Raw genomic sequence first — 105,014 nt, forward strand, 5'->3', positions numbered from 1 at the left:
GGTGAGAAAGTAAGAGAAGTGCGGAGGGGGAGACCGCGGGACGAGAGGCTGCGGGGACGAGGCCCTCCCTAGGGGCCCCGGGGTCGCGGCCAGGGCGTCGGCGCCGCGCGGCGTCCTTGGCCCCGTCCCCCGGGCCGTCGTCCCCGCCTCGGCACGGGGCGTGTGCAGCGCGGGCAGCACGTGCTCCGCGGGGCCCGGGCGGCGGCCGGCCTCGGGGTCCTCGCGGGCGGGGCAGGCCGCCCGGCGCTGCTGGGCCGTCGGGGCGCTCCCCGGGGCTGCCCTCCGGCGCCGCGCGGCAGCCGCCCCGTGACCGCCCAGCGCGCCGTCCGCGCCGCCACGTCGCCGCCTCCCAGCCTCCGAACCCGGCCTCGCCGGCCCCTGCCCCGCGCTGGCGCCCGGCTCCGCGGGCCGCGCCCGACCCCGCCCGCGGCCTCCGATTGGCTGCTGCGGGTGCCGGTCGCGCTGCGCCGCTGCGGATTGGCCGGCCCGGGGGGGCGGGCCTCGGGGAGCGTAGGAAGGGCGGGGACCCGGATGTGTGTGGTGGCGGCGGCCGAGCAGCTAGTGCGCGGCGCTCAGAGGCCTATGGATGAGGAGGACGCGGCGGCCCCGGTAGGCGGGGATCGGGGGCGGGGTCCCGGAGGCCTCGGGTGTCCCCGGAGCCGGAGGCGGGGGCGCGGGGGGGTCCGGGGCGGGGCCTGCGCCGCGGTCTCGGGGCTTCCCGCCTCAGGACCCTCGCCGGCCGGGCGCCGGGCCCGGGACGCCGCGCGGACGCCCTGACGAGCCGGACGCCGGCCCCGGGTCTCGGTGTCCCCGGGGCCTGAGGCGGGAGGCGGGGCGCGGGGCGGCTCCGGGCGGCCGGACGCGGGTGTGGGGCGCCGCTGGCGGCCCCCGGAGCCCACCCCTCCGGGCCGCGTGGTGGCGGCGGCGGCCGCGGGGCGGCTGACGGGCGCTGTGGGGCGCGGCCCCGGCTGCCCGGGGCTTGGGCGACAGGAAGAGGACCGCCCGTTTTCCTCACTTTTGGCTTCCGGGAAAAATTCATTCATTCATTCATTCATTCACTCGTTCGTTCCTCCCATTTTCCTCACTTTCGGCTTCCAGGAAAAATTCATTCATTCATTCATTGACTCACTCATTCGTTCGTATCTCCCGTTTTCCTCACTTTCGGCTTCCAGGAAAAATTCATTCATTCATTCATTGACTCACTCATTCGTTCGTATCTCCCGTTTTCCTCACTTTCGGCTTCCAGGAAAAATTCATTCATTCATTCATTCATTCACTCACTCACTCACTCACTCGTTTGTTCCTCCCGTTTTCCTCACTTTCGGCTTCCAGGAAAAATTCATTCATTCATTCATTGACTCACTCATTCGTTCGTATCTCCCGTTTTCCTCACTTTCGGCTTCCAGGAAAAATTCATTCATTCATTCACTCACTCACTCACTCACTCGTTTGTTCCTCCCGTTTTCCTCACTTTCGGCTTCCAGGAAAATTTCATTCATTCATTCACTCACTCTCTCATTGACTCACTCATTCATTCGTACCTCCCGTTTTTGCTCACTTTTGGCTTCCAGGAAAAAAAAAAAAAATCATTCATTCAGGGATCCCTGGGTGGCGCAGCGGTTTGGCGCCTGCCTTTGGCCCAGGGCGCGATCCTGGAGACCCGGGATCGAATCCCACGTCGGGCTCCCGGTGCATGGAGCCTGCTTCTCCCTCTGCCTGTGTCTCTGCCTCTCTCTCTCTCTCTGTGTGTGTGACTATCATAAATAAATAAAAATTAAAAAAAATCATTTATTCATTCATTCATAAAATCCATCCATCCATCCATCCATGCATCCATCAGCTTCACAGGTGGCTTCAACTCCCCTGGTCCTCTTCCACCGCCCTCCTCTCCGCCTTCACTGCTTCCATCCCCGTGGATGCCGTGGCTTCATGGAGCTGCTGCAGCAACCGCCTGCCGAATTGGTTGCCCCTTGGGGTCTTGCTTCTCTTATGATCAGTTCGGAGCCAGCCACCTGAATGACCTGAACAACCCGATGAACCTTGAAATTCTTTTATTTATTTTTATTTATTTTTATTTTTTATTTTTTGAACCTTGAAATCCTATCATTTCCTTGCTTAAAGCCCTCCGGAGGTTGCCCAGCCCACTTGGGATAAGATCCAGATTCCTTAGCGTGGCCCATGGGGCCTCCTAGAGCCTCCTGCTGGCCCCTGCCTTCTTCCCGTCCTCTTCTTGGATATTCCCTACGGACTAGCCACCTTGGCCTGTCTGTTCCTCTGCCATGCCTGCCCCCTTCTGCCCCAGGACTCAACTGCCGGCCGTCCCCTCTGTCTGAAATACTGTTTCTTGGGCCTCTTCTCATCTCAACTCAGATGTCAGCTTAGAGAGGTTTCCTCTGTCCACTGTATCCAAAGTCGTTTTTAGAGTTTGACTCATTATTCTGTGTGACACCACGCGGCTGTGTCCTCCAGTGTCTGGCGCTGTTGGGTCCACGTCTTACCTGTCGTGTCTCCCTGACCAGACTGGAAGTGCTGAGCACGGGTTCCACTCATCTTTTTTTTTTTTTTTAAAGATTTTATTTATTTATTCATGAGAGACACAGAGAGAGAGGCAGAGACACAGGCAGAGGGAGAAGCAGGCTCCATGCAGGGAGCCTGATGTGGGACTCGATCCCGGGTCTCCAGGATCAGGCCCAGGGCCGAAGGCGGCGCTAAACTACTGGGCCACCCGGGCTGCCTGGATTCCACCCATCTTGTTCACAGCCATACCCCTTGCACCAGGAACAGAGCACGTAGTAGGAGCTCAGTAAACGTTTGCTGAGTGGAAGAATGAGGATGGGGATCATGGGCTGGCTTCGCATCCGTCCAGTGCCCTCTCCACATTCTGGGTCAAACAGGCTGAGATGCTTTGCTCGGGGCCCCACTTCCTTCTCAGTCCCCTTCTTTCCGTGACAGGTTTGTTCTCATGAACAAGATGGATGACCTCAACCTGCACTACCGGTTTCTGAACTGGCGCCGGAGGATCCGGGAGATTCGAGAGGTCCGAGCTTTCCGATACCAGGAGAGGTTCAAGCACATTCTTGTAGATGGAGACACTTTGAGGTGAGTTTAGGGGAGTGCTTCCACATTTTCCTTGCTTTGCCAGATCTTATTATTTTGAGGTTTTATTTATTTATTCACGAGAGACACAGAGAGAGGCAGAGACACAGGAGGGACAAGCAGGCTCCATGCAGGGAGCCTGACGGGGGACTCGGTCCCGGGACCCCAGGATCACGCCCTGGGCCGAAGGCAGATGCTAAACCGCTGAGCCACCGGGGATCCCCATTTTTGCCAGGTCTTAGAGATGAAAAGGGCTTTTTCTGAAGCAGAAGACTGTCTGCACTGTACCGGGAGGGCCTTTGACCCTGGAGGCCTTTCTGAGTGGAGCAGTGTGTGCGGCTACACCCCATGCCCCCTTCTGCCTGTTTCTCTGGGTCACTGTGTTCTGGTCTGTGTTGCAAGCACTCACGTCAGAGGTAGGAAGCCGCTGGCGTCTCGAGTTGCCCAAGTGCCTTGTGGGGAAGAGAGGACTCCAGGGGCGTGTGGGGTGTCTGTGTCTCCTCAGCCTGCGTGTCGGGTTGGGTCCAATGGAGAGTGGCCGTGGATTCAGAGGCAGTGGATTTCCTGTTTTGGGAAGGATGGTTCTGTAGTACATCCTGCCCACCACTCTCCAGCCCTGTGCTGTGTGTGTGTGTGTGTGTGTGTGTGTGTGTTTTCCCTTTTTTTTTTTTTTTTTTTTAAGATTTTATTTATTTATTCATGAGAGACACAGAGAGAGAGAGAGGCAGAGACACAGGCAGAGGGAGAAGCAGGCTCCATGCAGGGAGCCCGATGTGGGACTTGATCCTGGGTCTCCAGGATCACACCCTGGGCCTAAGGCAGCACTAAACTGCTGAGCCACCCGGGGATCTCCTGTTTTCTCTTTGTTTTCTGACTTGACCCCTTTCCTGACTCCTCCTGAGCCTGCTTCTCTCTCAAAGTTGTCCCTGAACCGGGGAAGAAGTAGTGCTTTTTAGCCCGGAGACAAGAAAGCTGAGGCGTGGGGACCAAATAACCATCTTCCAGTCTATGAAGGGCTTTGGTACAGAGGATAAAGACTCGCGGCTCTTCAGCTCCACTGAGGCCAGAGCCAGAGGGAAAGGGCCGAAGCTGCAGCATGAGGGATTGAGGTTAGACAGGGTTGTGAGACCCCCTATTAGGCAACTAAGCGAGGCTCTGCTTAGTTCTCTTCCCCCTGGAAATGAAAGAGCTGGGCTTGTGTTTGTCTGGTGTGGGTTGGACCCTGGCTGGAGGCAGCAGGAGGGGTAGGTGACCTCAAGTATCTTGTTCTGGTGTCTGTGCAGATGTCCTGAAGTGTGACCTGATGGATTCTCCTCTGTGTTGGCCCTTGTGGGGTTGGGAGGGTGGGGATCTGAGGCCCTCCCCCCAACTCCTGGGCTAGGCTGCTAATGGAACTCCGCCCTCATTCCTCCATCAGTTACCATGGAAACTCCGGGGAAGTTGGCTGCTACGTGGCTTCTCGACCTCTGACCAAGGACAGCAATTATTTTGAGGTGATCAAGGCAGTGGGTGGGCAGAGCAGGGGGTGAGCATGTTAAGCTCCAGGGAGCTCTTTTATTAGATTCTTGATCTGATCCTTTTAATTTTCCCTCTGGGCTGTCTTTTTAGCTGAGAAAAGGGCAGAGGATAGCAAGGCGTCTCAGATGAGAGATAGGTGCCCTAGTCCTGTCACCCTGGTCCTTCTGCTCTCCTGCCCCTCAGCTAGGTAGTAGCTTTGACCCGTATCTCAGGCTCTGACCCATGTCCTTTCCCACCTGCTAACCCAAGCCCAGCCTCTGCTCCATGTCCTATCTTTTCCCATGATTTGGAAATGATTTTCTGAGTAATCATGATAAAGTAGGGCCCTAGTCTTCCCAGTTCAGAGTGCCCTGTCTTTTCTCCAATCCGCATGTCTTTCGTCTCTTTGAGCCTCTTTGAGTCTTTGATGTCTGCTCCCCTTCCCCAGCACCCCCAGCAATTCATTGCATTTCTGGTACCTGCTAACTGTGCCCTGCTCTCCTTCCTCCAGGTGTCGATTGTGGACAGCGGGGTCCGGGGCACCATTGCTGTGGGGCTGGTCCCTCAGTACTACAGCCTGGATCACCAGCCTGGCTGGTTGCCTGACTCTGTAGCCTACCATGCTGATGATGGCAAGTGAGTTGCCTCTTGTGGAACCTGACCCCTTTCCTATGGATTCGGGAACTTTAGATACCAAGGACTGCCCTGGATTGCTTCTGCCATTCCGTCACCTATCTTGGCATGTTTTCGTGGACTTTTCTGATCAGGATGGGAAGGTGGCCTAATAGCTAGACTTGGAGGTTCTTGGACTTAGAGGGGCGGGTGGAGCTCATGTGTGGACACAAGTAGATGCCATCGCAGAGTGACTGGGAGCAGCAAGGTAGGCCCCAGGGGTTTGTGCCGTGGAGAAGTTGGGAGGCCAGGCTTAGGTCCTGTGTCTGTGCTGCTCTGTCCACAGGCTGTACAACGGCCGAGCCAAAGGCCGCCAGTTTGGGTCAAAGTGCAACTCTGGGGACCGGATTGGTTGTGGCATTGAGCCTGTGTCCTTTGATGTGCAGACTGCTCAGATCTTCTTCACCAAAAATGGGAAGCGGGTGAGTGGGAAATTCTGGGTGGGATTTGAGGGGCTTGAAGCCATCCGAAGAATTGTGGGTATGCAAATGATCTACTGGTTGGGGCTTGCCCAGGGACCCCGAGGCTGAATTCCCATCTCCTTCAGGCCATCTTGAGCTTCTCCTGAAGTCTGCATTTGGAGAAGACACCGCCCCTGCCCAGGGATGCTGGGACATTAGCCTAGAGGATAGATGCAGAGGGGTAGGTTTGTGCAGTGGAGGGTGAGCAGAGATTGTTGGGGAAAGGATCAGGTGATTTAGGGGAAGGTTTTGAGCAGAAAGAGAGGGAGAAGTTACAGCCTGGATGCATAAGCTAGAGGTCCTCTTTGGAGCTTTGACTGGAAGATGTGAGGATATGCCCCTCTGTGTGTTCTTTTGTTTCACTTGTTCTTTCCTTCCTGCTTCAGAGAGAGGCTAGTAGTGATGAAGAGATGGGTAAGAGCAAGTAGGAGAGAGAGAGAGCCCCCTAGCTCTTTACTTCTCCTACCCAGCTCCCTCTCCCACCCTGGGAGGATCGCTGTCCCAGGCCTTGGCCACGAGGTTGTCCCTCCATAGGATCCATGCCTCCTCACTAACCTGCTCCAGAACACACTCACATGTACCGAAACTATTTGGCAGTAAGTCAAGAGACTTGCATTTGCCATCTAGCTCTGTGGATACCTTGCTTGGCCAGGAGTCCTTAGCAACTTTTCCAACTTTTCTGTACTTTTGTTTTTCTGTCTGTCTTATTTGTTGCATCATCTCGAAAGTACCCTGGAGAGAATCAGGTGAGCTATGGAAAAGGGAGCCTGGCGGCAGCTCTCTCTTTCCCTTCCTCCCTCCACTCCAGGTGGGCTCCACCATCATGCCCATGTCCCCAGATGGACTGTTCCCAGCAGTGGGCATGCACTCTCTGGGTGAGGAGGTGCGGCTGCACCTCAATGCTGAGCTGGGCCGCGAGGATGACAGCGTCATGATGGTGGACAGTTACGAGGACGAGTGGGGCCGGCTGCATGATGTCAGAGTCTGCGGAACTGTAAGTGAGAAGCATGGGATGCGGTGGTCATTGCCAGGGAGGGCTGGGCCGCACCCCCCGGGCCATATACGCGTGTCTGAATTGCTTAGAATGGGGAGCAAGGTGGTGTTTCTTGCAGGGTCTTGGGAAATGGGTATCAGGGGCCTTGACATGATTCTTAGAATCCAGATCTGTGTTCTCCTTAGTGCTGGTTGTCTCCTTCCCTTCCCTGTCCCTGAGAGCTCAGGTGAGTTGCTTTGCTCTCAGAACAGCAGTAAGTTCTCTTTTGCCTTCTTTGCTTCCTTCTGCATCGGGTACCCTCTGCTGCCCTCTGCACACGTGCCTTTGGAGCTGTCCATTCACTGTGCTGTGGGGCATGTGTGGTCACAAGTCCTACTCCTACCCCAAACCCACTGTGTTTCTGTTCCAGCCACCAAGTGAGATCCGTTTGGAGTCAGTGTAAATGTCAGTGTCTTCTGTCTATCCCTACATTTTAATAGACGAGAATAAAGGCAGAGGAAGATTCCATGAGAATCCTTGACTCTCCAAAGCTTGCTTTTTTATACATCTTCCCATCCTACCTGCTTTGGTCTCTCCCTGGATTTGAAACTTTCTTGGGGGAGCAAATGGACCTCGGGAGAGGGAAATTCTTCACATCTACCCTCTATGCCTTGTCCTGGGTTGGGTGTGAGTGGATGCTGAGTCAGGGTGCTGGCCCTGACCTCTGGTGGGCTGCTCGGACCTCCCACTTGGAATTGTCCCTGTGCTGCCCTCCTGCTCCGGCTCAACCTTTTTCTCCACCCTCTGGCCTTCTCACCCCAACCCAGGCTGTTTTCAACTCAGTCTTTGATAGCAAAACAGAAACAGTGGGGGGTGGGAGTAGATTATGAGCCAGGCTCCCCCCATTCTGGAGTTTGAGGTGAGTCAGACTTAGGGAAGATGGACCATGTGCCCTCCTGCTGCTTCTGACACTCTGCACCCCCTCTGGCACTGGAGTCTGAGGACGGGATGGCTGTAAGCCGGGGGCTTCATATGCCCACTCCCTGACCCTCATCTCTCTCCTTTCTTTTCCCCCTTCTATCATCATTTGACAACATCTACAGAGTTGAATTTGGGACTGAGCCAGGGCGGTGTTCCAGCTCTCATCCCTGACCTCTCCTCAAGAGTGTTTTCCTGGCATCCTTTCCCTGCCTGGACCTGTCCCCACTCTGCCCCCAGCTCCTCCCAGGCAATCTTTTCTAATTGATGTAGGATCCTGTAGACGTTTAAAAATAGCTTTCCTTCCTCTCTGCCCTCCCCCAATGCCCTTAGGTCACACATTGGATAATTTTTTTCTTTCTTAGACGTAAGCTGTGACGTTTGGCTCTTCTCTCAGACCCTCACCCCAGCTTGGGACAGGTGGCAGGGTGGGCACACTGTTCCCTGAGCGCCTGGTCCTCTGGGGAAGAGACTGGGCGTGAGCCTCTTGAGGCTTGTATGCCTGTTGTCTCCTCTTGCCAACTACCCCATCTTCCAAATGAGAGTGACTTACCCAGTTTCCTCCATCCCCACTTGTCTCTTGCCCTGCGCCCTCTTGTCGCTTCTGACCATCCACTGTGTTTCTGATCCAGCCACCAGAGTTGTGTTTCCTGGAGGAGCCTGGGAGAGGTCATTTGGGCCATGCGTGTGCCTCCCATTTCTAAAGATGTCTAGCTCAGCTGTTTCTTCTCTTTGCTCTTCCTGTTTTCCTGTCCGCTCTGTGGGGAGCCTTTCCCTGGGGCCTCAGACCTCTGTTGTTGGTTGGAGCCTGTTTCTACCGTCTTGGGTGACGTTTCCAGTAGAATGTCCTTTAGAACATTAATGGTTTGGGAGAAACTCTGATGCCATCTAGTCCAGGGCTTCCCAGCATGGAGCTGGAGACCGTTACTTGACGTGCAAGATGTTTAGCATCCCTGGCGCCCAGACCCAGGATGACTTAGAGCAACCTCTCATAGTCATTGTGACAGCCCTTTTGTTCCCAGATCTCTTCTGGTGCAGCCGATGAAAAAACAGCCCCAAACAGAAGTGAAAAGACTTGTTCAAACGTCAAACAGTGAATTAGCAGCAAAACCAAGCCTGGATATTCATTCTTTGATCCTTTGCCCTTGCCCTGTCCACTCACTACCAGATACGTGCTGTGTCCTTCTCCCCAGCCCCCCTTCTGTAGCCTGTCATCTCTCCTCCTGGCCCTTCTTATAAGATGGATCTGGAGTTCCCAGGATTAAGTTCCTACTTTCCCTGTGAGTCTCCTGACCGGTTCCCTTAGCCACAGCCCTTCTAGGTGAGTTTATTGGGCTGCCATGGGACCCTTTGCCTCCTGGGCCTCTCTCTCAGTTTGGAATCTCAGTTATCTCTTCTCCCTTCCTTTCTCACTGGTTCTTCCCACAAAGAGCAAGTTCCTGACCCCCGTTTTTTTGGTTCTGACATTAAATTATGAACAATTTCTTATGTACCGAAAAGTTGAAGAAATGATACAGTGAGCATCCATCATCTACCCACTACCTAGCTTCAATTGTTGTTTTTATACAGACAGACCTGGCTCTTCTTGAATGGAAGTCTTGCCCCTATGTCCTATGGCCTCAGTTTCCCCTCCTAGAGTCCCCCCACCTTTGCAGAGCTATGAGGGTGTTGAAGAATTGCTGCTGTGTTTGCTTAGGGATGGGGGTGTTGCTCCTCACCTCATCCCTGCCCCCAGGCCTTGCAAAGTGAGGTCATGTGTGGAGGGTGGGGGGCAGGAGGTAAAGCTGGGGGATTAGGCTCATTCTGTCTTTGTTTCATGCACATAGCTCCTCTGACAACTCCTTAGTGACGGGGCAACAGCTTTGGTACACAAAGAGGGGTGATTGAGGCCCCACCCTCCAGGGGTCCTCCCGGATCCAAGCCAGGAGGAGACCGTGTTGGGGCCTGAGCTGGCTGGTGGGGAGCACGTTCTGGGTTCCTGCTTCAGCTGCTTCTAGGCCTCAGGGCACTGAGCCTTGCTCCTGTCAAGAGGGATTAGGGTCTTTGCTGGCAAGAGGAGGAGGGCGGGTACCAGCGGGAGAGAGGAGGCTGGGGTGGTGCTGTTGGTACCAGGTGGGGGTTGGAGTGCAGGAGGCTCTTTGCACTTGCCTCTGCAGCCTCAGCTCTGTGCCCTCCAGTCCACCTGTCTGGCCTCCCAAGGCTTTGTGGGTGTGGGGAGGGAGGCGCAGGAGTCAGGGGGGCTTGAGAGCCCCAAGGAAAGGGCGCCCCTCCCCCCACCAAACATGTAGGGGACCCATCCGCTGGGCATTGTTGGCTGGGCATTGTTTGCAGAGAAGCACTAAGAGGGGACTGCTGCTTGGAGGGGATAGAGTAATCTGGGGCGTGCTCCTCTCCTAGGGGGAAAGGTGACAGTTCTGGGAGCCTCAGAAGCCATTGTAGTTGGAGGTAAGGGCTGAGATGGAGGGCTGTTTCCTTCTGCAATTGGCACGTCTGGTCTTTTGTAGCTTTGGGGTGACTGTTAAGCATTTAAGCATTGGCGAGCTGGTGTGTTCCGGTCTAGACCCCACTTCCTGATTAGGGAAAGGCAGCCGTGTAATGACCCCCGGCACTTGCCGCACTTCATTTAGTCTGTTTGGAAATGCGGGTGGTAGTAACCCTCTTTTACTGGTGAAGAAACTGAGGCCTAAAGCAGCCAGTCACTTCCTCAAAGGGGCTCGTAAGTCACAGGAGTTACTGTGTGATTGTCTTTCCAACTGAGGCTTCTGAGGCGCAGATTGAGGGACCAGCGTGGAGATTGCGGCGGCCCCGATCGGGCTGATCGGGGCTGACCTCCGTCCACTCTCGGTTGCCAACAGCCCTGTCTGAGGAGGGAGGAGTGAACTGGAGCCAGGCTGTCGGGGAGCCCACAGTGCCCACCTGCCCCCGGAAGTGCTGAGAAAGCTCTGGATGACTCCTCTGAGGACTCGGGGGACATCACTGGGCAGGAGGGGAGAGCAGCTGAGGGAGGAGCAGAATTCCGGCAGCTTCTGCCCTGAGGGGTGGGTGTCCCTCTCGTGTGGAGGGCAGCATTTGCAGGGACCTGGCCTCCCAGCTGGCAGCTGTCTGTCCATCTGTCCATCCATCTGCCTGTCTGAGCACTGTGCCGGCTGGGGAGTGGGTTTCAGAGTCGCACCGTCGTCTGCTTCATCCTCCTGACCTTTTAGCTGGAGGAAGCGTCCCCACCCTGTCCACAGACAAGACTGCAGTAGCGGCCCTCCTCAGGGCTGAGGCCGAGGGGATGGTTGGGCGGGTTTTTCCCAAGGATCAGGAGCTGGAGCGGCTGGCTCTTGGCTCTGGGAGTGGAGAACACTGTGTTTCCTACACTGAGGCCAGTTGGATGGAGTGGGTCAAGGGCAGCTGTGGGGTCCCCCACCCAGTTCTGCAATGCTGGCCGGAGAGGGTGGGCTGGGGGCTGCTCTTGCTGGGTGGAGTGTAAGCCAGTGAATGTGCACCAGGCGCCACCCCTCCCGCTTGTGGGGAGACTCAGAGGAGGAACCCAGGCTGAGCTGAGAACACAGGGGGCCGTGAGGGGAATTCCAGCCACACGGGCCTTCATGAGCACCCTGAAAGTCAGAAGATGGCCTGCCAGGGACCCCGTTCTGCAGAAAGAAAGCAGTGTGAGCCAATGGAGGACACCTGGGCTGGGGCGTAAACATGCAAGGGCCAGCATAACCCGAAACACAGAGGGTCATGGCTGGAGGAAATTGAAAAAGAGCCTGAGTGTGGATGTAGGAGGTTGCCCACGCAGCTCTGGCTTTTCCCCTGGTTGTCGTCCGCCCCCCCCCCCCCCCCCCCCGCCCCGCCCCGCCCCGTTCCCACCTCCAGGTCTCTTTTGGAGAGGAGGGGAGGATGGACCTGGGGTGGTGGTGCTCTGGGGAGCCAAGGCTGAGCACGGACCCAGTCCTTCTGGTTCCTCTCTGAAGAAAGTGGTGAGGATGGAGGCCCTGCGTCTGCCGGAGACACACACAGGCTTCCACGCTGGTGCAGGCAAACGTAATTCCTTTCCTGTTCAGGCAGGAGTTCTTTGGTGGTGAGAGGCCAGGGTCCAGAGGCTTGCCAGGGATAAGTGGAGGAGGTCCCCAGGCAGTGTTTTCTTCTGGGCTGGAGGGGCTGGAGGAGCTGGAGGGTAGAGTAAAGTCTTGAGGGGCAGTTTGGCTAATTAAAAAGGGATTAAGGACTCCCAGGTGATGCTAGGGTGGGGCAAGAGGGGATGGGGTTGAGTCAGAACCCCACCGTTACCATGACAACTGATAAATAAATCCTCCCAGCCCAGCTTGGGGGTTGCCGCCCCATCATGCCCAGGCAGGACCATTGTGGAACCAAAGAGCCCCAAGAGTCCATCAGTCGCCTCCCCTCTGCCCCCGCCCCCCCACCCCTGTGGTATGAGAGAGCTGTGGGGGGCTGTGAACAGGAAGGCTTGCCTTCGTGTCTTGTCCCGCTGCCGTCCGTTAGGTAAAGGAGTAGAGCCATTAGGTAAAGGAGTAGAGCCGGTGGTTCTGGGTTCCCCGGCTCCCCTTGGCAGCCCCCCGGCCCAGCTCTGTCCAAAGCCAAGTAGAACAGCCCTGAGGCATTCTGGTAGTCCCATCCAGGCACGTTGGTTTCTGAGCTCTCCTCTGCTCCTCAGACATCTGGAGCTGCCACCTACCCTCTGTGCCCTCCTTGTCCCCATTAGGCCCCTCCAGGGGTCCTCTCTGCACCCAGGGCCCCCGGGGAGGCCTTGTCCAGCAGGTGCTCAGGGAGGGGGTGCCGGAGCCTAGAGGCCCCCAGCATGGCCACTGGTGCCTGGCCGCCTGGTTGCTGCGCTGCTGCCCACTTCTCTCCCGAGGCAAGGAGAGCGTCTTCGGCTCAGGTGGCAGGTGGCTGTGGGGCCCGGCCCTCCCGCCCCTGCTGCCACCTTTGCTACCCACACTGCGCCCCGTTCTCCCATGCCTGCCTAGGACATTGGGGCCCACGATGCACCTCTAGGATCCTTTCCCTTTTGGCGAGAGGTTTTGTTGGACCCAGGAAGCTGCTCTTGAGTGCCTTGGGACCAGGTTTCTGGGGCAGGTGTCATTCTGCCCTTGGCTCTCCCCCCGCAGCTGCTGGAGTACTTAGGCAAAGGCAAGAGCATCGTCGACGTGGGGCTGGCCCAGGCGCGGCACCCACTGAGCACCCGTAGCCACTACTTTGAGGTGGAGATCGTGGACCCTGGAGAGAAGTGCTACATCGCATTGGGGCTGGCCCGGAAGGTGGGCACTTGTAGAGCTGCTCTGCTCCGGGGCTGGCGGGATGGGGTCCCGAAGCTCTTGGGAAAGTTGGGGGGAGGTGGGCAGGCTGTGGAGGGAGGGTCTTAACCTGGGACAGAGCCCCTTCCCCCCATGACCTAGGACCCAATGGAAGGTCGGCCTGAAGGTGGGATGGGGTGGCCTGCAGCCCTGGCTGGGAAAGCCAAGTGCCCTCGTCCCCCTCCCTGCTTCCCTGGCTTCTCTAGTGCCCGAGAGGCGTGGGAGGCCACAGGGTTGTGAGCAGCCATCTGTCTGAAAAGATTGAAGGTTCACACGCCCTCTGTCCTGTCCTCTTTCCGCACATGGTACCTACCGTAGGTTTTCTTTTTCCTTCTTGGTGCAGGACTATCCCAAGAACAGACACCCTGGCTGGAGCAGAGGCTCTGTGGCTTATCATGCAGGTGAGTGGGGGCTGCCCTAGAGCTGCGGGGTATGTGGAGGCATAGAGACACGCCTGTTCCTGACACCCCCCAACCCCCCGCGGATGGTCTCCCCTCCAGCCTCTGGCAGGGGAGACTTTCCCCGGCTGCTGTCTCCTCTCCCTTTCCCAGGCTGGTAGTGCTTTCTCCTGATTTTCCTCGTAGCCTGAAAAGCCAGGGGAGCCGAACAGGGGCGGGGGATCTGGGCCCAAACTGGACATTCCAGGCCTCTGAGTTGGCTCCCTCTGCGCCTTCTTGTAGATCCTGCCTTTTTTTTTTTTTTTGGATCAGCTTGATTTCCTTTAGGGCTCTCTTTAGAAAGCAGTTGCCCTGAGCTCCTGGTGCCACCCCGTCCCTTCCTCAGCCCTCTCCCTCTCCCTCCAGCTCCCTGAGGGAGTCTGTCCCTCAGCCCCTTGAACAGAGTGTCTCTTTTTTAAATCTGGGGCCTCTTCCTATTTCTGTCTCCATTTTTGTTTCACCTTGACACCCCCCCACCCCCGGGGGTGGGGCAGAGAGGGAGGCAGGCCAGCATTCTGCTTGAAGCAGGGACCTCTCTGTGTGCAGGGGCAGAGCATCAGCCCCTCCTTTGGGTGCAAGTCTCCTCTTCTCCCCTCCCTTCAACAGATGATGGGAAGATCTTCCATGGCAGTGGCGTGGGGGACCCCTTCGGGCCACGCTGTTACAAAGGGGACATCATGGGTTGTGGCATCATGTTCCCCCGGGACTACATTCTGGACAGTGAGGGTGAGTGGGTTGAGGGTGGCCGGCCAGGCGTGTCGGGCCGACGGTGGGGGCAGCACCACAGGGGCTCACGTTTTCCCGGCCTCCTAGGTGACAGTGATGACAGCTGTGACACAGTGATCCTATCCCCCACTGCCCGTGCCGTCCGGAACGTCCGCAATGTCATGTACCTGCACCAGGAGGGAGAAGAGGAAGAGGAGGAAGAGGAAGAGGAAGAAGATGGGGAAGAGATTGAGCAAGAGCATGAGGGCAAGAAGGTGGTGGTGAGTGGGGCGGGTGTGGGATGGGGGTTGGACTAGGGTTCCTGGGTCTGGGGGGCCTGCCCCTTGGGGGATAGGACGGGAGCCAGAGCACGCCGATGAGGGGAGCCCTGGCAGGGGCTGCTGCTCTGAGGAGCTACGTGCCCCTGGGCCGCCGTGGGACCTGGTTTCCAGACGCCCCCTAGTGGCCACTTCCCGCTGAGGCTCCCCTCGGAGGGCCTGGGAGGGGGGGGTGCCCTGGGGTCCCGCCTGTGTGTCTGTGGCATCAGCAGAGGGGGCCAGAGCCAGCCTGCTCCACTCCTCGCCCTGCCTCCACCCCCAGGTTTTCTTCACTCGGAACGGCAAGATCATCGGGAAGAAGGATGCTGTTGTACCTTCTGGGGGCTTCTTCCCCACCATCGGGATGCTGAGCTGTGGGGAGAAAGTCAAAGTGGATCTCCATCCCCTAAGTGGCTAGGGGCTTCTCCCCTAGACCTGCCCTGCCTCCTTTCCCTCACCCTTTGCAGAACCAGGTGCCCAGTTCCTGCCTCCCCCCGGGTTTGCTTACCCAGCAGGCCCCAGGGAGTGCGTAGCCCCTCTGCCTCTCTCGGACAGGTCCCCGCCACGCCCCTCTGTGCCCACGTTCCTGACCTGTGCCATCCTGACCATCAGTCAGTCTTGGGCCTAAGTCCCTGGTTGGAAAGGAACAGGTCCAAAGGATGGTGTTGCTATACTGGTGGGTCCCCCTTGCTTTGGCTGGTGGACTCCCGCACCCGCTTTTCCCCACGGGCCGTGCAAGTGGAGAGGAGTGGGCCCCGTCTCAGCTGCTATTTGGGCATGAGGCTTTGCAGAGGGTGGAGTAGAGACTGCCCACTCCCCTATTTATCACAGTATTTCTCTTTGCATCTTCTCTTTTTTGTTCCTTGTCCTCATCGTGTGGACCAGTTGCTGCTGTCGTCCCCCCTGGCTGGGCTAGGGGGGCTCTCTCGGGCCTTCCCTCTCTTTCCACTGACTGCTGTCCCAGGAATGCTCCTCCGGGGTCTCCGCTCCTTCCCCTGACAGCCCGCTTGCTCCCTCGCCGCCTGCTCAGGTGCCGTAGAGTCCCACAGAGAATCTGGGTCTCCGGCTCCCCGCAGCCATACACACCTAGGTGGGTGTCCGTGGTGTGTTTAACGGAGTGAGAGGGGCTGCTTGGTGAGGGGGCTGGGCCTTGGCTCCCGTTCCCTCCTGGCCAGCCTTGGGCTACCCATGGCGCCCCATCTCTGGTTCCCTGGGCTGTAGGCAGAGTCCAGAGCAGTCTCTCCTGCCGTGGTGAGGCCGAGCCCCAGAGCCGTGGTCGTGAGCCCAGAGGGCAGTGTGGCCCCTCGCCCCCGTTCCCCACCCCACCCAGGCCCCAGCTTGCTGCCTGTGCCAGTTGCCTGTTTTGCCTCAGTGTTTGACTCTAGCACTTACATGTGTCCTCCCCAGCCAAGCCCTCCTGTCTCCTGCCGCCTGACCCCGACCCCCTTCCCATACAGTGACTTCTCCTGGGAGGAAAAGGGGGCGGGAGCTGTTAGCCTTGGTTTGCACAGAGTGGGTGGGCCTTGGGGAAAGGGGGTGAGCTGCTGTGTGGCTGGGGTCCCCCCTTCGGCCCTCCGCTACGATGTATGAAATGTATGTACAGCCCAGAGATGTTTATACAGCCAATAAAGACGGAGTTTCTGTATTTATCAGTACAGTCTGGACAGGGGCGTCCTTTCCAGTCTATAGGGCAGGGGCAGGGCTAGAGGTGGGCGCAGCTGAGGCAGCTTGCTCGCCGGAGACCTGGACCAGTGTGAGGCCAAGGACGGGGATCGTGTGTGTTCTGTGGACCTGGCTGTGGCCTGGGATGCCCCAGGAGACGTGAGGCTTTGACCTTCCCATGAGCAAGGCTTGACTCCGACTCCGAGGTAATGTTCTAGAAATTCTTTATTAGACAAAAATAGACTCTTTTTTTTTTTCTCCCCTATTCATGTGATCCCACTCTGATCCCTCTGCTCGGAGGGGAGGCAGAGGAGGGAGTGCCTTGCTCCCCGCCCGCCTCCCCGGCCTGCCAGGCTGGGACCTGCAGCTGGGTGGAGCTGGCAAGCCCTGTCTCCCCTCCAGGCCTGACGTTCTGCACGCGGGGCTGTCCAGATCCCCCCGGGGTCCAACTGCCGATGCCGCCTCACCCTTCACACGCCCGTCTCTGCCATCTGCGCACATGCGGGGTCCTCTCACAGGCCCATCCACTTGGCTTAGCAGGCTGGGGGCAGGGAGGAGAGCAGTGTCCCGGGCTCCCCGCTCCCGACGGAGGGGGCTGGCTCCTGGGGCTCCTGGGCCCGGGGAAGTGAGGACTGTGGGGTGCTGAGAGGTGCGCGGTGTTGGCGTGGGCTCCGAGCTTGTGGCCTCTGCCTTCACTTTCTCTGGCCCAGTAGGACTTTGGTGATAAAGGTGACAATGGCGCCCGCGGGCTGGTCTGGGTCAAGCTCTGCGAACAGGTGACACACGTTCTCCCATGGGCTTCCCGGCTTCTTGGCCACGAAACCAAAGATCCTAGGGGTGCAGAGGCAGAGTGGGGACGGGGCTCAACATCCCTTCCACAAGACACTGCTGAGCCACTTCTGGAGAGGGAGGCAGCGCCTGGGTCCCGTGGGGGGCAGGGGCTCGTGGGAGGCTCACTTGGAGGTGGTCCCGTCGGGGTTGGTCCATCTGCGGGAAGAGAAGGACGGTGAAGCCATGCACCCAGGGTGTGTGTCGCGGAGGAGGTCTGGGGGGGGGGCTGCCTGGCGGGAGCGTGGGCCGTGGGAGCCGGGACGCTCACCTCCGGTCCTGAGGATCGGTGCTGGAGAAGGTGATACTGTTCACCGGGTAATGGCGGCGAAAGAAGAGCCTGCGAGGAGGATGGGGGGTCACAGCCAGAAGCGGGGGCCCCTGGGCTCCCTGGGCTTGGTGCACATACTCACTTCCTTTGGTTGTCTGTCAGCGTGATGCCCTGGGCCGAGACCTTGAAGTGGACGACGGCTGGGGTCGGCCGGGGGCTGCAGCTCAGAGCTGCCGAGCTGGCCCGGGCCACCGCCTGCGGGCCCGTCAGGGACTCGGTCTCCACCGAGGTCAGGTAGAGCACGCTGCAGGCTAGGGGCAGGAGAGGCCTCGTCCCTACCCTCCCCTCCCCTCCGCGCACCTGCTGATTGGCAGACGCTACGGTTTCCCCGGATCCACGGTGGAAGCTGCCGGAAGGAGCCCCGGGAGCCTGCGTTCTAGCAGGTGCCCATGATGCTGAGGTCCCAGATGGACGATCCCCCCGGTCAGAGACCCGCCCCCCCCACGTCAGGGCCTCTCTGCGCCACCCCCCCTGTGCCCGGGGGCTCCTACCGGCGCCCTGACGGAGGAGGTCTGCCGCCGTGCTCATGTTGGCGGGCGCCGGGGCCTCTGGGGTCTCCTCCAGAGGATCTGAGGGAAGGGAGGGCCAAGGGCGGAGCTGAGCGGGGAGTCACCTTCCCTGGGAGCTGAAGACTCTGTTGCCCCAAGGGGGCACAGCCTTGGGCTCAGCGGGTGACGGGGAGCGGGCGGACGGACAACAGGACACCGACAGGACACCCACCTTTGCTGGGGATGCGCAGGCAGCAGGGCAGGGACAGCGGGGAGATGGAGTGCTGGGACACCAGGGCGGACAGGCTGCCTGCGGGAGGAGGGAGGCAGGTCCTGAGGCGCCCCCAGCTTTCCCGCCGGCCCCCCTGGACCAACCTCTGACCTTGGTACCCCCTGCTCACCAAAGTAGGGCTCGCTGGGACAGCCCTTGATCTTCACCCCTTTGGGCCCAGTCTCAATGAGGAAATGGCGCACCAGCTGCTCCAGGGGGTCCCCTGTGGGGAGGGGACAGGAAGGCTCGGTCACACCCTAGGGCCCAGCTTCTGCCCCTGCTGGGCACCTCCTGCCTCCCCCGTAGCAGGTGGCACAGCCCAGCCTGCCCTGTCCTGCCTTGGCAGCCTGTCCCCTCCACTCCTCTCCCCTTTCCCTCTGGTCTGGGCACGCGTACCTCTCCAGGGCTGGGCGCTGGGTGGAGCTGTGGCTACCTTGAGGGCCAGCCCATAGGCTCCTTGGAACGAGTGACTGTCCCTGATCAGGAAGGCACCAGGGTCCTTGTCCTTCAGCAGGGCAATGGCTGGGAGGAGGCGGGAGCAGTGTCAGTGGCTGCCTGAGCCCCGGGTTGCCCCTCTGCCTCCGCCGCCCCAGCACTGTCGGGTCTAAACCTCCTTGGGCCCAAAGCCCAGAACCACCTGCTAGTGAGACTCAGCCCAGGGAAAGGGCGCCAACTGGAAGGACGGGTCCTGGAGCCAAGGCCAAGCCTGGAGGGGGATGGGAGCGGCACGCTGGCCTCTCACCTTGGTCACGGGACAGGTGTGGTTTGTACCAGAACTTGGACGTATCCTGGACGAACTTGACGTTGCTCTGGCTCTCTTGCGCAGGGGGCTCTAGGACGGGAGGGACTGGGCTCGCCGGTGCTTCCTAGCGCCCACGTCGTGTCCCTCTCCCTGGGAGGTGGACAGGGTTCTCCCAAGGGGGCCCCGCCCTCCTCAAGGCCTTTATACCTGGGGGCTGGGGGACTTGGTCCGGGAGCAGAGGTGCAAAGGTGACATGGTGACTGGTGCCCCTGGCTGGTGGGGAGGCCTGCTCGGGGCCCCAGGGCCCTGGCTGTTGCCCAGGTCCCAGCAAGTGGCGTTTCTCGGGCAGTGGCGGCTGCGAGGGGCCGCTGATGTCATAGGAAGCGGCCACGGGGAAGGCAGGCGTGGGGGAGCTCTGCGGCGGCTCCGGGCTGGCCACGAGCCAGGGCATCTGGGTAGGCACGGGGGTGAGGGGGGACCCGTCCGGACTATCCGGCGGGTCTCGGAGGCCCTGCCAGGGGGCATGGCGGAGGCCAGGCAGCGTGGTGGGCACGGGGCCCCGGGGGCTGGCGCTGTCCGAGCGGCTCCCTGGGCTCCTCTCCTGAGGCCAGTCGTGGGGTGAGCCGGGCGGGGAGGCGGCGGGGAAGGGGCTCGGGGCCGGGAGCTCAAGCCCGCTCCTCGCTGGCGCCTCGGGAGCCTTTTCTTCGGCGCCTCCCTGGGGAACGGACGGCAAGGGCTCGCCGGGACTTGGCCTCTGGGTGGGCACCAAGGTGGGGGACGTGGTGTCCTGCCGTCGGGTGCTGCAGTTTGGGAGGGCGGGTGGGCGGGCGGTTAGGGCGCGGAGCCCCGGCGGGAGCCGCTCCCCCCACCCCGCCCCCCGGGCTGCTTGGGCGCCCCCACCCCGGCCCCTCCGCGTACCCGTCCTTGCCCTGGACCGGGCTGCTGGTGTGCAAGGGCGTGGAGGGCCCCGAGAGCTCGGAGGGCGCGCTGCGTGGAGCATCACGGGGGGAGCGAGGCAGGGTGCTGTGCCCGCTGGGGCCCTCCCTCCAGGACGCCGGCTCGGGTGACTCTGGGGAAGGCGACAGGAGGGGCCATGAGCCTGCGGCCCCCGCTGCCCAGCTTGGCCCTGTCTCCCTCTGTGCCGCCCCCCCCATCTCCCTTCCCTGGGCGCTCGTCCTCACCTGCGGATGCCAGGGGTCCTGCTGGGGCCAGGTGCCCAGGCATCGGGTACCTGTCCCCTCCCTCCTCCGCGGGGATCTCGTAGCTCAGCTTCCTGGGTGGTGGGTAGGGCGGGCTGCCCGGGGAGACGGAGCCGGCCCGGGGGGAGTGGGCACCGGAGCTGGGGTACCCCCTGCCCTCACCCGGGGAGCCACAGCTCTGAGGCACCCTGCCGTACGCCGGGCAGTAACTGGGGAGCGCTCCTCCGTAGCCGTAGGTCACCAGGGCCGGGTACCCCGGATGCCCATACCTGCCGTCGGGGCACAGGGCGCAGGAGCAGCCCTCGTGCCCGTCCTCGCTGGCCTTGGGCGGCTTCAGGCAGCCGTAGTCGGGCATGGGGGCGTGGTGATGGCCGCAGGCAGGCACCAGCAGGGGCAGCGGGTGCCCGGGGCGCAGCGGGTGCAGCAGAGGCTTGCCCGCCTCGCCCGCCCACCCCTCCCCGGCCTCCCGCTCCAGCCGCAGCCCGTACAGGGCCGCAGTGGGCAGCGCCAGCTTCTCCTCGCACGCGGGGCACGAGCACAGGGCGGGCAGCCCCGGGTCCTCCAGGATCACCAGCTCCCGGTAGCCCGGGGCCCGGTAGCCGAAGTCCGCGCTGGCGGCTTTCCCCAGCTCCGGGCCGTAGGGGTAGGGCCCCTCGGACAGCGAGCGGCAGAGGCGCCTCTTTTCCACCGCGGCCTCGGCGTAGCCCTGGGGGTGCCCCTCGTAGCCCCCGTAGGCCAGCCGCCGCCGGTCCAGCGTTCCCTCTGGCCGGTAGTAGCCCCCGTTGGGGACCCCGCAGGGCTCCCGGTAGCCCTGGCGGCAGGAGCAGTGGCGGCTGAGGCCGGGCCTGTGGCCCGAGTACACTCCGAGCGGCGGGCCCGCGGCCGCGGGGGGCTGCTCCTCGTCGTCCAGGATGGCCGTCTCCCGCCCGGCGCCCCGGCCCGGCCCGGCCACCCCGCAGCCCCCCAGGAGGCGGTCCAGCTCCTGGCGCTCGGCGGCCGTCGGGGGAGGCCGGCCAGGGGACTCGGCGGCCGGCTCGGCGGTCAGCGTGGACGAGTGGCCGGAGTCGCTGCTGACGGAGAGCATGGGGGGCGGAGGTGGCTCCGGGGAGGGTGCCGGCGGGGTCTGGCGGGGGGCCCGCTGCACCTGGGCGTAGGGACTGCCATCCAGAGGTCCCCGGGTGTGGGTGGGGGAGCCTGGCGGGAGAGGACCAGGGAGGGAGTGAATGTCGGGGGCCTGCCGGAGGCTCCAGCTCAGGGGCGTCTGCGGCGGGGAGGGAGGGAGTGGGCGGCCGGGCCGGCCCCGCACCGTCCACGCTGTCCTCGTGGTGCTGATTGAAGTGCTCGTAGGAGTCCCAGCGCACGGCGGGCTCTGCGGTGTTGTAGTCAACGGAGACCGAAGGGTCATTCCGTGGGGTGCTGCCTGCGGAAGGGCCACCCAGGTGTTGAGGGCCGGGGCGTCACCTGCAGCCCCGACCTGCAGCCCCGACTTGTAGGCCCGACCGGGGCTGGCTCTCACCTTTGACCTTTTCAGGGCTGGAGGAGAAGACGAACTCCACGGAGGCTTGGAATGGGAACCTCTCATCTGGGAGGGGAGGCGGGGGACACGGTGAGGAGCCAGGCCCCCTGGCCGCCCCCCCCCCCCCCCGGGCTCCGGCCCCACACCTGTCTCCCACTCACCAGCCCAGGCCTCGTCCAGCTGGTCCTTGGGGAAAGTGAGCCGTGGTCCGTGGATGGTGCACGTGTGGAACTGGACTCGAAACACAAGGGTCCGGTCTGTCCCCCGGCCACCCTTGTGATAGCAGGTCACCTGGATGAGGGAAGGGAGACCGGGGGTCAGGCCTTCCTGTCCGCTGGCGTCCCCTCTGTGCTTCCGTCCTGGGGACTGTCAGGCTGCGGCTCTGCCCTGCCTCAGCTCAAGGCGATGCCCTCGCTGGGGACGGGCTCTCCGCCGGCCAGTGGGCCTCTGGATGACTCACGGGAGACCGTGCAGCTGGCGCGTTCGCCCCCCCATGCACCCCCTCCCCAGGATGGCCCCCTCACCATGACATCGCCCTTGAGGAGGAGGGCCGGCTCCAGGCTGATGCAGAGCTGCTGCGGCCCGGGGCCGGCGATGTGACTGAGGAGGAGAGGGCGGGACAGAGGCTGAATGGGAGGCAGTGGGGCTGGGGTGGCGGCGGGGGTGTGGGGCGTCAGGAGGGAGCCGCGAGCCTGGGGTCTGAGCCCCAGTGAGACGCCTCCAGCTTGCTCAGCATCAGCCTCTCCCTCCTGGTGCACCAGGTGCAGTGGCCGGAGCTGGAGGCGGGGGCGCCTGGGGAGGCTGGAAGGGCAGGAAGGCCGGGAGCAGAGCACTCACTAGATTCCCGAGGTGTAGACCAGCTGCATGGACTGGTAGATCTTGAGGAAGGGCTGGAAGCCTGGAGGGGCAGGCGGGAGAGGGCGCGGAGGGGCGCTCAGCGGAGGGGCTGGAGGACAGGCCTCCCCGCGGGGCGCCTCGGGGCACACTCACCGGTGCCGGGCTCAAAGGCTGGCAGCACGGGCACGAGCACGTAGTGCAGGAAGAGGGGGCTGCTGTTCATTCTGATGGAGCCGGACAGCAGGCCGCTGAAGTAGCTGATGTACCTGCGGGGGTCGGGGGCAGGAGGGGGGGACGTAAGCCTCGCCCCTGGAGGTCCCTCTGTTTCATCTCTACTAAGCACACCCCTGCCCAGCCTTGGAAGGCCGGCCCTTCTCAGCACGCCCCTCCCGTCTCCCGGCTCACCGGAAAGTTCTTCCTCACATCTAACCTCAACCCTCTGCCGTCTCAAAGGTCTGTACTTGCTGGCTCCCCCGCCTAGCCTGCTCTTCCCCCCAGCCCTCTGCTTCCCATGACGAGGTGGGCTCCGACTGTCCTGCAAGTCTGTCTTTCCCACAAGCTCCGTGAGAGCAGGGACCGTGTTGGGCCTGAGGTCTCAGCGCAGGCCCTGTGTCCCGCGGGTGTGCTGCTCCTACGAGCGACCCTCGGCCTCGGGGGCCCGCGCTGCTCCGGTGGCCCAGCCCCACCCCGGCTGCTCACCGGCGCTGGGAGGGCTGCAGCTCCGCGGCCACCTTGTCCTCGCAGAACTTCCTCATGGTAAGCGTGGCCAGCGCCTGGTCTGCCCTGGGGACCGCAGGGCCAAGTGTGGGGGATTAGGGGCTGGTATCTGTCCAGGCCTCCCAACCCCAAGCCCCAGGGGAGGGAGGAGATGTGTGATCCCCTAACTCTAGAGGAAGCCCCGGGGTGGAGGTGGAAAGAACTAGAAGCCCCACATACAGTCACTTGACTACTCGCTGGACCTCAGGCAAGTGTTCCCTGAGTTTTTAGTTTCCTCCTCTGTAAAACGGGGGTGATGAGACCATGTTATGGGTTGAACTGTGTCTCCCCAAAAGATATGTACCTCAGAACGTGACCTTATTTGGAAATAGGGTCGTTGCAGATGGAATTAATTAAGATGTTATACTGGAGTAGGGATGAGCCCTTAATCCACTATGATGGGTGCCCTTAGAAGAAGAGAAGAGACAGACAGACACAGACACACACACAGGAAGAAAGCCACGTGATGACCGCGGCGGAGGCTGGAGGGACGCAGCGGCAAGCCGAGGAGCGCCAAGCACTGCTGGTCACCACCAGAAGCTAGACAGGGGCAAGGAAGGGTCCTGCTCGGGGTCTCAGCGGGAGCGCGGCCCTGCCGGCCTCTCGGTTTTAGACTCCTAGTCTCCAGGGAGACAACTAGTTCCTGTTGTCTTAAGCCACTGAGTCAGTCTGTGACATTTTGTTACAGCAGCTCTGGGAACCTGATACAAATCCTCTGCTGGGAACTGTGGTGAGATACAAGTGAAAAAAGGAGGTGGAAAGGCCAAGTTTATAGGAAACGGCTCTCCAAACACAAAGGGGGGCTTCAAGGGGGATGGGCCCATCACCGGCAGCTGGAGACAGGGTCACTGGGGAAGGGGCCGGTCAGGGGCCAGGGAGCCTCACCCTGCAGAGATCTTGCTGTAGTGCATGTAGGCGGAGACGATGACGCCGAGCTTGCCCTTGCTCCCCTGAGGACAGGGAGAGAGAGAGAGAGGGGAATGGAGGGCCAGCCGGCGCCCCAGGCTCAGGGCACCCCAGCCCCGTGAACCCGAGGTCCCAGCCCACCTTGCAGTACAGTACGACCACGTGCTGTGGGTCAGCACTGAGCCACGTCTCCATGGCTTTGCAGATGGAACACAGCTTGTCCAGGGGGGGCGCGTGCAGCTCGGGCCAGCCGAAGTCCTGGACCTGGGCGGGTGTGGGGGTACAACTGAGGGTGGGGGCCGCGACCGGAGAGAGACGGGTGGGGCTGGAAGAGGGAGCGGGTGTAGGGTCAGTCGGGGCCAGGGTCAAGGGGCTCTTGGTCCTCCAGGAGAGCCTCACACTTTGCTCGCTGGCACATGGGTTGGTACCTGCTGCGCCATGCTTTGGAGTGTCTCGGGGAGCAAGTCATCCGGGAAAGTGCGTAAGAACGAGGTGGATGCCAATCGCTACTATTAATGAGGCTGCAGGGGCTTGGGGGGGGCAGTTTGGGGGGGATTGGGGGGGGCTCAGCTTAATGGCTTTAATCCCCTCCTACCTTGGGGTTTAGGCGGGTCAGGTCGTGTCTTTTCTCTGAAAGGTTGAAGAGCTGCAAGCGAAGGGGGGCTTTGACGGAAGTGACCTCCAGGAGCGAGGCGCCCCTGCTGTGGCCCTAAGCAAAGTCTTCCTCCCAACCCTAGGGGGTCGCAGGCTCGGTGTGGCCCGGACGGCCCGGGGGGGCGGGGCGTTTCCCGCAGGCCCCGCCCCGCGAGCGCGACGTCAGCGGGAGGCTCCGCCCCCGGGGCCTCCCGGGCCGCTCATTGGCTGGCTGCGGGAGGCCCCGCCCCTCACCAGGTACTTGTCGCGGTGCTTGGACTGCAGCACGTGAGCCAGCTCGCGCAGGTGGCCCCGGTGTCGCTGCTCGTCGGGCCGCGCGGGGAAGGCGGCGGCCAGGATCCGCTCCGTCACGTAGGTGAGGTCCAGGTCCCAGCGGCGCTCCATGAGCGGGTCCAGGCTGAAGCTCCTGCGGGGCGAAGCCAGCGTCGGGCACGCGCCGGGGCTCCGGGGGCCGGCGGGGGCGCAGCGCGAGGCCTCGGGGTCCCCAGGGCAGGTGGGGGCTCCCCCCCGCGGCGTCCTCGCTTACCTGGGCAGGGTGCTGCGCTGCTTTGAGTGGTTCAGAGACTTGGTGGATCCCTGGTGGGGGAGAGGACACGGCGCACGGGTTGGGCCGCGCTCCAGGCGCCCCCCAGAGCGCCGGGGGGTCCCCGGGGGGCCGCGCTCCCAGGCGCACCTGCTCCCGCCCCCGCCGGCATCACTCACCAGGTGCTCTATGCGCCTCACGGGGGCGGTGTTTCTCCGCTGGAGGAGGGGCGGGAGGAGGGCGGGGTCAGGGCGGGGCGGGGCCCAGGGGGACCCCGGACGGTGCGGAGGGCGCCCCGGCTGGCTGTCGGGGGCTGTCGGGCCGAGGGCACGGAGTCCTGCCCCCAGCCGGCCCACGGGCAAGAAGCGCGGAAGGGCTCAGTTCCTCCCTGTCCCTCGGGACGAGCGACACCCACAGCAGTCCACCCAGGTACCCAGGGGCGCCTCCTGGGGGCCCTCGGGGTGGCCGCCAGACCTTGGGGCACCTCAGCCAGGTTCCTTACACCCCCCCCCCTCCGCACACTCACCAGCTCGGCGGGAGGCAAGGCCTGACAGGACGAAGTCACCTGGAAGGACACCGAGGGGGGACTGCGCTGGTGCAGGAGGCTCTCCTGCGCCTGAGGATGGGGCTGCCCCCCGGCTTCAGCAAGGTGGAGGGGCTCTCAGCAGCTGGCCACACACTCCAGCCGAGGTGCCTCTATTTAAGGGAGCCTCCCCTCTGGCCTCGCGGTCCCCCACCCCTGGGCCCCCCACTTGTTGCTCTTGGCTCCCAGCCCCCTGCCCACACAGACCCCCATTCATCCAGCTGCGGGGCCGGAGTTATATATAGAGCCATGTAGGCAGGCCATGGCTAGGGACGACACTGGCCTCTTTCACCGGGAGACCCCGCCCCTGGGCACACAGCCCCCCCAGGCCAACTCCAAGCCCCGGGACCCCCCGCACTGCAGGAGGAGGACCGGGGAACCTCCTGACATGGGGCTGTCTCGGGTCCCCAGTGGACAGTGCTGCTATCTTGTGCCATCTGCCCTGCCTTGTCCAGGGCCCAGGACCAGACCCACCCAGGCATCCTGAGGACCCTTCCCCAGAGGGAAGGCACAGCCCATCCGGCTGCCCAGTCTTTGAAATCCTGCTCCCCCACCCACCCACCCCACCCTTCCTCCTCCTCATTCTCCTCCTCTTCCCCACCCCCATCCTCTCGCCAGCTGCAGCCTGGGCACAGCACCAAGACAAACGCTGTCTCCTGTCCACCGGCCTGGGCCAGCCCTCCAGGGGGTGGAGTAGGGTGGTTCTTAAAGGGCCCAGTACAGCACCCTCTCCCACCCCAGCAGGGGTCCCCTAATGATGAGGGGTGGAAGGTTGATGCCAGTGTGGCTGGAGGAGCCTATGTCAGAGCAAGGGACTCTAGTCCCCCTCCCCCAATCAAGCACCCACCTTTGCTTCACATTTTCTATGTGTTGCCACCTTGCAAACTAGAGAGGGGTGGTGGGGAGAAGAGAGAGGTTAGCAAGGGCCTGTTGGGGCAGTGGGGGGGGGCGGCCCTCCCCACCCCTTACCCCCCCAGGTCCTGGGACCAGATCTTGGGACTTCCGAGACTGTGCTGAGATGGAGCAGGGGGCGGGGGCACAGGGGCAGTTCAGGGGAAGCATATGGCAGTGGGGTAGTACTGCCCAGGCTGGGCTAACGTGCTAGGCTGGGTGGGGGCGAGGGAAGGAGGTCCCCATCACAGGTCAGAGTGGGGAAGCAGCCGAGAGTAAGAGAGGTCTCCTGGTTGCGGGGTGGGGGTGTCTCATGGGGAGCGAGGCCTGTGCGGAGGGGAGGCAGCTGCCTCTTGGTTCCCATGTTGCCCAGTCCAGGGGCAGCACGCACGTTACGGCCGCTGTTCTGTGAGTGCGCCCGCTGGAGTTGTGCCCCCAGTGGTGCTGGGTGGAGGCTCTGAGTCATGGGACAGGGCACCTCACCTCTGCATGAGACTCCAGTCCCATCGACGGTCACCTTACACACCGCGCAGACCGGTGGTTTCTTGCGGAACACCTTCTCCCGGAAGCTATGTGGTTCGGCTTTCCGAGGCTAGGGGTGGAGGGACACGCGGGCACAGTGTCAGGGCTCGGCGCCGTCTCTGGGTCTGGGCTGGGTCTCGGTGCCGCTCTGCGTTCCTCCCCGTCCGTCCTGATCAAGCCCCCAAACTCCTAAGAGGCCCTCGGCCACACCTGCTTCTGAGCCACTGCGGGGCCTGTCCTTGAGGGTGTGTGGAATCTGCCCCCTTGCATCACCCCAGCTGGCTCACCTCCTCTCTGAGGAATCACTCGGGCCCCTCGGAGGGCCCTGGTGCGTGAACCCGGGTGGTCACTGCCTCCCCGAGCGCTGGAGCTTCCCTCCTGGGTGAGGGGTGCTCTCTGCCCAGGGCTCCCCATTTCTCCTCCCATATGCCCTCCCCAGATGAAGGTCCCTGTGGAGAGTGAGCAGGAGGGGGATCCAGACACGGATGTGGGATGTCAGCCGCCCAACACCCAGACTGACCCGGCAGGAGCGGCCTCAGCCAGTTCTGCTGCCCTGGCTCCCGCTGTCCCCACGCTCAGACAGCTGACATGCCCTCCTCCCCCTCTGTCAGAACAACATGTTTACTCATTGTGCATTGAGGCGGCAGGCCGGCAGGCCGCAATTGTGTAAGGAGGGGGCGGTGATGCTGGAGGGACAGGCAGACAGGAGCCGGCCGGGAGACATTAGCTTTCTTGCGACTTCTGGATGTAGGGAGCTCCCTGTCATTTGGGGATTCCAGCATGGGATGGGGGCAGGGGTGGACGAGATGCCCTATCGGCCCCTCCCTACCCGGGGTGCAGTGAGGTGGGGAGGCCCCATTAGGGCCCTCAGTCCCTTCCTCCCGCTGTGGGTCCCCTTCACTCCTCCGTCCGGGGACCCATGCCTCCTCTCCCTTCTACCCATTTTTCTGCACTGAATGGTTTCTTTCTTGTCCATCCTGATCAAGCCCCCAAACTCCTAAGAGGCATTTGGCCACTCCCTGGGGAGTTCAAGTTCCGTCCCCCCCCTGCACCCCTGCCCCAGCCCCCCGCCGCAGTAATATTGTCTCATGTTGCCTCGAGCTGCTTCTTTTGGGGGGCGAGGCTGAGAAAATGTGGGGAGATGGAGTGATAGGCCTCCTGGCCCGCCATCCTGGGGCCCCGGGAAGCACTTCTGCTCTCTTGGCTGTCCTGAAGCAGCTGAATTAACCACCACCTGAACTCTCCGGACCAGCCTTGCTGGACCTGTCAGGAGAGTGGGGTGCATCTTGGCATTAACAGCATGCACGGATGATGTCAAGGGCAGGCAAAGCCCCAGAATCTAAAGCACGTTCCAGACCTGGCCGCCGCGCCCCCTCCCTTTGCCACTTCCACCCCATTTCCCCCAAACTTCTTAGGTTCAGGGAAGGGGCTTGATATCCTGCTCTGGGGCTCCAGGATAGTGCCTGGAGAGGTCCCACAGTGAAGTATACCCAGTGCAGCTCTAGGGGGCGGGGATCCCCAGGCCGGCCTGAATTCGGGCCGGGAGGTCGGCGGAGCCGGGGTGGACGCGGGGTGGAGCGGGGTGGACGCGGGGTCTGCTCTGATCCAGACTGTGCTGCTCGCGCACAGCCCCGCCGCTCCAGAGGCAGAGCCCCAGAGCGGCAGAGCCGGGAGGGCGCGGGCAGGGTCTGGCCCAGTCCTGGTCCCGTCCCGCTGCCCACACCTCCTCCCCGCCAGCGGGCACTCCTACCCTGCTGCTGGCCCGGCTGCTGTCCCTCCTCCCCAGGGCTCTGAGCAGCCTCTCCACGGGGCCGCTGGACTTCATGGTGTCCGGCGGGCTGGGGCGCCGACCGCGGGCCCGAACAATGCTGGGGCCCGGCCCGGGGCTTCCTGGAAGCGGCCTGGCGGAGGCAGCTGCTTCCCCTGGGTGGAGGGCAGGCTGTCTGGCTGGTGTGAGGAGAAGCCCGGCCCTGGAAGTGGAGGGGAGTGCAGGCGGGAAAGGGGCAGGTCGCTGCTCCAGGAAGTGGGGGGGGGAGGATGTGGGGGAGGCCAGGAGATCAGATTCCCAGGATCTACCCTGCTGGGAGTGTCTGTCCTGGATCTTTGGCCCCCGGTCCCCTTGCTCTGGAGCTGCTCCTTGCAGGGATCCACCCTGTCCAGGGATCTACAAGGATCCTGAGATCCAGCCCCCACCTTCCGTGGGGCGCGTGGGGGCAGGGTGAGGATTCAGGTCTCAGGGCAGGGCTCAAGGGCCAGTGGGGAACGCTGTGTCCCCGTCAGGCCAGCCTCCCAGCCTGGACTGTCGGGCTCTCAGGGGACCTCTGGTGGGGAGGAAGGGGGAGCTGGGAACACTGCCCCAGCCAGCCCAGCATCGGGAGTCCTCCTGAGGGGCAGCTTCCTGCCTCAGTTCCCCTGGTTGGGAAGTAGGCCTCCTCCCCCTCCCCCTCCCCCACTGGAAGGCCTAATTCGCCCCAAGATGAGCCTTCAGCTCCAGACCAAGGCCTTCTCCTGAGAGCACCCTGCTGCTCTGTTCCTGACAGTCCCCATGTCCTCCCCACACCCTGCCCCGCGCCCCCATTCCTTGGCCTCTTCCGGCCAGACCTCCCGGCCCCTCAGCCCCTCTTCCCAGGCTGCTGTGTCAGCCCCCCACCCAGGCCCTAGGGCTGGGCCCTGCCCCCTCCCCCCCGCCCCAGCCTGAGTACTACCTTCATGGCCCTCCTAGCTCTGCTCTCCTTGCTCAGCAGCTGTCCCAGGCCTAAGGACTGGACAGGAGGCCCCCTCCCAACACATGCTCCAACCCCCTCCGTGGGCCTCCTGCCTCCCTCCTGGGAACAGGGCCAACTTCCTGTCCCGGGAGTCAGGGAAGGAGGTGGATTGGGGCCTTGGAAGTGGGTGTGTGTGGGGGGAGTGATCTGCCAAAAATATATGGGGTTAAGGGCCACGGGGTCCTCAGGCCTAAGCCTTGGCCGGCAGCCCTTAGGCTGGCTGGAGCTGTCACTTGGAAGAATGTGCCAACGTGCCTCCCTCATTTGCATGGAATTTACTGAATGTACCAGAGCTCGGGCTTCTCCCACCAGGTCCTTAGGCTTCTCCTGCCTTCGTGCCCGAGGGCTGGTTTAATCCTGCCTCCTCTGGGACGAGCCCCCTTCAGAGTCCACTCAGGACACTATTTAGGGCCTGCCTGGCAGGGGTCTGGGCTGAGGCTTCGCCTTTGAAGCTCTAATTCCCCTTCCAGGTCAGGAAGTCTGTCCCCAGAGTACCTTGGCCCGGAGGTAGCTCTGTGGCCAGGCTTGGGTCCCTAGCGTGTAACTGGAGAGGGGCACTGGCTGTGCAAACCCACTCCCATCCCACCAACCCCGGCTGGGCCCCGGGACATTCCAGGGCCCCGGCCAGTGTGGGCAACTGGGCCCGGCCTGGTCTGGGTCACAGTGGAGCTGCAGGGAGGAGGAGCACTGTGGTGGTGGCTAGGTTGGGGGGGCCCCTGATTAGGAACCCCCTTCTCCCTACACCTGCCGCCCCCAGAGGGCCTGAGAAGTCCCCTCACCTGGTGGTTCCCTCTGGGGGGCTCCCTAACCCCTGGATCGGTGGCGGGGAAGCGGCTTGGGTCCCTCCCCACTGGCGGGGCGATGGGGATGGGAGAGCCAGGGTGGAGGGGGAGGGCGCTCAGGGCAGAGACCCCTGGGACCCTCACCCTCCTGCTGCCTGGAACATTCCGGAGCCGGCCAGTCTCTCCCCGGCCCGGCCCCCCTCTCACTCCCAAGCCTCGGGTTTGTTTGGAGAAACCCCTCCACCCACACTCCCCCTTCCTGGAAATAGCTGTGGTTGGAGGAGAGGCCGCGAGCCCGCCGCGGAGGAGGGGTGAGGCCCGGGGAGGGAGAGGGCGGGGAGGCGGCTGCGGCGCGCGGGGGCCCGGGTGGGCCGCGGGGCCGGGACGCGGGACGGGGGGACGGAGGACGCGGGGGCAGGGGGACGGGGAACGGGGGGGGCAGGGGGACGGGGGACGGGGGGCAGGGGGACGGGGGACCGCCGTGTGAGCGCGGGCCGCGCCCCGCCCCCTGCTCCCCTTCCCGGCTGCCCGCGGCCCTCGGTCCCCGTCCCCATCCCCGTCCTCATCCCCGTCCCCATCCCCGTCCCCATGTCCCCATCCCCGGCCCATGGCCCCCCGTCCCCATCCCCGTCCCCGTCCCCATCCCCGGCCCATGGCCCCCCGTCCCCATCCCCGTCCCCGTCCCCATCCCCCCCGTCCCCGCCTCCCGAGGGCCCCGGCCCCGCCCGGCCTCCGTGACGCCCGGGCCGCCGCCCTCCCGCCCGCGCGGCGCGGCCACTCACCTGCGGGGGGCGCCCGGGGGGGCGGGGGCGCGCCGGGGGGGCGGGGCAGCAGCAGGGGGAGCCCCCGGGCCAGCCCATCCCGCCCGGCCCGCGCCCCGCCGACGCCGCGCTCGCCCGCTCCCGCCCGGCCCGCGCCCCGCGCCGCCCTCGCGCCGCCCTCCCCTCCCTCCGTCGGGCTCCAATCCCCACGTTCCCCCGCTCCCCGCCCCTCCCCCCGCCCGCTCCCTCCCGGCTCCCCGCCTTCTCCCGGGGCTCGGGCCGCGGAGGGACGCGGGGACGGGAAGGCCGCCCGGCGGAGCGCGGGACACGGCGGCCGAGCCCGGAAGGCCGCGCACACGGTTCCGAGGGCCCCGGGTCCCCGCGCCCCAGGCAGACGAGGACGCCCCGGGCCGCCCCGGGGCCCAGGCCGCGACCCCGGGACCCCTGGGACCCCCGGCGGCCCAGCAGCCCTCGGCGCTTGGAGGGGGCGCCGGAGCCGGGGCTGGTGCTGGGGCTGGTGCTGGGGCTGGAGCTGGAGCTGGAGCAGGGGCTGGAGCAGGGGCTGGAGCTGGGGCTGCTGGAGCTGGAGCTAAATCTGGAGCTGGAGCTGGGGCTGGAGCAGGGGCTGGAGCTGGAGCCGGGGCTGGAGTTGGAGCTGCTGGAGCTGGAGCCTGCGCTTGGAGCTGGAGCTAAATCTGGAGCTGGAGCTGCAGCTGGAGCTGGCGTTTGGAGCTGGAGCTGGGACTGGAGCTGGAGCTGGAGCCAGGGCTGGAGCTGGAGCCGGGGCTGGAGTTGGAGCTGCTAGAGCCGGAGCCTCCCCTTGGAGCTGGAGCTGGAGCTGGAGCTGGGGCTGGAGCTGGAGCTGGAGCTGCTGGAGCTGGAGCTGGAGCTAAATCTGGAGCTGGAGCTGGGGCTGGAGTTGGAGCTGCTGGAGCCAGAGCCTGCGCTTGGAGCTGGAGCTAAATCTGGAGCTGGAGCTGCAGCTGGAGCTGGCGCTTGGAGCTGGAGCTGGGGCTGGGGCTGGAGCCGGTGCTTGGAGCTGGAGCTAAACCTGGAGCTGGAGCCAGAGCCAGAGCTAGAGCTGGAGCTGGAGCAGCTGGAGGTGGAGCCAGAGCTGGAGCCAGAGCTGGAGCCAGAGCTGGCGCTGGACCTCCCTCCCTCCCTCCCTCCTGAGCACAGAGAAAGCTGTCCTCAGGGCTTAGGGACGGCTCGTGGCATGCGTCCCCTCGGCACTGACACCCGTTCCTGTGCAGTGTGGGGACCCGGTGCCAGGGAGCATCCCATGGGCCCTCGCGTGATTTGGGTCTCCCTGGAGGGAAAGCTGGAAGGAAGGGACGGAGGTCTTTCTAGAAACTCTGCATCTTCTCCCATTCTCAGATTCCACATGGGTCTCTAGTGTTGAGCACGTCCCGACCCTGCCCCCTCCCCCTCCCCACTGGATCTCCCATGCTGGAAACTGGCGAGTGGGGGGTGTGGGTTCTGAGAAGCCGGTGCCCAGGGCTCAATGTCCAGGGCCTGCCAAGGCAGCCAGTGCCACCAGCTCCAAGGCCATCGTCCCTCCCTCAGCTCTCAACTGGGTCGCCTCTGTGCTCCCCTGGCCTTTGGCAAAGGTTCTGATTCCAACCTGGTTCTGATTCCAGTCTGGCGGCTGGGGAGAGAGAGACATGGTGACAGTGTGGGTCCCTCAGAGACTGGCATTTGGAACTGGGGGGGGGGGTTGTGGGTTGGACTGGGGAGCCTAGATCTTATTGCTCTTGGCTGGGTTGGTGTCCAGTAGGTCTAGAGGGCCTGGGTCTCGGGGTCAGAGCAGGGTCCGAGCTGTGGGAACCACTGGAGGGAGGGCCTGGAGGGAGGGCGAGGGCTGGGGCGGGGGTGGGGGAGGACACAGGTGGGGAGGCACTGGGAGGAGGGGACAGGTAGGAGTTTGGGGAAGCCCCAAGGAAGGCGACGGGGATCAGAGGCTAGTGGCCAGGGGGCAGGGCTGAGGGTCATTCTGGGTATTTGGGGGAAGATTTGATTATGTAATCCAGATACATAGGATGTGAAAATTTGCTTGTTTCTTTGGAGTCTATAGTTCTTTTGTTTTTGAATTAAGAAAAAAAATTTTTCTTCTTAAGTAGACTCCAGGCCCAATGTGGAGTCCAGTTCGGGGCCTGGACTCAACACCTCTGAGATCGAGTCGGACGCTTCACCGACTGAGCCAGCCCGGCGCCCCTTTATAGCTAGCTCTTCTAGAACCTCGTCCTTCCCAGATGTCATTAAGGTCTTTGACGAGGAGCCCGGGAGGCCTGCCGAAGGGGGTAGGTCAGTTCTAAGCTTTCTTTCTTTCTTTTTTTAAAATAAGGTTGTTATTTATTTGAGCAGTCGCTACACCCAGCGTGGGTCTTGAACTCACGACCCTTAGATCAAGCGTTCCAGGCTCTCCTGAGCCGGGCGGCGCCCCAGGTCTTCATCCTTAAGGGGAGCAGGGCTCGAGCCTCCCACTCAGGCCGGCGGTGTTGCCCCTCAGGGGGACTCGTGAGGTTCCCCGGAACCGGGGGCTCCCCAGATGGTGGCCGGACTTCAGCTCAGACTGAGGGCCGGGCCGGGCCGGGGCGGAGGGCAGCTGTGAGGAAGGTGAGGGTGAAGGCGCCGTGTCAAGCGGCGGGGCGGTGCGGGTGCGCCTCCCCCCGGCCTGCGGTCACCCCACGCCGCGCGAGTGCTCGGGCCGGGCTGGCGCTGCGGGGAGCACCGGGTGGGGCTCGGGTGCTGGGGGTCGCCTCCTCGGGCTCCTGCTGGGTGAGGGGTCGAGGCAGATGGGGGCAGCCGTGGAGCTCGCCCCCTCCTGGGGCCCGGATGCTGGGAGCCGCCCCCCCCCCCCCCCGGGCCTCCCCGGCCCCCCGGGTCCAGGCCTGCGGGGCCCAGGCACCCCGGAAGCGAGCCTCCCGGCGCTGCTCGGGCGCCCCGATCCCAGGCTCCTGCTGCAGCACGGCTGGGGGGCGTCCCGCGAGGCCGGTCGCCACGGCACCTGCGCTCCACCGGGCCTGCCCGTGCCCGCCCCCCCGCCCCGCCGCCGCAGCTGGCCCGCCTCAGCCACTGGGCGCAGCCATGGGTCCGATCGAAGGCCTGTGTGGGGCCTTGGCGGCTGGGCTCCCAGGTGTCTGCACGGCCCCATCTTCCTCCCAGTCCTGGGCGCAGGTTCCTGGGCTCCCTGCCCCCCCCAGGTTCCTTCGGGGCGGCCGCCTTCCTGCCCCTGGGAAGATCCCGCCTGAGCTCCGGCAGGAGGGGAAGGGGGCGCCCGGCTGGCCCAGGTCGCGGGGTCCCGTCGGCTCTGTGCTGGGTGCGGAGCCTGCTTGAGGTTCTCCCCTCCCCCCTTTCTCTCAAAAAACCACAACAGGTCAACTTCCTGTTGGCAGTAATTAACCTCAGATTAAAAAAATAACGAAGGGGAAAGGGCCTCGGCGCCAACCGGCCCGAGGAGCCCCGCAGGCCACAGGTCGCGGCCCGGCCTCCCGGCCTCCCGGCCACAAAGCAGGAAGCGGACTCCGGGAAGGTCACGGTAAAAGTTGGCACCGGGCGAAAACGCTGGCGGGAGCGGATGCAAATTCGCCTTCTCAGAGCCCCAAACACGGGCCCCCCCGGAACCCACCCCTGCACCTGCAGACCTGAATGCCGAGGGGCTACGGAGCGAGCGGGAGCCACGGAAAGGCACAGGTATATGGTCAAAAGAATTTCAGCATTAAGGTGAACTTTAAAGATCAGATTTATTTGGAGAAAACAAAAAACCCCACAACCCAAAGGATGGGATTTTACATCTCAAGACATCTCCCAGGTATTAAGTCTACAGATTACAAATCATTTTCATAGAAGATATTTTGTACAAATTTTACACGTATTAGGGAGCGGGACAGGGCCCCTGCTTCTGTGGCAACAGGGGGACAGGTGGGGAGTGGGAAAAAAAAGTTTTTTTTGGATACAACCATTTGGAAATAGACCTGAAGAGGGCAAAACCTACCTTTTCAATGGTTCAAAAAACCAAAAAAAAAACCCCCAACCAAACCCTTTCAGCCTTGGGTATCTCTCTCAAAGCCACTTCCTGGCTACCGGCCAGTCGAGCCAATTATTTAAAGTCCCTCCACTTGGTAAGTCTTTTCTGTCCACGGGGTGAAGGATTCCTTAGCTCTGCTGCAGACTCCCACCCCGCTCGCCGCACGGCCGGGCAGGGGCCGAGCAGGACCGATGGCAGGGGCCTTGCCAACAAGAGGCGGGGGAGGGGGGGAGGGGGCCGCCCCTCAGGACGCCGGCTCCTGGGCGGACAGTACAAAGGTGCACATAAAAGCAGGCAAGTGAAGCTACTGTGTTGCAGCAGAAACCAGGCCCTGGTTAGGTTCTCCCCATTATCATTTGTTCTCTCAAGGGAAGCTTAAAACACCCCTCCAAACCCCCACAGCCGCCCCAACCGCACACTGGTGTGGGACTTGAGTGGAGAGAAGCCTTGTCAGAGCAGAACCAAGAAGCCCCATCGAGGTGGCGGGAACGGCTCACAATCTGCCCTCCCTCCCACCTAGCTCTGAGGTGTGAGAGGAGGGAAGGCGCGCGAGACGCCAAGGAGCCCTGACCTGCTGGAGAGGAGTGAGACTCCGCGCTCGCCTCTGCTCCTGGGGGCACAGAGAACGCCTGGATTGGGGGATTTCAACAGAAGCTGCTTCTGGGGGGTGACGGCAAAGAGCACGAGGATCGGAAGCCCGGGACGAGAGTCTACGTTTTTTAAAGCTTCAAGATTCCAACAGAATGCGGGTACGTGTGAACTTTCAGGAGGACAGTGTCTGAGACGGCAAAACCGGGATGTACAGGAGACTTGGGGACTCCCAGACCCCGAAGCGCTCCCTGCCCCAGGGGTCACTGGAGGTCACGGCATTCCCCCCATCACTGGTGCAAGATACTTCTCACTTCCCCAGCGCCTCTTTTTAAACCACGATTTCCCGCTCATTTTGGTCACCAAGCAGCCCTGTTCTTCAGCGGCCTACAGACTCTCAACCACCCCCGGGGGTAAAAGTGAAGAAATTCCCCCAGTAACTCAGAGTTAAATCAGGGGGGCAGGCAGCCTCCTGAGACTACAACCACTTCAGAGACTAAACCTACCTTTCCAAGGATGGAAATGTATTCAGGGGATGCCTGAGAATTCCCGCACGCCGCACTAGGATAGTGAGAATCAGTGAGAATCGGGAGGCAGCCCCTCCCTCTTCCTGAAGCCTGCCCTGCTGCCCACATTCCAGACTCGGCACCACCGCCGCTGCCGCTGCCGTTTTGCTAAATGGAGGCCCCCAGGCCCTAATCACACAGCAACTGCATGTGTCGGAAAAATGCACAACTTTTCTGTTAAAAGCTGTACGTCTCTCTCACTCTGGCTACATTGGCGATTCTCCAGTTAGTTCAATACTTTAAAGGCTGCAGCAGCATGCAAAAGAATTTCATTTCACTGTTTTTTGTTTTTTGTTTTTTTAAAAAAAAAAGTTAAGAAAGGTCTCCAGGAGATGGTGAGTTTTATTGTCTTGTCTGGATAGAGGTTTGATTTGCTCTCGAATGTTCCAGGGTGGAGAGACTAGGAGAAAGCACAGGATGCAGAGGTCTATTCGGTGTAATCTTCTCCCTCGTTCTCATCTTCACCATCAATGGAGAGAGCAGCATACTTGCTTGCAGAACTGAACTTCTGGAAGGGACAAGAGTGAGAAAATCTCTAAGGCCTTGAACTCTCACATCCCAAACCAAGAAACAGGATACTGCTACTTGGGCAAAAAGGAGGGGCCAGCCCAGGCCACACCCGCTGGCTTTCTTAGCATTTCCCCTGGGAGAGCAGGTCAGAAGCCCACAGGCCCTTACACCATCTTTCACCCCAGAGAGGGGAGGGGAGGGGAGCACTAGGCTGTGTGTGCTCTCCCAACAAGCAGCAGTACCTGACTTCCCACCACTCTGCTTGTAGCCCCAAACGTAAAGGGGCTCAAGGGCAAAAAACGAGCAAGCACCCCACACTTACGGAAGCTGGATTTTCTTCAGGTTTCTTTGGCTCAGGTGCAGATCGGGAGTCTTGATCCTTTTTGCCGTCTTTCCTGCAGAGGTGTGAGTGTAAAACCACATCTTTAGGAGGGGACTGTCCCAACACCCACGAGCCACTGGGAGGGCACTGCGCAGGTACCTCCAGGCAGCAGTCCTTGCTATCTGTGTGGACTTGTGTTTCTAGATTCTTAGGAGGACGCGTTATAACTGTCTGGTTGACCTTCCTTTGTTTACAGTAGGAGACCTGGCAGTGCTCGGAGGACCAAGGGCGGCTTAACCACAAGACACGTATGCAGCACCAGGTGAGAGTGTGAGTGAGGAGAGAACATGCGTACCTGTCTGGCTCCTTCCAGTGGTCTTTGTTCCCTCCGTCTCCTGGACCACGGCTGGAGTTCCCACTGTGGCCTTTTGGGACACTCACCCCATCTACTTTGTTTTCATCTGCTTGAGTGGAGATGCCAAGAACAAATGAAAAGCAGGTAAAAGAACCAGTCTCCTTCCTAGTTTCCCTTGAGCTGCAGAAAAGCGTGCCCCTGTGCATCGAGGGAAACTCAGCCTCACCCCAACCCAGACTTCCCTCCCAAGCCCTTCTTCCCACGTTCCCCTCACCCCAAGTTAAGACCCACTAAAAAGTTCCACGGTAGGGTGATGGATCATGAAGAGCAAACTGGAAATGAAGGACTGTGACGCTCAGTAGTGACCTTGGCCTTACAGATGGTGACATTCTAATCTGGACTGAGCATGTGAATTTCCTTCCGATTCTTTTTTTTCCCTTCCAAAGAAATGTTCTACCAGGAAAGGGCAGGGCTGTGCTTTCTCCAAAGAGACCACTCCTGCCCTCTACTGGCAAAAAAAGGGTAGGTAACTTAAGAACCTTGAGCACAAAACAGGTGCAGGAGGACACGGGTTGTTTCTGGAGTCCTCTACAGGCTTTTCACTGAGGACTCCGGCTACTACGTGAAACACGGACTTCCTGTTGGTCTTACCTCTCCTTGCTGGTCCTTCCTCCGGGGGCTGAGCCGGGACTGCTTTCCCTCCACCACTAGAAGAAAAGCACATAATTACATTCACTAGTCTTCGGGAAGGAACAGATGAACTTCCAATCGTTCACCAAACAGTCAACTTTACAGAGAACCAAAAATATATACTTAACGTTGTAGGACACTGAAATATAGGAAAGACAACAATGAAAGCGACTACTTGATCACTCACTAAGTAGAAGTACCCTGTCCTTCAGAATCATCCTGATCTTGCAGGGGGAGTAGGACTCTCTATTTTACAAATGAGAATCCTAAGACCTAAGGAAGTAATCTGACCCCTAAAAGCCATGCCGCCGGAGGTGGCGGTGGCAGGTCTTGAATACCAATCTGCAGATTTTGAGTAGCCAAAGTGATGCCAACCAGTTATCAAAACTCTAGAGAATTGAACAATGGCTTAAATGAGCCCGCGGCAGCACAGCAGCACGCGCTGAATGGGAGCTGAGAGCCAAGAAAGCAGAACTTAAAAGACACTACGTAAGACCAACAGTCAGGGCACTTTCCAGCATGACATCACAAGGTTTGAGATTCTACAGCTAAGCAACGCTTGCACGCTGACTCACCTCGTGGGGGACTGTTGCTCTGTGTCCGAGCTCTGAGATCGGGCAGGAGGGTTAGAACTTCGCTTCACCCAAGCATTCTCCTTTGGTGGAGGGGCTGGCATTACCTTCAGAGGCTGTTCAGATTTGGGTGGCTTAGAAGTCGGAGAGTGACAGTCTTCCTCCTTATTCGGTGTTTCATTTTCTAGAGACTTCTCACTCTCTCTCCTTCGTGCATCTGTGAAATCAGAGTGGGAAGGTTACCTTATCAGGAAAAGCAACGATTTATTAGGATCTCAACAGAGTGGAAAATGGTCCCCACCCAAATTGACCTCTTTTCATTATTCTTAAAGACCTGGATATGGCTCCCAATAGATGAAATTATCCCTAAATCAGTGGTTATTAATTATCACTTTGAGGAAATGTTTTAATGATTCAAGAAAAATAGGAAAAATAATGGCTCTCCAAGAAAAGCCACCTGACTGTTCCTAGAAATGAGTACTCTTTATTTTAGGATTATAGCCTTGCTACGTTTTCAGTGTTAAAATGTCTACACCAGGGATCCCTGGGTGGCACAGCGGTTTAGCTCCTGCCTTTGGTCCAGGGCGTGATCCTGGAGACCCGGGATTGAATCCCACGTCGGGCTCCCGGTGCATGGAGCCTGCTTCTCCCTCTGCCTATGTCTCTGCCTCTCTCTCTCTATCTCTCTCTCTCTGTGTGTGTGACTATCATAAATAAATAAAAATTAAAAAAAAAAAATGTCTACACCAGAGAATATGTATATGTGTGTGAAGAGGACCTCTGATAAATCTCAAACCCCAGGATCCACTGAGTTAACTCCAAGTTGGAGGCTCAACACACACACACACACACACACACACACACACACACACACACACACACAATATGATATATAGGAAAAACAGGCCATCTTTTTTTTTTTTTAAAGGGCAGTAAATGTCTTCTCAAAACTAGAAGTTTTGGGATGCCTGGGTGGCTCAGTGGTTGAGCGTTTGCCTCTGGCTCAGGGTGTGATCCTGGAGTCCCGGGATCGAGTCCCACATCGGGATCCCTGCATGGAGCCTGCTTCTCCCTCTGCCTGTCTCTGCCTTTGTCTCATGAATAAATAAAATCTTAAAAAAGCAAAAAAACAAAACAAAACCAGAAAACCAACTAAATGTTTATTTTGTCAGATTCTTTCTACGTTTTAAGTGCAGCCTCCTCAGGAGGTATCAATCCAACCATCACACTTCCACCTAGTCACAAACAGACATTACCTTCCTGTTACTAAAAGGGTAGCTACTCCAGTATGAATAATTTCCAGAAAACTTCTACAACACTTGGATGAACTTCCAAATCATCTCAGTCTGGAGCCACGCTTTGAAATGCTCAAGTACAAATCAACTTAGAGGTGGGAGGAAGAAACTTAAAAAACAAAACACTGGTTCGCAATAAGGGAAGAGAGATGTTATGATTTAATAGTTCAGTTTCCAAAACACTAAAGATGTTTGTGACCAATCGATAAATTCAAGGAAGGAAGGAAGGAAAGAAAGATCAAGAGTAGAAGATCATCGCTCCAGACATTGCTCTGGTCGTACAGGACATCCAAAAAGGCTGGCAAGAGAGCTGTAGGACTGTGACTGCTCTAAATAAAGGAAAATTCTGGAATGTCAAAACAAAAAGAAGGGACAAATCTAACAGTCAAGTATACTCTTTAGTAGAAGATCATTAAACAGGTCGCCCAAGTCTCTTCTGATGCCATTTTCTTAGATTTTTCAGACTAGATGTAATATTCTGCTCAACCTATGCTAACCGAAATAAAGCCCCCATGACTGAGTTTAATACCCCACAGTGACTGCATAATTTGGTTATGGCTCATTTATGGAAAGAGGCAATAACACGTGATACCCACCCTGGTCTGACTTACTTCTGCCAGTTGTGGCCGAGGTCCCAGTCTGTGATGACTCACTTCCTGTCCTGGACCGTTCCCGTTCCTGAGTCTCTTCACTTCGCCAGCTTGGGTGTCTGTACAAAGAGATTAAAAAAAAGAAAACAACTTATGTCCAGCTCACTGAAGGCCACTTTGGACCCATGCTGACCCCTCAAGAACCATCACTTCATACTCATCAGGCTTGCTGTATTTGTGGGTGGGTGTGCACATCTTGTTTCTCTCAAACCATTTGAAAGCTACAAAGATAAATACACTTTGGCTCTAAACACTTGAAGCTTCAACTAGAATGAAGAATATTCTCCTACCTAACCTACAGCCCTCCCTTACTGGTAACACAACTCTAAAAGCCATTTAAAACTAGGCCATTTTACAGGTTTCTACCCCATTAGATCCAATGCCACTTTTTAATAACAAACACTTCACTACCGACTCCTTTACCATCCTGAAATATCCTTAAATAATATACCTGACATAACACACGAGTAAAAATAAATGTAAAATAATTTATATATAGTTTATGTTTTATAGAAGTAAAAACATTTTCTCTTTATTCCAGCAACTCGAATAGAGGCACTTCCACTCATCTCATAATGGTGGCTTTACCCCATATACTAAAGCAAGATTTGGTCAATTTTTTAATGGGTCAGATAAATTTTATTTACAAAATATGGAACAGCACTGGGGCACCTGGGTGGCTCAGTTGGTTAAATGTCTGTCTTCGGCTCAGGTCGTGATCCCAGGGTCCTGGGATGGAGCCCCGCATCGGGCTCCCCGCTCAGCAGTCCGCTTCTCTCTGTGCTCTTTCTCAAATAAATGGATTTGGGGCGGGGGGAGGAATAGGCCGTAATTTGCCTACTCCTCTATTAATCGATCATCAATTTATAGTTGTCAGAAGTTAAGCCCAGTTAAGCCCCTTTAAAAGCCACGAGGGCCGGCAGGCAACTAACTCTTCATAGGGTTCAACTGTCCCATATACTGCAGCGCACCTACTGGCCCCAGCCTGTGTACACTAGATGCTATTAAGTGACAACTAATAACGCCTGCATGAATTTCCCAGATGTGCCCTGGGATGTGTACCACACCCGTCCTTCAGGAAGCAATTCGTTCCCAGATCAGAGATCCGTAACTGAAGAGAGCCTCACCTCTCTCGAGGCCGTCGCTCTAGTTTTGGCTCATCCAGCTGGCGCTGCAGCTTCTCCTGCTCCTTCTGCAGCCGCTCTTCTACTTCTCGCTCTCTAGCAGCTGTGTCAACAGGCTTTGCCCCTCCAAAGATAGAGGCCGCTCGACTGGACTGGGAGGTGCTAGCGGAGGAATCATCTTCCTTAGGAGTACTCCGAGGCTTTAGATTCAGTTTGGGTCTTTGGGGGGGACCTAAGTTAAATAAAACTCTAAGTAACAGTTTTTCAAAATCCTCAGAAGCTGATGGCCAAAAGTCAGATGCCCAGACACAGCTCTTAGAAAATGCCACATGGGGGGACATGTGGTTGAGCATCTATCTTTGGCACAGGTTGTGATCCCATGGTCCTGGGGTCAAGTCCTACATCAGGATGCCCGCGAGGAGTCTGCTTCTCTCTACCTATGTCTCTCCCCCTCTCCCTGTGTCTCTCACGAATAAGCAAGTAAATAAAAATCTTAAAAGAAAAGAAAATGCCACACGGGAGAGTAGCAGCCTAGCCAATCCAGTAGAGAAGGGAGAGCATTAGAAAATAAATGGGTGGTTTAAACAACCAAGGACAATCAATCTTCCCACTACGCCACCCATGAGGCTGTGCTACACACTGAGGACTTACATGGTGAGTCATCACAGCTACTATTACTAGGAAGAAATGGTCAACTATGATAAACTACTGGATGCAAGTATCTTGGTAAAAAACGTGGTCTGGAAGATGAACTACTTCAGGAGGCTGAGAAGAGCTTGTGACAATACAATGGGAAAGACTCTACTTCCTATACTCTTGGCTCTGTGTGGAATCTAAATCTCATAATGATTCATGGAGCAAAGCATACAGTACCAAATGGCTAAATATAAACTCTAAAGGAATTTGATTTCTCCTTGGATCCAAACTGTCAGAATATTTTAAGACAAACCTTAGTGTTTCAAGGGAATTGTATTTCTCAAAATTAGTGTTTATCCTAAATAATTTCAAACATACAAAAGATAAAGCTTACGTATACCAACCACTGGCTTAAGTAATAAAACACTCGAAAAGTCCACTGAAGGCTCCTGATTATCTTTCCCCTGATGACACACCTAGCTGTGTTCTTATAACCTCTATGCTCAAATTTGGGGCTTATCATTCCCATGCAAACTTTTACTAAAGGACATACGAATGTATCTGCAAAGAGGGGATGGTTTACCAAAATTTAAGTTTTCTATAAGGGTTTTTTTGTTTTTTTAAATAAAAAGATTTATTCATTCATGAAAGAGAGAGAGAGAGAGATATGCAGAGACACAGGCAGAGAGAAAAGCAGGCTCCATGGAGGGAATCTGATGTGCGACTCAATCCTGGGACCAGGATCACACCCTGGGCTGAAGGCAGATGCCCAGTGATTGAGTGCCTTTGGCTCAGGGCATGACCCCAGCGTCTGGGATTGAGTCCCATATTGAGCTCCCTGTGAGGATCCTGCTTCTCTCTCTGCCCGTGTCTCTGCCTCTCTCATGAATAAATAAATAAAATCTTAAAAAAAAAAAAAAAAAAAAAGGCTGGCAATTTATATAAACTTCTGAGATACTTAAAAAAAAAAAACAAAAACCATTTTATTTTTTAAGTAATCTCTATATCCAACAAGGAGCTCAAACCCAAGACCCTGAGATCAAGAGGTGCACGCTCCACCAACTGAGCCAGCCAGGAACTTATGCCAGATCCAGTTTTATTATGTGTAACTTTGCGAAGGGCCCATTAGCCCTTTTAAAGGGTAAAACTGGGGATCAGAAAGAGTAACTATTTAAGCCATACACCTAACACCTGGAGGTCCAAAGGATGAAATCTGCTATTATCAAAAGAACTCTACATTCCTCCCACTATAGTAACATTCTTTTCTTTCTCCTCTAATAATTTCCATTTTTTTTTTTTTTTACCTACTCAATGAGCTCCTATATTTCAGATACTGTGCTAAGGCCAGGAATATGACAGTTGGGTAGTTTTTAGTTTCTGCTGAAAGGAGCCCAATTTAGTGGCAGGATCAGAATAAAAAAAAGAATACAGTATGCTAAGCTCTACAAAACAGATTTAACCACAAAGAAGTTCTTAGACTGTGACTGTGTCTGGGGAAGCCTGTGAAGGTTTCAAAGTGGTAACTCCTGAAAGTCTAGAAAACTGAGCAAGCACCTAATGCCAGACAGCACTAAAGAGATAAACTGTAGGTAGAATAGTGAGGACTCACATATGTCAGGGGTCAGACAAAAGGCTGTCTTTGGGCAGCCTGGGTGGCTCAGCGGTTTAGCGCCACCTTCAGCCCAGGGTGTGACCCTGGAGACCTGGGATCGAGTCCTGCGTCAGGCTCCCCACAGAGAGCCTGTTTCTCCCTCTGCCTGTGTCTCTGCCTCTCTCTTTCTCTGTATCTCTCCTGAATAAATAAAATCTTAAACAAAACAAAACAAAACCCCAAAAGGCTACCTTTCAGGCCACGGAGAGACTAGGAACAGAATAATCTAATTAGCCATTGTTCCAAAAAGTTTGGGCCACTGTGAAGATGGAAGGAGGAAGGGAAATTTGTCAGTAATGTGGATATAGCAATGAAGAATAAACAATGGCAGTGACTCTGGAAATAAGGGCAGATCTTAAGAGGGAACCCGGGGCAAGATCACTGGAAAAAAAAAAGATGAGGGATGCAGTTACCAAGGGAGGCAAGAATGGTTTGAGAGAGGAAAGGGTCGTAAGTCCAGGAGACTCGAAGCCCACACCCAGGCCTCCACTTTTCTCTCTAGTAAATTGGAAATGAGAATCTTATCTATACCAGATAGAATTCTTAAGACTGTATAATACCTGTGAGAACACTCAGCTCACTTGTGGTGCAGAGTAAATGCTCAGCGTTAGTATTTCTAAGTTGCACACATTGAAATAGAGGAAGTAGTTAACAGCAATGCTTTTAAGAATGAACTGAAAGTTTTGTTTGGAAAACAAACAAACAAAAAAAAAGGCACTTGGCACACAGTCAGCACTAACATGGGGGGATGTTAAAAGGCCAGGCAAGCTGTCTAAAAATAATTGAAGAGAAAAACTCTGGGCCAGACATCTTACTTTTTTGATGACATTAATGAAGTCAGAACATGAATCTTGGCCATTTACCGATACTTTTTGAGAGATCATTTTAGGGGCCTGACATCTCACCATTAGTTAATGAGTATCAATTACTTGTGGTGCCAAAGCACTGAAATCATCATTGCTTGGTTTTTAACTCTGCTGTGCCTAGGAGACTGTGGCAAATGTTTTCCTTTGGCCCATTTGTATATTCAATAAATTTTAAGTGAAAAATCTCTAAGCTAAAGCAACTTAGAAAAACCAGACTTGGGCAGCCCCGATGGCTCAGTGGTTTGGCGCCACCTTCAGCCCAGGGTATGATCCTAGAGACCCTGGATCGAGTCCCGCATTGGGCTCCCTGCGTGGAGCCTGCTTCTCCCTCTGCCTGTGTCTCTGCCTCTCCCTCTCTGTGTCTGCCATGAATAAGTAAATAAAATCTTAAAACAAAACAAAACAAAAGACTTTGCTCTATTTCCTCAGTGCTCCTCCTGCTTTACTCTGTGCCACACCTTTTACAACGTGTAAATTCATCCTGTTTCAAAACCCACTTAAGGGGGCGCTGGGTGGCTCAACAGGTTACATGTCTGCCTTTGGCTTGGGTCGTGATCTCAGGGTCCTGGGATTGAGCCCCATATCGGGCTCCTCGCTCGGTGGAGAGCCTGCTTCTCCCTCTCCCTCTGCCTGTGCTCTGTCAAATGAATAAAATCTTCAAAAACACCCCCCTCCTCCCAAAAACTCCACTTAAGGGGTTTGAGACATAACCGGTAATTTTCCAATCAGCTTCTTCAGTGGTCTGCTCTGTTAGTAAGCAAAAGAAAATGATTACCTCTATCATCACGCCTATAGTCATCCCGAGAGTAATCATCTCTGGAGCTCCAGGACCGATCGTCTCGCCTGTCGTATCTGTCTTCATAGCGGTCCCCGCCTCCTCTGTAGTCGTCATCCCTTCGGTACCCACTACCAAATGCTCTTCTGCCACTGCCTATCCTGGAATCGTAGCCTGTAAATATATCCCCAATTATGATCATCACACCAGAGGAAGAAAGGCAAGAAAGCAATTTCACGTAGTTGTGCTTTGTAATGACCTCTGTCATAGTCTCGGCTGCCTCGGTCATCATAGCGATCCCGGCCTCCATATCTGTCCATATCTCGGCGTGGACCATCACGATACCCATCCCGATATCCATCACGGTATCGGTCTGAATCGTAACGGTCTCGATACTCTAGAGAGAAAACAGACAAGGTAATGTCATTCCTTTTCCCTTGACACCATTAACAGAAAGAAGCATGATAGCCCATGAAGTCAATTTGCTTTCGTGACTTGACAGTCACTGCTATGTTGTTTTTATAAAAAAATAAACCCCTTTAAATTCAAAGTGCGAAAATGTGCACTGAATTGTTTTCTTGGTATTTGATTTAAAAAATTTTCTCCGATGGTTCAATAAACACTGCTAAGCTAATAATTTAAGAGTTAAAGAAAAAAATCTCTAAGTATCTCATAATGAATTTTGAGCATTAAAGACTGAAATACACTAGAAAAAAATATAATTGGAATCTCTATTTTTTATTCATTCTAAAGAACTAATCAAAGGCCACTTAACAAAGTTTAGCATTGGAAAACACACAAACCCAAATCAGAGACAAACAAAATGAGAAAAATATGTATGACATAGGACAGTGGATTAATTGGCTATTACTTAAAGAACAGAAACTAATTTTATTTATTTATTCACGAGAGACAGAGAGAGAGAGAGAGAGAGAGAGAGGGAGGGAGGGGGGAGGGACACAGGCAGAGGGAGAAGCAGGCTCCATGCAGGAAGCCCGACGTGGGACTCGATCCTGGGTCTCCAGGATCACACCCTGGGCTGAAGGTGGCACTAAACCGCCGAGGTACCTGGGCTGCCCCAGAAACTAAAATTAACAGGACATCTCCCACCACCAAAATGGCAAAGATTTTAAAATAAAAAATACTTTCAGTGTTGGTAAAATTTAGGGGAATAAGTCAATTCCTTTGCTGGTGCGGAGTCTAAAACAGCACAACCACTCTGAAAGTTGCTTCACAACTATACACTAAGAGCTTTAAAATCATGTGTACCCTGTGGGCCAACAATTCAATTTCTAGGAATTTATCCTGAGAAAATAACTGGACATATTAAAAAGACATGTACAAGGAGGCTCACTGCAATGTTGTTTATTTTATATGTTTTTAAAGATTTTATTTATTTGAGAGAGAGAGGGAGGAGAGAGAAAGAGAGAGAGAGCACAAGTGGCAGGGAGAGGGAGGAGCAGAGAGCAGGACAAGGCACTCAACCCCAAGATCCTGAGATCATGACCTGAACCAAAGGCAAGATGCTTAACTGACTGAGCCACCCAGGTGCCCCTACAATGCTGTTTTTAAAATTCAGGCTATTGAGTTCACAAGCTATGGGTTAAATAAATCAGTGGCATCTATACAAAGCAACTGTTAAAAATGGAATGAAAAATTATTTACTGTATATGTGTTCACAACACTTGAGAATTGTATTTTACACACATATACAAATATCAGGATCACAGGTGCCAAAATGCCAGAAATTAGTATAAAAGAATGTTGTAGAGCTCAGGGGCAAACTACATGGTGTAAGGCATTTATAAAAGGAGGCAGGGGCTACTTAGCTTTGGCTAGCCTGCCAGATGTTCCAATTTTCTGGAAAAGCTGGGAATCCCCATTTTTATATGAAAAACCTCAATTTTTTTTTTAAATGTTAAATTTTTTTTTTTAATTTTTATTTATTTATGATAGTCACACCACAGAGAGAGAGAGAGAGGCAGAGACACAGGCAGAGGGAGAAGCAGGCTCCATGCACCGGGAGCCCGACGTGGGATTCGATCCCGGATCTCCAGGATCGCGCCCTGGGCCAAAGGCAGGCGCCGAACCGCTGCGCCACCCAGGGATCCCGAAAAACCTCAATTTTAATACAAAAACAAACTTAACATTTTTGCACTTAATTTATGCATGCAGATCAATCAACGAGTTTATTTTTAAGACAATGTTTGAATTTTTGAAACATCAGTTTGTCTACATTCCCTGCTAGTTTAAATTTGTAAGTTAAAGGATATGCTAATGTTGGTAAACCATTATACACAGAAGAGAATCTAAAACAGAATTCATGAAAAAAAAAATCAACCTTGTGTTTATTTTGGAATATATATCTGATCTCTAGAGAGGCAAATGAACTCTATGTATACTTAATTTTGCTTAATTAAAATGATAATAATCTTGCCCTCACTAAAACAGTTGGCCAGGAAACATACAAGTGTTTGCCGAGATTTTACAATAGCGTTTAGTACAACTACCCACCCCCTGCCGCCATGTCTCTTATGGGCCCAATGCATGAACAGGAGTCTGTAACGTCTTGGAAGGGCTGACTTCTGGGCCATCAACTAGTCTCACAAACTTGAGAACTTTGGGTAATTACAGCACCTTCCCTTTCTTATTATTCACCCCGCTTGCTCTAAGTTCAAGGTCATAAGTGAAAAAGTAGTCATGTCCCTTGATTCAAAACAAGACCCTTGGTTAGACTGCTCTTTCTTTTAAGAGCCATTTCTTCCCATTAACAACCTCTTGCATAAATGTTAAAGTAAAATACCCCAGGGAGTTCTTCCCAAAGCTTTGCCTGGTCACAAAGTCTTGATCAAAGTCAGATATAAACTTGATTCTTTCTTCCTTCCCAGACATCTTATTAGGCTAGGGAGGACTCTATATTCAAAAATGCGAATTCTCTCCCTTATTGCTTCCTCAATTTTATTTGGTACAGAACTCACAAGATGTCTCACCGAATTAAAATGCTTATGAACTGAGATTGTCCTACTTCTTTTTACTTATCTCAAACAGGAAAATACAGAAGCAATTACACCAGACTTCTGTAACTGTACTTAGGTTTAGGAGATGTCAATAATTTTTTTTTTTAAAGATTTTATTTATTTATTCATGAGAGACCCAGAGAGAGAGAGAGAGAGAGAGAGAGAGAAGCAGAGAGAGACACAGACAGAGGGAGAAGCAGGCTCCATGCAGGGAGCCTGACGCGGGACTTGATCCTGGGTCTCCAGGATCACACTCTGGGCTGCAGGTGGTACTAAACCACTGCGCCACCAGGGCTGCCCAGAGATGCCAATAATTTGCCGTGTTTACTTCAGTTTTTTTAGTAGGATTACAAACATAGCTAAAGGGCTCCCTTCTACTCTCACTCACAGTCATGAAGGTTACCATGCATACATTTTTGGGACTTATGTATTAACACTGTATGACAGTTTTTTCAAATTTTTACACAATTTTCTCTTACCCTCTCAGTTAGATTTTGAATTTTATCTGGATCATTATCTGTATGTTACATTATATGGACAAACCACTATCTCATCGTTTCTTCACTGAAGTAGAGTTCCTTCTTCATGTATTTCAATAAAGTTGCCTGGTTTTCCCCATAAAAGTTTTGGTTATCTTCTGTTGTACTTCAGCAGTATATGTTGATTCACAGCAGAAAGTTGTTGATTCACTCCAACTCTTACCCCATAACATTCTCTATTTCCCTTTTCTTTTCTCTAAATTAGTTATTTGAGCACGGTTTTTTCTCCTTAGTATAAAGAACGTCCAATGAGGATAGAATTTTTGTCTGTTTTGTTCACCACTATATCCTGAGCTTAGAACACTATCTAGCACATGGTAGACCCTTATTTTTGAAGAGAATGAATTTAGTTATTTTAAAAGATACCTTAAAAAATTCCATTTTTGACTGTTGGTCATGCAACTAACTTTTGTATGTTTTTAACCCAGCAATCTTGCTGACCTTTCGTTAGTGCCTTACTTTACAAGATTTTTTTTTTTTTAAAGTTTTTATTTATTCATGAGACACACATAGAGAGAGAGAAAGAGAGAGCGAGGCAGACATAGGCAGAGGGAGAAGCAGGCCCCATGCAGGGAGCCTGATGCGGGACTCCATCCTGGGAAGCAGGATCACGCTCTGAGCCAAAGGCAGACGGCTGTTGGGTTTCTTTGTAAACAATTGTTCTTACGTTATTTTAGTATTATTTTGGGTAGGGTACAAAGGGAGAGAATCTTAAGCAGACTCCATGTCCAGCCCAGGGACCCACACAAGGCTCGATCTCATGACCCTGAGATCATGACCTGAGCTGAAATCAGGAGTTGGACACTTAACTGACTGAGCCACCCAGGCGCCCCCTAAACAACTGTTTCTCCAAAGAGAAAAATCTCCCATCTATTGCCTAGTAAGTTTTTTTTTTTTAATTTAAATTTATCAAATTCTTCTTCTGTATCTATCAATTCTTTTGGATATTCTAAAATTTTTCTGTGTCTACTGCTCCCTCCCTTTCCGCTAATGTGATCACTTACATTCATACACTTGTCCTATTACAAAACAGTCCCCAGAACACAGAAGAAACCCACTTGATAAAAATAAACTTACTGTCTCCAAAGCTATCATCACCTCTCCTAGGTGGGTAGTCATCGAAGCTGTCTGTGGCAGGACGCGCCCTCCAGTCTGTATCTGTTTTGTCAGAATCCCGATTTCTATCTCGGCCAAAGGAACGATCATCCCTGTCTGTAGATATATAAATTTAAAAAACACAAGTTAGCACACAAAATCTTCTGCCCGGTATTTCTCATATGTTCAGACCCCTCCTCCAATACACTGGATTTCCTCCTCATGTTTCAGCACCACCATGAAGCTGCCCCAAGTCCGGTAAGTGCATCTTCAACTGAACCGAGTAATTCATTTCCTCACATGGTCTAATGCTTATTGGTCTCTTTTTGTGTACAGGCTAGGAGCCCCTGAAGTATAAACGAATCAGCCCCTCTGGTGCTCCTAGGTACACCTAATCTATTACATATTAAATGTTCTACTAGATCAATCAGTTTCTCCAACTCAATCAATACTAGTGTTTTGCTGTGGGAAGCGGTCTGTCCTACGCACATCCTATGATCAACCCCTGTATTTTTGCCCAGTAGGGGTCAGCAGTACTCCTCAGTTCTGAAAACCCAAACTGTCTCCACACATCGACAAATGTCCACTGTGGGGCAAAATCATCTTAGTTGAGAACTAGTGTTCCAGTTTCAAGCAGGCCTATGCTCTCCACTTCTATTAAAAACTTCTGAGAAGAGGTACTTCTGCTTTGTCATCCTAGGACCAAAACAAAACAAAGATTTCTATCAGCTTTCTTACCTTTATCCTGTGCTTGATCAGCAACGTCCACTCGAATTCTCCTGTTACCTAGAGACTGAGAGCATAGGACCACATTAACCAACCTTTTGCCCCATTATGCACAAATCCCATGAGTGACCTTGAACGTCTGGGCATAGCAGAAGCACTGGGGGAAGGAAGATAAAGGAAAAACACTGTAATCTAGCCAACACTCCAATTTGTTGGCTAAAGAATCCTTTATAAAGACTTGAAAACTGAAATAACCCCTTAGAATTAACAAATTTAAGTTGGGCTTATATCAACGTCACAACAACCATCTTACTATTTTTATAAAGTTGTATTCCACAATATTAGCCTTTTAACTATCAAAGGCAATTTATCAAGTGTGGCAACTAGCTAAAATAAAAGGCATATTTGGGTTCAGAGCAATTATTCACTCAGACATTTGCAGAGTCCCTACTATGCACCAGCAAAAGCGCAGTAAGTATGATATGTATTATCTCCAGTTCTTTCACTCAGTATTACCTTTGGATTAATCAGTTCCTCCAGGACACCCTCTGACTTCCCTTTCCCACATCATTACTTATACACTTTGAACCCAATTAATTCTACTGCTGATTTTTCCTCATTTCACAGTAGAATCTACAGTTGAAGAAGGATAACAGTGAATTTTAGTTGAAAACACCTAGGATTATATTAAATATCACCATGATGAAATCTCTAGAAACAAAGGAACTCCTAAGTCTGGACCATGACAGCATTTTACATAATAATAATACAGCAAATTTCAAACAATAAAACCATACGGTATTCTTTCCCTTATCTAGACTGAGAAGTTAAAAATTAGTCATGTTAATAAAACCTAAAAATGATCTGAGAAGAAAAACTTTGGAGCATCTTTAAGCTTTTCATATATTTAATTTTGACATTTCCTTCAGATTACCATGGTTGTACTTAATTATGAGACAGGAGGAGTATTTTAAGAGGTATTGATTTAAATTGTGTCAAATGAAGAGAGAAAAAGGGTGTCCTTTTCCTTCCCAGATATAATTAGTTTGTTTTTTAGTCACTAGAAGTTTAAAAAAAAAAAAATGCAGGTCCTATACTAGAAATTTCTATTACTAATAGGTAACTAACTAAATGCTTCAATATCCTGCTTGGGCTATCTTAAGGATCACTGCATGACACAAATCACTCAAACTGTCATTAGAGTTAGATTTAATCCTCATAGCCCCAAATGTATTAACAGCTCAATCTCCTTTTCCTACTAAATCTCTAGTGTGTCTGGACAGAAAAACATCTCTGGGCAATGTTAAAAAGCAGAAGCACTAAATGTTTACTGTCATTTTCCTGAGAGATTCCCTATTACAAATGACATCCCAATGAGAAACGTTTCCAAACTCTCTTAAAATTATCAAAAACACCATTAACTTCCTTAAAAACCATATAATGCCTTTAACACTAAAATGATTAACACAACTTTTCTATTTCCTTTGATCTGGTAAGATTATTTTGAAAGAGCAAAGCCCTAAGAGCGGAGACAAAGCTGCGAATGAATGAATGAATGAACGAGAGCTTTTATTAAAGACTTGGTGTGGTGGGTTTCTTCCATTATTTTCCACCTAAGTTACCTCCCTGAGTTACTGGAGCCTGTTGAACTTGCCTGAGGAAAATGAGACTTGCTAGATGTTGAATATTAACTGTTACACCGTGCTTTTTTGGGTAGATATTATGAAATACTTTGAAATAGCTAGTGACCCAACCAAAAACATATTGATAAACATAAGATTGGTTAGCTCCCACCCCTCAAACTCCCCACCTTATTTTCTTTCTTTTACCTCTTCGTTGAGGCTCAGGGCACTGAGCAAAGAATCCAGGTCCTCAAACTCAGCGTAACCAAAACCTTTCAACCTCTCTGGATTGCTGGGTTCACGTGGTAAACGCACTGCACTGATCTGAAGGAGTAAAGAAACATTCCCAATTAAGTGTTCTTGTCCATCTGTCTTTTTCCCCCCTAACCAGTGCATATGCAGTGAATTTCTCTAAAGAACACACAAGAGGGATCCCTAGGTGCCGCAGCGGTTTGGCACCTGCCTTTGGCCTAGGGCGCGATCCTGGAGACCCAGAATCGAATCCCACATCCGGTTCCTGGTGCATGGAGCCAGCTTCTCCCTCTGCCTGTGTCTCTGCCTCTCTCTCTCTGTGACTATCATAAATTAAAAAAAAAAAAAAAAAAAAAGGAACACACAAGAACTGGGGTGCCTGGGTGGCTCAGAGTAAGTGTCTGACTCTTATTCTCTGCTCAGGTCTTGATCTCAGGGTCTTGAGTTCAAGCCCCACAGTGGGCTCCATGCTGGGTCTGGAGCCTATTTAAAATAACAACAAAAAACTCAAACCACAAGAACCTGATTGTCTCCAGAAGAGAAAGCAGTGCAAAGAGATAGAAGAAAGACTTCACTCTATGCCATTAAACCTTCCCGATCTGATTATGAATTTAACCCTTAAAAATATCCCCCAAAATAAAAAAAAAACCCAAACATGAGTTCAGGGTAGTCTCTGAGTCCCTGACTTTTGCCTCATTTTACAAGTCTAGTTTTTAGATATTTTTCAATAAAGAGCAACTGCCCATTCCACAGTTTATCTCTTTACGCTTATATTGTACTTGGTTTTAATATGTATATTTCTATCTCAGAAATTTGACTCCATTTTTGCCATAGTTTTCTAAATAGTGTATTTTTTTGGAGACCTTACCTGAGAAATGTTAGTCAATTCATATATTAACCAATTTTTTACTGAATCAAACACTGTATTGTAAAATCCCCACAAACCCTACCTCCTGTTAATTCTAAGATAGCAAACTATTGCATTTTTACTCTTAAAGTACAGGAAAAATTTATACTAACCTGATTTTGAGGTTACCTTGTGTTTTCTAATTGTAGGTTTGCAGGATTCCCTCTTTTCAATTTTCATAAAACTTTCCGTGGCACTAATTTGTATTTGTTATTTACAACAAGGTACATACTACTCTTCATTTCCAAATATTTTAAACTATTTTTGGCCAGCTTTTTGAGGGCTTCCACATGTTTTCTTACCCATTTACTTCATTTCTTTGGTATTTTGCATGTATTCAAATTATATTCTTCTACATCACTGATTTGATAATTTATTCTGACTCCCAACATACAGATTTTGTTATAGCCTCTTTAAATTCTAGTTTAAGAAAAAAAAATCTAATTTAACGCAACTCTTGAAGATAGCAGGAAAAGGAACAAAATATAAAAGGTAGAAGTAGCTCCAAAAGGAACAAAATATAAAAGGTAGAAGTAGCTCCAAATACAGTTCTAGAGCATTAACAGTGAAAAGCTCTGAATAGGCCAGAGGTTACTTAACACTCTATAGAAGAGGCCAAGAAAGTGAAATAAAAAACAGGTCAGCCTTCTAATTGTACTACCTATTTGTACAGAGAGGAAGATTTATAGGTGGCAGTCAAAAATATAATCACACTGTGGGGGTGCCTGGCTGGCTCAGTCAGTAGAGCATGAGACTTTATTTTTTAAGATTTTCCTTATTTTAGGGGATCCCTGGGTGGCTCAGCAGTTGAGCACCTGCCTTCAGCCGAGGGTGTGACCCGGGGTCCCGGAATTGAGTTCCATGTAGGGCTCCCTGCACGGAGCTTGCTTTTCTGCCTCTCTCTGGGTCTCTCATGAATAAATAAATAATATCTTAAAAAAAAAAAGATTTTACTTATTTTAGAAAGAGAGAGAATGAACACATGAGCCAGGGCAGAGGGGAGAGAATTCTCAAGCAGACTTCCCGCTGAGTGTGGAGCCTGAGGCAGGGCTCAATCCTACGACCCAGCTGAAACCAAGTTGGATGCTCAACCAACTGAACCAACCTAGGCCCCTGAGCATGCGAATCTTGATCTCAGGGCTGGGAGTTCAAGCCCCACATTTGGTGCAGAGATTACTTAAAAATAAAATCTTAAATCATACCAGAAAATCCAGCCATAAAAGCTAGTAGCCCATGCAGAGAACAGGATCTCAGAAGGGAGTCAATAAACAAAGTAAAAGTGGAGGAGAGAGTAGATCTTTAGAGGAAATGCACTTTTTAAAAGAAAAAGTAAAGTCTATCCCCAGCACGGGGCTTGAACTCACCACCCTGAGATCAAGAGTCACATGCTCTACAGACCGAGCCAGCTAGGCGCTCCAAGGAAATGTATTTTTTAATGCGTTGCCATTGGCAAAGACCCTGGAGAAAAACTCGAGAACTGGAAATTGTGACTCATTCTGATTTTTGAAATCCTAAATATCTTTTTTTTTTTTTTTTTTTAAGATTTATTTATTTACTCATAAGATACACGCACAGAGAGAGGCAGAGAGAGAAGCAGGCTCCATGCAGGGAGCCTGATGTGAGACTCAACTCCAGGACTCCGGGATCACACCCTGAGATAAAGGCAGACGCTCAACCAACTAAGCCACTCAGGCGCCCCACCTTTCTTTCTTTTTTTAAAAAGATTTTCTTTTTTTAAGTAATCTCTATAACCAATGCAGGGCTTGAACTTACAATCTTGAGATCAAGAGTCATATGGTCTACTGACTGAGCCAGCCAGGGGTCCTAAGTATTTTTATTTTTATTTTTATTTTATTTTATTTTTTAAAGATTTTATTTTATTTATTTATGATAGTCACAGAGAGAGAGAGAGAGAGGCAGAGACACAGGCAGAGGGAGAAGCAGGCTCCATGCACCGGGAGCCTGACGTGGGATTCGATCCCGCGTCTCCAGGATCGCGCCCTGGGCCAAAGGCAGGCGCCAAACCGCTGCGCCACCCAGGGATCCCCCTAAGTATTTTTAAATCAAAGTCTGAAAAAAAGAGCTTCTCCTAAGCACTTGTATATTCACTTTTCAATCATTCTGAAATCTTCTAGATCAGCATTCCAAACATCCTCCCTTAAGCTTTTTAAGCATGCCTATAAACACTGTGAATTGCACTATATGTGGCATCAAGCTCACAGAAACTTATTTTTTTTTAAAGATTTTATTTCTTTATCTGACATGGAAAAAGAGAACATGTGAGCTCATGTGCACAAAAGCAAGGGGAACGACAGGCAGAGGGAGGAGAAGCAGGCTCCCCACTGAGCAAGGAGCCCAACATGGAGCTCAATCCAGGACCCTGGGATCACGACCTGAGCCGAAGAAAGATGCATAACTGACTGAGCCACCCAGGCGCCAAGAACCTTTAATAATTTTAGCACATTCTTGCTAATGTAAATTATGTATCTTCTCAGTTAAAGGTATTCATATATAAAACTAAGAAGTAATTTTGATATAAGCCTGAGTGTCATTAACAGAATGACTGAGTTCAGAGAAACTTTGAATCTTACAACATAACTGGTCTATTTTTTTAAAGTAATCTGTATACCCAATGTGGGGCTCAGATTCATGACCTGAGATCAAGAGTAGGCTCCACTGACTGAGCCAGCCAGGTGCTCCTGGGTATATCACTTTGAAGATTCTTAATGAGAAGAGGTGTAGGTTTTTGAGAGATTTTTCTCTGCATCACTAAGGCTCAAGACTATCTGACTGGTGTGGGATGAGAACATTCTCAGAGTGCCTAAACACCACTTCATCAATTATATACCCATTTCTTCCAAGTCTAGAGACAGCCTCAGAACCTTTCCCAGCTTAGAAATTCAGACTGTCACTACCAATATGCTAGTCTCCATATGCAGTTACTTCCTTAAACCTTTACACTTACATTTAATCCTCTAAAGAATTCCTTAATGGAATCTTCTGTGACATCATAGGGCAGGTTCCCTAGAAAAGCAGTATAGGGTGGCGATTTTGGAAGACGGCTCCGGTCGATATTGGGTTCCCGAGCAGCCCGTGGAGCAGTGGGCAGGATGGAACGGTCAATTGGAGGTGCCCTATACACGTCATCGTCATTACTGTGCCAAGTGGTTGAAACTAGGATAGAAAAGTAAACAGAAGAAATTAGAGAAAATTTCCCTTACTGCTGTTGTAGGATGAGGACCCATGGTAAATGCCAAGGATTAAATAAGCTACATAGAGAAAGTGCTTCTGAAATGTCAGAACCAGGTTAACAATGCAACCAGTATTCACTATCTCTTGGTTTCTAAGTATTTTGAGGCCTTTGAAGGCCTAGGCTTTTGTTGACAATATTATTGTAACTCTTTTTCCTTATGCAGCAAAGAAAAAGAAACAACTATGGAATGTTACTGTGAGCCAGGTATTATATATTCATTATATCCCATCTTATCTTTTTAATAATCCTGTGAGGTTGTTTCATTTCTACAGAAAAGGAAACTCAGATGTCAGGGAGATTCAATAACTTGATCAAGTTTACAAAGATGGCAGAGCAGGAGATGATAATCCTAGTACAGGCAGAACTCAAACCCGGGTCCCTCTCAGTCCAGATGTATTTAAACACTGCTGACAACTCTCATATTCCTAACTTTTTGGGTGGACAAAGTGTTTTCTTTGTGGTTTATCCTCCTCTTAAAAATGAAACAAAACACAACTCAATTCCATCCCGTTCCTCAGATCATTTTGTTTACCCCTGACTTCATAAAAATAGCTCCCAGAAGAAATTATTTCTTGGTTCTGAAATATAAACAGCTTGCAGATTACATTGTGATATCAGGACGTCATAGAATTTTAGTAGTCTAGTCTTCAACTTTGCAAATAAAATAATACTACCCTGAGAAAAATCTGTTCAGCCCCTAGTCATAAACTCTTAAAAGCCTAAACCTTAAATTCTATACATAAAACTTATGGTTCTACAAAATGAGTAGGTTCTTTTCAGAATACAAGTGTGAACTATTACTATGGAATGGGTTTGGCCTTGAAAAGAATGAAAACTCCAAGCACTGTGGGAAATAAAAAAAAAAAATTACCATCTCCTTCCAGGTCGTCTGTTTCATCAGCCCAGCTGACTGGTTTGGGGACATAGGTGCTTCCTCCCCCAGTCCCTCCATCCTCAGCCAGAAAGTCTGTTAGGGAGATAGTTTTCCCCTTCTTATTCTTCTTTTTTGCTGTTTTAAAAAAGCAAAAAGAAAGATCGTTTATCATTTCCTTGGGTATTTAAAGAGTGGTATAGTGCACTACTGTTAAAGCAACATGAAGAGCCACCAAAAGACAAGACGGCATACTATACAGATATAAATGAGGACAAAGCACGATACACTGGCATATGGCAAGAAAACTCAGTGAAAACTGCCAAAATGAATTTGCTTATGTATGAAGGGTCTAGAAAGTTTCAGCATTAAGACAGGTGGGATCAACCTTTTATTTCTACTATATTCACTCACATATCATTGGAAAATTTTAATTTAGTAACTACTTGTGTTTATGACAGGCGACTAGGGATCCCTGGATGGCTCAGCGGTTCAGCGTCTGCCTTCGGCCCAGGGCATGATCCCCGAGTTCTGGGATCGAGTCCCACATCGGGCTCCCTGCATGGAGCCTGCTTCTCCCTCTGCCTGTGTCTCTGCCTCTCTCTCTCTCTCATGAATAAATAAAATCTTAAAAAAAAAAGACAAAAAAAAAAAAAAAATAAAAAGACAGGTAACTACATTCACTGCTCCTGATATACAAAGAACTAAAACAAAGCTCCTACCCCTAAGAACATACTCATTTTGGCATTTATATGGATTGTTTGATACTTGTAAAATGACCACATGAGGTAGGAATCATTACTATCAATTTACAAAAAAGAAAACTAACCCTCAGAGAGGTTAAATGACTATCCTACAGATACAGAGATATTAGATAGCAGAGCTAGAATTAAACCCAGGGTTTTGGATACCAAATCTAGACCTCTTCCCACAGGAGCCTCAGCCTCTAAGAGCTTCCTATTAGTTCTATGGAAGGAGGGGCAGGGGTTACCATAACCATGGTAAAGTGTATTACTCACTGTCATTTGAAAGTGTTCACAATGTAAGACTCTACAGAGCTGGACTTCTCTGCCTGCTGGGAAAAAAAAATTCCTCACCTACCCTAACACTACACAGATGAGACAGGGTACTAAGGGGAAAGCATAAGTAACCCCTAAGAACTAACACATTCAAATGTTTTCTGTGGTTATGAAATCTTTACAATTTCCAAGTGGCTCTTTTTAGTGGACTGATCTCAGGACTGATTGATCTCTTTAACTATCTCTCAGGACTTTTTCTGAGATGGCACCAGTCAGCAGCTACTGCAGAAGAGCCAAAAGGACTGAAATCCTAAAATTGGCTCCTGAAAGCAGCCCCTACATGATAAGAAAAAAGCAAGCAGCTTTGTTCTAACAAAGACCAGTTTTGTGGCTTTTATAATCATGAGTTCCTCCTCCATGTTCCAATTCTCATCTCATTTTCAATCCAAGAAGACTAAGAATTTGTAACATGATGCAACCATTTGTTTAACCAAAGGATGCTCTCTCATCTGGCACCTTTCTTTTAAAAAATCCAACTTTCAGGGAGCTCCTGGGTGGCTCAGTTGGTTAAGTGGCTGACTCTTGGTTTCTGCTCAGGTCGTGATCTCAAGGTGTGATCTCAAGGTGGTGGGATAGAGCCTGAGGCTTGGGTCTTTGTGTTCTGCAGTCAGCAAGGATTCTTTCCCTCTGTCCCCACCTCAACAAACAAACAAACAAACAAACAAACAAACAAACCCACCCAACTTTCAGGAAATAAATGTGACCTGCTTGCTATGAATGTTATGAACAGACTTCTGGACATACTAAGAACCTGAGGCATTATGGTCTCAATGTGCCAACCAGATGAACTCGGCTGCAATAATACTGAGGGAAAATAGTGTTGGATGTAGTTTCCATGATTCTTCCAAGTGACTTAATACCAATCCTGCTTTAAAAGCATCATTTCTGGGCAGCCTGGGTGGCTCAGCGGTTTAGCGCCACCTTCAGCCCAGGGTGTGATCCTGGAGACCCGGGATCGGATCCAGTCCCTGCATGGAGCCTGCTTCTCCCTCTGCCTGTGTCTCTGCCTCTCTCTCTCTGGGTCTCTCTCATGAATAAATAAAATCTTTAAAAAAAAATTAAAAAAATAAAAGCATCATTTCTGATTAACCAAATTATATTTTGGATCTATTCTATGCTATGAAAGAAAGCAGTTATCCAGAGTTTGGGTCCTGTAGCCATGAATTTTGCACACCTGGTTTATATGCAAAGGCCTGGGAAAAATTTATTAAGCAAATGTGAACAAGATATAAAGCCTGCCTCTGAAGTAGAATGTTCACATTGTACAGGCTTATTTTCATCCTTTCCACATCCTCTAATTCAAAAAGTGTTGGGGACTAATATGATCCTAGAAAGCCTTACTCTCTTGGGCTTAACCTAGTACCATCAGCTAATACCCAATTATTGATCTGCCTGGTCACTGGGGAAATAAATATAAAACTGGTGGTCAGTCCATGAGGTCAAGTTCAACATAAAAACAATAATAATTTATTAAAGCACCCCTGTCCCCCTTGTTCTATATACATATCTAATATCAAAACAGCAGAATCTAGAATTAACCTGTCTTTGGTCTGACTTTGGCTTCTACCAACTTTCTAGATCAGGGTTTCTCAACTTTTATCTCTTGATTTTTTTTAACCCCCTCTCCCCAACTCTTGACCAACAAATCCCCCTTTCCTTTTATGTTATTGAGAATTTCAAAATAATAAACACCGTAACTTAAAAAAAAAAATTAGAGCACTGTTTGGTTCAGAGTATCTTTTTAAACCATACATCTCCCTCTTCTGATTCTGTTGCTGTCCCCTCCAAAAACTTCTGGCTGAGAAATCACTGGATGATGGGCAGTCTTCATTTAAAGACAAGATAAAATTCTTTCACAGGATCTGTAACTTATGTTCATTTAAATCTAGCAGCAGCACTGACTTAGTACAAATATAAACAGATTTAAAGGAACTAACCAGCCCTTAGAAAGTAAAATCAGTAAACTAAAGTGGGTGCTAGTGTTTTTTTCCATTCTATTTCACTCCAATAACTGAGAAACGATGATGTTATCTAAATCCTCCATGCCCTTAGCTCCTCCAATATCTATCTAGGCCCATTACATGCTTAGGATTTCAAGTCTTCTCTGGATAATCACTTGCCATGTGATCAAACTGGTCCAACTCTTAATTTCTTTAAATCTGATGTGAACTGGTGAAAAAGTTAAACCAACTACCTCATGTAAGAAACAGTAAGTGTCTCAATTATTTAAGGCCAGACCCACACAGACTAAGGGAAAACACACACACCTTAGAAATTTTACTAAATCCTGTCTGCTGACTTAATCATGACTGCAATTTACTGAACAAGTACCAGGTACTTCTGAAGCTCTTTATATACTTGTACAGGTTAAATAAAAGACCTTAAAAGATAGCATTAAAAACCTTTCAGTCTAGCAGACAAAACGTCTGAGTCCTTAATAAACAGGGTTTCCTACAACAGATATAAAAATAAATACAGGGCACCTCGGGTGGCTCAGAGGTTTAGCGCCGTCTTCAGCCCAGGGCCTGATCCTGGAGACCTGGGATGGAGCCCGCTTCTCCCTGCCTGTGACTCTGCCTCTCTCTATGAATAAATAAATAATATCTTAAAACAAAACAACTAACCAGCTTAACTCTTATTTAGAATTTCTCAACTTCTGCACCACTGGGTAATTCTAGGCTGGGTAATTCTTTGTTGTGGGGGGCTGTCCAGTGCATTGTAGGATGTTTAACAGCATCTCCAGCCTCTGCTCATCAGAGGCTAGTATCAAAAACCCCACCCTGCTGTCACAACCAAAAATGCCTTCAGACACTGTAAATGACTCCTCGACGGGTGAGACAAAATTGTCTCCTGGTTGAGAAACACTGGTTTAAGTGGTGGCTTCACATCAATAAATAAAGGACAAACAAAAGGAGATGCTAGCCCTGTATAAAACACACTACTAGAAGTGACTGCAATACTGAGTCTTCAGGATTATCAGGCTGCTGTATGTAAAATATAGGATTCCTTTAGTTTTCTCAGAATGTTTTCCTTTTACCACTGCATTGTATTAGCAACAAAGGCAGCAAATGTCAGATACTGAAGTGACAAAGTCTATTGACTGGCTGCTAGATCTTAATTTCAAAAGGACATCTTAAAGCACTATAAGCAATAAAGCTTATTTGTTGTACAACGCAGCTGTACTTCTCCATCTTTAGCTATTATTTCTTATTTAGGAAGAATTCACAAAGTCCGAACATTCATGTGAGGCTCTGTCAAAACTTACATTCCTTAATTTTAGATCTTGTCAGACTAAATCCCACTTATTTTATAGGGTTATCAATTCTTCTGAATGTTAGTATCTACAGGCTAAGAAGTCAGAAAATGTCATAAAAATGACTTGTCTTGTATGGACAAGATTACAGCAGCGTTATTCATAATAGGAAAAAAACGGGAAACAACTCAAATTCCCATCAAACAATGAATGAATAAGTTAAATGTAAATATTCATACAACAGATTTTACAATAAAAAAGAATGAGTACCCATACATCCCACAATGTTATAAACCCTGAAAATATGCTAAATGAAAAAAGCTAGTAACAAAAGTCTCCACGTTGTATGATTTCATTTTTATGTTTAGAATAGATAAATACAAAAAAAAAAAAAAAGAATAGGTAAATACAAATAAACAGATTGGGGGCTGGTGGTGGAAGAAATGACTTCTAATACGGCAAGGCATTTCTTTCTGGAAAGTGAATCTTGCCAAATCTTGCAGAATTAAAAACGAATAATGATCAACAAATGTTCCCTTAAAGAAACAATACCGTATAAATGCAAATCAGTCCACCTATACTAGAGTGCCTAGAACTAAATTAATTATGCTGCTGTTTAAAGCCAAGCCATGAGGTTTCATACAATGTAATATCATAATGTCCACAGGCCTCACCTTACTGCACTACAGTTGAGCACAGTAGAGAATAAAAACCAAGTAAGAGTAAGCTGCACCACCTTGACCTCACCAATTCAGTTACATGACTCAACTTCTTCATACTGACAGTGGGAGGAAAATGCCATACTGCCTTCCCCTTACCTTTCCACACTCAATATGGTTGTTGATGTAAAAACACAAATTGACTTTGGTGTGTGCACTTAAGTATACACACATATAATTAATTAGAAATATGCACTTAATTTTTAAAAAACAATACTCCGAGGTTAATTCTTTCCCCCATCTTCATAAAAAGTGAATACATTCTAAGATGCTATGAGACTAGTATGAACAAAGTGGTAGGATATACTGTCAAGCCATACACATATGGTATGTAAATTTGAACTTAAAAAGCTGTTTAAAAAAGATATATATATATTTTAAAGACTTTATTTTTATTTTAGAGAGTGTGTGCACGAGTCAGTGAGTAGGGAGGGGAGTGGAGAGGGAGAGGATCTCAAGCTGACTCAGTGCTCTCATGACCCTGAGATCAAGACCTGAGCAGAAATCAAGAGTCAGATGCTTTAACCAAGCCACCCAGGCACCCCTAAAAGTATACATATATATATTAAGAACTACATAGAAACACTATGTTTTACTTTGACACTCCTTGTATCTGCATTTAAATTTTCATACAGTTTAGTTTTGGCTTTCTGAATCTGGGTATCCTACTCCCAGAATAACATATGGTAGAGAATGGAATTAAAAAATAGTAATATAGGTAGCCCTTGCTTTTTTTTTTTAAGTATTTATTTATTCATGAGACACAGAGAGAGACAGAGAGAGAGAGGCACAGAGACACAGGCAGAGAGAGAAGCAGGCTCCATGCAGGGAAGGGAACCCGATGCGGGACGGATCCCCAGCCCTTGCTTTTCAAAAGGCTGCATTATGCCATTTTGCTTTTATGAAAGACTTACATCATTACCTGTTTTCCCTAACTGAAAGAAACCTAGAGAGAATCTTTGCTCTTACCAAAACAAAAAACAGCATCAGGTGTTTGTTTTGCTATTAAGCCATAATGCAGGCAGCACACACTTTCAACAGTGTGCCACGTTCAAGCTCATTCCCCCAGAATTATACTCAACATCAAACTACCAAAACTTTGAACTGTCTGTGAACATCTGTGCTTTATCTTGTTAGCAAGATACACCCCAAGGTACCAGGAATGCTCCAAAAAATTTCCCTAAAAACTAATGGTCATCGCTTCTTTGCTTTATGCCATTCCAGTTTACAAAATGCTCTACCCCTGGAGAGCAGGGGAAACCTGTATGTGAACAGCATATAATGAAACTATGTTACTCTTTAAGGAAAAGCACTGTATGTAAACAACTATTCTATCCCTGTGAAAATAATTAAACAAGATGACATTTTCAAGTGCTATACAAGTGAAAGGCCTTCTGTCTTCTGTGCATACAACCACTATTTCCAATTTGAAAGCATTTGTCTCAAGTAAGGAGAGCAGTTCAATAGTCCGTTTTGGGACACTTTTGGTTCTTGAAAATCGAAGGGTCAACTGGATACTGGTATTGCTGCAAAGAATTTTTTGGTCTCATTTACAAGGGGCCTGTGAAGTTCTATCATATCAAGGGTATTTTCACTGAGAAATATAAGATATATTTTCAACAAGACATTGAGCATCATCAAGAAGTATATTGAAAATACACCAAGAATTTTAGTCTCATTAACATGGCTGTATCTGGTAATATTGGCCGCTCAACAAAACCAATGAGACTGGAAAGGATGCAAAGTGGGAAAAGTCTGATAAATACCAAATTCCCCAAGGGCAGACTGTCAGATGTAACCTCGTACTCAAGATACTGTTTCTTACACATACTACAAAGCTAAGAAGATTTATGGAACCCAAGTAAAGAGATGAGGGGCTCAAAAAGGGGGTAAACGTGGAAGAACAGAAGTGGACACCAAGCAAATCCCTTTAGTCTAGATTTCGCTCAGTTCTGTAAAATGCAGGGCACAGACTGCCAACGTGTCTTCCACCCCTAAAAAAGCCACGTTTTAGTGAAAAACGAATTATGGGCTTTTCACTAAATTATGGCACCAAGCCGTCAAGATGGCAAATCCAGGCCAAATAAGTACTCTAATTCAGATAAAGTTTTTGGGTAGATCCCCAAAATACGATCACATGGAAGCCAACTTTGTAATTTCCAAGTTGATAATGGAGGACAGTCAGGAGTCTCCAAGATTTTGACCTTGCTCTGCTACCTGCAGCCATGTGACCTTGAACAATTTAATCTTTCTCTGCTGGAGATACCACCATCTGCCCACGTTATCTAACAGAGGATCAAATGAGAACATACATACACAAGAGTGCCTGGTCAACTGTCAGGTGCTACACAAATGAAAAGTATTATAATATTCAAGCGCACCTCAATTCCCTCAACATTTTCCAAAAACATACCTAATTCTTAGTGTCCTAGGTTGACAAAGAAAATCAATTAAAAAAAATTATTTATTCATGAGAGAGAGAGAGAAAGGGGCAGAGACACACGCAGAGGGAGGAGCAGGCTCCATGCAGGGACCCCGATGTGGGACTCGATCCAGCAACCCGGGGTCACGCCCTGGGGCCAAAGGTGACGCTCAACCACTGAGCCACCCGGGGAATCCCCAGAAAATCCATTTCTAATGAGAAATGAGTATCTTAGGGATAGCAAGCAATGTTTTGCAGAACCCATGATCATGCCAGAGAAATAAATTATCATCCCCCAAACTAAAGCGAATGCTGAAAATATCCCAAAACCCATCGCCAAGTCCTTGAGAAATGCAGACTTGCAGGACACTGACTGATACTCCCTACTCCAAAGTCCTCTAAAATAAACAAACAAAAAAACAAAACAAAAAAACCCCAACTGTATCCACTAATATTTTAAAAGCACTCCCCAGTAGTTAAAAAAAAAAAAAAGAAAAAAGAAAAAAGAAAGAAAAGAGAAAGAAAAGCTGACTTCTACTATCGGACCTATCAAAATATACCAAAAATGGAAGCTGTCAAGGGATCTGATCTTGTTCACCCCCCCTCCTTTTTGTGTGTGTGTGTGTGTGTGGTCCCTCCCCGGCACCTAGAACATGCCTGGCTTGCTTTCTGATCAGTAAAGGCGTACTGATTAAGGAGGAGGGAAAAAGAAAAAGAAAAAGAAAAAAAAAAAAGGCCTCCAGACCATCTGGGTCTCCATCCTCGCTCGCGCTGCTCCGACACGTGGGCGCACCGCACCGGGCTCCCCACCCCCACCCCCGCGACGTCCACCCTCGGGGAGCAGCGGGCAGCGGGCCGCACCGGGCGACAGGAGCGCAGCGAGCGCAAGGGCAGGCGGGAGGCAGAGCAAGGCCCGCGCCCCCGCCGCGCCCCCGGCCCCGCCGCGCCCCCGCCGCGCCCCAGGCCCGCGCCCCTCGCCCGGCCTACCGCGCACGCGCGCCGCGCCCTCCCCGCCGCGTTCTAACCGCCCCCCCGCCCCCACCCCACCCCCACCCCGCCCGCCGCGGCCTCGCGCCTCGCACACGTCGCCCGCCGTGCGCCCGCCCGCGCGCCAACCGCCCACGAGGAGGCCCCCGCCTCCCGCAGAGCCTCCTCCCCGCGCCCCGTCGCTCGGGCCCAAGCCGGAGGCCGGCGTTCCTCCCCGCTCCAACCTCGCGCTGACGGGGTGAAAAGGGTGTGAGGGGGAGGGGAAGGACGCCGTCCCCTCCCCCCCGACATCCCGAGGCGATAACCTCACGTGGCCGAGCCGCCAGCCCGCCGCAGCCCCGCAGTCCGAAGGAGAGCGCTGCCGCCCGTCCCCCGATTCCGGGGAGCCCGCGGATCAGGCTCGGAGGGCGGCGAACGAGCCTGGTCCTCGGCCGCGCTCGGCCGCTCACTCACCTGAGGCCGCCATGTTGGGAGAGGGAGAGAGAACGCAAAGGACCCGGATGAGGCGATCACGTGATTATAGCGGGAGCGTCGGGCTAGGAGAGGCGAAGCTGGGAGGGGGAGGGGGCGGGGCGGCGCCGCTCTGGGTTCGTAAAGCAGCGCGAGGAGGCGGCGCGGCGTCCGACGGGAAGGCCTGCGCGACATGTGGCCAAAGGGGTGGGGCCTGGGCTGTCGCGAAGTCCCTCTCGCTTTACGCAGGGCTCCGCGCGGGCGAGGGGGCGGGTCCCAGGCCCGGCGGACTTCCGGGCGGTGGGTAAGCGGAAGGGGCGGGGCCAGGCGGGCGGGACCTGGACGGCCCGGGCCGCGGGATGCTGCGCTGCGATTGGCTTTGGAGGGAAAGGGAAGATGCTGAGTTTCTTTACTTTTGGTGTTTCCACGTGTGGAGACGGATGTGGCTAAGTTACTGAACGTTTTTTTTTTTTTTTTTTTTTTTTTTGATTGCTTTTTGTCGAAGCGAAACAAACCCGGTGTCTTGCGTAAGGATGGAGGGAAAAAAAAAAAAAAAGAAGGAATAAGGAGCAAATACCGAGCAAGTTGATTGCCATGGGCTTTGACCTACGTAGCCCTTCATTTTTTGAGCTGCGTTCATCCACATGCAGGCCCTTAGGATTTCACAGCCCAGTGGCATCCTTGCCTCCTCCAGCTAACGCTGCGTTTTATTCTAGGTTATCGTGTCCCGTATTAGGATGTCATTCCAGGGAAGCGTTCGTGGAGCACCTGCCACGTGTCAGGCACGATTCTTGGCATTTCTCGATTCGACGGAAAACACAACTGCGAAGGGCGTTCTAGTCCAAGTGAAGGAAGGACAGACGGGAAGCTGTGAATGAATGTTGAGGAAGGATGAACACTTTGCAGGTGATTTCAAGGTGCTTGGATTCACAGATGATTGGGTGCGACTTTAGATGGCCCGGCTAGGGAAGGCCTCTGGGGAGGTGACGTTTAAACAGATCCCGGTAGGGATCCCTGCGTGGCGCAGCGGTTTAGCACCTGCCTTCGGCCCAGGGTGTGACCCTGGAGACCCGGCATCGAGTCCCACGTTGGGCTCCCTGCATGGAGCCTGCTTCTCCTTCTGCCTGTGTCTCTGCCTCTCTCTCTCTCTGTCGCTCATGAATAGATCAATAAAATCTTAAAAAAAGAAAAAATAAAGAGATCCGGGTTACAGATCGCCAGTGGCCTCCTGCACATCCCTAGGAAGAGCTTTAGAAGAAGGCAGAGGATGCAGGCAGGTCATACGCTCCAGGGTAGGAGCTTCCTGGACCAGTCGAGGCATTTAAGGCCTGGTAGCTGGGGGATGCTGAGGGAAGGGGAAGAGTGATGCAAGGCCCGGTGAGAGGCAGTGGGGAGTTGGGTCACGTGAGGCTTTGTAAACCAGGTTTCGGAGTTGGGATTTTATTCCTTTTTTTTTTTTTTTAAGACTTTATTTATTTATTCATCAGAGAGAGAGAGAGGCAGAGACACAGGCAGAGGGAGAAGCAGGCTCCATGCAGGGAGCTCGATGTGGGACTCGAACTCGGGACCTTGGGATCACACCCTGAACCAAAGGCAGATGCTCAACCACTGAGCCACCTAGGGGGTCCCTGGATTTTATTCCAAGGGGGGTGGGAAAGCATGGAAGGATTTCATGCAATTTTATGCAGTAAAGTTACACGATTTAATATCATGACTTGAAATAAAATTTTGAAAAGGATGACTTAGTATCTTGATGTGGAAGGTGGTTACATCGGTGTATACGTAAAAATTCACAATTAACTATAGAATTATACTTTATGATTTCTGGCCAATATATTAATGTTATACATGAAGACATGTTTTGACCTAAACCTTTGTTTTATTATAGTTTTTTTTTTTTTTTTTAGATTTTATTTATTTATTCATGAGAGACACAGAGAGAGAGACAGAGGGACAAGCAGGCTCCATGCAGGGAGCCTGACGCGGGACTCCATCCCGGGACTCTAGGACCACGCCCCAAGCCAAAGGTGGCACCAAATCGCTGAGCCACCCGGGCTGCCCTGTTTTATTATAGTTTTTAAAAAGTATTTTATTTATTGATTCATGGGAGACACAGAGAGAGAGAGAGGGGCAGAGACACAGGCAGAGGGAGAAGCAGGCTCCATGCAGGGAGCCCGACGCGGAACTCGATTCCGGGACCCAGGGATCACACCCTGAGCTGAAGGCAGATGCTCAACCGCTGAGCCACCCAGGGATCCCTGCTTTTTATTATGATTTTAAACTAAAATGTTTTTGAGAGTCCCTAAAATTATGGTGGAGCTCAGCTACTGCACCTTCTATACCCGGATAAGTTGACCTGGCTCCTGTAGTCCTGGTGAGAGAAGATGGTGGCTTAGGTGTGAGTGTAGGGATGGAAGGAGACAGATGCCGATATATTTTGGAATTAGACTTGCTGCTTGATTAGATGAGAGGGGAACAGGAGAGGGAGCTATCAAAGAAGACTCCGTGTTTTTGGCATTAACACCTGGATGATCCCATTTACTTACATGGCAAAGCCTGGGGTGAGGCAGGTTCAGAGAAGTGTATAGGCTCTTTTTTGGTCATATTAGGTTAGTCCAGTACTTGTCATATTTCGATGAATTTACTTATCATCTGGGAATTTGTTAAAAGTTAGATTCCAATCTAATAGGACTAGGGAAAGGCTTACTCTGTATTTCTTCCGGTTTGGATCATTAAAAGGCAATGTTACTTGAAAATTAAGAAAAAAAGCATTGGCCTTTGGGGACAGTAGATTTTAGAAAGTTCACAGAAAAGCTAGATGAGGCAGGGTCATGTGGGTTAGGGAGAGACTTATAGTGACCAAGCACCTAATACATCCCAGGAGTTATATCAAACACTTAACAAACTAGCTTATTGCATTCTCACAATGGCCCTCTAAGGTAAATAATCCTATTTTTAGATAATGACTCCGAAGCTCAGAAACAATAAGTAACCTAACCCAAGTGCACATGGCCAGCAAGTGGCAGAGCTATCAGGTCCATGTTATTTCCAGTTTCCCAAAGACATCTTAAAAATAAGTAAAACTGTTAAAATCACAAAATAAGTCCATGGTAACCACTTTGTGTCATTTGTTCTGAAGAAATCCAGAAGGAATAAACTGTGTTAATTACCCATTGTCATGTAATGAACTACTCTAAAACTTACTGGCATAAAATAGTAAACATTTCTTATCTCAGTTTTTGTGGGTCAGAAAGTGGTTATCAAAAATCACTTCCCAGCAGTGGGGTTGGGGGAAGGGAGGTGGAGATGGCCCCTGGGTGGCTCAGTAAAGCGTCTGCCTTCTGCTCAGGTGATGGTTCGCAGGGTCCTGGGATGGAGCCCCACCTCGGGCTCTGTGCTCAGTAGGGGTGCTGCTTCTCCCTCTCCCCTCCCTCACTTGTGCTGTCTCTCACTATCTCTCTTACTCTCAAATACATAAAATCTTAAAAACAAGAATACTTAAAAAAAAATCATTTGCCAAGTCTTGACATTTGCAGTGTCTCATTTTGATAATTTCTTTTCCGTGCTCCTATTATTTCCCCTGTCATTTTTCACCCTGTCCATTATACTAGTTCCTAACCTATAGTTTTCCTGCCTATAGACTTCCCCTGCCTCAATCCATGTTATACGTAACCCCCAGAGTTATTATCCTAAAGCATAGGTCAGAACACATTTCCCCACCCATTACCTTCTATGACTATGTGGTCTAGGCAGACATGGAAGGTTGTGTTTACTCCAGCCACAAATGACCGGTTCGCACTTATTCCCTACTATCCTTTCTTGTTTCTGTAATGTTCCAGCCATGGATACTTTGTGCTTTCCTAATGTTGAGTCTTTTTTTTTCTCTCTCTCTCTCTCTCTCTTTGCTCTTCTCTCTCTGGAATACTTTTTCCTCTTTCACTACCGAATGGGTCAGCAAAGAATCTATCTTTCTGAGGTTCTTCTAATGTTGTTACCTTTTCTAGGAAGCTTTTTCCGAGCTTCTTTCTCTGAACCCCACCAGGACTGTGCCTTCACCTTCCTTTTGACACTTGTTACCTTCATCCTTAAACTACCTTCCTTCCTGGCCTATCAGCTCTTTCAGGGCGACATCCATGTTGATTATCTTTGTGCTCTTTGTGCATCAGCATGTGGAACACTGTTGGTGCTCAATATGTATTTTCTGGTGCTGAAGTCAGATTTTCAAGGAATTTATATTCACTGAGGTGGTTTTCAGGAAGTTATCATGATGCATATTGACTCATATGCCTGGATTCATTTATTATTCTTGAACTAGAAAACACAGCCCTTAAAAGCAGTGGCTTCTTTCACAGGAATAAAGCAAAAAAGATTACTTCCTTTAGACTAGTCAGAAGTAGAAAGATGTTTGGAAACTAAATTAAGCAAACAGGGGGCACCTGGATGGCTCAGTCAGCTAAACATCTGCCTTCAGCTCAGGTCATGATCCCAAGATCAAGCCCCATTTCGGACTCCCTGATCACAGGAGAGTCTGCTTGTCCCTCTCCCTCTCCCCTTCTCATGCTCTCTCTCTCAAATAAATAAATCTAAAAACAAAACAAACAAACAAAAAAAACAAAGCAAACAAGTGAATGCATGTAAATTTATATTTGTTTTCCGGACTCTGAATTTACTAAGCTAATTGGGTTAATTTAGTATTTGAGGTTCACATAAGAATTTAATTGAAATTGTCCAAATTTTCTTTTGAAAACTCCCGTTTTCCTAATATATATAAATAATTATGTCTGGAAGCTTGACATTTTTGTCTTTTTTTTTTTTTTTTAAGATCTTATTTATGTATTCCTGAGAGATACAGAGAGAGAGAAGCAGAGACACAGGCAGAGGGAGAAGCAGGCTCCATGCAGGGAGCCCAATGTGGGATTCGATCCTGGGACTCCAGGATCACACCCTGAGCTGAAGGCAGGCGCTAAACTGCTGAGCCACCCAGGGATCCCCGTCATTTGTCTTTTTCAAAAAGATCTACTTATTCATTTTGGAGGGGGAGGGGGAGACGGGGAGAGGGGGAGAGAGGATCTCAAGCAGACTCCCTGCTGAGCACAGAGCCTGATCAGAACTCTGAGATCATGACCTGAGCTGAAATCAAGAGTTGGATGCTTAACTGACTGAGCCCCTCAGGTGCCCCTGGAAGCTTTACATTAAAAAAAATCTCAAGTACACTAATTAACAAATTTTAGCTAAAGCATTCTCTTTGTTTTTTCTGAGCCTTGGTAGCCTAATCTGTAAAATGAGGGTATTAAACTAGATGATTAAAAAAACCTTTTTTTTGGTCATTTTGTGAATCTGTGATGCTAATTGTGGATATTATGGTCTTCCTTCTGGTAAAGCTGGCAAAGACAATTCTTAGATAACCAGGACTAAGTTAATCCATTAATAATGGAATATAGTTCATTTAAGCTTGGGTAGCTGAAATAATCAAATTATCATTGCTGCTTTATGTCCTAACAATCCAAAATATATCAGTGCTTTAAAGATATGTATTTCTCTGAAATATAAGTCTTTTTATCACTGAGTTTTGACTGTAAGGTTAATTTTAAATATATATCAAGATTATATAGGGGTTCTGTTTCTGTTTTGGTAAATAGGTTCCTAGAGGATTAACTCTCTCAAAGGTAAAAATTAACTGGAAAAAAAAATAAAGCCCCACAGCTATCTGAAAGCTGTGGAACAAAGACAAGCAGATTTTGGGTGGGAGCTGAAACTTGGAAAAAGGTACCAACGTGGGGTGTTACAGCAGGTGTGGTTCAGGATGGCTCAAGCTTCGCTAGAAAATCTGCTGCATTTCTGCTGTTAAGAAGGCATTGCCCAGGACAGTCTCTGCTCCCACAAAGTAAGAGGGAATCCTGTAAGGAAGAGAGAGTTCTGATGTTGATTCTGCCCCAGTATCTGGCTGGTCCTTGAGTCCTAAAGCAGGGTGTAAACAGTTCAGCTGAGAAAAGAAAGGGGGAGAGAAAGAGAGAGAATGAATTGAAAGTAAGATCTGAGCTGCTTGTCTGTTTCAAGTGAGAGAGAGTTTGCAGTTTGGATCTAACCAATTTCATTGCTTGCTAAAATAAAAACATGATCACCTTTGGAGGATACATTAGTTTCTTGTTCCTACTGTAAGAAATTACCACAAACTGACTGGCCTAAAACAACACATTTATTCTCTTATGGCTCTGGGTCAGAAGTCTGAAATGAACTACGCTAGGCTGAAATCAAAATGTTGGCAGGATTGCATTCCTTCTGCAAGCTCTCCAGGAGAATTTGTTTCCTTGCTTTTTTCCAGCTTCCCTTTAGTGCCTTGACTCAACTCATGGTCCCCTTCTTCCATTTTCAAGGCCAGAAACACCAGGTTGAATCCTTGTATTGATCACTCTCATCTGACTTCCCTTCTGCCACTTTCACCTTTAAGAAAAGTAATCTCTATACTCGTGGGGCTCAAACTCACGACCCCAAGATCAAGAGTCATGTCTTACCCTCTGAACCAGTTAGGCAGTCCCCACCCTCTTTCGCTTTTAAGGACCCCTGTGATACGTTGGGCCCACTTGGGTAATCCAGTATTATTTTAAGATCAGCCAGTTAGCAACCTTAATTCTATCTTCAGCCTTAATTCTCCTTTGCCATGTGACATAACACTTTCACAGGTTCCAGGGATTCAGACATCTTTAGGGGCCATTATTCTGCCTACAACAGAGGGGTATAACAGAATCTGGAGTCTCCATAACATAACATTTACAATGTACGGGATACAATCACAGTCATTCAACACATTAAGAACGTGGAAAATGTGACCCATTCCCAAGGGATAAGGCAGTCAACAGGGGCCAACCCTAAGATGACTCAGATGTTGAAATGATCAGGGGAGGACTTTAATGCAGCTGGTATGACTGTGCTCATTGAGATAAAATAAGATATACTTGTAATGAATGAAAAGTTAGGAAACCTAAGCAGAGAAATATAAAAACCAAATGGAAATGTTAGGATTGAAAAATACAGTATCTGAAATAAATTTCATGAGATGAGATTAACAGCAAAAGAGGGATAAGAGCTCTATACTTGGAGATAGATCAATAGAAATGACCAAATCTGAAAAAGAGAGGGAAAAAAGATGGAGGAAAAAAATGAACTGAGCCTCAGGGACCTGTGGACAATATGAAAAGATGTAACATGTTATTGAAGTCTCAGCAGGAGAGGCGAGAGAGAGGGAGGTGAAGAATATTTCAAGAAATTTCCCACATTTGTTTAAGATTCAAGAAGTTCAGCAAACCCTGAGCAGCATAAGTACAAAGAAAACTGCATTGGCTTATGATGGTCGACATGATGAAAGCCACCGATAACGAGAAAATCTTGGAAGCATTTAGAATAAAGTCCCCCACCACATAGAGGGGAACAATTTGAATGGCCATGGGCGTATCAGAAATGATAGAGGCCAGAAGACAAAGAAGATTTTTTTAAAATGACAGATGATGAAAATGGGTCACTCTGGAATTCTATACCTCAGAACCAAGTGCTGACACATGCCACCCGGACTTGCGGCCCGGACTCTTAGTGTCCGCTCAACCGTGGGCCCGGCACCTGCTAGCTCTTCCAGGTTTTAAAAGATCAACCAGAAGGGAGCAGTTTTTTTGTGAAAGTTCCAACATGTGAAAGTGGACTTAATTTGAACAATTAAAACCAAGTGTAGCTTAAATAAAACACATCTGGGGGCCGATTGAGCCCCGGGCCACAAGTTGCAACTCGTGCTCCGTGTTCTCTTCCTAGTGACTCATCAATTCCCAAAGCTGCTGTTGTCACTCCTGTTCAGATGGGGCAAAGGCCATATCTTTTTTTTTTTTTTAAAGATTTATTTATTTATTCATGATAGACATAGGGAGAGAGAGAGAGGCAGAGACACAGGCAGAGGGAGAAGCAGGCTCCACGCCGGGAGCCCAACGCTGGACCCGATCCCGGGACCCCAGGCCAAAGGCAGGCGCCAAACTGCTGAGCCACCCAGGGATCCCCAAGACCATATCTTTGAATCCCAGCTCTCCATGAGCTCAAAAGATGCCCCCGACTCTGGGTTTCTCACCTCCGCCTACGTTCTGGAGGGCAGCTCTTGTGTGTTCTTTGAGTGGTGCATCTGTCCTCTCTGGCCCCCTACGGCTAGCACCCTATAGATGCAGCCTGGTCAGAGGCCTAGTGGAGGGGCACCTGGGTAGCTCAGTTGGGTGAGTGTCTGCCTCTGGCTCAAGGTTCTGGGATCGAGCCCTGCATTGGGGCTCCCCGCTCAGCAGGAAGTCTGCTTCTCTCTCCCTCTGCTCCTCCCCCTACTTGTGTGCTCTCCCTCCCTCTCTCTGTCAGGTAAATAAATAAGGTCTTGGGGGGAAAAAGGCCTGAAGGTTCTTTCTTGTGGTGGTCACCCCATCTCCTTTTCCTGATAGGTTTCATGTTCAACCCAGTCATTTCCTTATTATTTCTGATCTAGTGATTTACTTTCCCATCTGTGTGGCCTTGTATCATGCTCCTCGTACCTGTCACTTCTCCAGTAAACGTTTTTTCTCTGTATTTTGTTTTCCTTTTTTTACTCATTGGAGATTTGGATTCTGCTCTCCTCTGCTCTGTGTCTTCTAGATATGTTCTGGATTTTTTTTTTTTATTTTTATTTTTTTTACGTTCTGGATTTTTTTTTTTTTAAAGAGTTTTTTTTTTTTTTAATTTATTTATTTATGATAGTCTCACAGAGAGAGAGAGAGGCAGAGACACAGGCAGAGGGAGAAGCAGGCTCCATGCACCGGGAGCCCGACGTGGGATTCGATCCCGGGTCTCCAGGATCGCGCCCTGGGCCAAAGGCAGGTGCCAAACCGCTGCGCCACCCAGGGATTCCTGTACGTTCTGGATTTTTGATGGCGTCTTAGACATCTTTATTTCTTTATTTGTAATTTTAAAAAAGATTTTATTTATTCATTTGAGACACAGAGTCAGAGATAGAGAAAGAGAGTGCAAGCATGTGCCGGGGTGAGAGGCAGAGGCAGAGGGAGAAGCAGATTCCCCACCGAGCAGGGAGCCCAGTGCAGGACTTGATCCGGGGACTCCGGGATCACGGCCTGAGCTTAGGGCAGATGCTTGACTGACTGAGCCACCCAGGTGCCCCCCAACCCAAATATTCATGGAGGATTCATACTGCGTGCTTTGTTTTGGGCAATGAGGATACAATGGTGAACCTAAAAAAAAATCTGTGCCCTCATGGAGCTTACATCCTATCAGTAATGGACAGACAATAAATAAATATGTATTGGCTCGGATAGTGATAAGTACCATCGAGAAAAATAAAGCAAAAGAGCTAGGAGGGCCGTGGTGGGGAAGGGCGCTATTTTGTGTTTGGTAGTCATGGGGATTTGTGTAGAGATGAAGGAAATGAGGAATTGAGATGACAGGTGTCAGGGAGGAGGGCTGCAAAGCCAAAGGCCCTAGGTGTGCCTGGTGTGTTTGGGGTCCAGTAAGGAGACCACTGTGACTGGAACGGGGTGGGCACGGGAGAGGGTGGTAGGGGTTGTTGCCCAACTATCCCGTCCTTCCCTTCCTATCCATCCTCACTGCCCGTGCTCTCGTTATGACTCTCTTTTCCACTCTGGACTGTCTCCACTTCATCTCCACTCAGTCTCCCCAGTCCACCCAGCACATGGTGCCTGGAACAATCTTCCTAAAACCGAGCTCTGTGATGGTTAACTTTATTGTGTCTCCTTGACTAGGCTCCGAAATGCCCAGAGAGCTGGTAAAAGATTATTTCTGGGTGCTTCTGTGAGGTATCTCTGGAAGAGATTAGCACTTGGATTGGCTGAGTGAATAGATCCCCTTCACTGATGCTGGTGGGCATCATTCAATCCACTGAGGGCCTGGATAGAGCAAAAAATGCAGCTGGAAGGACAAATTTGCTTTCTGTGCTGGTGCTAAGTCATCCATCTACTCCTGAACCCGGACAGCTGTGCTTCTAGTTCTCAGCCTTTGGATTTGACTGGATTATACCACCAACTTCCCTGGTTCCCTGGTTTACACATGGCAAATCATGGGACTTCTCAGTGTCTGTAATCATGTGAGCCAATTCCTAAATAAATCTCTTCTCTCTCTCTCTCCCTTTCCTCCTTCCCCTCTCCATTTGGCTCTGTTTTCTCTGGAGAAATTTAATACGTGTCATATCTCTTTCCATGGCACTAGTCTCTAGCTTTGAAAGCACTTAGTAAACTGTGTTCTTCTTGCTTCTCTAACCTTACCCGTCACTCCCTACTTCTGCCTCGCCCTGAGATTTCCCAGTGTTACTCACTGTTCTCCTCACCTAGAATAGCCTGTACCTTCTCAGTCTTGACAGATCATTTGCAGGAGAAGCCTACCTACTCCAATCAGCATCCCAAGGCATCATCTTAGCCTGGTCTCCTATTTAATTGTGTATTTGATTTATTTCATCCTCCTAATTGAACTCCAGGAGGTATTTTTATACATGTTTGTGTTTCTTCTCTTCCAAGGCCATGTACTTTGTAATCTTTTTGATGAGAATTTATGCTTCAAGGGTATAGGTGGTCTCCCCACTCCTCTATCCAACCTACACTATGAAAGTTGCTATAGTTCCCACTTCCTGGGATGGTGATTGTTAGTCAAAGGAGAGACTGGTGAGGACTTTGACTGAAGATTTCCCATGCAGTGTTTCAAGCCTGAATCCTCTGGAGCCAGGCAGGAGGGCAGTCTGGGGTTTTTTGCTAGGACAGCTTTGTTTGACAGTAGCAGGTTCAAGTTCTTGTCCTTTCCTTCTCACTTACCAGATCAAACTTTTAAATTTTTTTTAAAAAAGATTTATTTATTTATTTGAGAGACAGAGAGAGAGAGCATGCATGGGGAGGAAGAGGCAGGAGAGAGTGTCTTTAAAAGCAGATTCCACGCTGAGCACAGAGTCTGACGTGGGGCTCGATCTCAAGACCCCGAGATCACAGCCTGAACTGAAACCAAGAGTCAGATGCTTCACCGACTGAGCCACCCAGACGTCCCTAGGTCAAGCTTTTTATTTTTTATTTTTATTTTTTTTTAAGATTTTTTATTTATAAAAAAAAGATTGTTTATTTATTCATGAGACACACAGAGAGAGAGGGAGAGTCAGAGACCTACGCAGAAGGAGAGAAGCAGGCTCCACGCAGGAAGCCTGATGTGGGACTCGATCCCGGGACTCCAGGATCATGCCCCAAGCTGAAGGCAGGCGCTAAACTGCTGGGCCACCCAGGCATCCCAAGGTCAAGCTTTTTAATGCTTAAGAAACAATTAAAGGCCAGATCCCTGCTCCTCAGAGTTTACTTATTTGCTGGTTAATTGTGGGCTCTTGGTAGGTGCTGGTAAATAATTCATCTGATTAATGTTTTTCTTGTAAGTCTGTGCATAAATGAGAAATGAATCGTGAAGTACTCTCTAATAGACAATCAAAGGTAATGGTAAGGGGCGCCTGGGTAGCTCAGTTGGTTAAGCATCTGACTCTTGATTTCGACTCAGGTCATGATCTCAGGCTGGTGAGATAGAGCACCACATCCAGCTTCGCTCCGGGCATGGAGCCTGCTTAAGATTCTCTCTTCTTCTCCCCCTGCCCCTCTCCCACTCTTAAAAAAAAAAAAAAAAAAAAAAAAAAAAGTAAAGATAAATGTGATTGGGGAAGGAGCTGGGGATGAACCCATCACAGAGCCTGGCCAAGTTATATACTCTTTCCACCTTGACCTTGCCTTGCCTGGTTTGGTCTCCTCCCTCTTCTCTTCTGCAAATCCTGCCCATCCCTTGAGGACCAGCTAAGACCACTCCTCTTCTGGGAAGATGGGAAGCCTCCCTGGATTACTCCAGACTCCAATAACTTTTTTCAAATACCAGAATTAATAATCTTTGATGTAGAGTGTAGAACTTAATGATGTACTGGAACTCTTTGCTTCTGTGTTGTGTGATTTCCAGACTAAATTCTAAGTCCTCTAGGGGTGCCTGCGGGGCTCAGTTGGTTAAGGGTCTACCTTCAGCTCAGGTCATGATCCCAGGGTCCTGGGATCAAACTTTGAATCGAACCCCGCATCGGGTTCCCTGCTCAGGAGAGAATCTGCTTGTCCCTCTCCCTCTCCCTCTGCCCTTCCCCTCTCCCCCTGCTTGTGTGCTCTTTCTCTCAAATCAATTAATCAATCAATCTTTAAATTCTAAGTCCAGGGGATCCCTGGGTGGCTCAGCGGTTTGGCGCCTGCCTTTGGCCCAGGGCATGATCGTGGAGACCCGGGATCGAGTCCCACGTCGGGCTCCTGGCATGGAGCCTGCTTCCTCCTCTGCCTGTGTCTCTGCCTCTCTCTCTCTCTCTGTGTCCCTCATGAATAAATAAATAAAATCTTAAAAAAAAATTCTAAGTCCTTTGATTAATAAAAACAATAAAGCAGCTGATATTTATTAAGCATTATTATGAGCTTTATATTGTGATAATCCATATATATATATATTATCTAATTTCATCCCCTCAACAACCCTACAGTTATTATTGCCATTTTGTAGATGAGGAAACTGTTATAATTTTCAAAAAAGTAAAATAATAACTATTTTTTTAAAGATTTCATTCATTTATTCATAGAGACACACAGAGAAAGAGAGGCAGAGACACAGGCAGAGGGAGAAGCAGGCTCCATGCAGTGAGCCCGATGTGGGACTCGATCCCCGGTCTCCAGGATCACACCCCGGGCTGCAGGCGGCGCTAAATCGCTGCGCCACCGCCACCGGGGCTGCCCAATAATAACTTTCATACAAATGTAAAGTAAGCACCCACTGAAGATTTTATTTAACTCCTTCATTAAAGGGGAAACCTACAATTTGTTACAACCGATTGCAAGGAGAATCTGAAGAGTAAACCTTCATAGGCAAGTTAGGAATGCCAAAATAATTTTGCTTATAGGTACAAAACTGGTAAATATCCTATAGGTACTAAAATGTAATAGTTGGAGTCATCTTTTCTACTGGACAGAAGCCGTTTTTATCTCACTGGACAAAGTTCATTTGCATTCTATGTACAGAAATCATTTGTGTTACTATCGGTTTTTCCAACTTGCAGAGCTATAAATTCACCTAGTCAGAAGCGATCAAAGGTTATGCTGAACACAGATTATCTTCTTGGTATATCTGAAAATAAAATGTTGAAGGTCTATGAAAAATCTTGAAAAGAAACTTTTTTAAAATTTAAAAAAAGGGACGCCAGGGTGGCTCAGTGGTTGAGCGTCTGTCCTTTGGCTTAAGTCATGATCCCAGGGTCCTGGGATTGAGTCCTGCCTCATATCCTGGCTTACATATCGGGCTTCCTGCATGGAGCCTGCTTCTCCCTCTGCCTGTGTTTCTGCCTCTCTCTCTCTTTCTGTGTCTCATGAATAAATAAATAAAATCTTAAAAGATCTTTAAAAAAATTAAATTAAAAAAAGATTATTTATTTGAGAGAGAGAGGGTGGCGGTGGGGGTGGTAGGAGCAGAGAGAGAGGGACAAGCAGACTCTCTGCTGAGCCTGGAGCCCGACTTGAGGCTTGATCCCACAACCCTGAGATCATCACCTGAGCCAAAATCGAGAGTCCGATGTTTAACCAACTGAGCCACCCAGGAGCCCCTAAAATAAACTATTTTTATGAACCTAAAAATAAAGGCACAGACCCCCATGGAAGCAAACAACGCTGAAGGCTTCCTAGACAAAGCCTAGCATTCTACTGAAAGGCCCTCAGTAAACTTTTGCTCATTTCAAAGACTTTCATGGCTTTTTCTGCATAGCCCAGGTGTTAGAGTTCTTTTATGCCTCAGCATCTGACACAGCATCTAGTGCGTATCAGGTGTTCAGTAAGTGCAGGCTGGTAACTGATGAGGATTATTGGCTGATGGAGTGTAAAGCTTGTGGCGGATTGGAAAGCATGACCGAAGCATGTGAGCTAATAAATGGGTATTGTTTTAAGCTTCTAAGTCTTGGGATGTTTTTTTAATGCAGCATTGGCTAAACTGGCACAGTGCTGTGTAGTCCTAGAGTGTCACCAGGGGCAGGGACAAGGGTTTCTTCTTTGGGGAATATGGATTGCTCACCATGGTTGAACTTCCTAGCTCAGCTGTGCAGTCACTCAGCTGGTCGGGACCCCTGTGCTGCTCCTGGGAGGAAGTGTCACTACCTGGATATATGGTTTAGCCCCACTTCTAAGTGCCCACGTAGCCCCTTTGATAGGCTCATTACCTGCACTGGGCTGACGCTTGAAGAGTCAACCCTCTTCAAAGAAGAGAGGCAGCAGGGTGCCTGGGTGGCTCAGGCTGTTAAGTATCTGCCTTTGGCTCAGGTCATGATCTCAGGGTCCTGAGATCTAACCCTGCATAAGGCTCCCTGCTCTCCTTCAGAGCCTGCTTCTCCTCCTCCGTCTCCATCTCTTCCCCCACTGTGATCTCTTTCTTGTTCACTGTATCTCAAATAAATAAATAAAAGTCTTTAAAAAAAAAAAAAGAGAGGCAGCAAACAAGCAACACTCTTCTAGGAACTTAACATTTAAACAAGGATAGATATGTATAAATTAAAGTACAGAGTTCCCCATCATCAATATCCACCCCTCCTTTCCTCGAATCTATATGACACTTTTTCTTCCCAAACATTTTTTTTTTTAAGATTTTATTTACTTATTCATGAGAGACACACACAGAGAGAGGCTAAGACACAGGCAGAGGGAGAAACCGGCTCCATGCATGGAGGATCATGCCCTGAGCCAAAGGCAGACGCTCAACCGCTGAGCCACCCAGGCATCTCCCAAACATCTTTCTACTTAGCTTGTTTCAGTCCCCACTTAGCCCAGTGAATAAGAAGGCCAGGTGAGGAAATCAAGAGATTTGCCCAGCGCCACACAGCAGGTTAATTGGGGGACAAATCCAGGCCTCCTGCTATGGTGCCCAGTGGCCCAGTGCTGGGTACTTTCCTGAGCAACTCTCATGTGCAGTCCTCTCTTGCTGAGGGTCCTCAATCTAAGATGCACACTCAGGACATATATAAGAACACAGATGATGCCTGGCTAGCAGGGTGGTGTCAGGGAAAAGCTCTGGCGTCAGTTCTGTTAGCTCCATCAGCTGTGTGACCTCAGGCAGTCACAAAACCTCTCTGAGTCTCAGTTTCCTGATTTGTAAAATGGGGTTAAAATTATATCTACCTATACATAAAAAACTATAATGTTTGCATCTCGGGTGAGGCATCTGGGATAGGAGGAAAGACTTAATTTTTCATCGTATATCTTTTGTACTATTCAACTTTGTAATTGTGAGGATTGACTGGGCTAAGAGATGCTCAGATCTGTGATGAAACATTATTTCTGGGTGTATTTGTGAGAGTGTCTTCGGAAGAGATTAGCATTTGATTCAGTATACTGAATAAGGAAGAGTGAGCTCCCCCAGGGCAGGTGGGCTTCATCCAATCTCTTGAGGGGCTGAGTAGAACAAAAAAATGGAGGAAGGGTAAATCTGCTCTGTTTGAACTGAGACATCCATCTTATTCTGCACTTGGACATTGGGGCTCCTGATTCTTGGGATTTCAGGTTCAGACAAGGATTTACAACATTGGCACCAAATCCCAGGCTTTCGGACTTGGACTGAATCACACCACCAGCTTTCCTGGCTCTCCAGCTTGCAGACAGCAGATTGTGGGACTTCTTGATCACCATAACTGTAGGAGCCAAGTCCCATTATAGATTTTTTTTTTATGTATGTCTCTATATATCCTACTGAATCTGTTTCTCCAGAGAACTCTGACTGATAAGGTAATTGTAGAACAAACATTATCAATTCAAAGATAATACAAATTAACCAGCAAATAAGTTATTAGTTCATAATAATTCTAATTAGCCAATGAATAAATATCATATTAAAAAAATTAGGTCTCAAAAAAAAAATTAGATCTCTCCAGTGGTATACCTAGAGCCTTTGACAGTCTAAATGACAAAATTACAAATAATCATTATTTTCTTCATTCACTTTTCAGCTTAGAACAATTAACAATTTAAACATACTGGGACGCCTGGCTGACTCAGCGGTTCAGTGCCTGCCTTTGGCCCAGGGCGTGGTCCTGGAGTCCCGGGATCGAGTCCCACATCGGGCTCCCTGCATGGAGCCTGCTTCTCCCTCTGCCTGTGTCTCTGCTTTTCTCTCTCTCTGTATCTCTCAGGAATAAATAAATAAAACCTTTTAAAAAAAAAAGAATTTTGTCATTGGCCTTGTTTAGAATTGCCCACATATAAAGATAATAAAAAGTTAGGCTTTCAGCCAGTTTACTTGTTTTTAAGTTCCCTACAGGTGATGTACCCTCTTGTTGCCTGTCCTAGGGTGTACTGGTCCCATAGCTCTGCCCTCCTTACGAGGTCCTTGTTAAAGAGCACTTGGGATGATTTTTCAGGGATCTCAAGTTCAAAAGCTGTCAGGGTTCAGAGAGGAGCTATGCAAAGCGGTGTGTAAGTCCCAAGTGCACGTCCTGCCTAGAGGGGTTCACGGCAGCTTTCTGACAGCCTGTGCCACAACTAATAAACAATCAAACTTCGGTCAGGGCTGACTTCAAAGCTCTTTCCACTACGCCATTGGCCTCACCCTGAGCCAGTTTCCTCTCCGATAACAAAGGGCCGCTAACACTTACCTATCTTGGGAAGCCCGGGGAAAATTTATTCCAAATTCAAAGCCCGGAACCTGGCACACAGTGAGCACTCAAAGAGTCGTAGCTCCATATAAAATGAGTGATAAGAGGCAGCCCGTGTGGCTCAGCAGTTTAGTGCCGCCTTCAGCTCTGGGCCAGATCCTGGAGTCCTGGGATCGAGTCCCACATCAGGCTCCCTACATGGAGCCTGCTTCTCCCTCTGCCTGTGTCTCTGCTTCTCTCTCTCTCTCTTTCTCTCTGTCTCTGTGTTGGTGTCTCTCATGAATAAATAAATAAAAATTAAAAAAATAAAATGAGTGATAAGCTGCAAAGCATTATGCAAATAGGAATTATTACAAAGGACGTAGACAGCAGGGTGAAAATACTACCTTACTTTTAGGCAAATTCATAGATGGGTACCGCTTTATGTCTAGGTAAGAAGAGAGCGAGGAGCGTGGGAGCCCTGGGGGAGGGGAGAGCTAGGGTGGGTGGGTTTAGGTGAGAAATGAGTCGGGGACCCCTGTGCCTGTAGGAGGGGAGAAGGGGATGGACCGTAGTGATAGCTATGTGGCTCTGCTTGAAGGAAGGAGGTGTGGGGCAGCTCCATCTATGGGGTCCTTAAAATTTAACAGGGTAAGCGTGCCACCGGAGGGAACACTTACAATGCAAAATTCCTTTCAAAATAGCCAGACGGGGTAGGGGACATCTGGGTGGCTCGGTTGATTGAGTGTCTGACTTTGGCTCAGGTGGTGATCTCAGGGTCCTGGGATCAAGCTTCACGTTGGGCTCCCTGCTCAGTGGGGAGTCTGCTTTCCTTCTCCCTCTCCCTCTGCCCCTCCCTCTGCTCATCCTCTTTCTCTGTCAAATAAATAAAATCTTAAAAAAAATTAGCCAGAGGAATGTTTGTTGCAGTTCAGTTAATGGTAGCAGAGAACTTTTAAAAGGCAACGTAAGGGGCAGCCCCGCTGGCTCAGCAGTTTAGCACCTGCCTTCAGCCCAGGGCGTGATCCTGGAGACCCGGGATCAAGTCCTGTGTCGGGCTCCCTGCATGGAGCCTGCTTCTCCCTCTGTCTGTGTCTCTGCCTCTCTCTCTGTGTCTCTCATGAATAAATAAATAAATCTTAAAAAAAAAAAAAAGCAACGTAAGTGTCTAAGCCTAGAAGTGGCTGGTTAAATAAATCACAGTATATGCATTCCCTGCGAGAAAACTATTCAATCCTGAAAACTAATTTTGTTAGAATCTCTGTACATAACTATTGATTGACAAGTACAGAAATGCCCATTTTATATATACTATGTGTAAAGAGGAAGTAAAACAGCAGGTGCAATGCAATCTCACTGTTGTGAAATGAAAGCAAATGCCGGTTAAAAGATCCCGAAGGATACACATCAAGGTATTAACAATGGTTTATCTCTAGGTGGTATGTGGGAGATTTTAGAATTTTATTTCTGCTCATCTGTGTTTTCTGATTTTCCACAGTGAATATGCTCTGCTTTTGTAATGAGGGAAAACTACATTTATTTTTAAAGCGTGGTGACAATTAGATGGACAGAGATCAAAGACTGTTAATAGGGGAAAAAAAAAAGATTGTGTTAATAGGCCTCAGCTAATCTGGAAAAACATTTGGGAGGAGGCCCCAGACTTTCCACACAAGGTGAAGGAGGAGGGTGAAAAGGGCTTGGGGGGGAGGGCAGCGGGGGCAGGGCAGGAACCCTGGGGTAGCTTGGGCACAGGGAGATGGCAGGGGTCGGGGCCTCATGCCTGGCACTCAGCCTGCTGGGCCCTTGACCGCTTGCCACCGGACCCGCAGGTCCAGATGTCCTTCCAGAATAAGCTGCAAGCACGGACGACGCTGTGGATGGGACGCTGCGCAGTGACGACACCTGCCTGCCCTCCGAAGGGCCAGGATTCCAGGAGATTGCCGATGTGGGTGGAGAAGCCGACCGGTCGCAGTTTTGGCCAAACGGTGGTGCTAGAAGACAGGAGATCGGAGCCCGGCCCGGCAGTCCCATCGACTGCACCTGGCGGGCCACCAGGGGGCAGAGGAAGGCTGAGAGGAGCTTCTGCAGGGCCGCCGGGAGCCACCAGGCCTCAACGCCCTTAGCCGCCGTTCAATAAAGTGGATCATTATAACAACGAAGTGCCAGGAGCGAAACAAGTGTGGGTCTTGGAACGAGAGGCCCCAAGGGGCAGCTCAAGGCACCTCTCCAAGCTCCTCGGTCAGCCCTCCCCGCTTCCACTGGACACCTTGCTCTGAGCCTCACCCTCCCACCATGCTTTTACCATCCCTCCCAGGGTCCTCCCTTCCTCCCCCATATTCACTGGGCACTTCCTGGGTACCAGAGCATTTAGCCAGAGCCTGGGAAGGCCAGGGAAAGATTCCTGAGGATGAAGAGGCAGGGAGCTGGATGAGGGACGACGTGCGTGCGTGGAGTGGAGAGACTGGCAAAGACGGGGCTGGAGGGAGGCAGGGGGCTGACCATGTAGTGTGGACATTTGCGAGAACACTGAAAGATCCTAAGTAGGTGAGGGACATGCTGAAATTTATTTTTTTTTAAAGATTTATTTATTCATGAGAGACCCACGAGAGAGGCAGAGACACAGGCAGAGGGAGAAGCAGGCTCCCTGCAGTGAGCTCTATGCAGGACTCAATCCCAGGACCCCGGGATCATGACCTGAGCCGCCCAGGTGCCCTGAGATTGATTTTTAAAGAAGACCTCACTGGATGGTGTAGGGAGACAGGCTGAGGTGGCCAAGAGAAGACCTTCTGCTGGGGAGGTGTTAACAGTACAGAGGCGTGAGGCTGCATCCTGCACATGGTGTGCGGGTGCGGGGAAGGGGGTAGGTTTGGCTGTATTTTGGAAGTAGACTTCGTAATTCATTAGGTGCAGGAGGGGTGGGGTGAGAGAGTACGAGGGGTCAACTATGATTCCCTGGTTTCTGGCATGAACAAGTGGATGGATGGTGTGTCATTTGCTAGGATGAGCAATAATTGAGTTGGTGTGTGTGTTGGGGGGGTTAAGATCAATAATCCAGTTTTCCGTTTTGAACAGATTAAATCTGAGAAGCCTAAGAGACATCCAAAAGCAGGCATCCAGTAGAAAGTTCCAGAGACTGTGTAGGAGCTCAGAAGAAAGACCTGGGCCGGGCATCTGAGTTTGGAAGCCTTTGCCGTATGTAAGGTGCTATGGAAGCCACAGCGGAGGGTGAGATTACTCAAGTGAATAGTACTAGTAGTGGGGATGAGGGTCCAGGGTCCAGCCCCGAGGAGCGGTCACATTTCTAGCCCAGATGAAGGAGGGTGGGCTGGGGACAGCCACTGAGAAGCTACCGCTGGAGGAAAAGCTGAAGGTGGGCAGGGGGCTCGGGGAAGGGGAGCGCTTCAAACAGGAGCCAGGGTTCTGGGGCTGAAAGCTCAGCAGTCAAGGGGCATAGAGGATGTCAAGTGTCCAGTGATTTTAGCAAGCTGGGGTCTCCGGGAAGCTTGGCTAGCGCCCAGGAGGAGAGCCTATGGGGAGGAACAGAGAGCCCGGGGGAGCTGCTAGGGAAGGTGGGCCAGGGCCTGTTGGACGGTGGGCAACACCGGAACATGCTGGATGCTAATGGGAAGGATCTAGCGGAGCAGGAGAGAGAGCTGGTGTAGCAGAGCCAAGGTCCACTGGGGTGCGTGGGAGGCGGTGGGGTCCAGACCTCTGCTCCTGCCTGCTTCCCTCTGCCCACGGTCAGGGCCGCCCTCGCCTTAGCCCAGGCTCACTTGTCTGACCCTCCAGAACCAGGATCACTGCTTCTGGGACCTTCCTGGGGTCCTACAGGACAACTTGGTCGTCCCCCAGGGCACAGCAGGCTTATGGCTGGGTTACAGCTTTTCTCGTGTATGCTTGAGGACGGGGAGTCCCACGGCGTCTGCGCAGCAGCACTGCGTCTGACACGCGGAGCGGGCCTCGTAAGTAATGCTGGTGGGCGGCTGGGTGGATGACTGGGTGGGGTCAGCTCCCGGGCATCCTGGTGGTGGGGCGAGGGGCTGGGGTGCCGCCGGCCTCCTGAGACAACTGGCTCTTTCAGCCACTATTTTCCGATCTCCCCCCCCCCCCCCGCCCCCATAGGAGTGAAGCCCTGACAGTTCCCAGACCCTCTGCATTATCACCCAAGGAATCCAGCTTCCAGGACCAGCCCGGGGTAGGAGAAACAGAAATGGAGACAGAGCCCAGCTCCCATCAGCCCACGGATACACATCAAGCCGGGAGGTCAGAGGTGACGGGACGGGTGGGGGTGGGGGCGGGGAGGCACCTGGATTCCTCTCTCCCAGCTCCCAGGAGCCTCAGGTATTTTTTAATTAAGCCGAGGAGGAGCAACAGGGACCCTCTGGAATGTAAACATCAGATAAGCCCAGGCCCCCCTCCTCTCCAGGGAGCTTCCATTTTGTGTCTTCCAGGGTGAACACCACATTCTTTGCCGGACCTGGTTCCCGCCCCTCTGGTTCCTGCGGGTCCCCTCTCCCGAGGGGGGGGAAGGAGTCTGCCTCTCAAGTTCTTTCCATGTCCCCTCCCAGCCTTTGTCTCGGTCTTTGGGCCTTTTTGTAACCCCAGGGGCTTCGTAGTCTCAGGCGGGGCCTGTGCTTGGGAACCTGGAGGGAGACCTCAGATTTTAATCAGTATGTGGGTATCTCCTTGGGTTCGTGCTGTGGGATTTTGACCTCTGCCGTGGGCCTCTGTACCCTGTGTCTTCGGGATGGTACAGCGCTCCCCAGCACTGGGCCAATCCAATGCGAACAGCTAATGCCATCCAACACGTGGCGCTGGGCACCCCAAGTACTGAGAGAATAGTCCGGGCAGGGTGGCGCTAATCAGAGGTGCCCAGAGGAGGGGGCATCGGCAGCCAGCGGGTGCCGCGGTTACAGAGAAGGCCTCAGGGAGCAGGCGGGGTTCGCCTACTTGAGGGAAGCGTGGGAAATGGGGGACAGAGAGGTGTGGGCAGGAGGCAGCGTGGGAACCATTGCTTGGGATCAGCTCAGGTGAAGCAGAGGGTTTAGAGAAGGGGGAGATGGGAGAGTTAAAGGCTGAGACAATTATGGGGGTGGTGGGAGAGATGGAATGCAGGGCTAAGGAGGCTGGATTTTATACCCTCAACAGTGGGAAGACCTTCAAGGTGTATACCATTGGGGGAGGGATTAGAGATGGGGGACAGATGCCCATTTAAAGGTAATTTGGGGGATCCCTGGGGGGCTCAGCGGTTTGGCGCCTGCCTTTGGCCCAGGGCGCGATTCTGGAGACCCTGGATCGAATCCCACATTGGGCTCCCGGTGCATGGAGCCTGCTTCTCCCTCTACCTGTGTGTCTGCCTCTCTCTCTCTCTCTCTGTGACTATCATAAATGAATAAAAATAAAAAATAAAAAAAGGTAATTCGGGCAGCAGGGCGAGGGTCCCATGCTCTCTTACCACCCCACACCTCCCCCTCGGCTGGTACCCTTGTCTCAGCCAGCCCAGCAGTCCCTGGAGTGAAGATCTGGAATCCGAGTGACTCTCAGACCCTGCGTCCACATTGCCTAGGGGTTCTGTCCACAGTAAAGCTTGGACCTCAAAGCCTTTCTGCCTTTCAGGTAGCGTAGGACGGGATGAACTGTTCCGGGCCGGAGTGCCTGGCATCCTTCAGGGAAGGGTCCAGTTGATTGTGGGCACCTGGCTCTCACCTTGGCCGGGAGATGGTTTGGAACAAGCTCACTGGGTCCCTGGGGACACGCTGGAGGTTCAGTCACCTACAGAGGCACCCCAAAGTGTCCCCACTTCTCCTTGTGATCCACAGACACAAGCTTCACTGACCCCCACTTTTCCTCCCTTCTCCTCCCTCAGGGGTCAGGTCTTGGGAAGAGTGCACTGGAAGGCAGAGCCACGCTGAGTCCTGGGGTCTGGGAGAAAGTCTCAGGGACAGCGGATGGAGGCGGTGACCTCTCCAGGGTTGTTCTTCTGTGGGCACTGGCTGGGCGCGTTGGCTTCCGTCTCTGGGAATCTGGGCCTGTGCCGTCTGGAGCTGCTCCTACACGAAGGGATTCATCTTTCTCTTTGCCCCAAGGCGGGCCACTTGCCTTTCTTCATGTCCTGGTTCTCCCCACTTACCCATTTCTTCTTCAGGGCGGGGCTGGAAAGGTGGGGGACACACGGCTCAGCTCTGAGCTTGGTGCGGTGGTGCTCTCTGCAGGCCCTTCTGTCTTGGGGCCGGGGTGTCATTTGGCCCCTGGGACTCTGGGACCACAGATGCCTCCATCTCTCTCTCTCTCTCTCTCTCTCTCTCTCTCTCTCTCTCTCTAACTAGCAGGCTTCTAAATATCAAGGAAGAGGGGATATTTTCATAGTATTAAATCGATGTCCCCACCTCCGTGGTCCCCACGTCCTCTCCAAAAATGGCCCCTGCTTTACTTCTGGAAGGGGATTTCTCTATGGGTCAAGGCAGGTGACTCTCTAAGCCCTGGCTCCCATCACCACTCTCTGCCCCCATCCTCTGCCCACCCACATTCCACTCATCCTTTGCTATCAGCAAGATGCACGGCCTCCAGGAAGCACCCGCCCTTTCCCTGGCCTCTCCTCCTCCTCTGTAATCCTTGGTGCACCTCTCCTCTCCGATGACAAAACAGGGCAGACTCTGGGGGAACCTTGGTTCCCTGTGGCTTCCTGTGGCTGGGTTAGTCTGGTTTGCCCCGGCCACACGTCATAGTCCTCAAGGGCAGCACCTGCATCTCCTCCTGGGTGGGGTGGGGGTGAGGTGGGAGAGAGGCTGATGGGAGGGGTTGGAGGGAGGAAAGAGGAATGGTGTGGTGTGTGTGCATGAGAGAGAGAGAGAGAGAGAGAGAGAGGGAGAAGAGGGGTAGAAACGCCCAGCTGCAGAGGTTGTGAGGACAGGGCCTGTCCCCTAGACTCCTGCCAGCCCCTCAAGGCTAAGCCCCCACTGATTATATATCTGCTCTCTGGTGTATAATTTGCATTTGGTGTATTATGTGCATAGATGACGATATGCTCCCCTCCCTTAATGTGCAAGGTGTATCACATCTCAGGGCCCCGGAAGATGTTCTCTTAGTCTAGGGTCCTGGGCCCCCAGGCCTGCTTGAGGACTGGGACCTGAGCTCCTGCCCCACGGTCTCTAAACCTGCCGCAAGCAGGAACCAGATGGACCCGTTTGGTAAGCTGGGGAAGGCTCTGCAAACGCGTGGGGCCTCTCTTGGGGCTCAGCCCCCAGGATCACAGCCCCTCTGGTGGCGTGGCCTGCTGCCCCGCGCATCCCCAGACCCCCTGTCTGGGGCAGGGGTGAGGCTGGGAGCCCCCGGACTGCAGGGAGCACCTGAGCAAGTCCCTCGGGGGAGCAGAAACCCACCTCGCGCGGCTGCCCTGACGTGCCCCCAGGGGTCGCGAAGATGGGTCCACTTTCCCTTCTAAATGACAATCCTGCAGATATTTTGGCATCACGGAAAGTGGAAGGGAACTCCGTGGAGATGGAAGGCTAAATGGGGAGGGAAACGGGCCCAGGGAGGGAAGCGTCCTGTGAAAGCTGCCGGTAAGTCGGGAGCCCATCTGCCGTTGCCTAGGACAAGTTTCTCCCCTCCCCACCTCCCTTTCCTCCAGGTCAGACTCTCCTCTCCTCTCCCCTGACATCGAGTGTAATCTGCTAGGTCCACTCTTGCTTTGCCACCTGTATGTGCCCCTTCTGTCCCTCACCGAGTCCGTCCCGTAGAGCACACGTCGTGTTGCCCAGAGGGGCCTAGCATGGCATTGGAGGGGGGGGTGTCAGGAAATACCATGCAAGGGGCCCGACGTGGGCTCCAAGAGAGAGAGAGGCAGAGACACAGGCAGAGGGAGAAGCAGGCCCCATGCAGGGAGCCCGATGTGGGACTCCATCCCGGGACCCCAGGATCATGCCCTGGGCTGAAGGCAGGTGCCAAACCGCTGAGCCACCCAGGGATCCCCAAGGCCCTAAGCATTCCTGAATGACAGCAAGATTTATAGTTTTAGCACTTTCCCATGACAGAGGGCCTTTCAGTGACTGAGGGAGACTGTGTGATTTCTGTGCCCAGAAGAACTGGTGGCAGGTACCTGGCCAGAGTGTCAGGCTCATTCCACAGGCTTGCTTATTTGTCCCAGGGCCTTTGTGGCAGGTAGGATTTTCCCTTGGCTAGAATGACTTAGAAAGGCCCTTGGGGTTTCTTAAAGCTGTGGGCTTGGCGGAGGGGGCCGCCTTGGAGCCAGGACCTTCAGCCGTCCTCCCGCTGTGCTCTGTTTCTTGGTACAGGGAAGCTCCAGAGGGAGGAGGATGGGTGTGGACAGCTCCAACTGTCCCTCTACTTGCCAGTTCCTCCTTCCCTTGGGTGTTCTGCCCCCAGAGCCCTACCCTGGTAGCTTTTTTGTTCCTCTATTTGTTGATTCATTCAAAAGCTAATGAGACTGGGCACCTGGGTGGCTCAGCAGTTGGGCATCTGCCTTGGGCCCAGGGTGTGACCCCTCGGGATCCCAGGATCCAGTCCCCACATCGGGCTCCCCACAGGGAGCCTGCTTCTCCCTCTGCCTTTGTCTGTGCCTCTCTCTGTGTATCTCATGAATAAATAAATAAAATCTTAAAGGAAAAAAACAACAACAAAAGCTATTGAGAGCTGATTGCTGAATTCAGAAATTTTGCTTACCAGAATTAAACCCCTTAGTAGCTTGAAATCGACCACTGTGGGAGTATTTACACTAGAGAAATTGGAAAATGCTATAGGTCAGGGCTACTTTTTTTTTTTTTTGGCCTCCCTGCCCGCCCCCCGTACGCCCCTTGCCATATTGGTGACTTGACCTATGATAGAGTTGTGCTAAATCCCAGGAGTGTAACAGTGAACAAAGCGGCCTAGTCTTGGCCACGTGGAGCTTACAGTCTGGGATGGCTCTGTGCTATGTGGCAACGGGGTAGCTGTTAGCCACTAGTCTCTACTGGGTCTGTTTAAATTAATTGAAATTGAGTATGATACAAACATCATTTCCTCAGTCACATTGACCATATTTGAAGTGCTCAGTAGCCACAAGTACTTGGCAGCTACCGTATTGGACAACATAGATATTTCCACTACTACAGAAAGTTCTATCCGGTGGTGCCTAGAGGCAGAAGAAGAGGAACAGGTAAGGCCGAAGGGTCATATACCCAGCCCCAGACTAGACCTTCAAAATGACGGAAACAAGTGGCCTGGGGAAGGGATGGGGGGGTGGGGGGGTTGTCTCAGAAGTTTCAGGAAATAGTACAGCAGTTTTCACCCTCCCCTTACCACGTGGTATGCACTTTGATCTAGTTTATTCTACTTTATTCTATTCATCTTATTGCAAATACTCCGGTTAATCAACTCTCCTACTCAGGACCCTGCAATTTGAAAAACACTGCTTTGACGTCAGCGGGGGTGGGGCAGGGTGCTGGGGGCAGAGCCGAGCACAGCGATGCAGATGCAGCGAGGAGGGCGTCCCAGAAGAGACTGCAGGGCTGGTGGGACAGTATGAGTCTGGCAACGGGACGAAGTTGGGGTGGGGGCCAGTGGCCACAAGGGGCTAGAATTCACTCCTCAAACCTGGGCTGCTTCAGAGCTTCTGCCTTCCTGCCCCCTTTTGGCCTCCGCTCTCCAGCCTTTTCATCTGGCCTTGAGTGTAAATCATTAGCTCTAGCAGCGGACACTAAGCAGTACTCAAACCCAGGCCTGTGTGGGAAGGGCCTGGGGGCAGCGCCACCGTGTAAATGAATGGCTTCAGGTCTCTCAATGGGGTGAGCAATGGAGAAAGGTCAGCCAATTTGGCAGGGGCCTGCTCTACTCTCCTGCCAGGGTGGGCGGGGGCAGGGTGGGGGGGCTCGGGGGGTGCAGTGGAGAGAACTCGGTGGGCTTTGTAATGTAATGTAATTGTAATGCCTTCAAATCCCCAGTTTGCCCTAAAACCCTCTTGCTGTAGCGCCAGCCTCTTCATCGTGTTCTGATCAGGGCCTTCAGTAGAGACAGACTCCCAAGACCCAAGGATCCCTGAAATTCTCATTCCTCGAGCTGCTCCTAAGTAGGGGACTGCTTCCTCAGTTCACCCGTAGGCAGGTGAGCTGAGACCAGTGGCAGAGCTCCTCCTTACACAGTGCTCAGGACTCCTGTACTCAGGTTGGGAGAAGAGTCACCGCGATGAAATCTTGTGGAAGGGGGAGTTCTGTGCAGCTCTAGCGGGCAGAACTGGTCTAGAAGGTTAGGAGGCAGTTTCCACCCAAGCAGAAGGAGTGATAATGTTCTAATAACTACAGTGCTCAAGGGGGCTGTGCTGTTTTAAGATCTCCATGCAGAAAAAGTCGGGAAGGCCAGAAAGAGGATTTCTAGGTCTAGAGGCCAAGTTTGAACCGCTGAGTCATTTATTCAACACGTATTTATTGACCACCTGTTATATGCACTGTGCTGGGAGCTGGGGTTACCACTGAAGATGAGCTAGAAATGCTTAACCTCCTGGAGCTGCCCTGGGTGGTGGGTGGGAGGGATGGGAAGACAAGCACAGGGTGACCTGGAAGGCTCCTATAATGTGAGGATTGTAGAATGTATGGAACTGTATGGAACCTCACGACTCACCTCCACCTGCATTATTCTGGGCGATCCTCACAACCACCCTTCAGACGCTTAGGCCAGGCCAGGCCAGGCCAGTGTCTCTTATCTTATAAGTGTGGGTTCAAGAAAAGAATGTTTTGGGGTGCCTGGTGAGGTCAGTCGGTAGAGTATACGACTCTGGATCTCAGGGTGGTGAGTTCAAGTCCCACATTGGGTGCAGAGCTCAAAGAAGAAGGAGAAGAAAGAGAAGAAGAAGGAGGAGGAGAAGGAAGGAGGAGGAGGAGGAGAAAGAGGAGGAGGAGAAGGGGAAGAAAGGAAGAAAAAGAAAGAAAGAAAGAAGAAAGAAAGAAAGAAAGAAGAAGAAAGAAAGAGAAGAAAGAAAGAAAAAGAAAGTTTTTTTTAATAGATTTTTTTTATTCATGAGAGACACAGGGAGAGGCAGAGACACAGGCAGAGGGAGAAGCAGGCTCCGTGCAGGGAGCCCGACGTGGGACTCGATCCCAGGACCCCAGGTCATGCCCTGAGCCCAAGGCAGCCTCTTAAGCACTGAGCCACCAGGTGCCCCGGAACATCTTTATTTCACTGATGAAAAACTGAGGCCCAGAGAGAGGCTGACGCACGGTCACAGAGGTGTGACAGGGCTGGGAATGGATTCCGATTTCAGGTCTTGCCAGCTTTTCTCACCCTGGTGGGTGACCCAGACCAGTGGAGGCCAGAACATCTCTCTTCTTAGCTCCCTTCACCAAAGAAAGCTGAGGCTTTCCAGAGGCCTGGGCGGGGCGGGGGGACTGTGCGGGCGTCTGCAAAGCGCCCTCCTCATTCCTGGCGACTGACTGCCGGGCCTGGAAGTGGCAGCCTTCCGGGGAGGGCAGGGGCAGGGGCAGGGGCAGGGGCAGGGCAGGGGCGCCGGGGGCAAGAGGACGCCTGAATTCCGGTGCTCGGGCCCTCAGCATAACATCAAGCTTCAGGAAACACGTCCCTGGGCCGACGGGTCGGAAACGTTGCACAGGTTGAGTCGTTCAGTCCCCTCCGGAGCCCCAGAAGCAGGCGCTATTTCCGCCCGTCCTGGGACAAGGGCAACTGAGCCCCGACGGTCGGCCAGGTAGTGAGCAGCTCACCGGATGGCAGCCCTGGCCTCCTGGGCGCTCTGGCCGCGGCCTCCCCGGGCCTGGGTGCCCGACCTTGGGGTGCCCCCCTGGGTGCCCCCCCAGCCTCCCGGCCTCTGCCCGACCCTGGGGTGCCCGACCTCGAGGTGCTCCCCGCAGCCTCGCCACCTCCACCTGACTTCGGGGTGCTCCCCCAGCCTCCCGCCCTCTGCCGGACCTTGGGGTGCTCCCCGCAGCCTCCCCGCCTCCGCCCGACCCCCGGATGCCGGGGGGCTCCTGGCTCCCCAGCCGCGGCGCCTGGGGCAGGGCTGCCATGCCTCCGCCCTGCTTCCCCAGCACCCTGGCCTCTAGCAGGAGGGGCTCCTGGCTTCCAGTTCCTCCTGAGACTCCGGGGGAAACAGCGTGAACCCCGGGGCACCTGCAAGCCCCCCCCCCCCCCCCCCACCGCCAGGCTCCTGAGACAAGGGGCAGCTCTTTCCTATCCTACCACTCAATGGCAAAAGTCTCGGGTGTTGGTGTGTGCGCAGGTATAGGATAAGGATTGAGTATTACATTTTTTTTTCTCTTGGAGAAAATAAATGCACAACTTTTTACATACCCATTTTTTAAAAATTAAGCTTTTTATTTTAAGATAATTGTAGACTCACATGCAGTCGTAAGAAAGAATACAGAGAGATCCCACGTACCCTTTACCCAGTTTCCCCCATTTGTATCATCTTGCACAACTGTGGTGTGATAGGACAGGGAAGATGGTGACATTGATAAGAGTAAAGATGCAAAACGTTTCCATCACCACAGGATCCCTGGTGCTTTCCTTGTATGGCCACACTCACTCCCCTATGGCCCCATCTCCTCCTTAACCCTTGGGCAATCACTAAGCTGTTGTCCATTTCTAGAATTTTGTCATTTCAAGAATGTTATGTAAATGAAATCATACAGTACGTAATCTTTTGGGATTGGCTTTTCTCAGTGTAATTCCCTGGAGATTCATCCAGGCTGTTGCCTGTATCAAAAAATTCATTCCTTTTTCATTGTCGAATAGTACTCTACTGCGCAAATGTGTCCCAGTCCAACCATTCATTCTCCTATTGAAGGACATCTGGATTCTTTCTAGTTTTTAGCTCTTACAAATAAAGTTGTAGGGTGCCTGGGTGGCCCAGCTGGTTGACTCTTAGTTTCAGCTCAGGTAGTGATCTCAGGGTCCTGGGACCCAGCCCGGTGGGCTCTGTGCTCAGCACAGACTGTGCTTGAGACTTTCTCTCCCTCTACCCTGCACATTCTCTCTCTCTCCAAGAAAGAAAGAAAGAAAGAAAAATAAATAAATAAATAAATAAATAAATAAATAAATAAATAAAGTTGCTTTTCCTATACAGGGTATTGTGTGAGCATAAGTTTTTATTTCCCTAGGATAAATGCCCAGGAGTGCAATTGCTGGGTTATATGTTTAGATTTTTTTTAAGATTTTATTTATTTATTCATGAGAGACACAGAGAGAGAGAGGCAGAGACACAGACAGAGGAGCAGACTCCATGCACTGGGAGCCCGACACAGGACTCGATCCCAGGACTCCAGGATCATGCCCTGGGCTGAAGGCAGGCGCCAAACCGCTGAGCCACCCAGGGATTCCCTATGTTTAGATTTTTAAGGAAGAGCTAAACTGTTTTCAGAGTGGCTGTGCCATTTCGCATTCCCATCAGCGATGTAGGAGTGATCCAATTTTTCTACATCTGCTCCAGCAGTTGGTGTTGTCTGATGTTTATTTTAGTTATTTTAATAGTTGTGTAGTGACACCTCATTGTGATTTTTTAAAGAGATTTTATTTATTTATTTGTGCATGAGACACACAGAAAGACAGAGACACAGGCAGAGAAGCAGGCTCCCCGCAGGCAGCGCAATGCAGCACTCAATCCCGGGACCCCAGGATCAAGACCTGAGCCAAAGGCAGCCGCTCAGCCACGGAGCCACCCAGGCATCCCCTTCTCGCTGTGATTTTGATTTGCATTTCCCTCCATCTGGTGATGTTGAACATCTTTGCAGGAGCTTATCTGCAGCCTGTGTACCTTCTTCAAGGAAATGTCGTTTCATATCTGTTGCCCATTTTCTAACTGGCTTGTTTGTGTTGTACCATGAAGTTTGAGAATTCGTTTTTTTTTTTTTTTTAATTAAAGATTTTATTTATCCATTTAGAGAGGGAGAGAGAGAGAGAGAGCATGCTCGAGTGTGTGAGAGGGAGAGAGAGAGTCCCAAATGGACTCAGTGCTGAATGGGGAGCTGTCTGCAGGCTGACCCCATGACCCCGGGATCATGACCCCAGTTGAGATCAAGAGTCAGAAGCTCAACCGACTGAGCCACCCAGGTACCCCTGAGAATTCTTTATATATTCTAGATACTAATCGTTGTAGGATATACGGTATTCAAATATTTTCTCCTAGTCTGTTGCTTGTCTTCATCGTCGGAGCAGCTTCTTTCACAGAACAAACATTTTTAATCTTGGAGAAGTCCAATTTACCAGTTTTTATGGAGACGCTGTTGATGTCAAGTCTAAAAGCTCCACCTAGCCCTAGATCTGAGATTTCTGTGTTTTTTTTTTTCAGTTTTTTTCTTAAATGTTTTTTACTTAAAGTTTTATAATTTTATGTTTTACATTTAAGTTTGTGATCAATACTGAGTTAATTTTTATTAAGACGTGAGAATTAGGTCAAGATTGTTTTTGTTTTTCGTCTATGGATGTCCAGTTGCTCTGACACCACTTATTGAAAAGGCTGTTTTCTCCACTGAATTGCTTTATGCCTTTGTCAAAAATCAGTTTGACATATTTGTATGCATGTATTTCTGAGTTCTCCATGGTGTTTCATTGGTCTGTGTGTCTACCCCTCTACCAATACCATACACTCTGGATTACTATAGTTATATATTAAGTCTTCAAATATTATAGACTGATTTTTCCCCCTTTATTATAATTTTTTTTAGCTATTCTAGTTCTTTAGTAGATTTTAGGATAACTAAAGAAGGAAGAAGCAGGCTCCCTGCGGGGAGCCCGATGCAGAACTCGATCCCAGGACCCCAGGATCAAGCCCTGAGCTGAAGGCAGATGCTCCACCACTGAGCCACCCAGGCGTCCCTAAAGTGAGTTTCTTTTAGGCAGCATATAGTTTTTTTTTTTTTCAATTTTTATTTATTTATGATAGTCACACAGAGAGAGAGAGAGGCAGAGACACAGGCAGAGGGAGAAGCAGGCTCCATGCACCTGGGAGCCCGACGTGGGATTCGATCCTGGGTCTCCAGGATCGTGCCCTGGGCCAAAGGCAGGCGCCAAACCGCTGCGCCACCCAGGGATCCCGGCAGCATATAGTTTTTAAATCCACTCTGCCCCTTTTGGTCTTTTAATTGGTTTGTTTATACCACTCAATGTGATTATTGATATATTAGGACTGAAGTCTATCATTTTATTTTTTTTCTCGATTTGCTTTTCATTTCTTTTCCTTGCCTTCCTAATTGGTTGCTTAAACTTTTTTAGAACTCCATTTTGATTAGTTAGTCGTTTTTTTTGTTTTGTTTTGTTTTTTTAAGGTTTACTTATTTATTTTAGAGAGAATGAGCAAGCACGGGGAGGGAGAAAGAATCTGAAGCAGACTCTGTGCTGAGTGTGGAGCCCAGTGCAGAGCTCTGTCTCACGACCCTGAGATCATGATCTGAGCCAAAATTGAGAGTCAGATGCTTAACCAATGGAGCCACCCAGGCACCCTAGTTAGTAGTGTTTTTGACTGTATCTCTTTGTATAGATTTGGAAATGGTTGACATTTTTTTTTTCTGGTCATCACATTTATTTATTTAGTAAGCTCTGAGGCCCTGAGATCAAGAGTTGCATGCTCTACCAACTGAGCCAGCCAGGCACTTCACTAGTAGTCACATTTGTAATAAAATAACGAGATGACTATAATAGACCGACCATTTAATTTAACACTAGAACCCTATGATCAGGTAATTATTGCCAAAGATTCCTGTGGGTCAGGCCATTCTGATTATTGCTCCGACCCTGTTGCCTTTTTTTTTTTTTTTTTTCCTGTTGCCTTTTAAGGCAACCATACTCTCTTTGCTTCTGGTGGTCAGCTGTTGCCACCTGGCCTCTGTCATGCTGGGATCCCATCACTCTAGCAAACCCGGAAGCCCATTTCCATAGCGGCTCTTCCCTCTTCCTCCCCAAGCACACAGAGAAAAATTAGCACAGCACTTTTTAAGAATGCTGTGCTTCCCCTAATGGTGTATTTCCCAATGCCTCAGTGAGAGAATATTTTCTAGCCCCTCTTGGGAGAATTATTTAGGGGTGAGTGAGTAGATTGTACACGATAAACCCATTCCAACATTCCTTTCTTGGTAAATCTTTAGATTCCTTCCTCTGAATTATGCAATAGAGTTTCTTGTATCTCAGTTTCACTTATTGTATGCTACCTCTGAGACCAGATTTTAGCTAATCAACTAAGGAAAGAGATAAAATCATTCCTGGCTGTTGGAGCAGGCACACTGAGTTTGGATTCTCTGAATCCATACAAATAAACCCATATAAATAAATTCAGCCCAATCTAAAACTGTGTCTTCCTTTCTGGTTCAGCACCCTTAGAATCCAACTCCATACAAATTCCCCAAGTTTGTATCTATATAAACTGGGAAAAGTTTTGCAAATCTTTTGCTTGTGAGTCTTCTCTGGGGTCAGACTTTGTATTCATTCCCCCTAGGTGTTTTTTTTTTTTTTTTTTTTTTGTGTGTGTGTGTGTGTGTGTGTGTTTTAAAGATTTTATTTATTCATTCATGAGAGACACAGAGAGAGGCAGAGACACAGGCAGAGGGAGAAGCAGGCTCCCTGCGAGGAGCCCGATGTGGATCCCAGGACCTGGGATCACGCCCTGAGCCTAAGGCAGATGCTCAACCACTGAGCCACCCAGGCGCCCCCATTCCCCCTAGTTTTGTGTCTGAGTCATTTATTACATGTTAACTATCTCAGGCGAAGCCCTTACAGAGTCTCTGAGCAAGATAGAACCAGCCTCATGAGACCAAGACGGAAGGGCTGTCTCTGGCAGTCAGGAAGATTTAGCATGGTCTGGGCATTCAGCACCCTCAAAGATATCCCAGACCTCCTTTTCCCATTTTTAGGATTCCTCCAATGCCTTGGCTTTCATATAAGACCTGGTTGTGATTTCAACTTATGCTGCGGTGTCAGGCTTCAGCTACATCAGTCCTGTGGCTACAGCCCTGTGACTACAGAGAGATTCATCTAGGAAGTCTTAGAAGCAGCCTGGTACTTTTGAGTCAAGCATCTAAAACTTGGAGCTTCCAATTTCCTTTCTCTAAGCTCACCAGGGTAGCCAAAGCAGCCAGATCCCTCCAGAGAGCCCTAGATTTCCTTTTTCCCACTGTAATGGTCTATTAGCTGTGTAGTTTGCACAAGACTTACCTTCCAAAGGCTAGTCATTCCAGGTTGCCCCAAGTGGTAAATTAAGTTACAGTTTTGCCATTACATGTGGTTACTGAGACCTCACTGCCTTGAAACCCAGTCGAGTACAGATACTATGGAAAATAGTATGGAGGAGCCTCAAAAAATTAAGAATAAAACTACCACAGGATCCAGCAATTCTGCTTTTGGGAATATAGCCAAAGGAAACGAAAACACTAACTTGAAAATATATCTGCACCCCCACGTTCATAGCAGCATTCTTCACAGTAGCCAAGACATGGAAATAACCTGCGTCTATCAGCAGATGAATGCTTAAGGAAGCTGTGGTGTGCGTATGCAACGGAATATAATTCAGCCATAAAAATCGAGGAAATCCTATCATTTGCGACAGCGTGGATGGAGCTTAAAGGTATTATGCTAATTGAAATAAGTTGGAGAAAGACAAGTACTGAATAATGTCATTTATAAACCAAAAACCATAAGCCAAACTCATAGAAAAAGATATAAGACTTGTGGTTGAAGTCAGAGGAAGAAAGAGTTGAAGATAAGCAGCTGGCTTTGCAGTTTGCAGGTATCCCATAAGCCAAGGGATGCAGGTGGCCTCTTGAAGCTGGGAAAAAAAAAAAAAATCAATTCCCCCTAGAGCTTCTGGAAGGCACACAGCCCTGCTGACACCTTGATTTTAGGACTTCTGACCTCCCAAACCATAAGATGACAAATGTATATTGTTTTAAGCCACTAGATTTATGATTATTTGTTATAGCAAAAATAGGAAACTAATACACCTTCTAACTCCTGATTCTCTAGATCTTGCTCTATTTTTTCCCACGATACTTACCTAATATACAATATAATTTACTTATTACGTTTAGCATTTGCCATCTGTCTCTGTCGGCTAAAATGTAAGCTCTGCAAGAACAAGGATTATTTGTCTGTTTTTCACCACTGTATCCTCAGCAACTAGAACAGTTTTTGGCACATACTAGGGGCTCAGTAAATATTTATTGACTGACTGACTGAATGGGTCAGAAAGATGGACACAAAATCTTCTGTGGAAAGCTGTAGGTTCTTGTACCATTATAAAGATTAGCAAAGAAAACTTTTTTTGGTGTTTGTATTAGTCATATATAATTCAAAAGGTACAAAGGTTGCACAATGGAAAATAAATTTCCCTCCCACCTTTGTTTCTTCCCACCCTAATTTCTGTTCTCATAGTCTATCATTAATTTAGATTTCTTGTATATTCTCCCAGAGAGAGCTTTGCATATACAGGCTACATACAAATGAATATACACATATTTTATCTATCTATCATCTATCTATCTATCTATCTATCTATCTATCTATCTATCTATCTATTTATCATCTAATCATTCGTTGTTTTTGTCTTTTAAAAACCCCGCAAATGTCAGTATATGATGCATGTAGTTCTGCACCTTCCAGCAGCATTTATTAATTTAGTATCTGGGCTGGATTGCACCTAGACAGGGGATTGGATGAGGTGAAGCACATGACTCCACATTATAACCTTGGAATGCTAATTTTCCCCTTTGGCACTCAAGGGACAAAATGGCCTGCCCTTCATGAAGTCGGTCATCTTCCCAAGTGGAGGCTGAGGAGGTTTGCCCCAGAAGCCTTGAGCTTTCCCAAGAGTGTGCAATTTAAAACAGGCACGTTTGTGACTTGCATCAGGGGGGAAGGCCATGGTCATGACCCTAGGTACAGCTGGGATCTGAGTCTCACCTTTGCCTGCCTATTGGAGTCACCAAAGTCAAATTTTAACACTTCCCAGGGGGCCCCGGGTCCTCACCCCAGAATAACTGAATCAGAATCTTTGCCGATGGGACCTGGGCCTCCCTATTGTTGGTAAAATGCCTCTGGTGTTTGGAATTGGAGCCTGGGCTGAGAACCCCTGAGGTTAAGTTATAATCCACAGAAGAGAGAGCTGGGACTGAGAATCTGGAGGTGTGGTTTTCTACTCTGAGCTTCTAGCACTGTGGCCTCAGACAAGTCACATGATCTCTGGGAACCTCGGCACCTACTTCTCTGCGTCAGAGCCAGTAATACCCCGTGCCCTGCATAGCTCGCAGGATTGTAATGGGGATCAAGTGCATTAGCGCCCTGGGAACTGTGAGACATTGTCTGATGGGAGGGATAGTCATATCAGGTGCGTCGTCTTGGGTTACCCTGGTCAGCTGGACTCCGCCACGGACGCTGCTCCTGCTCTGCCAGGGGCTTTCTGCTTCAGCCTCAGGCAGGTCTGCATCCCCAGCGGTTGCTCGCAGTCCCACATCTGGCTGCCTGGCCATCAGTCTCTCCATCTCGGGGGGGCCTTAGGAAGCTGGATTCCTTCTGAGCAAATTACAGTGAGGGCCAGGCAGGGCCACGCAGGCCTTCGCAGAGGTGGGGTGAGGCCTGGTGGGCTCTGGGGCTTCTGTGTGCTCGGAGAGAGCACAGTCAGCTTTACACCTACCGATTCGGAACAATGGGGGGAACAGGCAAGAAAACCATTCCGATTGCTTTCCTAAAACAGATCTCAGAAAGTGAGACTCAACCACCTGGCCTCCAAGCTTTGTCTCCTGCAGACTCCTACAGAGACTGGGGAGGAGGGCGTGCAAGAAGTAGGGGTTGAACGAGCCGTGGGACGGGTGACTGCTGCGAGGACTCCGGGAAGGCAGGCTTCAGAAGGCTGGGAGCCCCTCACAGGGGCGCCTTGCTTTCAGCTAGACGGTTTCCTCTGGGTAGGAGCACCCAGGAGTCCAGAGACAGCGTGGTCCCTGCTCGCAGAAGCTCCAGGTAGCTTCTTGGGTAACTGGCTCAGGAAGGGGCCCTGGCTCTGTTCCCTTCGCAGCTGCCAGGCCCTGCAGTGTGAAGGACTCCCACCCTGTCCTTCCGGGGCTTCCCCACCCCACCCAACCCCTCAGGGGGCCTGTCTGGGCACAGTCTCCTGGGCTCCTACAGACAAAGCACCTCGGGTAGTGCTGTCTTCGGCTTTTCTCCACCAAGATCCCATAGTTTTAGAGACTGAAGATTTGTTATCCTAGGATCTTCACGTATCATCTCTCCACTCTTCTGACTTCTCCCCACTATGGCCTTCCTCGTGGGCTCCTCCAGACCCAGGACACTTACCACCTGCTAGCACACTGTGTTGTGTTCGTTTATCTGTCCCCTGTCATCAGAATACAAGCTCTGTGAAGATAGTGATTTTGTGTTTTCTGTTCATTGATGTATCTCCAGGGCCTGGAAGAGTGGCTGGTACATAGTAGGTATTCGGTTAAGTTTTTGCTGAAGGATGGATAAAAATGCACACACTTTTTTTTCCTTAGATTTTTAAAAAAGATTTTTTAAAATTAAACAACAACAGATTTTATTTACACATGCAGCACATGTAACCACAGGAGAACTGAGTGGTGAGCAACTCAGAAGGAGAATTGGGATGCCTAGGCTAACTTCACAAAGGGCAATAAATTTTATTTATTTTATATATTTTTAAAATACAATACATTTTAAATCAGTGACAAGACAAGGGAAAGGGGGTTTGGGTTTATCTTCCCTCCAATCTCCTTCAGAATGTAAGTTCCTTGAGAGCAGGGATTTTTGTCTGTTTTGTGCAGTTCTGCTCCCCCACCCTCACAACACTGCCTGATTTGTGGTAAGAGCTCAGAAAATGTTTTTGAAGTGAATCTGTTTCCCTATTTCATAGGCAAGGAAACTGAAACTCGGGGTAATTTGCCCAAGGTGGTCCTAACTATTAGGAGAACCAAATGAGATGAAGCTGTCAGCATCCATCTTGTGTTGGTTTTCAGTAAAACTCACCATCTGTAATTGCTGTGTTCTCATGCAACTTCTTAAAACTGGGAAATCTCCCATAAAAATGCACTAAAATGAGTTTTACCTTATATTTAAAAAGATTTTTATTTATTTATTTGAGAGAGAGAGAGAG

At 51.2% G+C, this 105,014-nt stretch overlaps 3 protein-coding genes and 2 long non-coding RNA genes across 14 annotated transcripts; 3 read left to right on the forward strand and 2 right to left on the reverse strand.

Moving 5' to 3' along the window:
- The first annotated feature begins 452 nt into the window (after positions 1-452).
- On the forward strand, positions 453-16,091 carry SPRYD3 (SPRY domain containing 3). 2 transcript variants are annotated; one of them, XM_025458791.3, is made up of 11 exons: positions 453-609; positions 2,953-3,099; positions 4,514-4,589; positions 5,105-5,229; positions 5,552-5,687; positions 6,535-6,720; positions 12,795-12,944; positions 13,324-13,381; positions 14,024-14,143; positions 14,231-14,403; positions 14,723-16,091. In XM_025458791.3, exons 1-11 carry the CDS (start codon positions 587-589, stop codon positions 14,855-14,857), a joined length of 1,329 nt encoding a protein of 442 aa, XP_025314576.1. In that variant the 5' UTR covers positions 453-586; the 3' UTR covers positions 14,858-16,091. The 2 variants fall into 2 exon arrangements, with proteins under 2 accessions (XP_025314576.1, XP_048958654.1); XM_049102697.1 differs by lacking the exon at positions 14,024-14,143.
- Positions 16,092-16,308: 217 nt separating this feature from the next.
- TNS2 (tensin 2) lies at positions 16,309-30,960 on the reverse strand. Of its 4 annotated transcripts, none has more exons than XM_035707281.2 (29): positions 29,854-30,949; positions 27,110-27,218; positions 26,583-26,620; positions 25,679-25,717; positions 25,332-25,370; positions 25,156-25,205; positions 24,864-25,035; positions 24,571-24,621; positions 24,117-24,239; positions 23,955-24,019; positions 23,013-23,096; positions 22,467-22,579; positions 22,314-22,374; positions 22,001-22,076; positions 21,638-21,767; positions 21,477-21,542; positions 21,267-21,380; positions 19,943-21,154; positions 19,680-19,830; positions 18,969-19,561; positions 18,762-18,851; positions 18,416-18,541; positions 18,150-18,242; positions 17,981-18,058; positions 17,752-17,829; positions 17,343-17,511; positions 17,201-17,269; positions 17,059-17,088; positions 16,309-16,932 (listed from the first exon to the last, which is right to left on the reverse strand). In XM_035707281.2, exons 1-29 carry the CDS (start codon positions 30,181-30,183, stop codon positions 16,794-16,796), a joined length of 4,488 nt encoding a protein of 1,495 aa, XP_035563174.2. In that variant the 5' UTR covers positions 30,184-30,949; the 3' UTR covers positions 16,309-16,793. The 4 variants fall into 4 exon arrangements, with proteins under 4 accessions (XP_035563174.2, XP_025314571.3, XP_035563175.2 ...); XM_025458786.3 differs by lacking the exon at positions 29,854-30,949 and adding an exon at positions 28,899-29,762; XM_049102696.1 differs by lacking the exons at positions 16,309-16,932; positions 17,059-17,088; positions 17,201-17,269; positions 17,343-17,511 and adding an exon at positions 17,563-17,606 and having other exon boundaries at positions 29,854-30,960.
- Positions 30,961-32,564: 1,604 nt separating this feature from the next.
- LOC112667204 (uncharacterized) lies at positions 32,565-46,480 on the forward strand. Of its 2 annotated transcripts, none has more exons than XR_007406488.1 (3): positions 32,565-33,131; positions 33,574-33,760; positions 37,726-46,480. It is a non-coding gene; the product is annotated as an uncharacterized LOC112667204 (long non-coding RNA). The 2 variants fall into 2 exon arrangements; XR_007406489.1 differs by having other exon boundaries at positions 33,577-33,760.
- EIF4B (eukaryotic translation initiation factor 4B) lies at positions 35,181-67,491 on the reverse strand. Of its 4 annotated transcripts, none has more exons than XM_025458788.3 (15): positions 67,279-67,491; positions 58,366-58,503; positions 57,207-57,415; positions 53,290-53,406; positions 51,473-51,527; positions 50,717-50,851; positions 46,343-46,480; positions 46,084-46,257; positions 42,159-42,387; positions 40,978-41,090; positions 39,090-39,303; positions 38,476-38,531; positions 37,825-37,930; positions 37,470-37,542; positions 35,181-37,145 (listed from the first exon to the last, which is right to left on the reverse strand). In XM_025458788.3, exons 1-15 carry the CDS (start codon positions 67,289-67,291, stop codon positions 37,065-37,067), a joined length of 1,851 nt encoding a protein of 616 aa, XP_025314573.1. In that variant the 5' UTR covers positions 67,292-67,491; the 3' UTR covers positions 35,181-37,064. The 4 variants fall into 4 exon arrangements, with proteins under 4 accessions (XP_025314573.1, XP_025314572.1, XP_025314575.1 ...); XM_025458787.3 differs by having other exon boundaries at positions 37,825-37,933; XM_025458790.3 differs by having other exon boundaries at positions 40,993-41,090; positions 67,279-67,436.
- Positions 67,492-67,585: 94 nt separating this feature from the next.
- LOC112667201 (uncharacterized) lies at positions 67,586-83,527 on the forward strand. 2 transcript variants are annotated; one of them, XR_003141086.3, is made up of 4 exons: positions 67,586-67,725; positions 67,992-68,181; positions 82,866-83,087; positions 83,309-83,527. It is a non-coding gene; the product is annotated as an uncharacterized LOC112667201 (long non-coding RNA). The 2 variants fall into 2 exon arrangements; XR_003141087.3 differs by having other exon boundaries at positions 82,866-82,995; positions 83,309-83,526.
- Positions 83,528-105,014: the final 21,487 nt, after the last annotated feature.

This window comes from Canis lupus, chromosome 27 (assembly GCF_003254725.2).
Source record: "Canis lupus dingo isolate Sandy chromosome 27, ASM325472v2, whole genome shotgun sequence".
NCBI classification, from domain to species: Eukaryota; Metazoa; Chordata; class Mammalia; order Carnivora; family Canidae; genus Canis; species Canis lupus.

Excerpts from the sequence above, each read along its gene's own strand:
- SPRYD3 (XM_025458791.3), top strand. The coding sequence starts at position 587 with ATGAGGAGGACGCGGCGGCCCCG. Across the intron at positions 5,230-5,551 it reads TACCATGCTGATGATGGCAA|GCTGTACAACGGCCGAGCCA; the intron begins GTGAGTTGCCTC and ends CTCTGTCCACAG. Across the intron at positions 13,382-14,023 it reads CTCTGTGGCTTATCATGCAG|ATGATGGGAAGATCTTCCAT; the intron begins GTGAGTGGGGGC and ends TCCCTTCAACAG.
- TNS2 (XM_035707281.2), bottom strand. The coding sequence starts at position 30,183 with ATGCAAATGAGGGAGGCACGTTGGCACATTCTTCCAAGTGACAGCTCC. Across the intron at positions 22,580-23,012 it reads CTGCAGCCCTCCCAGCGCCG|GTACATCAGCTACTTCAGCG; the intron begins GTGAGCAGCCGG and ends CGACCCCCGCAG. Across the intron at positions 17,512-17,751 it reads CCTCCTCCGTCAGGGCGCCG|CCTGCAGCGTGCTCTACCTG; the intron begins GTAGGAGCCCCC and ends TCCTGCCCCTAG.
- EIF4B (XM_025458787.3), bottom strand. Across the intron at positions 51,528-53,289 it reads CCCTGAGCCTCAACGAAGAG|TCTCTAGGTAACAGGAGAAT; the intron begins GTAAAAGAAAGA and ends CTATGCTCTCAG. Across the intron at positions 39,304-40,977 it reads CAGAAGTAAGTCAGACCAGG|ATGCACGAAGGAGAGAGAGT; the intron begins GTGGGTATCACG and ends CTGATTTCACAG.